This window comes from Manacus candei, unplaced genomic scaffold (assembly GCF_025592945.1).
Source record: "Manacus candei isolate 608988 ecotype Guabito, Panama unplaced genomic scaffold, ASM2559294v1 h1tg000067l, whole genome shotgun sequence".
In the NCBI taxonomy this organism is placed as follows: Eukaryota; Metazoa; Chordata; class Aves; order Passeriformes; family Pipridae; genus Manacus; species Manacus candei.
The window spans coordinates 4,343,664-4,487,842 of NW_026138115.1; the positions used below are offsets into that span (position 1 = coordinate 4,343,664).

General features: G+C 38.2%; 2 protein-coding genes across 5 annotated transcripts; both read right to left on the bottom strand.

Annotated features, from left to right (window-relative positions):
* Positions 1-611: 611 nt before the first annotated feature.
* On the bottom strand, positions 612-67,862 carry KCNK13 (potassium two pore domain channel subfamily K member 13). 2 transcript variants are annotated; one of them, XR_007907596.1, is made up of 3 exons: positions 67,187-67,862; positions 17,135-18,378; positions 612-622 (listed from the first exon to the last, which is right to left on the bottom strand). XR_007907596.1 is itself a non-coding variant. In XM_051806701.1 (2 exons), the coding sequence occupies exons 1-2, from the start codon at positions 67,527-67,529 to the stop codon at positions 17,486-17,488; spliced, it is 1,236 nt and encodes a 411-aa protein (XP_051662661.1). In that variant the 5' UTR covers positions 67,530-67,862; the 3' UTR covers positions 4,707-17,485. The 2 variants fall into 2 exon arrangements, 1 of the variants encoding a protein (XP_051662661.1); XM_051806701.1 differs by lacking the exon at positions 612-622 and having other exon boundaries at positions 4,707-18,378.
* A 6,592-nt stretch (positions 67,863-74,454) lies between these two features.
* TDP1 (tyrosyl-DNA phosphodiesterase 1) lies at positions 74,455-116,000 on the bottom strand. Of its 3 annotated transcripts, none has more exons than XM_051806635.1 (17): positions 115,941-116,000; positions 115,432-115,542; positions 114,709-115,259; positions 113,150-113,193; positions 112,466-112,521; positions 111,067-111,163; positions 110,480-110,514; positions 108,336-108,428; positions 106,499-106,669; positions 105,108-105,186; positions 101,770-101,955; positions 101,032-101,080; positions 98,220-98,286; positions 95,460-95,567; positions 94,615-94,717; positions 85,905-86,019; positions 74,455-74,938 (listed from the first exon to the last, which is right to left on the bottom strand). In XM_051806635.1, exons 2-17 carry the CDS (start codon positions 115,479-115,481, stop codon positions 74,865-74,867), a joined length of 1,878 nt encoding a protein of 625 aa, XP_051662595.1. In that variant the 5' UTR covers positions 115,482-115,542; positions 115,941-116,000; the 3' UTR covers positions 74,455-74,864. The 3 variants fall into 3 exon arrangements, with proteins under 3 accessions (XP_051662595.1, XP_051662596.1, XP_051662597.1); XM_051806637.1 differs by lacking the exon at positions 74,455-74,938 and adding an exon at positions 93,058-93,164 and having other exon boundaries at positions 85,909-86,019; XM_051806636.1 differs by lacking the exon at positions 115,432-115,542 and having other exon boundaries at positions 115,941-115,997.
* Between the last annotated feature and the right edge of the window lie 28,179 nt (positions 116,001-144,179).

The window sequence follows — 144,179 nt, forward strand, 5'->3', positions numbered from 1 at the left end:
GAAGAGGGAAGCAACATCTTCCTTCTGAAGTGTTTATCTGAGGAGCAGAGAACACAAATGAGTGATTTAGTAAGAGATGGAATTACCTCCCCCACCTTATGGGCCCGATTTTGTATTTGTCAGAGCCAAGCTGCTCTCTGAAGGCTGAACATACTCTTGTGCCTTTTTCGCTAGACTCTGATAATTTTTGCCATGAAAATATTCAGTTGGGCCACTTGAGATTGATGAGATTTCTGAGTCTTGTTAGGAAGAGATGTAGCTGTTGTAATTGGTGAACAGAAATTGCAGGATCTTACCCTAATGAGCAAAGACAGTCCAGGCTACTGGGGAGAAAAATAATTTCTATAGCTCACTTGCTTCAATACAGTTTTGAATTTTACTTGTTTCACATTGAGAAGAGGTGGCCTGACAAGGCCTAAGGATGTTTAACCAGTTCCAGTCTTTGCCACAACGTTTGCACTAGAGTATTGATTAGCACAGTCACTTGGCTGTTTCAAGTTCTGATCGTTGCAGACACGACCTTTAATTTTAATGTCTTAGAAGGATTTTCCTCTTCCCCCTCCACAACCCAACACCCATAACCTTGTCTAATGTCCCTACCCATAGCCCATGTTCAGTAGAACTGGAGTTTGACTTAATTTCTCTCAGATGGATGAATTTGTTGGCTTGAATTGATTCCCTACAAATAGGAGCATAGGCCACTCCAGAGAAACACCAATGAGGATGATGCAAATGCAAAACACTTAATACACTTTATCCAAGTGTGGATGTAACCCATTACTGCTTATGGTTAAATTCCATTCCTCATTCCCTGAGAGAAGTGAGGTGAAGTGGTAAAGAGCTAATGTTATCAGAAGAGATTTATCAACACAATAGCTAGTGGTAACAAAAGAGAAATGTCTTAAATACCCCAGGTAATCACCTGCACTGTGGTGCTTTTCTAAAGCAGGTGCTGGTAGGTGTCTTAAAGTACTTGCAAGAAGGAGAATATCTACAAATAACCTTGCAGCTTTGTGACATATTTTCAGAATATTAGAACTATTATAAATGAAAGCAATTTTAACAAAATGTATACTCAAAGTAGTGCTACTTTGGGTATAGTCGTACAAAAAGTGTCTGACTACAGACTTAATGGCCAGATACAGGTCTTCTTTTAACTTTGGGAACTGTATTGAGCTTGCTCTTACATTTGTCCTGCAAGTGGAATTGCTCAACTTTGCACTATATTGCTAGAGCTGAAGTAAAGTTAACTCCCATTGCTTGAACAAAAGGTAAGTGTCAGATGACTGTGACATGCATGGTGACAATCACAAAGTGCTAGATGGACATGGATTTGCTAAAAGGCTTGCAGTTAAATGAAATCATCAACCCCTTTTCTGCTACAGATACTTCTTTTACTTCTATCTTCAGGAGTTGAAATGGTTTGAAGTACTTTTGCCATCAAACTTGTCCTCTACCGAGTCATTAAGAAGCAAACAATTCTGAAAGTTGGTAGGAGAGATACACAGCAGTAAAACCGGTGAATGAATGAAAAAAAGATTATGCACGGTGAACTTATTAAGATTTGTTTAGAGCTGATATAAAGTACACATATACGTGCAAGAGATACAATTATGCAATTTTCAAAGGAAGTTTAACTGAATATGTCTCTGAGATGTATCTCAATCATTCCTCTTGCACAGTCTGGGCTATGAGTTTATGTTGGAGATTTCAGTTCAGCCTCATTTCCTAGAGTATGAGAAACCTTACATACTGCTGCTGTTTAATCTATTTAGTAATTTTGCCTTAAGATTTGGCTACCATCCCAGGAAAAGCACATAGATAAGAGAAACATTTGCAAAATAAAGGTGAAATCTTGGAGGAGTTAATTCCAAGAAGTAAACTGAATTGTTTTCTGCAGGAATCTTAGAAAATCCAGTTGCACAAATTCAAGCAACTTTAATGCATAGGAACTGTTTTTACTGTAGATATGACAGTACCTCTTGCAAATAAATCCACTGCTAATTTTTAAATTAGCTGTCTGAAAAACAATGGCAATGAAAACACAACCCTTAAACACATTAGCAGATTGCCTGTACATACAGTAATTGCATGGGCAGAATCTGTAAGCACTTTATGCTCTGTTTCTGGGCTCACAATAAAACCCAGACTGCTGTATCTCGGAGGGTAAGAAAAAATATCTATGTTTTTGAACTGTGCTCGTGTAGACTTGCAAAGATGTGCACTCCAAAATGGCATAGACATTAACCTGTAAAACTGGAACTGCAAAGAAAAATACTAAACTTTTGTCTAAGGCAAAAGACTTGAGGTAAAATCCCTTGACTCAATAAAATTTTTTCTTGTAACTGTTCCCAGAGAAGACAGAATGAAATATTCTGTATTTTCTGCAAGTAAAGAATGGAAAGGAGAAACATATTTCCTTGTTCTTTTTGAAGTCATCTGTCCCACCACAAATTCCATTTAAGCAGGCTACAAGTACCCTAGTGTAATAATCAGGGGGAAATGGAACCTTCAATCATCTCGTTTTCAATCAAACATTTTAATTTAGAAGCAGAAGACTGTAGTACAGGAATATATGGAAACTCATTCTGGTCCTGTACATCAGATAATTAATTCATAAGGGTGCCACATCTGCTGTATGCAGGGGGAAGAGGGAGTGCCATAAAGGCAGAGGAAACTGCCAACGTATTAAGTAGCAAATTTCCATGAGTGTTCTCAGATTTCTATCAATCTGCATACATAGACTTCCTCTGAGCACAGCTTCTGACATTCAGATCAAAAATAATGGTCAAGAGACGTAAATGAGGCCACTTCCATTTATTTTCATCAGCAACAAGTGGTTTTAAATTATTGCAGTGTCACTGACATGCTATGAAAACATCTGAGTCAATCAGAAAGTAACATAAAGTAATAAGTAAGTTGTGGGAGTCTAAAAAGTAAAAAACAGGACATGTTTACCAGGAAGGTCCATGAAACTTGACATGAAGAACAATTCTTCCCTCTCCTGCCCTTAGTATTGGTAAAAAATACTTTATCAAAAGTTAGTTTAATCTACTTGACTACCCTTTAGTGTAGGAACAAGGCTTTCGGACATGATTAGAGTAACCATATCAAGTAGAAAACATACAAACTGAACAAAACCATACAAATTGAATAAAAACCCATCTGAAACCCACCTCACTAATTCATTAGCACTTTACTAATAAGGACTAAGAGAAACCAGTCACCCAATAAATGTCAGAAGTAACACTTCTAACTGAAAAAAAATGGCAGAACTTGTGATTATTTCATCTGAAGATTGAGATTCTTAGAACTCACAGACTGAAAAAAAAAAACAACCAACAACCAAAAGAAGTTACTGACTAAAGGAATCCAAGTTAGAATGTAAACAACTGAAGAGTACAAAAAAACATTGCATAGCCTCTTCTATTATCTTCCATTACCATGGTAGTGCACTGGCCTTGTCTGAAGATCTAATCTTTTGGATAGGCTTTCAACTCTGACTCTTTAGCTGACCAGAATTTATCAAAACCAATCATCTAGAAGGCAGGATACTAAACTAGGGATTTGAATATATAAAAAAAATAAAGGGAAAGAGCAGGAAACTTCAAAACCTGTATCTTCCCAGCAGTTCCTCTAGACTCATTGGCACTGATATGAGGGAAGAGTAATATCAGGTAATGACAAGCTGGCCTCACACACTCAGAGCTATTAACATCAAACAAACCTGATGCTCAATGTAAAGCACAACACATTTCTAGCAGAGCACTTCTTGGTTGATATTGATTGCACTAGAAATGAGGAACAGGGAGACTAAAATGAAAAAAATATTAAGTTCAAGAGTAGTGACAGTCAATGAATAAAAACAAGATTCACATTTGCATGCATTTGTCCTGTTTCAGCTTGATAAGTACTTACCAGGCCTGCTACATCATCAGTCCGTCGCAGTGCGCTACAGTCAATATTAAAGTGGTGCTTTTTTTTTCTTTCATCTAGTACAGCAAAGTCCTTCACCACCCCAGCTATTCACTAAAATAGATCACATAGAATTTCATACCCTAGAACAAGTCCTCACTCGGTTAAAAACCCAAAAGTACCTGGAAATATCCTTAACATACCTTTTCCCCACCAGTTTGTCTAATTTTCCTTTGAAATAATTTGAATTCTTTATCACTTTCTAGTTGGATAACTTTTCAGGACCTTCGCATCATTTTTGTAAGACAGATATAATCTGAAGAAAACAATCCATGAACCCAGGGGAAATTAAGGTTGGATATCAGGAGAAAATTCTTTACAGAGAGAGTAATCAGGCATTGGAATGGGCTGCCCAGAGAGGTGGTGGATTCACCATCCCTGGAGATTTTTAAATGCAGATTGGACGTGGCACTGAGTGCCATGATCTAGTAAATGGACTGGATTTGGACCAAGGGTTGGACTCGATGATCTCGGAGGTCTTTTCCAACCCAATCGATTCTATGATTCTATGATTCTATGATTTTCACCACAAACCACCGGCCACACATTCCGTGCCTGGTAGTAATGCCACTTATCCTGCCCTTACACACTCCAAAACAGTGTTTGGAAGAAACCCTGATACATTTCTTAAAGTCTGCAGGATTGTACTGTTAAGCAAGTAGCCATTTTGGTCAGTGCTACCTGAAAAAAAGAATTAATCCACACACATATGATAACATTGCTGTCTTTTATTGAATAGAAAAATATCAATATCTTAATTTTTAAATAACTTACAAACCATTTCTGGGCAGGAAAATTAATGGATTGCATGCTATTAATACTCTCATAGTTTCTTCTTTGTAGGACATAAATTTGGTGATGATACTGCTTTTATAGGGTCAGATTTTATACTTCCTTATTGCTTTCAGCATGCTGCACCAGTCTTTCTAATAGGTGGTTAATAACTTAATATCTCCCATTGAGAAAGTGTCATCAAATGAATAGGTAATTCAAGAAATAGTGGGAAAATCACTTTGAAAGACTTGAATTTCATAAAATGTGAGTTTTGAATTATATGTTATCACAGTTGCCTATCTTTGTGAAACATTAGCATAATCCTTGATGCTAAGCTTATGTACCAATTCCCAATCTGTACAAAAAACAAATAGATGTTAAAGTAGAATAAGATGATGGAATACAACATATAAAATGCCATCTAAAAGATTCATACATCTGTATATATTAGTCATACTAGTATTCATGTCCTCACAGGTCTTTTTATTGTCAATAAATATATAGCCCTACTACTATAGTAACTGCTGCAAGAATCAGAAATGTGGGCACCCCAGACAGCTTTGGAGAGAGCAGCCCACAGTGTCAAAGGCCAAATTCTTCTTTGGTGTAAATCTGTTAATTCACTCCCATCTCCAAAATCTGCTCATGTAACTGCTTCACTCTTAAACAGTTCGCAACATTTACCAATATTGGAAACGAACTTGGTAGCTTGCATCCTTTTTTAACAAACTTGTTGCCTTTCTGAGCATTCGTCAGCAGAGTAGCAAACCTTTAAACCTATGATATGGTTGTAATATATAAACATATATTTTGCTTTTTCAATAAATATTCTGTTATGTGATCCATATTGCTTGTTGCACAGATATGTTGCTAAAGTAAATTTACTTTGCTTGTGCATTTGAGCTTTAGTAACCCAGGAAAAATGCTTGGGATAGCTGCAGAGGTTTACTGGGTTGGGTACAAATCCTTAAGGTCAATTTTTAAAGTGAAAAACTTCATACGTACTTTTTATTAAAAATTATGTTTTGCAGGAGAAGGCAATTTTTTTTTTTAAACATCATCTGGCTGGAAGAATGAAATTCAGCAGTGTTATTTTAATCAGATAGCACAATTATTGTTTATGCTATTATAAAAATTCTGTTGCATTTTTTATGTGATTATTATACTCCTTTAACTAAACATAATCTTAAAAGTGCACTCCCCCCCTTTTATTTGCTTTTTTTTGGTCTTTTTTTCCCCCTAACTTAATCCTTTTAAATGCTTTCAATGGAGATAAACAAATATTAGATATTTATTTGCTCTGTTCCTTTTATTCTACAAGAGGTAATTTGGTTATTCTGCTGGACACCCTGGGACTTGAGTGAGACATGTGAGCCTTACTTCTGTTGCACCTGCACAGGAGGGAATAGCTGCCCTCCTGAGCACCCAGCACAGCTCCTGCTGAAGGACTGGCTTTTCTCAGTCATGCCCGCTGTTCCTTGTTTTCCCTCTTCCTTCCAGTCATGGTGTAAGCAAGACTCACACTTCTTTAATGACTCAGATTTGCAAATAGTCCTACAGTTTTTCTATGTATGTACCTTGGAAGTAAGCATTTAGGGACCTCAGATTTGGATTTTTTTAATTGCTTTTCTTTGGTCTTTATTTTTTTACTTTCATGACCATTTTTGTGTCAAGCTATTAAAATAATAACTAGGATAATGAAATATACAATATCTATACAGTACAATAACTTGTATATGCACTTCTTAATGCACTATAACTTGTTTTTTCTTTTTCGTTTACTTTGCATCTTGAGCAGATGTCATCATTCTGTTGCCTTTGGAAATACAGACAATAGCTTTTTTACTTGCCTCTATAAATATAATTCAGAACCTATCTCATGCAATTTAATGTTTTCCCTTTAAAACAGGATATACTCAAGTGGTTTGTAATATTACATTTGCTAATACCAGTGTTTCTGGAGTACCCCAGAATTTTCTCTAGTTCCCTAAATGTGAAACACTATTCTTTGTTCAGATTTTCCACTGTCCCTGAAATATTCTGATATTCTACCTTGAAATACTCTGATTCTAATTAGTTTTTAGACTATTTGTCCTGGCAGTTGGACTGAGTCAGATGCAGATTCCTTTCTCCCATCACAATACCTACTTAGTATTAGAGGCATGTCATGGTTGCTGCTTCCTGCTTGCAATTGTTGGTGGTAATGAGCTGGGAATGCAACTGTTTGGGTTCTTTTCAAGCATTTGAACCTCTTGGTTATTTTCAAAGACACTATATGCAGAGGTAGAAATGTGAAAGGTACTAAATTTCCACAAATTTTGTGAATGTAAGTGCGTAGAAGAGAAGTGTGCTTCAGGAAAGGGAAGGGCCAGCTGCTCCCTGGCCTTTTAGCAGCCTGTCTGGCCACTGCCAGCTTAGGGTGCTCTGGCCAGGGGGAAGGGGTAGTGCAGGAGACATGTTAAAAATGTGGAAAAAGGGATTTCACAGTGGCCTTGCTATGGTTACAGAAAGGAGTTGAGACTATCTGAATGTTGAAGATTGGTTTAGGCTGTCATTGTGAAGAAGGGGGATGGAGTACCTGTCCCTGGAACTAGCAGGGGGTCTGGGCAACTGAACTGCTGGCTGGACAGCGAAATCTCTGCAGAGACTGGGCAGACAGACCAAGGCAAAGCCTTTTCTGCTACTGTGGTGCATGAACTGTGGATGGCTGGGTAGGAACCTTGAGATGTGGTACCTGGAAAGCACACAGGATGAGTGGCTGCCTAGTTGGAGAGCCCACTCCCAGGGAAAATCAGAGCTGGATAACCATAAAAACAAGTCATAAGAGTGGGGAAATTCCTTGCTATTGCAAACACAGCAGCCCTCATGGGATAGGGCTGTGCATGCCTTTGAACCCTCCAGGCATGAAGGGGCCCCAGCTGCATGTGCGGAGAGGGAAGCGTGTGGTGACTGTGTTCGTGTCAAAGAAGGCATTTGGGGTGACATGGGCACATTGCCCACTTTCTAAAAAGCTGTGGTATAAGGGGACTATTGAAGTGGGCTGGTGTTGGAAACATAGCTGCTGGTTTAAAGTGACCAGTGGAACTTGGCTGAAAATAATTCTAATTTCAAATTCAGGCAGCTAAATAATCTGGATATTTTGGAAATTTTATCTAGGAGGAATCTAGACTGTGTAAGATATTTAAGTACTTTTCTTCCCTTCAGAAGAATACTCTATTCCTACAATAACAACTCATACACTTTGACTATCACATATTCTCCTGCTGCAGTTTACCATGACAATAGGATTATCATGATGCTGCATGCATTTACTTACACATTTCTTGAAAAATCAGCCTTAAAAATTTCCACTTTACCATGCATCTGAAAGGAGACCAGTGCTTCCCTTTTAAAAGTCCCAACCTACATCCAGTCTTTGACATGCAGTGTCCCTTCCTAATGAGAGTAAGAAGATGAGGAGTATGTTTAGAGAATTGTCCTCACTTTCCTCTCTGCGGTCCTGTTCTACATCGTCTCTAATTCCAGAGGCCCCATTTAGCTCTGTGCTGGAAACAGCTTACTACAGTTATTACTGTTGCCAAACAGTCGTGATACAACTCCTCTCATGAGCTCATCTGAAGTTTATCAAGATCAAGAGAGCAATGGCTTTACTGTATTGATGTACTTCCTACAGAGCTGATGTTGTTTACTTAATGTGTAACTCTCCAGGGTTCAGAGAGAGAGCAGCATGACTTCCCTCCAGCAAACCTCAGCTCAAGCCAGCTTCCCTGCAAGAAAGATTTGCTTATGATGGGTACCTGGTGGAAATGCAAAGTACATTTAATACCCTTTTTTTTTTTTCTGTCAGACAAACATTTGCTTGGACCATAAGCCAAGATGACTTAGACAAATGAATAATGCAGTCCTTCACGTTCAGCATTAAATCCACAACATTTGTTTGGGTGTTGAAGCAAGGAAGTTTCTAACATCTGCTGGTTGCATGGTTCTATTCCTGCTGTCCTCAAGGAGAAGAATGTTTCAAAAAAGAAAATGAACAGGCAGACACATCAAGGGAAGAATGTTCTTGAAAAACCTTTTTATCACACACAGTAAAATAGTTATTCCGTGTTTCAGTGCTTTTAGCTGATTAGGTAAAATATAAATTAAAATAATATGCATAGAAAAATATTATTACAGAAATACATGTTGTGGAGGAAAAAAACCAACTCAAGTTCTTCCATATATTGCCAAAGCACTTTTGTATTTTTCAGACTGAATTCTTCCATGTGATCTTTCTATTATTTTCTTTTGTAGCTCTGGGTACACAATTATTTTATAATATGTAACTGTAAAAGAAGAGAGTGAAGCTTTATGTTGGAGAACTGGCAAATCAAGATTTATTTTTGTCTGATTTTAAATTTTAACCACTTTTCCACCAACTAATCAGTTGTGCAAATTCTATCAGGATCTGAAAGTTAAATCTATTCTAGCTCATATCTGAACATCAGGAATAACAATATTGCAATTGCAGCTTACTGTCATTTACACTTGATGAAATTAACACAATATGAGAGTAAAATTGATTGGGAAACAATGTTTGGACAACAGTATGTATAGAGCAGTAGTTTAGTTTCAAACTGGAAGAAGGTTTTGCAAAACTTGCTCTGGGTCCATATTTTTATTACTAACTTGGATAGGGAACACAGTTTCAAGTCTGCAGATGACCCCAGACAGTCAGTTATGGTAAAGATGCTGAAGGACTAGGATTCAAACAAAAATGGATATGGGAAAGGGGTCTGAAAAAATAGAAACTATTCAACAACAATACATGAAATGGTACATAGGCACTAACTGGAGGCACTACAGTTTGGGTAACAATTTTGCAAGAATAGAATTTGGTATTGATGGTACATGAAAAACTGAAGATGAATCTACAGTGTTTTAAAATGGCAAGCAAGCACCAACCCAGAAACTAAAGGAGCAGGATGTGTAGATAAGATATGGAAAATAATCATGCTGCTCCATGCTCTATTAACAACATGTTTTCTGTGTCACTGTATTTGATTTTGAGCACAATACTTGAAAGGAAAATAAAAAGTGGACCAAGGATCAAGCACAGTCTGGAGCATGGTAGAGCAACTATAGAAAGTGTCACATATGGAAGGGTATTTTTCTAGTCTGGGATAGCAAAGACTGAGATGAGCTACTGTAAAAAATACCTCCCTTTCAAAAAGAAAGGGAATATTCTGTTCTCCATATTCAGCATGGCTCAAATGCAAACAATGTGCCTCAGCTGTAGCAAGGGAGAATTAAATTAAGCATCTGGGAATATGTTTAAAATTAAAATGTTCTTCAATAGGTTGACTGGGACAACTGTAAAATCTCTAACACTTGAAATTCATTAAAGCTTGACAAAATTCTCCATTTTCTTATCATCATGGGCTGTAGTTTGGGGATTATAATGCTTGTTATTGCACAGACCTATTACATGGTGTCAAAAAAGGACCAGGTCTTCCGCAAATCAGGTGAAATATTTCTGTAGTTTTGGTTATTTATGCAAATTTATTAAGCCCTAGACATCCAAGAAGGTAGAAGAGCTAAGAGCAGGGATAGAGCTGTGAATAAAGAAGTTAAAATCCTGACAGAATAAAGGGACCTTTTTTTTTTGAGGTGCTAAAATATCACAACACTTGCTGTTTACCCTTTGGATCTATGCTGCGAGGAGGTGTAAGCTCTGTTTGACACCTTCTCAGCTGATGGAACATTCAGAACATCAGTCTCTCTGTGTGCCTCACTTTCTTTACCTCCTGACTTGCTTTGTGTGGCTTTTCTTGTATCTAACAGGTTGCGAGCGTGCTTCTCAGACCTTTTCTCAGGTGGGGTGCCAACATTAATCAAAAGGGGTAGGATGTTGATTCTGTGTGAGATGTCCTCCCTTTTGGCAATTTTTTTGGAAACTGGCCAATGTGTAAAAGAGAGCAGAGACACAGGGACACATATGTGCAGTCTGAACCCTTGCACTTTTCTTCCATAAGACATCAAAAATGCTTTAAGAACATCTTATCACTACCTCTGATACTGGTGTAAAAAATTTCACTCAAATGCCTATGAATGAAAAATAATAAAACCACATCTTTATCATTCCATTTAGTAAATGAAGTATGGCTCTGCTTTTTTTTTGACAGAGACCACTTCCCAGTGCAATGTTCAGCAGAGACAAACCCCATGGTATATTTGGCTAGCAGAAAGATTTGATGAACTGAGATAAAGATAAATGGAAAGAAAAAAAGGAGGGAGAAGGATCTTGCAGGTGTGGACTGAGAGAAGAAAGCTGAGGGAAAGAATGAGCTGACACAAACAGTCAGCACAGAGCAAAATCTACCCTTGTAGAACAGAATGAATTTTCATGGAAAATGTGTTATTTGTCACAGTTTTTTCAGCTGAGGAAATGAATGACTACCAAACAATTCTTAGAGACAATAATCTGGATACTTTCAATTTTAAGCAGGTCTTCATCAGAAGTAGGTTATTATTTTGTAGACCAAATAATGGTCCCTGGGCAATAACTTAGCACAGAACACGGTACTGCATGAGTAGAATTAGCATTTGCACAGCTAGTGGTAAAAGCAAAGTAAGAAGATAGTCACATTTCTTTGGATTATTTTGTGAAGTGGAATTAATTCTTGTGAAAAATGCCAGATAAAGAATCCAGAAGCAAAGTCTTCATTGATTTCAGTGGATCAGAATCCACTCCTGAGAACTCTGCACATCCAATGTGCAGAGCCAAGCCACAGTGCCATAAGTTGCTTGCTAAAAGGGTAATTAATGACCCTGCCTAGGAGCCTAGGGCAGACAGACTGACCTTTTCAGTCCTTGCCATCTCAATTAAGAGTGCCAACAATAATGATACCTAGGGATCAAAATACCCATCTGCTATGTATTAGATTGAGAAAAGCAGCTACCTGAATGCTATTTATGAAGAAATGTGTTTAACTTAGAGTTCAGTGCTTGCCTAAATGCAATAGCTCAGAGAAGGGGCTGTGACTTTCTCTTGGTACAGGGCGCTGGTCAGTATTTCATATGAGAAGGGCACTTTCAGTGCACTGCGAACAGATTGCTACATGCAGAAGCAGCATTGCCTGCCAAATGACAGATATTTGCACAGAGAAGGGCAGGAACTAGCTAGGCCTGCTTTGGAAAAGGGTTTGGAGACTAGATGGCACCCACGGGCTCATTGCAGCATTTAGAACAGATGAACAAATACAACTTTAGAGTTCTTGGTTTTGAACTGTGACTATTCACTAGTAAGACCAAACCTCTTTGGTGAGCTGGAGAAATTAAACTCTGATGTAAACTTCAAGTTAGGATAAAGAAGAGGATTTCAGCAGCTCCAAGAGATACATGTAAAGGTTATGTAAGGTTATTTTCATTTTTCTTCATGAGCATCTGTTTCTTCTAAATATATCAGAAAGCAAGGTTAAGTTTTCTCAGATAAAGCTACAAAAAGTAAACACCGACAGTGTTTTATGTCTTTAAAAGGGGAATAGCTTTGAAAGACATTTCAAAAGATAATGTTTGAAAACTAGGCCATCTTGCCTCTCTGTGAGCTTCTGCATGTACACCTAACAGGAAATCCATTTGAATCCAGAAACTGTACCCTTGCTTGGAAAGAGTTGATTCTGCCTTTCATCAAAGTTTCCCTTTACAAAAAGCTAGGCAGCCTGAGGAAAAAAATATTTAATTTAAAACATATCTGACGATCATGCCTCTCAAAATCTTTGCAGATTTATATTATTTATTCTATTATTGCAAATAATTTCAAATAATAAAAACTGCAGGCAAATATTAGAGTGAAACTGTAGAAAACCAGAATAAAACTTAGGGCATCTATTCCACAAGGTTGTTTTTACATTTACTAATGCCCTTAAAAGTCTGCAGTGACAGGGTTTTTCTCTGGTTTGACATGAAACAGCTCTTTAAACACAGGTCATATCAAAAAGCTTCTGACTACTTGGACCTGAAGTGCCATTCTTTGTGTTCACACTGTGTTTCTCTTAAATCTAATAAAAAATAAGACTGTGTTTGTCCACACTGATGAGCAATGGCTTTAATTTTCCTAGTGAATTGTGACCTTGTAAGCAATAAGCAGAGTATTGTGTAGGCAGTGTTGCTCATAGATGTTTGGAAAATACAGAGCAGGGAAGGGATTGCATTCTTATTTCCTGGATTAAGCAAAAAACTACTCTGAACATTCTCAAATAGGCACATTGTACTTGGCAGTATTTTCTACCCAGGGGAAAGAAAACACTTGGTGATTCTCCACAGTTTGTACATGAAATTGGACAAAATAACTTCACTACTTCTTGAAGAATCTAAGAAATTACTATATAAGCCGAGTGTTAGTAACATAAATCAAAACAACAAGAGATGCCAACTGTATTACTTGAAATGCTGACCCTTCTCTCAGCTAAGGCTCACTGAGCTTCTGTTCCCAGAGTGGGGACATCAGCGGGTCACACAAACAGCTCCACTTCCACAGTTGTTGGAAAGGAGTCACCCGAACAACTTAATACCCTCCATCTCCACAGAAACTTTATTCAAATATAATGTTAATCAAGAAGCTTTTTTCCAAACCTGACCTCTTTCTCTTGATTAATTCAGTCTGAGAAATGGAGCTGGTTTAGTTTTCATGTCCAGCCTTACCTTCTCTTTGTTCTCTAATTTATAAATGTGTCAAATATAATTAAATCTGTCAAAGGCCAAGATTAAATCAAACAAACTGTAAACATTGCTTGTGTTATTTGGTTGATGCAAAGCTTTCACCATAAAAGGCTTTTAGATAAATGAACTCAGCTATTAGAGTGCTGCAGCACTGAAACTTTGCTCCAAGTGTTTGAACTTTTCAGGGACACTGTCAGGTCAGCTTAGATTCAAAACCTAATATATGGCTGGGATTCTGAAATTGCCTAAGGGAATTGGGTACCTGACTTCTACTGAAAGTCAATGTGTGGTGGGAAGTGGATTGACTTTCAGCAGGAATGAAATGCCTTTAAAAAGTCTATTCATGTCCTTGCAAAAAGAGATCCATGTCCTTCATGGAGATAAATGAGTGTAGCTGCTTTGACATCTACATACCCAGCAAAGCATCTGATGCACAAATGTTACAAAACCTAAACTAGGCAGAAAATCCTAAGAGCTATCTTTACTTATTTGATTGTATTTTGGTTAGCAGTAGATATTTCCTTCCAATGTGTAATAATTATATGGTTCAATAATGATATTATTAAGTTGTGGCATAACTAAGGCTAACTTCCAGTAGATTACTCCTTTAAGGGCTTTGAGTTTAAATCTGCCAGGCTCCAACCTGCAGATTAACCCACTGATTTTAGCGGTACTCTTTAAGTGCTGACCTCTTAAGTGCAGATTCAGAGGCTCAATACATCCAAGGTTTCCACCAAAGCATTTTTGCCTTAAAAACCCACACCCATATCTCATTAGCCATCATGCAAATTCATAGCAGGCAATAGGGAAACTCATTACTTGTGAAAGCAGGTTTCTGTTGTTGACTGAGATTTTAGTGTTAAACAGTATGGCATTAAAATTTACACAGATCTCTCTTTCCTTTAATTCCTCATTGCTACTTTAAAAAGTAATGCAAGAAATGCGATGTTGTCTGTATTTTTGTTGTAACTTATTTTTCACACAGGATGGGCATTTGTCACTCCTACGCTAAATTCTGCTCTTTTTTGGCACATTTAAGTTTATATCTCCACATGTTTTATGAATTTAATAACTTCATGCTACATTATGCACGGAGCTTTTCAGGATTTCTCTGTCCAATGCCTTTAGAAAAAAACACTGTAGTAGTACCATGGGACTGGAGTTAGAAATTTCCCTCTCTGATCTTAAAAGTTTTATTATTTATCCCCAAATATTCTCTAAGAATATTGGTCTCCTTGGTAAAGCTACCTCATTCAATGTGTAGTGTGGCTGCTATAAGATGAACTCAACAGCAAAATCAGAGGTCTTTTAGGGACAGGATGACATCATTATACAAGATGGCACAGGGACAGAATATGCCAGTCCTTCATGTCTGGAACAGCAATTCATATCTGAACAGAGGTGATCAGTGCCGTTATTCCCTCATTATCTTCAGTGCACATGAAATCCAACCACAAAACCAGTGCAAAGATCCTTTCAGCTGGCAGGCTTGTGTCATGAGGAAGGCAGTGCTTGAGAGAGCAGAAGGTCAGGACTCAATGAAAGCAGAGTTAGTGTACAACAGTGATCTCAGACAGCCTTGCCAAATCTTTTTGATCAAGACTATTTATTAGTCCCTTGCTTTTGCAACCATAGATGCTTCCAGATCTGTCGAAAATAGCTGGTAAGATACCTCTGTGGTGATGAATAACCAAGGCTTGGTACCACAAAGAATGAAACATAACTGTCTCATGTCTTGAGAGCAGTTGAAACCATCTGAAGACCATCTTAATGATTGCTCAAGCAATGGGTCAAGTCCTAAACTATTTCTGCTAGTTGGCAGCATGAGGAATACATCGATAACAATGAGATCTTAGTGTTACAGGCAGTGAACAGAAGTATTGCTGGATGAAACTCAAAAGAAGGCTTCAGAATAGTACTTTTCTCTTTTTATATCCAAGTATTTTTATTCAGTGAGGTTGAGACAAAGAACGTCTTGGGATAAAAAAAAATGTAATGTAACAATGTAATGGATCTTGGGTATTATAATACCATCTAAATTAACTCTGTGGCAATTTTTGCTAATATGTAACTCCACAAAAAACCAAATAAGACTGCTTTTCTCACCAAAGTTAGGGTTTGGGAGCTGGTTTAGCTTTTACATGGATGCAAATATGAAGGGATACTGCTAGGGTTATTCCACTGCTGCACAGTTGAGTTGATAAATATCAGAATTTGGACTAATGACTTCAGCTTTAAGCTTTCCTTGTAACTAAGGACAGTAGGATTTGACTTTAAATAGGATTTTACCTCTAATAAAGTCAAAAGAGACTGCAATTCTTTTCACTGGTTAAATACATTTGTTGAATATCTGGGGTTAGTTTATTATATGAAAGAATTCCAAGTTTTTGTTTTCAAATTCAAATATTGCTTTAAATGTGTATCAAAATGTTATTCTACAGTATTAGAAACCTAAATAAAAGAACTTTTGGCCAGAATGAAGAAATAGGATATGTTATTAATTCCCAATAGAAATTAAACTGAAGAGGCTATTTGCATTGTTCTGTATGAGAGAAAATGAGAACTGCATATGGTGTTTTAAATTCCCTAAAATGGTAGTATTCTGAAAGTCTTTCTGGCTGTGAGGCAACATTTAGTCCTGATGCATGTACTACTCCTTTCCAGTCCTTTGTGACCAACTCTGCTTATTTACACTCTCATATACTATTTAGCTTTAATGCATTGCATGGATAAAGGAGAATCAGGAATTCAGCCCAGTCTGCCTTAAATTCTTTCCAGACTTTATGGTAATTTGATCCCTTATTTCTCCAGTTACCTATTAAAAAGGATGATTTCACTGTCATTAAAGATCACCTCTTTTCCTGTTTTCATGTTCTTCTCACTGTAATTACTCTTCTCATTGAAATTTCTTTTCTAGTCATAATGAACACTCAGAACATTTCATTGAGAAAAACGAGGAGTTAAACATTTTCTACCTCCCTAATCAGGATCCTGTCATTATCATCACCAAAAGCCAGAGAAACAGGGGAAGAATTACAGAATTACATGAAAGAGAAAAAGGACACTGCCAAAGTGATTCTGTGATCACAGTCATTTATAATAATACCTGGATGCTGGCATGACAATCTAATTGCATACTAAAGCCTGTTGCGTAAACTCAGTTACTAGTTGCACTACACAATGCTGATACTCAGTTGCTTCAGTCACAACTGAGCCAAATATGAACAGAAAGTTGAAAAGTCTCTGATTGCTACTGTCGAATAATTCATACCACTCATAAATACATCAGTTTTTAATTTAATTTGATATTTTTGAAACAGAAAGCCACAGTGATTCGATTCTAGAAGAAAAAGTAGCCTTGAAAAAAAATCATGTTTTGCAAATGAAGAGAAGAAAACAAAAGTAGGATAAATTTTTATTCTATCACTTTTGACAGTATCCTCTTAAAGGAAAGACTAAATTAAATTCTAAGGGCAAAATTCTCTCCTCATTCGCATCACAATAACCCAAAAATATACCTACCAACTTTCATACTATTTTTCATTAAATTAGATCTGCAATATCATAGAGAAAGTCTTATTCCTCTTTTGGTCTCAGATGAACTACTTTCAGGAAACAGGTATGATGAGAATAAAACAGAAAGCTCAAAAAAACCCTTTGAATTAAGGATGTGTTCAGAAGACACACTTGGTTTCTTCCCATCCCACATATTTCTTATCCTGAAATCTGTGTCTCACATAAATGGAAAAGAACAGGACATGGAAATTTGATCTGGAGGCTAAATTAAATTCCTTCTGCAGTGACCTGCTTGAGAAGCAGAGGGATGGGAAATAAGGAAGGCTGGGACTGGTACAATTCAAAAACATTAAGTGACAGCCCCCAAAAAGTGTCAGCGGTCTTCCATCAGGAGGTATGCCCTTCACATTCATCCCAGCCTCTGGTGACACTCTCTCCCTAGCTACTTCCACTTGATTCACATTGTTTCAATACTTGTTGAAATGGCTCACACTGTTTCACTGTTATTACTGTTACAATTTTACCTATCCACACTTGTCTCTGCCAGTCTGTTATTCATAATTGCCAGGGCTCCAACCCCACCAGAGAATCCGTTTTGCTTTGAATTACAGCTCATTTGCCTTGGATACCCATTAGCAGTTTCTGACAGCTGTTTCTGCATGATGGCCAATGAGACTTTATTTGAGGCCAGGAAGTCTTTCATGGAGATCATCTCTCCTGACAGACGGCGTCCATCTGTGTCACTCTCATTGACAACATCAGTCTCGATGGAGATGTTTCTCTGGCTGCGCACATTTCCAGGCATTACCACGTTCCTCCTTGAACGAAATAATCTTCTTTGGCATCTGTGGCAGCACTTGCAGGACAACTTCTTTAATATCCAGTTTATGGATTGTTTGATCACAATAGAGATCACATTGAATAAGGAATAGATGCAGCACACCCCCATGAGTATGAAGACGAAATTGCCAAAGCGGTAAAGGCCTTGGCTTTCATACTTGATGTTCTGGCTACTGACCAGGTCACCAAAACCTATGGTGCTGAAGGCCACGAAGCAGAAGTAAAGTGAGTCAAAGTAACTCCACCCTTCAATTGGTGTATACATTGCAGAGGCACAGCAGGAAATGATGAGTGATGCTACACATAAAATCAGCATGACATAGTACACAGAGGGCTTCCAGCCCGCCAGGCTGTCCACCTCAGATGTCCCTGAGCCCCGCCGGCCGTTGTGAGGGAGAACGCCTTTCCTCCTCAGCTGTCTTTCGTGGCAGGACTTCATGACATAAGCTATGACTGTGATCAAGCGTTCCAGGAACAGGTTAAAGAACAAAATGGTCCCTGCACATCCTATAAGGCCGTAAAATATGAGAAAAATTTTGCCTCCAACGGTGGCTGGGGTGGTCATACCAAACCCTGGAAGACAAAGCAGAACAGTTGAAAAAAATAAACCTATATTACCATGTCAGGAGTTTCATCCCATGCAAGATCGACAAACTGGCAGCAAATCCCTGTAGTACAGCTCAGCTCTGCAAAAAAGTAAGGACACTCTCCCCAGGTGTAACCCACTTGTGCTTGACCTTGTCCCAGCCATAAGGGGAAGGAATGCATGCCACTATTTCCTCCAGAATCAGAACGAAACAAAAAGCAGAAGAAAACATAGGAAAGAAAAGAGAGTTTAGTGGAGAGTTTTGGTTGGGTTGCTAGGTTCACTCTTTCTCTCCTTGTGCCTCGGATCGCTTCCAGGCTTTGGAATTATCACACCTGCTTTCTTCTCTAAGGTGCTGTTCTGCACCAGGGGTCTGTCCTGGGGGTGGCTCTTGACTTCCAGGGGTCTATCCCTACCAAATCTTTGTAACACAAGGTGAAATTTTTCTGAGGCTCACCTGGCTCCTGCAGTAAGTGCAAGTGGTGCACCACCCAGCACTCAGTACCCACTGTAGCCTGGCTGTGTATGCCTAGGCTGGGGGCACACACCAGCCCCCAGCGGAATCAGCAGACCCTCAGGAAGGTCCCAAATAGGCGTTAAAGATGCCCTGCACATGACCCTGGTGTCTGTCACCCATTATCAACCCCTTTTTAAATCAGCTTTGCTGAATTTTTCCTATTTCTCTGTATCCCACTCTACAGCTCAAGCCTGTAGGTAAGTCTTATCAGAAATCTCCTCTGGTCTGATTCCCTGAAATGGGATTTCTCAGGCCATAGGTGCTTCGGTCTTCTCTCAGATCCTTCCCATCCTAAAGCCTGAAAATAGTGTTTTTGTTTCAGTTAAAGCTGTTGATAAGACAACCTTGTTTTGATAAGATATTACTAAAGAATGAAAAGTATGTTCAGAACACCATTGAGCAAACTGGAGTAACACTCATGATAAATCTTTGCTGCTTTTTTTAATAGGATTAATAAGAGATTACATAACTGAACAACTAAGCCAAAACAATCTTGCTGAGAGGACAGAAAAATCATACAGGACATGAGACATTATTTGTTTCTTTCTCTTTGTAACTATGAGATGCTAATTATGAAATAAAGATATAAGGCTCTTGGAAATAAAGGAAATTGTATTTAATGTGATACACTTGTGCTTGGAAGACAAGACAAATGCAGTGTGAAAAGACCATGTTTCCATCAGTGCTGAACTATTTTCCTCTTCCCTTCACTGGAGACCTGCTACCAACACAGATTCCTTTCTAACAATGGTCCTCACACTGTTAAGTGACAGCCCTCAGCTTCACCCCTCCAGCACAATCCCTGCTAATAACAGCTCCAAATGTGGGTTCCCAAGGGTCACTGCACTTTTGCCTGATCCACAATCAAAGTGCAGCATAAAGTGGTCCTACAGGAGTCTCCAGTCTCCTCATTAAATTTCTGTGCTAGAGAGAGCTGGACTGCAGCTCTGTGTGGGTGGCACATAACAAGAGACAAACCACAAAGGCAAAATGTTCTTTGTGACAAGATGATCTTTTTGCTGTTGTTCCCCTTGGCACACAAATATTTCCTCTCACTTTCCACCTTCCCATTCTGCTCCATGATCTGATGCCTCTATAATCCTAGCTTTGATGCTTATTTTCTGTGCAGGCTGGCTTATATGCAAGTCATGACCTCCACCCTGTGGACAGAGGCGTAAAGACCAATGGAGAAGAGGAATCTCTCTGCAGCCTGGTGGGATCTGCCCAAAGCAGCGGTGGGAAGGGCAGTGAGGGGCTGCCACATCCCAGCCCCCCCTTTTCCTTGAAGAAGAGAAGCAGATGAAGGCTGGGCAGAGATGGAAAGGTGGGGACCCTCTGGCACAGGCTTTTGGGCTGCCTCCCACAGATTCCTGTCAGGATCCTGCCACTGGCGTCATGGCCAGAGCCTGAGCTCCTCAGGTTTGTTTGTTTAGCTAACTGGATTTTGTTGCTGAGTTCAGTTCTGTGTGGGTAAAAAAATCACTAGCAAAGGCTTTACAAAGGAACTCAACAGGCATCAGGAAATCATGGTGAACCATGAATACCAAAAGATGCAGGACATTGATCCAGAGAGGCAGTGAGTCTCAGGGTGACTGTCCCTTGTCACCTCCTCCTCTTCAGGGGAGCACTCTTTTTTACCTTCTGGATTAAATGTAAAACTTTAATTCATTTTTCTATTTACAGACCTATATATGATAGCAATCGACACTAACATTTCCAAAGAAATGCTATAATAGAAAAACTAAAAGCAGTATAAAGATATTAGTTTAACAAATTTTCCTTTAAAGATAATGAGCTGTAAACTTTTAGTCCCAGAAATTATTTCATTTCCTGAAATGCCCTGTATTTTGATGTATTGGGCCACATTATGCCTGGTTAAGTTTGACCATCACCATATTACAACTGGGATTAATTTGTGACACCATATTATAGATCAGTATTTGTTTGACAGTAAATGCATTTTTCCCCAAATGGACTTCTGAGGTGTCTGAAATACGTACAAATCTAAGTAAATCTAGTGAATTGCTTCAGCCAAGAAATGCAAGAGGGAAAAATTGTAAAAGGTTGACACAGTTGAAATTAAATTAAATCTATTCTTTCGGAATTTTTATGATAAAACTTTTCATTTCAAAATATCAAAACCACAAACTCCCTACTTTTCTTATAAAATGCCTTTTTTTTCTTTCATTGTAGAAAAGAAGAATGGAGTGTAGGGTGCCACTGAAATATTGTGGAATTTAATTTTTTTTTTCCAAAACATAATGTGAGTAAATGTCTGGCAGGTTTCTGCATAGCAGCTGAGGCTCTCTCTGACATGCCACTTGGGATGCTGAGTACCTTACAAACTGAACCAGGGATGAACAGGCCTTGTTCCATGTTTCATACAGTCAGGTTTATAGTTGACTATCCTAAGGAAATGTTGTTATGTATTTATCTCTTTTCTTATATTTTTTATGACTGTTAAAATGTGCAGTTGTCAGCAAAGAACCTCAGAGACTTTGCTGTTAATCTGCCTTCATTTTGAAAACTGACTATTGATACCTAGACTTTTCTGCTATTCTTTTTAAACAATTCTTTATCAATAGTAGAACTCCACCTTTCATCCCATTAGTTTTATTTCTTTATTTCTTTAGAGGCTTTGGTGAAGACATTTGTGTAAAAGCTTTCTGAAAGTCCAGATACACTGTAATTTTTGTGAGATGTGACTTCCCTCTGCAAAAGCTGCATCACCTTTTTAAATGTCCTGACCTCTTATATTCTTGTTTACACTTCCCTAATGTGCCTCTATCAAAGACAGACTTACTGACCCATGGTTTCCAGGAACATCTTTGCAACCTGTTCTACAAATGGTTGTCACACTTGCTACCTTTTCATTTCTGTGCACCAGACCTGATTTTAGGCTATAAAGCACACTCTGTTATGCAGCATTTTCATGTTTGAGTTCTTTCGAAAGTCCTTCACAAAAAGCTTTGGTCCTGGCAATTTGAAAGAGACTACTCAAGTACAAGGAATAGAAGAGAAACCAACAGTCAAACATATCAAAGGTAAATGACTTAGTGAATAAAGTCAGTACTAGCTTGACCCACAGAGCAAAACAGTGAAAGAGAAAGAAGTTACATTGCAGACTGGGAAGCAAATACAGAATGAAATTATGAAATTGTATAAAAGAGGAAATAAAACCAGTGGCTGACACTTGGAGACTATTTGAAAATACAAAATTGCTTCTTGTGATGAAGAAATAAAAACAGGAAGCAACTTCAGGAAAAAAAATGCTGATGATTTTATGGTATGAGAGAATGCTGATCAAACTTAGTGAATTTTATTTTACAAGTTGGGTGACATTTCTTGACAGAGTTATTTCAAGTAACAATTGAGATTATAGTTAATCAAGTGGGAATCAGATCATTCTGAGTTGGAAAAATTGAATGTTTTTAAGGTACTAAAAAGTGTTTCAATCAATTTGTTAGACACGTCTGCAGACATGGCATTGTAATACCACCATTGATAGAAATGCATGACAAATCCTAACTTTACCAGCCCAGCAATGAAGGCAGCCTTCTTTGTAAAAATTTCAGGTTCCTATTTTGAAATCAGTACGATACTGATTTGCCCCATGATTCATTGACCACTGTAAACGGTTTTATCTTTCCTAATATTCAGCTGAACTGAGGAAGTACATTCCTTGTAGCCTCAATTTTCTTTCAAGTTGGAAGGAATTTATACTCCAAGTAGAGTCAGTAAAAGTTTTCTAAACACACCTCCTATGCAAAATAAATTTTCAGATTTTATTTTGGCAGCAAAATTTCTATTATGAAGTCTGTTAGTGCAAACCATTATAAAATCCACCTGTGTGTTCAGTTGATATTGTGTGGACATTCCAAAAGGATACACTCATACAAAAGAAAAATTAAAAAGTGAAATCACATCGATAGTATAACATAATCATCCTTTATGATTTCCTGAAGTAAGTACTGGGTATAAATGGAGAAAAGCAAGCAGCTGTAATTCTTATCAATAACCAGTTCTATAAGAAGGACTGAGGTCCAACAGGAAATTCTCCTAAAGCAGAATCCTCCAACAGAGAGCAAACAGTGAAAAATATTAAGCAGATATTAGTCTGAATCTAACAGTAAAATGATTATATTGAAACCTAACAAGAGGAAACAGGCATCAACTTTTTATAATTAATCAATTCTACAAAAAAAAAAAAATCTTGTTTCTCTATTTTCTTTCCTCAATACCCTGATCTACCAGCCCCTGAAAATCTAGAAAAGGTGAATTAAAACACCTCCCTCCTCCAACAGCCATCCCTCTGCTATGAGGCTGTGCAGTGTTCCCATCCAGCCCTTCTCACTCTGCCCAGGTCCCCCAGACCCATCACATCCCATTACCCAGACACAGCCAGGATGCACAGCTCAGGGGACTCACACCACCCACATCCTGGCATGTCACACACACAGCACTCAGCCTCAGAGAACCCAACTGCCCATTTCAGGCCAATCTTAGGTCATTTCATCTTTTCTGTTCTGTAAACTGTTTCAGTGCTACCAACCACTGGTATTTTTCCTGGATCATTACCCACACTTATCTCTCTCTGCCTGGTGATACATGGTTGGACATTTTGTGTTTTAATTCTGTATGTCCTGACATTCACAGGTTGCATTAACTAAAACTTGAGTTTTCATTTCCCGGTGCACTTGGTGCCATGAAAGGGTATGAGAAACAGTTCATCAAACCTAATCCCTCATGAACGAAACTTGGAGCACCTCATACAGTGTGTGTGTGTAGGAAGACTAGGACAGACATATAGATTTCACAGTTAATTTTACATCACGAGATTGGGTCTTTCTATTGTTCTGCAAAATATCTCTCTTTTCTGAGAGTTTTCATTTCCTTTTTGAATGTATGCAGTTTGCTACTCCTGCCCTTCCCACAAAGAGGAAGTGGGTAGAAAGAGGGGGCAATGCTATAGCAACAATAATGAATCATTGTGAAGTCAGAAATATAAATATCATCAGAAAACAGCATTCCAGTTTAGCCTACAATCAGAGTTCTTTGTGATATTGTGTCTGTATTCCTAATGTATTTTATGTTTATTTGTTTATCAGCTCTACTTTGGAAGTGAATCACTGGGGAAATTATGAATTTCACCAGTGGAACAGAAACACAAGAAAATGATTGAGGATCATGAAAGTTGTGAAAAAAACTAAACAGGATCAAGACTTTCAACTGCAGTGAAAAAATCATCAAGAAAATAGTAATTAGGAAAGAGAAATATAGGAAGCCTTAGATACCTGCAAAGATACTAATCCTCCTTCCCTCAGACACATTCTGCAGCGAACTATCTACATAAGGATGTTTTGTGCTTCTAAAACAGGGACAGAAGCTATACTTCAAAGACTTGAGAAAATGTCCTGTACTGTGCACAGTTCTGACAGTGTGCAGACAGTAATAATTTGGCAAAATTCACTTCTGCCATAATAGCCTAGTCTGATGCTCTCTGAGCAGAATAAGTTGTCCCAGCAAAACTAGTTCTACTGGAGTAATTCTAACCTGTAGAGACTCTTGAAGGAACAGCTAAAGTACTCCCAAATATTGTCACATCACTGCCCTTATGACATTGCTGTATCAGCAAGCTTGTAACAGTGTCCTGTTCCAGAAAGGAATGAGGACATTAAGTCCTTCTTTCCAGGAAGAGAAGAAAAAGATTCATTTCTGTGAGATTTCCACTGTGTAAGAGGACACAACTATGGAAGCAAGCACAGTGCTGTCACAAATAACAGCAGCTAAAAGCTAACAGTTTGTTGATGACAGCAACAAACCTGCACTTGGGTCCAATTTCTGATATGAAAAAAAATCTCGTGTAATTTATTTTGCTAAATTGATGCAGAAACACACACACACACACACACACACATATGCACACAGACACCTCTGTGATTTTCCATCAGTGGAAGATCAGCATCTGAACTGCATGGCTGGCTGGTGAGACACATCCATACATGTTGTCACAACCATTAATTTCAACATCTTGATCCTCTCTCTGATAAGGAGGGGAGGATGAGCTAGCCATGAACCTCTCCTTTAATGCAACAATTATTTGACAAAACGATATTTTACTGGGGACAGCCTGGTGTGTGGTAGCATTTATTTAACTGGCAATGCAATTTTTTGTGCAGATGGCTACGTGGGGCAGAAAGGCTCAGCCTGTCCAGGGAGGCAGGGATACATGGCTATAACAGCACTCCTATGTGCTGTATGCTCTTCTGTTTCCAGATCTACCCGCCTGAGTGAGCTCTGCACCTCCTGCCTGGGCATCTCCAGCACTCCAGAGCTGTAAAAGCTGGAAATGTCTCCAGGCTATTACAGCTGAGTCATATCTGCAAACAGACTGCTAAGATGAGTGTTTAGCTGCTTGGTGACCTGGGACCTCTGCTGAGTACTGTGGCTTCCATCTCTGCCAGTCTGCACCTGCAATGTCATGCACAGGCAGGATGAGAGACGTAACCTTCTGCAGAGCTCCTAGCGGGGTTCAGTCTGTTCCTAAAGGACAATACTGATGCTGAAACTAAAGGTATAAGGTATAGATGAAACAATAAATACAGTTACCCAAATACAAGCTACACTTTCTCACATGTATTGAGATCTTTTTCACTCTCTGACTTGTTTGAAGACTTGTCACAGCTGACAGACAGCACTCTTGCCAGTTTAAATGAGGCTGAAGGACTGGAGAGAGATAATCCTTCAAGGACTGCATGAGTCGTGTGCTGTCTGTGCCAGTAGGGGGGTAGAGGACTTGTGTAAGAGATTGTGCATAACAGACCCTCTGAGTACAGGTTTTTGTAAATGCAACCCTGTGACACAAATGTAGGCTAGTGTTACACCAAGTGTGAATGGGACTTCAAGGTTAGAAATAGCAAAACCTTGGGCTTTCACTGATTTGTTCTGGAAAACATCAGAAAAGCTGGTTTTGTGTTAGTGTGTGCTGCATTTAACACAGCAAAGTTCAGCTCACAGTGAGTCACTGTTAAAACCTGTCTGGAGAGCTGGGTACCTGTTACTGCCCTTCTTCTCTCACTTCACATATAGAAACTGTATGTTCTGCCTTGAACAGAAACCTAGTTTAGGAAAAGCTTCCAATGCTAAGAAATCTAAAAGACATAAGTAGAAAAAAATGCTAAAGGGACAACATTAAATGAAAAATATAATAAAAGATCAATTTTAATAGACATCTTGATGGGTCTGTTGACACCACTGTTATAATGTCTGTGTGGCCCTTAACAATACATGACTCTTTGGCAGTCTGTAATTTTCATCATTGTAAGTTTTTCACATAAGATAATTTATGGAACCTTGTCATTCTGCTTTATATGATTTCAGGTTCACTCCAGGTCTTCTGTAAGAGATGTACAGAGCCTTGTTACAGCTCCTGTGTGATAATAAATTCAATGTATAAATGTTTTACGCCTACCTTTGGGTTTCCATTTATAATTTTTATGTAGTTTTTGATGCCAGAGGTGCTATGCCTAGTGCCTTTCCATCAGCCCTAGATAGATTTGTAAGTCTGTACATCTTTTGTGTTTCTATAGGGATAGAACAGGGCTCAGTTTTGAAGTACCTTATTGCTATTTTCAAATTTCCTTGTAACAGTCATTTAAAGGTTTGTGTAGTTTTTATTTAGCCTCAAAACATAGAAACATTTGTCTAATTAAATCATATATATTTTATTAACATTTCTATTTAATATTTAATCACATCTTAATTTTAATATGTTGTATGAAAAGGCACTTTTGCCTGCATGTGTCTGAAACCAAGACAACCTGAAACCCTGTGCTGAAACATCCTTAACAGCTGCTACCTCGGTAAGGGTACAGTAATACTGATGAGTGTTAGTTCTGTGGACAAGATTCATATATATGCAAAACTGGAAAATACATATAATTACATCTGAATCAAATTGATATACATGTATAGAAACCTTTTTTTCCTGTGGAATAGTGTACCTTACTAGCAAATAACAGTAACTTCAAGCCATTATTCATTGTGGCAGGATAATAATTCATCTGAATTGTGTATGTAATTAATGCTGTTCCAAGGGTTTGTTTGCAGTCAATCAGTCTGTATAAACATAATAACTCCAACTATCAAGGCAAAGGAACATAGTGATGTGTACTAATTGAGCTATAGGTTCATCTACTCTAAAATTTTCCTTTTAAATAGAACAAAGCTGGTTGTATTTTAAGAATTTTCAAAGGTCTGTTTAAATTTGCTTATTGTGAGTTTTATTGTTGGCATATACAGTTTTTCCCTAAAGTAAAGCTTTAGCATGTCTTCTCATTTAGGGGTGAAACTATGGGAAATAATGCAGGCTTTTTGGTTCCCCTCTGATGAAAAAAACCAAGTGGTGTCTTTTTGAATCCTCTTCCCTGGCTTTAAATACCAACAACTTTATGCAACAATGTCCCTTGTGGTTCAACTAAAGCAAAAAGACCTCAGCTGTGAGTGTTAAGCTCAAAAAAGTAAAGAAAAAAAAAATCTGCAGCATTACAGGCCGTAAGGAAGCTGGACACAGATAAGAAAATTACATTTTCAGTAGGAGAAGGAATAGTATATGTGCAGGTGTGTTTGGGTGTGATTACATTTTCCTAATCTATTTCAAGTCTTATCTTGATGGCAGAGAGGAAGGTTGGTAGCAATCGCTACCAGAACCACTATGTGCCAAGGGCCTCAGCCTTGCTACCTCCAAGGAAATGAAAACCTCACCCAGAAAATTAGATTGGCCTGATGCTTGGATACATCAAACTGAAGGATTGGTCAAAGAAGCATAGCATAAAAGACAGCACAAACACTGCTTTAGTTCCTTGGAGACTGAGAGAAAGCCCCAAAAAGCTAAGAATAAAGGCAAAAACATTCACAGTTTCCAAGCAGGTGCTGCAGGAACTACAAATATAAAGCAAGGCCCACGAGCTTACACCACATAGAAAAGGCTATTGGCATGGTGTACAGTAAGGATTTAGAATATTCCATATAAAAGCAGAAGCAGATATTAATATTGTGATTAAAATTACAAAAACTGGCAGACAGTGATGACAGCCAACATCATCAGAGATTTCAGTGAATATTCATCACTGAATATATATCACTGAGAACTGGCAATTCTGCGAGTGCTTGCGATGAGCATATGATGATGAACTCCTGTTTGATCATCTCTGAGTTTCTTACCCATTGATCTGTGTCTCAAAAGCTAGGACTTATAAAAGGGGCAAAGGCAATTTCTCACCTTTTTGACATTTTGAAAGAAAAAACTTATGCTGAGGGGGCTGATGGATGGACACAGGAATAAAATCTGAGTTTGTCAAGTAATCGTAGAACACTTTCGGTTGGGAAGGACCTTCAAGGATCATCTCATCCAATCTCCCTGTCATGGGCAGGGACACCTTCCACTAGAGTAGGCTGCTCAACCTGAGTAATGTCAGGCTACTCCAAAGACTATATCAGCTACCATCTATTATTTTTCACATTCTGCTTATGAAAATAGTGAAGCTGAGAAAGATTTGACTAAAAATGTTCATCCCAAAACTGCAGTATCACCTATTTAATTAATTACATATTCTTTCAGAGGAAGAAGAAATGCACGGATAGCTCCAAATACAGTAGACTTGATTTATCTTAAAACCCTTGAAAAATTGACAAAGTAAAGTCCTGGCTTTTCCTAGAAGTTTTGAAGATGCCACCTGTACTGCTAATAGGTTTAAATGCTTCTAACCTCATCATTCACAGTACTTATTCCCCATCTGAGCAGCACGTTTTGCTTTGGAAAAGAAGCACATAATTAAATAACAGGATTTCTTAGGACTGTAAGTGTTTGGTCGCTATCTGTGTGAAAAGAAATCTGAACATTTTGAAGCTATTTATCAAGTTCTTTCTGCACTAAACCAACTCTGTGACATCTTTTGTCTCTCTATAATGGCTTCCTGGAAGCCACGTTCAAAACAGTTTGCCATACATGAAAAGGCAATAGTGCTTTGATACAGCATATAATGCACATGCTGAAAAACAGGTGCAAAATCCTGTGTCATGAGGGACTCTATTTTAAAATAAAAAGCCTGTTAGTGAAGTAGCTGAAGAGACAGAGTCTATTAGACTTCCATTAGAACCTTGTTTCCTTCTGAAAACAAGGTTTGTGAACTACATAGAAAAAAAAATAAATTCACCCATCCAGGAGCTGAAGAAATCAATGGTTTCAAAGTCACAGAAACTTTCTTAACAAGTAGAAAAATAAGTCACATTCTGCAAAAGACAGTTCTAAACATTGTGTTTTCAAAAAATTCTTAACACATATGATGCAGAATGATGTCGATTGAGAAAAATTAACCCTGTTTCAACAGCATACACAGATCATAACTGCCAAACTCCCACAAGTGCAAAATATAGAAGAAAAAACCAAAAACCCAACCACCACCAGGCTATTGTTAGGAGTATAGTATGACTTAAACATGTACTAATATTAAAATGTTGAATGACCAAATTTACTGGTCCAGTGCAAAAATATTTTGTGAAATAACCAGGGGAATTGTAGAACAAAAATTGTCTAGTAATTATTCCAAAGCACTTGGCTTTGTCAAGATTATAAGAGCTCCTACGGTGCTGATACTTTAATGAAAACTATGGCTGACCTGGTGATGCCATATTTTGCTGTGTCCTAACTGTTGCTGCCTTCCAGGATTTCTGGGAACACCAGAAAAATCTGTGTCACAGACACTGTATTTGACAAAACTCACCACTGTCCCTTCCTCTCTGGCCTCCTATAAAGTGAAAATTGGCTAAAGTACTTATTGAGACACATATAAACATTTTTATCTTTTATATATATTTTAAAGATGGGATTTTAAAGTTTGACTTTGAATAAAATTCTGTTTTTAAAATATCACAATTAATGCTTTCTTAGAAGTGGTTAAAGAAAAACTAGCAAAAAAAATAAAACAAACCAGCAGTTGTCTTGCAGTCCCAAGAGTGATGTTTTGCTTACAAACATGACAATAATATTCTTTACCAGATGTGTGTCTGGGCTTGTTAAAACATGTTTTTATATAATCATGACATATGTATGGCTTTATGATTTATGTTTTTCAAAATGGACCACTAATAATTCTCTTAACAGAAGAATTGGAATAATAAGCTTTAAGTAATTCAAAAGACCACTTGAGGGGTGGGCCTGTGTGAATCTCATGAAGTTCCACAAGGCCAAATATAAGGTCCTGTACCTGGGTCAGGGCCATTCCGAACACAAATACAGGCTGGGCAGAGAATGGATTGAGATTAATCCCGAGGAGAAAGACTTGGCAGTGTTTGTGGATGAAAAGCTCAAGATGACCCAGCAATGGGTGCTTGCAGTCCTGAAGGCCACCCATATCCTGGGCTACATCAAAAGAGGCATGACTGTAGGTTATCATGTTTTGTTAGATCTTCACTAACTGAGCTTATTGAAAATCATATTAATTTTTGCTTCCATGTCATTAGTAAATTTGTCTTGTAAAAGACCTGGTTGTTGCTCAGTTCACTCAGAAACTTTATTTATTCACTCTGGCAATAAGTTCTACTTATTTCTTAAATCCTGTTTCCTACTGATGTTAAGCATCAGTCTTTGCATGCAAACAGTAATGGCCACAGAAAAGTTTCAGGAAAGGAATTAGAAGAAAGCTCATTGTGAGATCCCCAGGTTTGTGGATGATACTACGTTTGTTTGGGTGATCAAATGCCACTGACAGCAGGAAGGATTTCACAGAATGGAGTGAGTTTGCAGAAAGCTAGCAGGTAAACTTCAGTGTAAAAATGTAGGGAAACATAGTAAGGGAAAAATAATCTAAATAATCTAAACCATGCCTATATAATGCTGAAGTCAGACCTGGCCACTTCACCATAGGAAGATCAAGAAAGAAGAAAGAAAGGAAGGAAGAAAGGAAGAGAAAGAAAGAAAGGAAGAAAAAAAGGAAGGAAGGAAGGAAGAAAAGAAAGAAAGAAAGAAAAAGAAAGAAAAGAAAGAAAGAAAAAAAAGAAAGAGAAAAAAAGGGACACAAAATAGAAACAAAGGCATCATTTGGCTGCTTTGTAAGCATCCTTATGAAAACATCTTGAACTGCATTCAGCTCTGGTCTCTACAGCTCACGGAGATACTGGAGTTCAAGAAGGAACAAAGAAGGATGACTGAAGTGATTAAGGGAATGGAGTAACTTTTTAGTGAGGACAGAGCTTCTCTATTTAGAGAGTAATGAGTTAAGGCTGGATTTGATTAAGGGTTGCAAAATCCATGCAGCAGAAAAGTTGAGTTGGGGTATGGTATTGCCCAGATTCTGAAATGCAAGAACATCATTCAATGAAACAAATAAGAAACTGGTTTAAAACTTATGGAAAGTTATTTTTTTTGCATAGTTTTGAATGTCTAGAATTTGCTTCCAAAGAAGATCATACAGTCAGACAGTAAGAGCAAACTCAAAAAAGAATTGGACACATTCTTAGACAAAGGGTCCACAGAGAGTAATGGGAATAGAATCACAAGTTGCCTTCTAACATCCACAGCCAATGATTTTGGATGCTGAGGGAGTACAGGGAGAATGGACCTGTGACTTTGACCAGGCTCTCATCCCCAAATGGCATCACTTCCTGCTGCTGTTGGAACATAACAAGGGACCAAAGGATTTGCATGTTACTCCAATTCTGCTGAAAATTCTATCCTTCCTTTCTCCCATCTTCTCCTTTTGTCTCAGCTTAGATTTTATATTTCTGTTGTGTTCCTTTGCAAAAGTATTAATTCAAGCTCAGAAAATCCTTTTTACCTTCATTACTTAATAAAGCATACATCTAAGAAAATACCTACTATGAAAACATCTCAGAAACATCTATTTACTATGCTTCCAGCATGACACACTTACTGACACAGTAAAAACAAAGAGATGAGGGAGGCTGGGCTGACTGACATCATCCACAGGATTGAATTTTGGGTATCTCCTCCCAAAAAAAGTTTTCAAGTGAGAACCAATATGTTCTCATAAAATTATTAAGAGATAAATAAAGCAGAATTACTTTATTTCATGTCAATTTAAATTGGAGAACAAGATTCTATGACTAAAAATATATAGATTGAATTGCAAATCATTGTATTATCTCCATACATTATTAGGGTACATATTTCCTTTCAACAGATAATAATCATGACTACATGTATTTCAGTTTTTGTTCACAACTCATTTATGAAAACACACAGTGTGTAGATAACCTTCTACATCTCTTGCCAGAACTGAGGTCTTGGAGCTTGTGGGGAAGAGGATATGCAGTTCTCCCACTCTTGTCTTTCTACAGAACATGCACAATTTCAGTTGAAGTCTTTGCCATTTTTCCCTTGGAACAACTGAGTCTGAGGAGATCTCAGAGTCTTTATCATGGAATCCTCCAATTAATTCTATTTTAAATAGGCTGAAATGGCTGTTTTTAATCTTGGCAGTGTGAGGGCAGTGATTCAGCATTGTCACAACTTAAGGATGTGAGCAAGTGTGAGGAAATGACAGATTTATTCCAGTGCTGTGTGAGTAGGAACATGCCAGTGCAGTCTGCTAAAGGATCAGGTCTTCCACAACATAATGATACCCAACTGGTATAGATGTCTTTAAAAATGAAACATCATTTACTGCTTGGCTTCTAAAATGTTAGAACATAATTTTAAAACTTCTGTATTACCCATTTTACACAACCCTTTGGTGCAGCAGTGCTCTCTTTGGAGTGATGCTTACACTCCAAATCACACAGCAAACAGCACTGCCTGTACTGATCCCCCGAGAGCTGGATCAGGCATACAATTTGACAAGTTGAACAAATTTAAAACCTTAAACCATGGGTGGACTGCTTTGAGTAGGAAGGTATCTGTGACTATTTAAAATTTTCTACCCACTGTACTGGCTAAGAAAAATCTAGGTTCCCACTACTGTTTCCATAAGCTTCTCTTCCAAGATTTACACACCTACTATGTATTTTCCCGGTGTCTCTAAACCCCATGCTCTACATGATAAATAGATATTCAGTTTGAAAAGCTATAATATACTTCTATTTCATCATGTTTATTAGAGATCTGACACACACACTTCTTTTCTAATTTGTAATTGGACATGAGAACAGCCATAGCTGTAAGAACAGAGATAATATAACTCCCTCCTATTAAGATAAATTAAGTGTAATGCACACCAAATGAGAAAATGAAGGCATTATTAACAATGATGAGGGGCAGGCTCGAGGACTCTGAAGCTCCAGCACCCAGTTTTGAGCTGCACCACTCTTCTGAGTTACAACACACCAACTACAGCAGTTCCTGCCCAGAGACTTCACCACATCGAGCCTTGCTAAATACTTTGCAGTTCTGCTTGGTTAAATGGAATTTGTGATGGGTCAAAAGCTACAGATCCATGATTTCACAGAAATGGCAAGTGATGGCATATGTTGAGGATAAAGGAAGGAAAGAAAGAGAATGCAGAAGGAGCTTGGCATAAGGATAAATGACCTAATGTAAAAAACGTATGTAGACCTGACTCCAAACATCCTAACATTAATGTCGGAAAAGACTGGGATTTGCATCTTCAGGAACACAGACTTGACAGATGTTTGCTCCATATCAGCAATGTGCATCTTTTACCAAATCATTTATACTTTCAGGTGATAGCAAATTTGAGTGCAGGACTCCAAAGTAAGTGGATTCCACCTACTAAGTTCTGCTTGAGCCCTATTGCTGCAGTTACACCAGCAATACCACACAAACACAGAAGTTGTCAGCTACACTGATGAAAAAATGTAGCTTTCTCGATTTCCAGTGAAATATGATAAGCATTTATCTCAGTGGCAATGGCAGCAGAAGCAGCTCTGGTGCATTTAAACCTGGCACTGGCTTTCTTGTTGTGCCAATGCAACTGTCTGTGGCCTCACATTGATCCAGAGGAGAGATTAAAAATCACAGAATCATAGAATGACTTAGGTTGGAAAGGACCTTAAAGATCATCTAATACCAAGCCCCGTGCCATGGGCAGGGACATCTTTCAGTAGACCGGGTTAGGGTTACTCATAGCCCCTTTCAACCTGGCCTTAAACATTTCCAGAGATGGGACATCCACAACTTCTCTAGGCAACCTGTGCCAGTGCCTCACCACCCTCAATAAAGAATTCCTAATATCTAATGTAAACCTACTCTCTTTCAATTTTAAAATAACCCTTTTGTCAGACTATTTTTAACCAGATGAGTCTCTCGATCCAGCTAATTGCACAATCCCACAAGAAGCAGGTAGGTGGGAGAGGGGGGTGCTTCTAGATGTGGAACGGGTTCAGGGGTATGGGGTGCAGCACTGCCTCTGAAGAACATCAGGGATGTGGTGTTTCCACCAGACCAGCTTCTAGTGGGATTGATTCACCAAATGCTTCTGGTGTTGGATATGCTGTCCTCTCATTCCTGGAAACTGTTGTTTTCTGGAGGTACATTTCCTTCAGTCCCAGCTCACCAGGGGAGGCTCAGAGAGCTGAGGTCTGCAAGTGCTGCTGCTGGCTCTGGCAGAGCTCCCCTCCGGAGGATGGGGGAGATGATAGCACCCGGGGCCTTTTAAAATGGGTGTTGCTATGGGCAACTGTATGTAGGAGAACGTAGGCAGAGGCTGAGAAAGCCAGGGGGATGGAGCAGAGTAGAAACAACAGCCTAGCAGGAAAGCTCTAGGAGGGGGTACAAATGTGGATAAAGCGGCATCTCAAGCAGTCTGCTAGCAATTGCAAAAAATCGCAGCCAATGTGCCAGTGGAATTGTTTATTGCTTCTGGAAGCAGATGTGAGTTTTCCTCCTTCTTAAAATGAGGGTGCTGAGGTGCCTGTTCCTCTGAGGACAGGGAGCAGACAGAGAGGTGCAGAGACACAGCAAAGCAGTCAGCTCTGCACCTTCCTCTCCTGTCTTCTCTCCTCCTGTGAAAGATGAGGAAAAGCTGACATATGGACAGGTAGAGTTGTCCATCATGATTAATCTAATACCTTCCTCATTTCTAGCTGGGCACAATTTTCTGGGTTTTGTTGGTTTTGGTTGTTTTTTTGGAACCATCATTACTCAGGTTTTTTGTAAGAGAAATTCAGTTTCTCCAAAGGCACTTGCAGAGTGTCTGACAGGTGTTTGTACAAGCCAGTTTAACCTGAGCAGGTCAGCTGTCCAGCAAAAGAGCAGGTTACCTTCTGTGCAACCCTCCATTGAAGAAAAATGTTCTTTCTTTCTATTAACACAAAAAGTAGCAGAAACAGCTATTACACACCTGCATTTAAAAGCTGACTTTCACTTCCAGTTGTTTTGCACTGTATTTAGGAGTGCAAGATGGACAACTCCATGCATACCACCGTGCCTCAGCTTTGGTAACTTTCCTATGACTGTATAGCACCGAGCCAGAAAGCACTGCGAAAGCAAGATATCAGCTATGCCAATGCTACTGCTGGAAACCTGTGACAGTGTTTTTCCTCTGTCCTCCGGTTTGCCTTTTCCTGCTGTCCTGGTCTCTCCCTTGGATACAGGCATGGGGGAACCAGGAGTTCAATACTGCTCCTTCTATCTCAAAGGCCACATAGACAATCAAGTAATTGATTTTTCTTATTTTAATATCCCATCCCATTGCTGTTTCCTTTCTCTTCCCAGATCCAAGATAAAGCATTAGCTTGTTTGCCTGCCAGCCAGTTCAGGAGGAGAGGGACGAACTGGGATGTTACACAACCAGGCTCCTTTGGGACACACTTGTCCAGATTAGACTCCAGTCACCTCTGTTTTATATGATGGCAGCTCAGCTAAATCAAGCTTTTATTCAAGTATGGTAAATTACTCACTTTTTAACACAAACCCAAGTGAGACTAAAGACTCCTGGGATCTTTTTCAGCCAAATGTTATGCACGTGCAGTTTTAACTTTCCTGCTTTATGGTATTTCTTTTTAAGGCAAGAAATTGACTGCAAAAATAAACAAGAACTTATCCTGAAATTTGCAAGGAGGTCTTTGATATAATATAATTTCTTTTAGTCTTCTATTTCCCAGAGAACAGAAGCAAGCTCTCTGAAGAAGTAATAGTGAAACAGTCAATGACAGTTTATATTTCATTGCCATTTTTTCAATGAAGGATGACTTTATCCAAGCCAAACTTTAATAAATTGAACTAAGTCATGTCAGGAACTGTCACATCTTCAGGTCTCCAAATATTTTCTAGTATCATTAAACAGGTTCAGTAAGAGTCTGCCAGCACCTCATAGAAAAATCTGAGACATCTTCTGACTAGGGGTGGTTCTACCTAAAGACAGCATTCAGCTTTCTTGCCCATTTTACTCCTTTTTGCATTTGATACAGGCATAATCTGCTAGGAATGAACAACCTCACTTTCTTAAGATTTTAAGCTTCTCTTCCCTGCTATTATGTGCACGTAAACTCACTGGAACATTGCAAGAGAGAATTATGGCTTTATATACAAAATACAGAACAGGACAAGATTTCACTTCAAAGCAGCACATGCACATCCAGAGATGAAGCACCATTTTTAGCACACTGGATAAAATGAAATTGTTCACGTCAATAATTAAGAAATAATTTCTAACATTTTCCACTGTAGAACAAGTGAACAGTTCCATCAATACAAGTTGGGTCTATTTAAAGTAACAAGATGCAGGAAATTGCCATATTTGTTCTTCCTGGAAAGTTAAGTATATCTTCATGGGCTGTGGACACTTTTGAGCCCTGTTCACACAGCTTAAAACTTCTCTTTTTCTGACAAAATTTTCTCCTGCCTTCCAGGATGAATCCCACTGAATGTCAGTGAGCAATACTGAACTGCTGTGAAGACATTCTTCCTTTTAGCTTGACAGATAGAAATTAGAGCCTTTCAATGGAATGTGCACAGATGGTGTGGGGCATATGAAAAAAGTGAAGACATGAAACGTGACCTTCAGCTCTTTCAGAAAGAAAAGCAGTTGCTGATGGCATATGCAGATAAGAAGCAAGTGTGCAATGTGTACAGCAAGGCTGTCTCAAACACACAGCCTTCCCCTTGAGCTTCTCACCAAAACGTGAATGACTGAAAATACTGTCACAGCTTTCAAAAACTTACACATTTGCTCAGTTTATCCTATGGTGAGAAATTACCAGCTTGAAGCCATGACAAATTGCAGTGCATGGGTACATCTTTGAGAAATGAATAAATCAACGGATGGCTATTCACTCCCACAGTGCTCTTTCAATTACAATAGATGGATCTGAAATTTTCTTTCAGTGATACAAAAATCTTATTTTTTAATGGTTTAAACTGATGCTGATAAAGGTACAACTGGTTCTCTCAGAGAAATTTTTTTTTCTCTACAATTCAAATCAAAACCAACTCAAAAGTCAAGTTAGTTTTCTTCTTCAATGTGAATTACACAGTCACAGACTAATGAAAGTGAGAAAAACAACAACCAAAAGCATTTCCTTAACTGTCATCTGCGGCCCTTCTGAGGGGTTTTTCAGTGAGTTTGCAGTTAGTGAAAACAAGTAGGAGTTCTGCTATATCTGGACAGATTCTGAGGCAACATTATACAATGATTCAAAAATATTTCCATTAAATAATCACCATACCTGCCACAATAATGTGTTAATCAGCATATGGAATGGTAATTAAAGGCTAGAGTAAAACATTAAACTAGATTTCTGTCTATTATTTACATTGCCCCTGGAAAGAAATACCTTCCACAGAGCATCTTCTCATGTATTTTGATGCCCAGAATGCAGAGAAACTTTTCCCCCTATGTATCACATGAAGTTCAGAAAACATGACAAATAAAAAAGTAAAAACTGTTTACATGTGAAAGAGAATACATTAGGCAAGATTATGTTTAAAGCAATAAAAGAGTTTAGATTAATAAAAATAATACATAGTTGTTAACTTGAAATTATATCAATATTCTTCCTGTCACTATTTCTTGACATCGGAAAGGAATGAAATCTTCAGCAGGAAAAAGTCCTTGTTCATAAATTCTGAATGAAAGAATCTCTGTCAATGCTGATGGAAAAATTCTGCTCTAACTCCAGTAGCTAAAATGAAAGAAAAATTGAAAGCCTAAGCTGGTCAAACAATACAAACCAATCTGCTAGATTTGCTGTTTCATGTTGTCGCAAAAGCATCATGGCTCCTTCTTTTTCATAAATTACAATTTCCTTAGAAAATAAATCCCATGATACTTTATTCTTCCCATGACCCTTTCCTAAAACTTTATCTTCTCTCCCTACTCTTTGTATGTGGTTCGAAGCGAGAAAGACAAAGCATAGACTTGACCAAGGGAGAGAAATCTGAAGAAGAGTGAACTAATACACCCCAGGTGTCCTATTAAAGAAAAAAAAAGATAAAATGGAAAAAAGCAAGCAGTGAAGCAGGATATTAAAGAGAGTTTGTGATTAGAGATGACTATCAGTGCCCTCACATTACTTATTCTCAAACCAGGTAAGGCGCAGAATTTACAAAATGTTTCCCAGTAATTTTAAACCTGTATGGGGTAACTAAAAACCCCATTTCATTGGGTTAAATGTGCAAAACTCCCTGCATTTGGAGTAAAATCTTGACTTGGCTGAAATCAGTGGCAAAGCATCACTTGAAAAACTGCAGAAGTTAATGAAAACGATGACTCACAAGGCTTTAACACTGGTATTTGCTTGTACTTCTCATAATTCATAAACTCAAATATTATATTCCATTATATATGTGATTAAACTGAATCTCACTGCAGTTGTATTAGATAATTAAGCATTTTGCCTAATTTGGCAGATGTTTAAAACTAAGACATAGGAGAAACAAAGTCTATCAGTTAGTGGCAAAATTTCAAGTAGATGCTAAAAGCTTTTTGATTCCCATTTCTTTAATCAACCTACAGCACTAATTCCTTGACTATGCAGATGTACTATGAGTATAAAATGAGTGCTAATCAGGAAAGCATATTAAAGTGCTAAACACAACAAAAAGACACTGCAACTCATAGCATGTAACCACATGATTAACCATATTGGCATAAGGCAACTGCATGGCTGACCCCTAACTGAATTCCCATGGACAAGCTACTCTACATTTGAATCCATGTACACTTCCATAGCTAAAGCTTCAGTACACTGTTGCTGTGGGGGCAGAAAGGTTGTACTGCAAAAGGCCAGGAACAGCAATGGCCTCACATCCTTCTGGTCTTTCCCACATTTCCAGCCTCCCTAACAAGGCAGTGTGTTAATCCTGCAGCACAGCCAAGATTTTCACCTGTCCAGGTTTGGAGGCCAGTTTCAGTGGCTGCCCTCACCCTTGTGTGCTGTTCTCCATGTCAGCATCACCCAATTACTTTTGCACTGGTAAGAGAGACCCAGGCATTGACATTCAGATACCCTGTTTGCTACACAGTACAAGGTAATAGGCTTAGCATGGGAGCCCTGCACTGGGTTGCAGGCTGGAAAACATTGTAAATGGTATGAAACAAAGGCAAAAGCATGTTTTTAAAGTTGCATTCATTTCACCACCATTGTGTTAGTGTTTCATTTCCCAAGGAATATAGCATTATGGTGTCTGAAAATAACCAGATAACTAGTCTATGTAAAGAGAAAGGCTATTGCCAGTTGCCTTAATGACAATCTGTCTACGTCAGTTAGAGAGCAGTTTGACCCCAAAGCATAACTACACAGCTTATAAAAAAATTTTATCTATTTACGCATATTCTCATTAGCCATGCACAGATTTTCACAAAGGAAAATGTTACACTAGCCAAAGAGTTTGGTATGTAACTGCTATGTTACTTCTTTCTTATGCCTTTTTAATTCCATTACAAAAAATCTTTTACACTGAGGAAACACAGCGATGAGTCAGACACCAAGACAGCAAATTCGGTGACATATAAATGTGCTGTAAACAACAGATGTAAAACTTTGCACAAATGACTCAGTATCTAGCAAACAAAACAAATATTATCTGATAAGGATGATGAAAATTGGGGGGAAAAACATTAAAATCCCCATGTTGAGTAATAAGCTACATACAATTTCAGCTACATTACTTTTAGATTATATTGAAAAAATATGAAAAGATTTAATATTCTGAAAGCTACACATTGGGCATAGCTTTTCCATTGAAATAAAGTTACATGGTATTCCTGAATTTAAAGTAGGATCCTTATTTTTTTCAAGATTTCTAACTCACTGAAGTTATTAAATTGGCTAAAATACATTGTGCACTAGGATCAGCATAACTTCTAACCAAATATCCCTCATTGACTCATAAAATAATGAAAAATCTTTTCCTGTGCGAGAATCACATCTTACCAGAAAAGTTTTTCATAGGTGCCTCTTCTGCTTATGATTGAGCATGCCCATTTCCTCAGCATTTGCAATTGTAGTCCATCTCATGTCAGCTTAACACAATTAAAAACTTGTAAGGAAATAATAAGAAAATATCCACAAAAATTTTAATTGACTTGAACATAACAGATAATCCACGTAGCTAGAACACTTAAGAGCAAGCATCCTCTAGACCACTGCTGATTCAAAACCACAATCTGAGAGCTAGTGATTAATAAAATTTCCAGTTTTTTCCTGATATTTCTCTCAAAGTTGTTCTTGCTTAATATTAGTCCATTACTATTAATCATGTTCTTTTGCATGTTAAGCAAATCCACACCTCCCATAAGGTGACATTTTCAAATACTTGCAGATTGTTACCAGTTGATCCTGTACTATCAAATATTTATAGGCTGTAACATAACTGACTCTTACCATGTGATTACTATTTGCCTTCTTTAATTCTCTGTCATCCGTTCACACCTCAACCTGCTGGAAATTAGTGGGACTCTCCCCTTAGGCTCCCTCTACAGAGTAACAATTTTGCTTACAATAGAAAAAAAATAGTCAAAAAAACTATGTGTGTTTACCCAAAGATGTGAGTAAGCACTTTGGGGTCCCAAAAGCCTCTACCACTTTGGCCAGGTGTGTGGAGGGACTGGTTCAAGTGGGGAGCTGCCACAGCTCATTGCCTGTCCACTGGCACCATTTGCCTCTCCTCTCCTGGGTGTGGACAAGGACGGTGGCAATGTCCCATTTGCTCCACTGCCAAACCCTGTGCAGCCACTGATATCCAAATGAGTTTCTAGGAGGCTTCAAGATGCATCAACTTAAAGATTTTCCTAGAGAGGTTCTGTGCTAGAGAGGCAGTACAAGAGCTGGCACTACCCTGCTACCTAAATGAGGGAGGCAGAGCTCTCGACTGCAGACTTCTGCAGAGAAGGAGGACATTTTCCTCTAGTTCCTTGTTGCCTCCACAAAACTCAGTGAACTGACTAAGCAATAACTGAGTTTTCTGGTTTCTAGAAATTCAATAGAAATACATAATCTGACTTGCAAAAAACAATTGTATTTTCCTTGCCACTAAAGCATTTATCATGAGGACATTCTATTAGTGCTTTTAAGTGTTTGTGACTCAGAAAGGGAAGAAAACTGTTGGGTTGTTTTTTAAAGAAAATACTTTCTTAGAAAAGTGAGAGTTTATTATAAAAAGTCTGTAAAAGTCACTTTGATTCCTCAGAGTTCTTTCAAAATTACTAGGATGTGTGATCTATTCATATTTACAACAATCACATGAAGATATATTAGGAAACTCATGCTGTCTGCAGCCTAATACTGTTACTTGCTTTAAAACTCAATTTCCACTGATGTTCATGATCTGAACAATGACATATTAGTTAACTCAGGGCAGCTCTAATGAACACTTTAAGAGAAAAGCCTGTATGTAGGTCCCTGTTAAAGCTTGTGGTGACTCTGCAAAATCCAAACACAGCTTCAGTGGTAAAATGTACAGTTAGTAGTAAATGTATCATTTCAAGTATTCTGTGTTTTAGATTGAATGGCATTTTTTCAGATTTTTTTTCTGATGGAGATAGACTGAATTAAAACTTGTTTTCCAAGAATCAATTTTAAACCATCATTGCCATGTATGGGTTACCACCACTATCAAGGGTTACTTTAATAGACTGTAGCCCTTCTGATTGCATTATATATTCTGGCCTTGGGCAAAGTTAAAAAGCACACCAAGTGCTAAAATGGCAATCATACAAAGTATACAGAGGATGAGTTAATTTTATCACTAGCAATTTTGCTGTTACTATGGCAAGTGTGAAAGCATTCCTGTTATTTAAGGCAGGATTTTGCAGTGCTGCAAGTCCTCACCTCAGAGGTACTTGAACCCTTTTTTCATATATGAATTACTTCTACATTCACCCCTGACTTTTCCCTTGTGGAAAAACATTGCAAGCCTATGGCCTCACATGCTGGTCACAGCTCTGAGGTTTTCAGGACAGCTTCAACACAGCATTTGGATCTTAACCTGTCCAAAACTACACGCATGAACTGGCTCTCGTCCTGATTTTATCCTTGGCCTGGAAGACCACAGTTGGACCTTGAATTTTGCCAAGGGAGTAGTTCAGTAAAGAATACCCCCAAGAAATAGAAAATGTCATCAGACTGTGAAAAAAAAAAAAAGGAAATTATACGTGGAAGAAGTATAACCTAAAATAACTATTATAATGAAATAAATTAATGTAATATGAACCTGTTTAATACTTGAGAAATATGTGCCTTTGGAGAGAATGACAAGAAAGGACAGAGCCTTCTACAATAAAAAGAGATGCTGATTTGCCACACCAAACTATTTTATCATTAAAAAGACACAGAGCTGAGTAACAACCAAAATAGTTAACAAATGCTAGAACAAAAATAACAGGAGAAAAGAGTAATCTAAAATATGGTACAGGGTAAGGTACTATACATAATTTAAAGTAAGCACTTATGTAAACTGCTGGAGTTGGGAGTCAGAGTGTGCAGCTCAGTAAAGCCCCAGTCCACATCACTGATGTGATCCCTTCACAGTTATCTTCAGCTGTGGGTTTCTCAGTGTAAGAGAAAGAGCATTAGGAATAATAAAAAAATTATGAAAAGCACCGGAAAACTGCTGAATGTAGAGAGATTGAAAAGGCTCTGGCTGTTAAATATGAAGGGAAGATATACTATGATAAAAATAAAAAAAGATACTTAATAGTGTAAAGAAAGTGAACCATTCTTGCTTGTATTTTCTAATCCAAGAACAAGAGGGTATTTCTTTAAACACCATACAAATACTGAAGAAGAAGAAAATATTTTCACATTATATAAATCACCAGAAATGGGGATTGCACTTTACCACACACTTCCATAAAGCCACCCAGAAGTGGGCATGAGAACTCTATACACTCCTGCAATTTAAATATGAATAAACTCCAAAGGTCATCTCATCTATTACTCCACCCACAGCAAGGCTAAGTGAGGTTGTCTAATTGCTTAGTAAGATCCAAAAGGCACTGAAATACATTGCTGCTAACATCTAGTCCAAAACATTCTCCATTCCCCTGATACAGCCTGCCCTGTTCTTCAGACAGACAGCAAACTGCTCCCTCTGCCTTTCCAGGTTTCTTTCATGTAGTGAAAGATTCTTATCCCATTTTCCCTTCCTCTTTCTTTCTTCAGCACAACATTGTCTTCAGTTTTTACTAACAGCCTTTTAAGGCTCTGATCATTCTCAGCCATCTGCTCGGGACTCTCTTCAATGTAGTTCCACTTTTTTCTTGTGCTGCAGTGCCCAGAACTGGGGAGTGCTCCAGTAATGGCAAACAGGGTCTGAACAGACAGCATTGTTTGCTTTACGTGATTTACATCAATATTCTTGCTTATACACCATAGAGGGAGACCCTCCTTTCTTTTCCAGCAAGGTATCTCCTCATGTTTAGTTTGTGATCCTCCATAATGCCAGGTGTTGTTGACGAAGATTTTCTATGCAATGCGTTGTTCAGCTCCTATACTTGCCTACTTGGGCATTCTCCAGTGCAGGATTTTGCATTCCCATGTATTAGATCTCACCCTCTTCTTGCAGATCTTGCCTCCAATTCGAATTCTCATTCTACCATTACAAAGGCTTGCACCCCTCCCACCATTATGGCAGCCATGAGCTCAGTAAGGAAATCATCTCCTTTTTCATTGAAAGACTTCCAACAAAAATACTGAATAATTGGACTGGGACCAGATTACCCAGCTGAGGATCACCATCTGATCTATGTACACACACTCATGGGGATGACTTGTGTGTGCACAGAGTTCTGCAACCAGATTATACTCACTTAACAGTAATTTACTCTGTATTTGCATGAAAAGCCATGTGAGACAGTGTCAAAATTTATGCTGAAATGATGACTGGTATATTTTCCTACTGAAAAGGCCCAGTGCCTTGTCTAGAAATAAATTAATTCATGCAGGCCATCCCTCATACACTTTCATGGTTTTGCCCATTATTTTCTTTCTAGTCATGTTTTCTCATCATATGTAGTCCTTGTAAATGCAGAGATCCAAACATCAGACTTCCCTTTTCCCTGACTTTGCAATTATATTGGGGTAGAAACTGGCAACACACATCAGTAAACTTGTTTTTTTTCTTGAAATGGTATAAAAATGGAATTATCTAAAATTAAAAATAGTGAAGTGGGACCAGGCAGGAATTTCCAGTGGGGAAAAAGCTCAGAGAAGCAAGAGACAACCATTCACAGAAAACAAACAAAAACCCCCCAAAATGGTTAACTTGATGAATTGTTACCTAGCATGCCCAACCTCACCTGTCTGATTCTCAGATCTGTTCTTTCTTCTTCCTACCTGAGATTCATTGCTTATAAAACAAACAAACAAACAAACAAACAAGCAACTTTTTTCAATAGAAGAAACTTATTTTTCAAAAGAATATTTTCTAATTATTTCTATGGAACATTCCCCCCTACCCCAAATCTAATACCAGCAATAAACAGTTGTAACTTTTAAATAGCTCTAACCAAGCTACTTGAATGCTCCAATTTATTCCAGATATCTTTTCAATTAATAAAAAAAGTTTCAGAAAATTTGAAATTTTAAAAAAAATATTTTTGTTGTTATTTGGAAAATGTGCTTTTTACTTGATTTGTTTCTTTTTATTACAAAGAAATAATAAAAATGTGAGGGTTTTTTTCAAAAAATAATCCATATCTGGCAAAATTATCAAATATATATGAATATATTTTTTTACATACAAGTTATATACTATGAAATAGTATATATTACACCACAGCATAACATAGTATATAACATCTCCTTAACTAGGTACTTAATTATTTATTTTATAAAATTATCACGATTCAATTAAGAACATTTTCTTTTCATAAATAGAAGTTGGTCAATTGACAAAATTGCATTTGTCACAGCTTAATTTGTCCAGATATTGCACAATTGTTTTCAACATCTTTTTTTTAGGGAAGTTACTCTCTGATCTGTAACTGGTTGCTGCATTTTAGTGCTCAGATAACAGTGACTCTCTGGCTGTCTGTCACCACAGCAGTCACTGGCCCACTTCAAATCTGTCTTTGAAGCTGTTACTAATATTTTGGCATTTTCTTTCTTTATAACTCCCACTATCTATTTGCCTATTATATGTCTACTGCTTATTGCATGTCTCTTAACTAGCTAATGATTTCTTCAGCAAACTATGCCCAGCTGTTCCTTGACAATTTAAGTCAAACTCCATCCTTCCTCTTCAGGAAAGCGATCACAAAATATTTTTCCCCTAGTTTTCTGGTGCACTTCTACCTGCTCATTTTCAGTGGATAACTTCACACTCTTTTATTGTCTTTCCATCTTCTTTAGGTTCCAAGTGAGTAAGTGGTTATTTCATACACAGCAAGAAGCAAAGCCATCACAAGAGGCAATAAATATTGGTAAGTCGAAAACCTCCAAATGGTCCAATTTGTCTGCCTGCCTGTCATTTAAGCTTATACTGTGAAACAAAATGCTTCATCACTGCATGGAGAGATGTGTGATGGCAACCTCACGAAGATGAACATTTTTCCTGACTGCCTTCTACCCTGGCAGAATATCACAAATTATTTCTTTTTGGTTAGATAGCTTTTTAGGGAACCAGGGAAAGCTAGACCATTAACCCTACTGTTGTAAAGGCCAGGGGCTCAAATCAACAGCGTTCATGCATATTGCAAAACAACATGAAGAACTGATGTATAACACCAATGTGTTCAGCCCTCACAAACATTTCATGAACACCATATACACACATATATGTGTACATATCTTATGTATTTCTTAAAAGCATACAAGCATTTTTTAGTTTGTACTTGCACTGTGTACTTTGTTGATTCATAAAATATATTCTCTGACAGCCTCTGATTGCTTGGAGCAACACCTCAGGTGTGCTCAGGTCTTGCCCCCACATGGAGCTGGACCTGGACCCATGGGCAGGAATCACTGCCCAGCGCAGTTCAGCTCCATCCAGATGAACTAACACGACTCCCCCCGTCCAGATGGACAGTCCATTACTGTCGGGATGGCGGGCCATTATCAACACCAGAAAGACAACTACTGTCTTCATTTTCAGCGGAGATACAGGGGGAAAAAAAACAACCAGAAAAATACCCACCAAATCCAACCAAGCAAACAAACAAACCCCAAACCAAACCAAACAATCCGTGAATGGCTCCGCTTTTGCACTTCTAGCAAATCATCCCGTTATGTCTGCCTAAATTTCTATGTCATCTTGTTTTGCCAACTCATCTTTGCCTCCCACTGACAGTGGACTTTGTACTTCCTTTTCCTTAGTTTACTTAACCCTTTAAGATCCTACATTTGCCAAACTTTGCATTGAAAATTTTGTTTTGGTGGTATTAATAGAATATAATTACCGAATGCTTTGCATCTGTCATAATTTGTATTGTTGTATTATAATTGAAGTATTATTTTATCAGCAAACTCAGATTTCTTCAGCTGCATGTCAGCCCACAAAATATGAGCTAAACTTAGCCTTTTTCTTTTCAACAATATTATTGCATAGAAGGAATTCAATCTTCTTTCCTTTTCCTGCTCACATTGGTGGGGACAGATCGCATGGTGCAACATGCAAGATCTCTATGGCATGGCCAGTTGACATTATATAGTAGTAAAGACAGTGATTTCTGAGCTCGAACAATATAACAGGTTTTTTATGTCATAGAATTAACAACAATTTCCTATTGAAATAACAACAAATACATATATTATTATTAATGAGGGCATGATCTGGTAAGCTTTAACTGAAGTAGTGATGCAAAATACAGTGTAGTGAGGTATCTGTGACAGGCAGTACATGTTTCTCTTGCAGAATTTAATTGTTCTGTTCAGCTGACACACAGGAAGAGAAAGACATTAGAAAAATCTTGGTTTTGAGTGGCATTGGCACAAACTTTCCTACATGATGCAGGTATACATCGGTCTTGGTTCTTTGCCAAGAAATCTTTAGACAAACAAGAGATGTTCTTCCAGTGAAGTCAGTCTATCTCTATTTGTGTTTCTACTTTTAATTACTCCTTCAAGGAGGGACCAGCAGTGCTTATCAATTGCCAGAAGGCAATAAACGCTTCTCGTCATGCTGAGACATTAAGACAGTGTTTCTTCTATTCAAGCCTGGATGCTGTGTAGGTGGGATGTAAATACCCCACGTCATTTAAAAGGCATGGGGAAGTCCTGCAGTCCTAGCCATACTCCCCCATTCCTGCCTGCCGAGGCATTCATCACTTTAACTCTGAGAAAGGGAAGCCCCAAATATCACTGCAATATGAGATCAAATTTGGAAAGACAGAAAGATCTGTAGGAAAACATCACTTCAGAGCTAACGAAACACTAATTTTCAGCCCCTTACAAATCAGCCCTGACTTTATATAAATGGGAACTCTGAGGTATCTGAAGCTCAGATCATAGCATAGTCCACTTCAATTTTAATGTTCAAGACCATCTGTAATAAATTGACATCAATGTCTTTGCTGCCACATCTGCTCAAGTGTGAAAACTAATTTCAGGGTCTAGCCCATTGCATGAAGATAATGAAGTCCATATAGTTCAAGAGGAAAATTTTATTCTAATTTTCTACTTAAAATATGTTGTCAAGGCACCTTTGCAAGATGACACTTTGCAGTATTGTAAATACTGGGTCAAGTCATACCTTTGAGCACTACCTGGCAAGTGTAGCTTGCTGATTTCTTGACACATTTCCCATGCCAAAGCACTGAGTCAATCTTAAGATATTTCAGGATTAAACACAAACCGCTACAATTAACACAACTGGATGTATCATCATGAAAACATTAAATGATCCATTCCTTACAGACATTTCTTTCCTTCCAGATCACATGGTAACTTTTAAGAACAAAGCATCACTTCTCAAGGAATATATACAGTAATACAGAGTTCAGAATAAAGAAAAAATATGGAATCCAAAGTTGTGTAGGTGAGAAACTGTGATAACATTTCCTTTTCTCCTTCCCTATTACGAACTGACTACCAAAAAATAAAAGTGTTGCTGAGTTTCCAAATTCAGGACTTTCTAGACTTAGGAAATGACCACCTGGCTCTAATCTAAGGCAGAAGACCTGTGGCTCAGAACACATTAAGTTCCCAGCAATAATCAATGTCACTGCCTCTATCGGTGAAAAACTAAAATCACAATTAACAGCAAGTTTCATCTCCCAGTGTGCTAAGCAAGAACATTAGCATTGTAAAATGCACAATCACCATTTTTTTTCCTAATGGCAGAGCTATTAATTTCATTGTTATATGGCTCCTGAAGTGAGGGTAAAAGTCTTAGGATGACTTGCATTTCAATATGGAAATCAGGAGAACCTGAGTGCTGCAATCTCATCTTCACACACTTATATTTTCATGGGTACAGGACCACATTGGTAGTGACATTTTCCTAGCAACTAACAAAATTATAAGAACAGCAGGCTTTCTTGCCTATGCCTGCAACACTATTCTTTCTAGCTGTTACTTTATATTGGTTCTAAATGGTGGTTCCAAATTTTTAAAATTATAAATACCTGGATAAATCAGTGAATTTTTTCCATTCTTTACATTTCAAGGCTGATTATTTATCCTGGATTTTCCCTACTGGGTACTGAATGCTCTGATAATTTATGAGCCCCAGGACTAAACTGGGGGATGGAAGACTGAAAATCTCCTCCGCAGAATTTCCCTCAACTGTCTCAAAGGCTGCTTTCTCCAGTAACTGTTTTCTTACAATTGCTGAGAAAAATCCATTGTGTTCTTGATTTTCATTAAATGTGATCATGAGCAATGTCTTATAGCCAAAGATGATTCACTGGATTTTATGGGGAAGGAAAAAATGGCTGCTACATTTTTACCCAGTAAGTTTTTTCACAGTCCCATAACAATGAGAAGAAATGGCACAGGTAACAATAATGATGTCAGATTATAGTGTCTGACAGATGAAAGTAAAGTTTCATCTCACTAATTTTCATAAAAGACTTCAGTTTTGTCTTACCCACTTTCATTTGCTGGTCAGAAGTTGATCAAGTTTTAATTCAAGTATGCATGAATATCCACGGTCTATATTCTTCCTGCTTATCCTTTACATTCTAGTTAATTTAGATTATTATTTACAAAGGAAAACCATTTTTAGACAAAGATCATGGTTTCCCTGCCTAATTCTGTCATGAGAAGCCCTCTATACCTCTGTTGAGCCTATCAATGTACATTTACATAAAACATGTAAATGCAAAAAACATTCTTGCCATGCCTGGCCAGGAACTAACAACAAAGCGATTACACCCACAAACACACTTTGAAGCTCAAGGCTTTCAGAAATCTAAAGAAAAGCTTGGCAGAGGAAAGCCCTGTAGTGATAGCAACTGGGAGGGGAAAAAATATATATAGTATTAGTTGGGCTTCGCAATAAAATAGAGTTTATGTGACAACCCGCCTATCTCTCTGATTATCAGTCAGTCATATTCAGCTTGACTAATTTTTGGAGCTGTTGATCAGTCTCTGTCACATCTGAAACTGGGCTAGAAGTCTCCAAGATATTTATGATCCTACAGATTTTCTGACAATAAGAGTTTGGGTAACAGACAGAGATGCTATTTCATGTTATTATAAAACAAGAGCAGCCTGATAAAACTTCTGTATATTATGTTTGACAGAGATCAGCATATTCACACTGCCAAGCATTTAGCAATGTAGCTCTTGACAAGGTCATGTAGCTCTTGATAAGTCAGCATGTGCTGACTTTTGTGAAATAAAGGGGATCAGAAGATACTCAATGTTTCCTGGAGCAAGAGTTGGCTGAGGGAATAAAAGGAATAAATGAAAGGAAACTGAGTTCAGGTAAAAAATTAAAATTAAAAAGAAATCTGATAGAATGGATAGAATCTTAATTTTCAATAAATCCTCGGAAACATCTAGGCCGTTTGGGATGTGACATACCCACAGTTCAGTTGAAAACTAAGTTACAACCTCTGCTTTGTTTCCTGAGGTTATTACCAGATGTGTCAGTGCACCTGGTACAACTAGAACCATCTTCAAAAACACCCCTAAAATCAGTTCCTCTACATGGACTACCCAGTCATCACTGGTCATCATGTCCCTATGACTTTGATCAGACACACACATTTTGGTGTTCGATACAGGAGTATTACTCCTGCCTTTTGATTACCTACCAAACACAGAAGTCAGCTAAAGAACTGAACATGCTATCTGGAAACAGGAAAATCCCATATCAAAAACAATGATAAATTTGAGGAAAATTTTGCAGATTTGGTTCATTTCTATTTACTACTTCACTTGTGTGTAGGTGTGTAAATGAATGCAGGTTGTCTATGCCATGGTGTGTGTCAAATACACGTTCACACAGGTGGCACAATAGCCTGGGCAGCCCTCCTCTGTAACTTCTGCAAAGGAAGGAATCTGTAAGATTAGAAATCTTCATTTCTAAGTGCTGATGCACTGAAAAAAGCAATTTCTACCCAAGTCTAAGCTAATATCACAGCCCGGCACCTGCAGATTAGCACGGCCTGTAGGCGTGATGGCCCTGGCAGCACGTCAAGGCAGTCGCTGGCAGTGCAGCCCACGAGCCAAGACCTTGGGATAGGAAACCATGCAGTTTACACTTCACACTTCAGGCACACAGTTGAATAATGACCATGAAACTGTTACTGCCATGGTTCATTATGTCATATCAAAATGGACAATGATTGTTTTTTCAACAAAATACTCTTAATTTAATGAAACTGAACTGACATCCATTACAATCCAGAAAGGTTCAAAGGAGATAATAATGACTGAAATACTGCACGGTTGTTGTTTTTATTGCTGATCTGTGCATGTTTTGACAGTAATCACTGAACCCTTTGATAGTTCCAGAGGTTCCCATGGTGCTGCTATGAGAAGTTTTGGCAGATTTTGCAGTCCTCAGATCAACAGCAGGAGGATTTACTCAACAGCAAGTATTGGGTTTATTCTTTTACTTCACACATCGGAGCTTCAAGCCCATGTATTTTTTGTCATAATACTTTAAAAAGAAAATTTTAAAAGTAAAATTAAATGGACACTAAAAACTTGAAATCTAATCAATCTAAAAAATAGCTACTTTTTTCTCCTGAGGTTGGTTGTGGTTTTACAGAATACTTCACTTGTTTCACCTCACTTTAAGAAATGACACTATCAAGAAAACTAGCTATACTTCACTCTCCTGTAAAGAAATAAATGTAGAAAAAAAAGCAAAAAAGAAGTTTCAAATACATTTATTATATGTTTTGTGTGTCATTGCAGAAGAAAAAGAATAAAACTCGTTTCTGCAGAGACATGTTTATATTTTTTGCTTGACCCTAGTAAGGAAGTAAGTCATTCTGTTACTTCAGGGTCGTTACAGAGGATGTGTAAAATTAAGCACTTGCGTAAATTTGGACTGTATTTCAGATTGTATTGCATTGTTTCTCCACAAAATATCCAAAGCACCTAAATATGAGTTGCCATGAATACCCTACAGCAATTCAGCCTGACTATCCAACCCTTGTGTTCTAGAAGTCATGCAAAGAAATCCAGAGTCACAGAATATTCTGAGTTGGAAGGGATGATGCCTAAACTCTCTTTGCATCCTTGATTTATATTTGTTGACTTTATTAGGCACTGGCAATTATGAATTCTGTTCAGAATCACTAGTAGTGGTGCCTAATTTTATTGCATGTAGCAGGCAAGGAGTGAAGTAACCAATCATCTGGGAAGTCAGAAGCTTCAACTCTAAGTCCTACTTGGCCACAGGGAGGCTTCAAGCATTGCTTTCGTTCCCCAGAGCAGTATTTAAACCACCAACTTGAACACAAGGTTGGGACCAAGCCTTTTCTGTCCCTTTTTAGGGACCTGGGCCAAAATGCTGACTATAACAGGAAGAGGAACGGAGCATGGACATAGAGCTGACAGGGAAGATGATTGTGTCACCTCTACTCTTTAATTTTACCAGTATAGCAAAGTCCTGACACCAATTGTCACCACTTATGACTGCTGTTAAAGGAATCATTTTTCATCCCTGCCCTAGGAAAATGAGGTTCTTCACATGCATCTGCTCCTGGAAAAACCACTTCTATTAGTTCCTTAGCTTATCCCTCAGGATAGCTGGCTCAGGTAAAAGCCCTAGAGAGCTTCTGCATAGCTCTGTTCTAGAGAAGCACTCTTCAGAGAAGCCAACACAGCCCAAAAGCCTCAGTCATGCCTCTGTTGCCATCAGGGGCAAGGTAATGGTCAAGAACAAATGAACAAGTAGACAATAAGGAAAGAAAAAGGGGTAGGAAAGGAAGATTGGGTGCAAAGTCTGTGGCTGTTGAAAGCGATTACATACAAAGTGCAAAAACCATTCATAGCAGTGCCTGTTGGAATCCTGCTGACTTTAGATCCCACAGCTTTACTGAGTCCTGAAATAAAAAACAAGACCCAGGGAGGCTCTGAGAGGGATATTCTTCTCTGCACAGACTAGTTGCAAATACTACACTCTCCATTTTAGAAATAAACCTCTGAAATGAAAAACCCTACAGCTACTGCTTCTGTTTGACCAAAACTGAATTCATCATTTTAGAAAACAAAACCTAATCAGTTCATGGTATTTCATGGTCTGACCCAGTGTTTAATTATGCATCTACTCTGCTGAGTATTTTATTCTTCTATACTGCTTAGTTTTGTGGGATCTTGCATAGGTTTACTTTTTGTAAGTCTTCTGAAAGGGCAAGTGCTAAAGACAGTACATTGCTAGAAAATTAGTAATTGTATTGTTCAGAAGTATTTGCCATTCTTTCAAAATGGCTGTCACTCCAAGTACTTAAAAGTTGTTTTTTATGCAATTGAGGCTTTTGCTTCTCTCTACAGGTCTTTGATCACCTCCTAATTAAAGAAGTAATGACAATCAATTCTGTTTACATCTAACACAAAGCATGTTATTAAAGTTTGTCATTACCCATTTTCCTTTCTTGCATGAACATTTTCTGCATCACTGCTGCTGAGCATTAACCAGTACAGTTATTCCACTTAAATATTTTTATTAAGTGGCAATTATATATGAAGAGCTGAAATGTCTGCAGAACTCACGACTCTCAGGATGCTTCATTAAAGCGAAGTTAACAAAATACTTAAAATGCACCAGGATCCTGTTGTTTTGCTCTGGGTAAACAATTAAAACAATTAAAACAATGAAAGGGAACTACACACCTCTCATGGTCTACATCCATGTTTGATCACTGGTTTGAGTTATCTGTTCTCTGAGTCAGAGCCCTGCAACAGCACAAGCCCCAGAAATGGTGGGGAGGGCAAACTTCACTTTCTTATGTTCCTGTTGATCAGCACTGTTGGGTTTTTTGCCAAGGAGAATTTGAATTTAGTTCTGTGGTTAAGACAGAGTCTTCTGACATCCTCTATGGAACAAAAAAATTTGTTTTCTCTGTATTCAAGTAAGATTCTATTGGCCACCATAGATGAACTTCACCAGGCAGAACACACTGCCTTCTTACCAAGTCCCATAATAGTTACTTGACTTGAAGAAAAGCCCTTGTTGCCAGAGGCTTGATTACTTTCTAATTTTAAAAAAGGGTATCTTTTAAAGGTGAAAAACAATAGTGGAACAAAGAAAGAAAATTACTTATATTCTAATTGTTTCTGCGTAGTAGAATTAACTAGGAATTTTCTAACAAAACATTTTTTTCATGGAGTATAACAAAGCTTCAAACCCAAGTGATTCATGGAAACATTTTGGTTTTGACATATTTTTCCCAAAACAGAAACAGGATTCTGACAATTGAGAAGCCATCTTCCTTAGTGGTCTGCTAAAACCCCCTGTTTTCTTGTGTGTGTCTCAGAGACAGCCCTGCTCTGTGCGCTGTCTGGTGACAAGTAAGAGCCCAAGCAACAGTTTGTTGTAGAGCCAGAGGTTCATGACAGCCCAGCTGTGCTGGCAGCTCTCAGACACACAGCACTCCTTAGGCTCCTCTTGACATGGGGAGAAACTACCCTTATTCCAGGAAAAGTCTCCGACTGTCCCAATACCAGAAACGTTCCAAAACCCACTCTTTTTCAGATTCAGCAAGTGGAGTCCTTGGGGCACTTGGCAGCATGCAAGTGCTGCCCTATCTGTCTGCTCCATGTCACTCTGAAAAATGAGGACAAAATGAAGTATTCCTGCAGATAGCTTTTGTATATGATCTGTAGAAACTTTTGGACTCCCAGTGCAAATATTATCTTGAGCCTGAACAGCTCCACTAGGTCACCTGGTCCCTGTAACTCCTTTGAACATGGTGCTAATTGCAAACTGTCCTCTTGCACTCTGAGCACCAACTCTGTGCCCTGGGACAGTTGCAGAGTTAAGGGGTTTACTGGGCCAATTACTGACTGACTACCAGCCAGCTCCTTTCTCAAAGAGTATCTGCTTTGTAAGCAGTTCTGCTAAGAAACACATTTTCATTTTATACATTAGTCTGTATTAAGCAGTAGCATTGCAGAAATGAAGTCACAGATATTCTGCAGCCTAATTTACCATTAAAGAGCAGACAAAATGATGACCAAATGTTTGGATTTACAAGAACTCAGATAAAGAGGAATACTCATTATTCCAGGTCAGAAGATGAAATTCAGCTGCTGTCAGGAGGAGACTTAATACCCATCTCTCTGTAGCTGGTTATCTGGACACCATAATTTTAGCATTACAGCAGAATAAAGGGTCAGGGCCCACTAGGCATTGCATGGAAAATAAGACTTACAGAATAGAACTGAAGAATGAGGAAAAAATATTTTTGTCAGAAACAAGTCCTTCCTCAGCTACAAGAGGCATAATTCCAAGGTAGTGGGGGACTAGTGGACTGGATACTGAGAAGCAGTAAGACATATCCCCCATCCCTGGATACAGGAGACTCCTACAGTAGCCAGTATTAGCAAAGAACTTCTACACACTGCTTTGAAGAGAGCATCTTCCTTCTCACAAATCACAGGCATCAACCATGGCATGAGGGTTCAGTTTTGCCAGTTATATAGTTTGGGCACAGCTCCTTGGGCATAGCTCCATTTAATAGATAGGATAAGAATCAGAACAGCAGGGGGTGGGGAGAAAAAGGGACTGTATTTTTAACCAAGATGCAATTAAGATGAAAGGTTAATAAATGATGTGATTTTAATGCTTCAGCCCAACCAGACAAGTCTCCCCTGCCGTGCATACTCATTGTTTTCCTGTAAATTCATAGCCCTTTACATTTATTTCTTTCTTCCACAGCTATTTTAACTTACAGCTTAGTCACTTGACCTTTCTAATATCATAGCAAGGCAAAATGTGGCTTCTGACACCCAGAGTCTCCTTGCTGCAGATAGCTATACCTCCGACCTGCACTTGGAGCATATGTTGGGAAGTGCTTATGGAAGTTAGAGCAGTGTTTCTGCTTATCCATATTTCTTGCTTTCATTTCTCTCTCTGCTGACTGGGTCCTAATTCTCTGTCACCTCTAAGATACCTCAAATTAATACTTTAATGTGTGTCATGCTTTTTTTTTTTTTAATTATTCATTTTGTCAGAAGTTGACATGATTTTGTCAGGATTGCAAACACTAGCCAATGCTCCCTCTTTAATCTGCTGGGGAGGTAATTCTAGCTATGAGACTGTTGTATCTCACAGCTATAGAAGCAAATAAACATGTAGAAAAATGAGCCGATATTTTTGTATGCTTCTAGATACTCATTTTCCTGCTTGATTTGGGCTACTTCCCATTACTTTGTTCTTATGAAACATGCTCTGTCATGGAAAAAAATAATCTGTTTGCAACTGAAAGTGCTGCTGATACAATGCATTGCTTTAGGAAAAGAAAAAAAAAGAGATGAAAAAACACTACTTTTGTTCATTTATTCTAACCAGCACTACCCTAGTATGCTCAGAATTACACCCCAGATGATCAGAGAGACTGCCCTACTGCAAGGGAATTTTCTCCTGAGCAACTGGGTGGGGTGGGGTATGAGTGGCTATGGGTGTGTGTGGGTGTGTGCAAATGGATCATCCCAGGGACCCCACTGAATCAGCGCGGTTTTGAATTCCAGCTAGGATTGCACAAGAGACTCTGACAAGGATGCCCCAAAAATATGCAGAGTCGGTGATAGTTATTGCACTTGTTGAGCCCTTTCCTCATCAACTTTGGTGGCTGCTTAAATACCAATCTGGCTGTTTCAGAGCAAAGTGACTCCTTATGCTGGAGGAGAATTTTCTGCCATCAAGATTGGTCCTGTCAGAGGAACTCATAGTGCAGCTGTAACAACATGATCTATATCTCCATGACAAGAACTGTGCAGAAATCTGCATAATTTTTTTAATCCTTGGGAAGGTTTCCAGCATGCTTGGGAGAGCCTGGGAGAAGGTTCCAAGTAGGAATGCCAGGTTGAAGCTGAGACAAGACAGAAGCGATGTATATTGAGAGGCCATTTTTACCTGAAATATGTTCCTGGTTCACATTAGTTCCTTGTTCACAAAATTCTTACAAAGGCCATAGGATGGGTCCCATCCCTAGCCATACATGTTGAAGATGAAGTTTTAAGTTCACAGCTCTTGTTTACAATGAAATTATGTAAATTTTAAGCCTTTGCCACAGTTAAAGTAAAATTAACTGTATCTACTCCAAGTGACAATATTTTCTACATATGCTCTGATTAAAATGTTTCCCATTGAAATAGTGAGAAGAATAGCATTCCCTGTGTGAAATAAATGGAGAGACATTGTTAATGAATGGATTCTGTCATTATATTACAGGTATTTCATCTTCAGGAACTACAGATACGCCAGTTAGCAACAAAGCCTCACGCTGTAAGTCATTGATAAAGAAATTAAATGTTGTAGGAACAAGTACCTCTGTGATGCTCTAACTGTCATGTGTAAGGGACAAAATCTATCTTAGGACTGGTTATAGAATAATGGAATTATTTTGGTTTGAAAAGACCTTTATGATCATTGAGTCCAATTGCTAACCTGACACTGCCGAGTGCACCATTAAATCAAGCAGTTCAAGAACATGCAAGCCAGAAGATTTTGGAGCACAGCATCATTGTCTATACTGAAAACACTCTATCCAAACCTATGCCTTCAAAATACCTGAAGTACCTGTGAATGAAGGACAAAGGCATTTAGCCTGGAAAATATTCAGTGGCACTAAAAGACAGCTGGATCACTTCAGTTTGAGCAAGGCACAGTGAGTACCTGCGCCGCTGGTGAAGCTCAGCAGGTGACTCTAAGCTTGTGATCCTCATCCTAAACCCTTGCCTGCTACTAGCCCATTACAAGGGGCTTTTTTTCTGAAGTTGCCTTGATCACTACTGGCCATCCTCTCCTCATTTCTGCCAGCTCACTGCCCAGGCATCTTCTTTAAAAAGAGTGGTGATACCCAGATGACTGCAGCTCTGCCTTTAAGCATGGACAGAAGGTTAAAAGTAGGATTTACATGTCCTTTTCTAGGACATGTTTAGGTTAATGAGCCTCAGAGATAACGGGAAAGAACTCTGGGAAGAACAAATACATAAACTAGTATTAATAGATAATATTTGATGGGTTTTATTCAATAGAAACAAAATTTGATTTTAAAAGTGCAAGTCTGTTATGAAACATAACTGTAAAATCACCTAGTAAACAAAGCAGATCTGTTCTGTGTGTATTCTGAGGCATACCAATGTTTTCCTTAGGGAGAGCAGGCTCTGCAACAGGTTGTATGAAACATAGTATTTATTCCTTTGAATGTTGGTAAGATTAAAAAATAATCTTTCAATTATTTGCAATTTCATCAGTGCAACAGCCCTCCAAGATAAGATATAAACCTGTAGACTAAATAAAATCTTATTTCCAAAACTAGTATTTTGTCCTTGATTTGGGTAGTAAAACACTTCACTCTCTATATAGAAGTACAGTGCAAAAGATGGCTGCTTTAGAACTGATTGGAAACTCACCCATCTTGTTGTTTACATGCTCAATTTTAAATACATCAGAAAAACAGTTCAAAAGTTTCTTCAATAAAATCTTATCCAGTTAATTTCTTTTCCCAGTACTCTCCTGAATTAGCTCTTGAAGGAGGAGATAATTCATTCAGGAGGAGGAACAGAGAAAAGCCATCACTAATAGGAGCATTTCTCCTTATAAAATTTGAAAAGTTTGTTTTTTTTTTAATGCAGCTTCAGCTGCATAAATTACAAAATATTTAGTACTTTGTTATGATAAGCATGTTACATGCTACCTCCTATTGTTCTGCCCTTTTGGATTCTAGACAAACAAATTGGAAGAAACAAATGTGGGGAACCTTGAAATTGTCATTAATGGCCATCAAGAGTAACTAAAGGCACTCATGAGTAAATGTTTTATTTCTTTTTGCAATATTTCAATATTATAACTTCTGAAAGTTATATCCCCATGGGATATCAGAGAACAGCCAGAATACACTGTCCAGCTGAAAACATGGGGAGAATTCCTTTTCTGTACCTGTACCAGGAGTATCCAAATTAAAATATAGGCAAGGATAAAGTTTTACCCTTAAAGAGGTGTCAGGACTGTTCTAATGTTACAAGGTTTTGGTTTACATGTTGTCTGAAAGGTAGATCTCCTTCAGCACAAGGATATTTAAATTTGTGGTGAAAGAATGGCCAGTACAGTTCCCTGGAGCACATAGGACAGTCTTAAGAACTTTCTCATTAATCTGCAATCCAAACTTGTATCTGCTGACTCGAGGAAATAGGAATATTGCAGCCTGAGACAGACGATGCAGACTCTAGTTCTGTGGGCAGATGAGAATTCCTGTTTAAAGCATTACACATGAAAGATGAAAGGAAGAAGGGCAGCCTGTGTAACAAAATTAACTCCTACTTAGAAAATAAGAGAAACTGGCCATTACAAAACACTTTTCTTAGAATAAACAGCAAAACGGATTCCAGTGTACAGCATACAGGGAATGAAAAGAGATACGATGTAGGAAGACTACAAAAGGAAGTTATATTAAAAAAAGGAATTAATTTGCAATATGAAAGAAAAGTTGCATTTAAAGAGAAGATTCTACCTTAACAGCATTTTTCTATTTATATTTTATAGAAATAACTTCAGGAAAAAAAAGTTTCTGCTTCTAACTGGATTATAACATTTCCTTATTTTCAAAACAATTCGTGGAACATGGTTTCACTCTAACCAAGCTGTTTAAGATTTTTAAGCTTGACTATACAAATTACTTTATCTGTGTGCATAAGAACACAAAATTCAATATCATGCCTGTTTGGCAGGCATTGTCCTCTACCAGAGAAAATGAATGAAGCTCAGCTGTCCATACAGGCAGGCATGAATGACAGAATCACAAGCACAGATGTACACAAGGAACAGTTTATTTTAGCAAGAAGGCTGGACAGCTGTTGCTGTGAAGTTCCGACTAATTACTGCAAAAGAGTGTTGCAGAAAAGTACAAAAAAGATGCAAATTTATGCTCAAAATAGAAAACTTTTCTTTAGTCTGTACCTTTAGTACTTTTAAATTCAATCTTTTGCTACTACTTGGGGGTTTTTTTTACAATGTTACAGTTTTACTCTGAAGGAATATATACTTGCCACTTCTTTTGTTTTCTAATAACTGATGACTATCAGATTATCAGCAGAACCGTTTTCTGTTAAAAACTATCACACTTAAAATAGGCATGATTATTTTTGTGTGAATAAAATCACACTTAAGGTCTTATTAACATTCTCATTGTGAGGACAAAACCACCTCAAACTCAAAATTGGTTTGAGGTTGCAAAAAGCCTAGGCTATATTTGCAATCAACAGCACCTACTGATATACTGAATTTTCACAAGTCAAGAAGACTGAAACATTTTCACAAGCCATATTCTGTCTTCAGGGATGGCAGTGTGAAATCAGTGGAACACTTATGTCTCACGAATGCTATAAAAATTGCAATGTTATAATCCTAAATATATCTTCTGGCAATCTAAATTACAGAATAATATTTGAAAGATATTTTACCATTCATATACAAAATTATTTTTTTTCATTTTTAATATTGAAAAAATTCTGTTTGGAAGTATTTTACCACACTGAAAAAGCTTTAATATATTAACTGTTAGTGTATCAGTCACCTGAACAAATGCTTCACTTTAACAGCTGAAATAATTCCACTGAGCAAACAGTGCTATCTATAAGTAAACATAAATAGCAACAAAGCCTTTGTTTCCAGTATTTTATATCTTGACCAAATTATTCTAAATCACTTAAGACAGTCAGCTAATGCTGAGATTCAAGTTTGCAAACCTTTCCCCAGCATTTATGATTTAATTTAGGACAAATTTCTCCTTCTTTGTATATGTGGCTTAATCCAAGTCAAAATAATTATTTTATATTAATAACTATAATATAAATCATTACTTGAACTGACTAGTTATTAATCACTTAAGTCAATGTAGTTTCTCTTTTTTTTTTTAAACAGCATCACTATTCAGCATACCCAGACCATTTTTATTCCTAGAATTCATTCACTGGACAAACTAAGACTGCTCCTATAACCAGCCAGTAATTTGTTTAAATTAGTGTTTTTCTTTTCTTCATCCAACTTATCCCACTTCATGGTACGTCTACTGTTCTCAGCCCTGATTCAGCTTCTGCTTTCAATTAAAAGAGCAATTTTTCCTCCAGGAAATAGGAAAACTTAGCATTGCATGTGTCACTGCTCCAGTCAGAAAACCTCACTTGCTGAGTGCTGCAGTACATAAAACTATCTCCAGTTCAGCCTGCAGCATATGCTCCTTAGGGATCTTCTGGCTGGGAAAATTATAGATGCCTTAGAAGTAAGTCTTAGGCAGACACAGTAGAATTTTAGCAGCGATATCAGTTCACAATGTGCATAGGCCAAGAGCAGCCTGGCTGGAGAATGGACCCATTCTCCAGTTGGCCCATCTGGGGAAATCCAACACCTACTGGAGCTTTCCTTGGCCCAGTGTTTGTATGCTCAGTCTGCCAGGGAGTTGCAAAGGCAGCCATGAGCACGATGTGCTCCTCATCTCTGTCTCTGCAAAGGGCTGCAGTGGAATAGCCTGGGGATGGAGACTCCTTCCAATTGTCCACCCAGTGAACTGGCAACATTTCCTTCAGGCACACAGAGCTCCTACAAAGGTCCCTGCTGCGTGCCAACTGAAGGACTATGTTCCATTTTCAGCAGTGTTTTGTGCAAAAAAAGGACAATAGGAGTACTTTCCTCATGCTCTTTGTCTCCAAAACATACCACTGTATGAAACACAAGCAGAGGGAGGTACAGTTAATTACATCTGCCAAAACACAGACTTCCAGCAAAGTCCTTCCTTGCAGGACTAAGTTCTTTAAAGTAACATTCTGTTTATTTTTAGCTGCTTTTTTGATGACTATTTTTCCATCCAGTTTTTTTTCCTTTCAGCAGCAGTTATTGTTATATCTGACCTCATTGCTTTAATTAAGTAAGTGCTTCTCAGTCCATGATCAGTTCTATTTTGGGCTGGTTTAAAGTTTATTTAATTTGAGATGTATACTAAACAGGGCAGCATAATTGCACATTGTAATTCTTTTGGGGTGCCTGGTTAACCTGAGCGTAAGGGACTCTGGATAAAGTCTCTATGGCATTCCTAGGGAGACTGTACAATTGCTTCACTTCACTTAGGAAACTTTTTTCCTTATACAACCTGAATCTTCTTTGTTGCAATTTAAGCCTAGTCTTTGAAAATTCCTTCCTTCCATCATCCATTTCTCAAAGACTGGCAAAATGCTTGTCATTTTAAGTCACCCAGAATTTCAGCCCCTTCCATAAGTTGCCAAGGTGCTCCTTATTGTTTTAGCAATTTCTTTGAATATTCTAGAATACAGTTGATTTGGCCTAAATGATTTGAAAAGGTCTGACAGATTTAGGGATTCTAACCTGTTCTTTCACTTTCCTCTTTCTCACAAGTGTTAATTGTACCACACATTACTTCAGAGTTGACCTTTTCAGAAGACTGATGCAGAAAAAACCATTAAACATTTCAGCCTTCTTGGAATCATTTGTTGAGAGCTCTTCCTCTTTTCTATACAGCAGACCAATGTTTTTCTTAGTCTTTTTCACCAGTATTGTGCTGATGAATCAGTTCACATAACCCTTGACACCCCTTGCTAATAGCATAATTTTGTATCTGTTCCCTGTATTTCCATATTATTCCTTTTATTTGTCTTCACTGATCTAATTTTCTACGCATTCTCTATATGCTTCCTTCTTGTGACAGAGAACAACAAGTAACTTAAAATTTAGACACGTGTGTCTTTTATTACATCTCCTGTCCTTTTACATCTCACATTTGGATCCCATGAGCCAGCATCATTCACATCTCTTGTCCAGAAAACTGATAGCCTGCCTTCTTTAGTTTTGGTTCCTCTGAGATTCCAAATTGCAAATTTCTCTTTATGGAAAGTTTTGTTCTCAAAATCCCCTGTTTTCCTGTACTTTCTCCTTCTTCTCTAAAGACTAATGAACTCTGCCACTCTGTGGTCACAGAAGTTGCCTTCTACACTTCTTAGGTTAAATTCAAATCCAGAAAGCTTTTTCTAAAGTTGCTTATATGTTTCAAAAACTTGGTAGAGAACTTGTGCTCTGCTCCCAGCACATACACCTGTAAATAGAGAAATGCCCTATTATGATAAAATCATGCCCTGGAGAATGCCAACTCCTCACAAAAAGAACTAATTCCAGTCTTCTTGAAAAGGTGTAACCACTAACACTATTTCCTTTACAGAGCACAGATCTCATTTAAGAGAGAGAGAGAACCTGTGGCAGAGACATTAGAGTCATGTTGTCAGCAGGGGTGTGTTGATCTGGTTCTGCTGCTGCCTGGGTGCCCATCTGTAGGTTGGTAAGGTGGGATTTATTTCACCTACATTTCAACACTAAATTTCAACACTAGTATAAATATCAACCTTTGCACTTGGCACATCAGTTGTTTTATTCCAGTAAGGGAAGAGGAACAGGCACATTAGGACACATTAATTCATCTGACTTACTTCAGATCATCATCATCATGGCTGGGCTTTGTGAACGAAGATTTGGGGAGGGCTCTACCCATGTTTGTTACAAGCACACTGGTGGCTAAAAAGGCCAATATGAGATAAGCACGTCCAGTTGCAAAAGGCAGCAGAAAGATTCCTTAGGTGGTATATTCTGCAAGGCACGAAACTTTCTGCGTTGTCTTTTCTCCTCAAGGGTGATCCTGTGTGCTTTCTCAAAAGCATCAGCAGTGTTATAGATGGTGTGTCTCCAGGCCTCCCAACTGGAGGCCAGAGTAGACCAGTTATGGTGATCAATATGGCCGAGGTTGAGATGTTGTTTCAGGGAGTCCTTGTATCTCCTCTTCGGGGCTCCTCTCATGCAGCAGCCGGTGGCAAGTTCACCATAAAGCAGGATCTTAGGGAGGCGGTGGTTCTTCATCCTGGAGATGTGCCCTGCCCAGCGCAGCTGTGTTCTCAGCAACATGTTAGGTAGGAGAACAAGGCACCTTGTGCTGCACAAATTTAAATAAGCACAGCATCGCCAGCCAGTCAAGGGAGGTGATTGTCCTGCTCTACCCTGTTTTGGTGCGGCCTCACCTCGAGACCTGTGTGCAGTTTTGGTCACCAAAATACAAGAAAGATATTAAACTATTAGAGAACATCCAAAGGAGGACCATGAATACAGTGAAGGGCTTAGAGGGGAAGCCTTATGAGGAGCGGCTGAGGTAGCTTGGTTTATTCAGCCTGGAGAAGAGGAGACTGAGGGGACACCTCTTCATAGTCCACAACTTCCTCATGAGGGGAAGCAGAGAGGCAGGCATTGATCTCTTCTCTGTGGTGACCAGTGACAGGACCTGAGGGAATGGCCTGAAGTTATGTCAGAGGAGGCTTAGATTGGACATTAGAAAAAGGTTCTTCACCCAGAGGGTGGTTGGGCACTGGAACAGGTTCCCCAGAGAAGTGGTCACCGTACCAAGCCTGACAGAGTTCAAGAAGCATTGGGACAATGCTCTCAGGTACACGGTTTGACTCTTTGGGTGTCCTGTGCAGAGCCAGGAGTTGGACTTGATGCTCCTTGTGGCTCCCTCAATTTTAGGTGTGTAAAATAAAATCTATTGTTAGGACACCAGTATGGTTGACACACGAGTGTGGTTGCAGAGCCTGCAGGAAAATGCTCCTGAGTGGCACATCTGAGGGGACCTGGTCGAAGCAGGATCCTGTGAATGCCTGGAGATCCCAGTCCACAGCACAAGCTAAGTTAAAGCATTGAAATGCACAATCAGTCTCACAAAGCAGAAGTGCTACTGAGAAGATTACGAAAGAGATATGCCACAGAATCACAGAATATGCTGAGTTGGAAGGCGCCCACAAGGATCATCAAGTCCAACTCCTGGCTCTGCACAGGACCATCCCCAAGAGTTGCACCATGTGCCTGAGAGTATTGTCCCAATGCTTCTTGAACTCTGTCAGGCTTGGTGCTGTGACCACTTCCCTAGGGAGCCTGTTCCAGTGCCCAACCACCCTCTGGGTGAGGAACCTTTTTCTAATATCCAACCTAAACCTTCCCTGACACAACTTCAGGCCATTCCCTTGGGTCCTGTCACCACTGATATGATGAAAGTGTGCAATGACACTGAGTGGATTAAGAAAGAATGATGCAATTCATAAAACACATTGAGAAAGTGCCATCATTGATAAGACTTAGAAAAGCAATGTCAGGTAAAAAGAAGGGAAAGGGTGTAAATTGCCAAAGGCTACAGACCATACAGAGTCTAAAGGAAAAAGGAGTCTTGAGGACTTTTCTGCAGAAACACTGATGGAGCTGTAAAATGGGGGCAATGGAAATCAGCAAGCCAGAGAAATTACCAAAAAGTGTGAGTGGATAAGTGGATACTTGTGTTTGTGAGCAACTACAGTTAGTAATACCACAGATACACTTCTCTCCTTACCAATCTCATTTATAGAAGACATATATTAATGTAGAACTATTAACATGTGAGAAGCAACTGTATCACTGGAAAAGGGGGCTACAACACTGTGGTTTTCTGAATTGAGAGAAGACTGAAGGGACACATTGACAACGGTCTTTGAGTACCTAAGAGGCCATTCTCTGGGTATGAGGGATGGAAAGACAAAAATAACGCAAGTAACTGAACTGCAGTAAGGTAGACATCAGGAAAACCTCAGAGTAATAATGAACAAGGCTGGATTCCTTGTGGAAGCTGTGGAATCTCCAGCAGTGCAGGTATGAAATGGACAATAGCTATCACAAAAAAAAGAAGTCACATATAACTGACCTCTTCTAGGAACACAGGCAAACAAGGTAGATTTTTGAAATCTTATCCTGGCTCTTTATACGATTTTATGACTGTAGCAAAGGTTAGTATAAACATTTTATTTTGATCATACAAGAAGCATGCTTTAAGGGAGATGTTACAGTGGCAAACAAATTACAGACATTCACAAAAATGGGCTTAACAATGTTATAAGTTACTCTAAATCACCAGTTCAGCAGAACAGTGAAGCATAGTTCTTGCGTCCTACAGACTTTAGGTCTAAGGACACAAAACACCCAATCTTGAGGCCTTGAGGAAATATTAAACCAAATCGATGACGCCTTTAACAACAGAATAACCCCAGACCTAAAAAAGTCAGTATTAGGGAGGAGTGTGCTGCAGGACAGCACAAGCTCTCACATATACCACAAAAAGCAAGGCATCTCTAAACTGCTCTTCAGGAAAAAACTGTTAATAGAGATTTCCTAAAGAAATGCTGTTGGAGATTAAACATTCACACCTCAGCGTGCGTTTCACATGTGGAGGGAGTCTAATGTGAACTGGATATACCGTTACTAAGATTTAGTGACCCCATTTGTCACAGTGGTAACTGCACACAGACTGCCTGTCTTTAACTAAAGCAAGCTCCATTTTAACAAGGCTTTTAGCTGTCTGCAGCTGCTCGAATGAAGCCTTTCTGTTGACACCCATGGGCTCCCTGGGGTGCTTATGTCAGTTCCTGGTGCTATCCCTTTTAATCTTAATGTACACCTGTCAGACCCCTCGGAATTTCTATTCAGTATCACCTTCCCCTGAAGGCTCCTTCAGCCAGAATAAACTTGGGTTTACTTATTTATTATTACAGCAAAATAAGCTGTGCCCACTGACTTGATGGTTCTGCCACGGAGAGCCTGAAGAGCGAAAAGCCAAGTGGTTTGAAACCCAGCCTTTCCAAGTTGCACACTTTGCAGCTGGACACCATAAAATCTGTTTCATGGTTCTTGTTAGAACCAAATAATTCTCAGAAAGGGCTCTTCTGATCTTACAGCCTATGAAACAATCTACGTCCAGATCTAACATTTGCTATAAGATTTCCCAGAATTTAAAGACATACAGCGATCGTTCAGAGCTTTCGGCTTTGGATGTGCTGATCTCTCACAAAGTCTGCCACCGCATCCTGGACAAGTTGTTCCGCGCAGGCAAGTGACTGGCGAGGGGAACAGTGTGGTGTCCGCTTCCCTGCCCGCCCGGAGCACGACCCCCAGCGCCAGCCGGTGCTGCCCGGGGCTCCGGGGGCGCTCCCAGAGGCGAGCGCTTCCCGCAAGCGTGGTGCGACCGTGGCAGCGCCTCTTTGACAGGAGAAGGCAAAAAAGGAGCAGCGAATAAACAGAAACATGCCCGGCACCGGCAGGAGCCTGCTGTGAGCCCGGGAGCTGGGGAGGAGGAAAGGGGCTGCGCATCCCCGGCCCCCCCGCCCTGGCCTCGCCACCGCCGCCCCGGTCCCCGCCCGTCCCGCCGCTGCCGCCAGCGCGTCCCGCCGCTCACCGATAGTGGAAACGACGGTGCCCACGAAGTAGAAAGCGCCGGTGAAGTCCCATCGGGGCCGGATGTCATCGACACGGATGCCGGCCACGTTGGCCTCCTCGTACTCCCGGAGAAAGAGCCGGAGCTCGGCGCGGCTGAGGTTGTGGCGCCGGGTGAAGTTCTCCAGCCGTTCCTCCCAGCGCTCCTTGGCCTCCCGCTCCGTGGGCAGCTCGATGGCCGAGAAGACGGCGGCGCCGCACAGCATGTAGAGCACGATCAGCACCGCCAGCAGGAGGAACCGCGCGTTGTCCGCGTTCAGGCGACCCGCGCTGGAGCAGCAGCAGCAGCCGCCGCCACACGCCATCCTCCGCCCCGCGGGACCGGGCTCCGCGCCGCCACGCTACGTCGGGGCCCCGCTGCCGCCGCCGGGCATCACGGCACCGCCCGCCCGCCGTGCGCGGGGCTGTGGGGCTCAGGGCGCCGCGGAGCCCGGCGGCGGCGAGCAGCGCTCCGGGGAGCCGGCCGGCACCTTCGCCCCGGGGGCAGGGCGCGGCGGACGCGCTTCGGGCTGCAGCGCATCCTGCGGGCGAGGGAACCGCCCGTCCCCGTCCCGTCCCGTCCCACAGAGCCTCTCAACCCCACCGCCCGCCGCGCCGGGCTCCCGTGCCCGCCAGTTTCATATCCCCTTCCTGCCCCCGCCCCGAGCACGTCGGAGCGGGGCGCAGGGACAGGCATCGCCAGGCGCCTCCTGCCTGGTGGTGGGGGCGAGGCGGGATCCGCGCCAGCTCGCCCCGCCGCCCTCCCCCGCCGCGGGGCTCCTCCGCCCGGGTCGCGCCCCCGACGGTGTCCTCCACCGCCCCGAGGGTCGCTCCCCGCGGCAGAGGCGCGACCGCCGTCCCCGAGGGTGTCCCCGGTGCTCCAGGAGAGCAGCTGGCAGGGCGGGCCGCCCCGCTGCCTCCACCTCTCACAGGGGGACAAGGGGCTCCCCCTTCCCTCCCGGCCTGTGCTCAGTCCCGGCCGCGGGGCCGAGGAGCGCCCCAGGCAACGGCGCCTCTTATCGAGAGATCGGGAGTGAAACCCTTCAGTCGGTGATATGCCTCTAGTATCAAAGCCATAAAAATTACCGCCCTTTGCCAAAAGAGGGCACCTCCTTCTCCACAGATCTGGTTATCCATCGCCTTCCCGACAAGGTGTTACATCTTCATCCTCCAGCGCTGGGCAGTCAAAGGGAAGTCGTGAAGGGAAGACAGAGGCAGCTCTCCAGCTGCAGTGTGGTTTAAAAAAGCGTTATTTGCAGGTTCAAAGAGCTCTTGATCCAAATCTTCTGGAAATATTCTTACTACAAGAAGAAAAAGCTAAACCTAGCAATATCTGGCAGTTAGTATAGTGCTGAATTCTACTTTAAAATAACTGGAGGCTAGAATTCAGCTCTGTTAAACATATTAGTATATAAACACTTTCCAGTGAAAGACAACCTACATATATTTTTTTTAAATCAGGTTAACAAGCTATTACTGTAACATCTACTCCCCTTCACCTCTTTTCTATTTCTGTTTTCTAATTATGTTGCAGTCAAAATGCAATGGGAATGAACCCTAAGGTCTTAGCAATTAGAAATCCCACACAATGGTAGATACTGGTTGTAAGAGCCATTGATGGTCTCATAGCCTGAGATATATTTGGGTATTGGTCTGAGCCCTGGGGGTGCACAGTGGGCAGTTCTCTGCCAGTGTTTGGGATAGGATCACCAGCTGTGTGGCAACAGCTGCTTGGGCAGCTCATGTTGCACAGTACATCATGTTGCAAGTTTTTATTCCCTCATCATTAGTCTTCAGTATAGACTAACATATGGCAATCAAAATTAGCAGCGATGCTGGAAGACACTAGTGAAAAATAGAAAAACAAGATGCCAGTCAAATTAACCAGACTCTGTGACAAGTGCTAAAGGTAACCACATGCTTCCATAAAAAGTGCTGGTATATCTTTAAAATTATTAATAGTTCCTATTAGAGTAAAAAACTCCCAACCTATTGCCAGTCTTTGCCATCCAGAAAGAAGACAGAACTCAATCAGTGTGCTCCCAGCCAGCATAGGCAGCAGAACTGAGTGAGCACCCTCAGCCCACACTGAAATCTCCACCCACGAAAGCTGTTCTAGGGTGGCTTGGATTAGCACAGTGGGAAAAGGAGCCTTTAACTGTTTGCAACCATGACATCAATGTGATTGCCCAAAGGAATGTGAATAACAATCACACTGTCCTAAGGATTATCCAAGGAAAATTATTCAAAGTTATTAAGTTCCTCCTTATTTACATATTATTTTGTTAGTGTGGAATAGTTATTTTGGTGTTGGTCTTGGGCATAAAGGGAGTTATCACATTAATGCAGGTAAAACCATCTGGCACAGTTTTGAAAGACAATGAAGTTTACTACTGTCACTGGTCATCAAACGTTGCAAGTTCCCTTAATTTGTCAAATTTGATCTTCACCAAACTAAAACACTATGAAGGATATGCAGTGATTTAATCATCTTTCAAAAAAGTGGCTTTTTAAGCGATAGACCAAGAGTGAGTTAATATTGGCTGGAATCCTGAAGAAGAAAATGACAAGAGGCTGGCAAATATCAAAGGCGTGGCACCTTTTGTTGTTTTAAGCTCCTTTTCTTCCTTTATTCCCCTGTTTTAATTAGGGTACTTACTCTGTTAAAGTATTCTTTAGAATACTTTTGTGTAACAAAGGTCACCATTTCCATTGCTCTTGGGTAGGTACCTGAAAAAACTGGAGTGTGTGGAGAGCACAAATAGTGTAATGATGCAGTCACCCATTCAGAACGTTTAAGCAAGGCTGAATAAAAAAATGCAATGTGTTCACTGGCATAAGCTAAAAAATAAAATTAATCTTTTAGTTTCAGGTAAAAAAAGTTGTTAAATATGTTGCTGATATTTAAATTAACCCCAAAGCTAAGTTTGCATCTTGAGAGCCTGAGCCCTGAAAGCATTGCCATTAACCTCAGTACAGCCACTTGTGGCATCATTACCAGGAAACCTGCTATGTCTGTCCTACCCCTCAGCACCACAAGCTCACAGCTCCCCAGTGTCTGTGTGTGTGGGCATTTAGTGACAACAGATTGGTGGTGGTGAATCTTAGCACCATTATAAAATAATAGGAAAAAAAAAATCAATGTACTTACTCATTCTGTTGATAATATTGAATGACAACCCTGTAATTAAGAAAGCTACAGTCACTAGTAATGATTAACAACAAATGTCTGGTCAGAATAGATTTATTATTAATGCATCATCAAATTATTTGGAAGACTCATGCAGGGATTTAGTTACTCTCACTCTTTCATAGGGTCAATTACTTTTTAATTAGAGATCTCCTTTGGAAGTGATTAGCTGGTACACTTAACCAAAAATCACTAATTATCTTGGGAGGAGCTATGGGAGAGCTGAAATACACTCCTGAGCAAACTTTATACATAATGAAACATTCTGCTAGAGGAGCAGGAATATGAAATAGGGAATTATGGAATTATTTAAGTTGGAGAAGACCTTGAGATCATTTAGTCCAAGCCACAATCATTAACACTACCAAGTCCACCACTAAACCATATCCCAAGTGCCACATCTACACACCTTTTAATACCTCCAGGGATCTTAACTTCATCACTTCCCTGGGCAGTCTGTTCCAGTGCCTGACAACCCTCTGTGAAGATTTTTTCCTAATATCCAATCTAAACCACACCTGGTGCAACTTGAGGCCATTTCCTCTTGTCCTGTCACTTGTTACGTGGGAAAAGAGACCAAACCCTACCTTGCTACAACCTCCTTTCAGGTAGTTGCAGACAGTGATAAGTTTTCCCCTGAGCTTCCTTTTCTCCAGGCTAAACACCCCCAGCTCCCTCACCTGCTCCTCATAAGATTTGTGCTCCAGACCCTTCACCAGCTCTGTTGTCCTTCTCTGGACATACTCCAGCACCTCAAGGTCTGTCTTGCAGTGAGGGGCCCAGAACTGGACATTGGGTTCAAGGTGTGGCCTCACCAGTGCTGAGTACAGGGGGACAATCACTGCCCTGGTCCTGCTGGCCACACTATTTCTGGTACAAGCTAGGATGCCACTGGTTTTCCTGGCCACCTGGGCACACTGCTGCTCATGGTCAGTTGGAATGCTGCTCCTTGCCTTCACAAACCAGAAGGCACTTAGCAGATAAGATGGCTGAACCTGGCTATATAAAACAGATTTTCAAAAAATGAGAAATGTGAAAACTCTTTCCATCTCTTTTACTTCAGTCGCTGAAGTGTGGCATTCTAGTCCTCTTGGGGAAGACAACAGTTCACTTATAGTTAGGGAACACCCTATAGGGGCACTTTTATTTGAAGGTATTTGCAAATTAATTTCTACAATTGGAAAAGTGAGGCAGAGATAGACAGGGCTTAGAAGCCCCTATAAATGGCTCTTAAAGAGCTGTCCTCAAGAACAACTTCCACTTTTGGAAGTCACTTTGCACTTGCATGCTGTTTATCTTCCATCATTTCAACAGGTAAGAAAACCACTGTGAGGCTGACAGCTTAGTTTCTCAAACTGCTGACCAACCAACCACAGTTCAGAGGTAATAATTTGCAGTTAAGGGAGAACTAAGACACACAAATCAACTTGTTTAAAGACAGAACAGAGTCAGAAAAAAAGTTGGTAAAAGACTCCAAGAGCCTCCAAGCATTCCTCCATCCTAAACAGTGGAAAATACTTTCAACTAAAGGATGAACTTTTACGTTGATTAATACAGTGGGATCACAATACCTTGAAAGCACTGCAAACGTATTTAGAGAGCAGTAATCGGGAATTAGTTTGAGTAGTGATAAATTTTTGATAAACAGAGAAGCAGAAAAGTATATTACAAAAAGAAGATAAGCCAAGGATAGAAAAACTGGAGATTAACATGGGAACTTAATTCTCTGAACTTACTCAGCTCCTTTCAGCCTCCAGTACTTTCCAGTTTCTTTCTTTGCCCTTCAGGATGCCAGTTACAGTTGCTCAGATTAAAAGAAACTCAGAGGTAAGACAGAGGGAATGGTGTGACCACTGTCAGTGTTTGGCTAAAATTCTGACATCCTGGGGCACTGATTAATTCCACAGCTGTAGAATGTCAGCAAAAATATCTGTGGGATTAGGCAGCATCTAGCACCATAAAGAACATTACATCTCCATTCTAGCTTTTGTCAAACACACGCATTAGGTACCCAGAGTATGAAACAAAACATTTATTAGGGTGGTATGAAAAATATAATTTAAAAATACTCTGACAAGAAAAAAATTAAAATCTGGACAATCAAGAAGCGTTTTTAAGTCTGCCCTGGGACCCGAGAACATGCAGGTCTAGAAAATTGTTATTAAATAACATTTTCTGGCCAAAGGTTTTCCCAAGAGCCTTCTGTCCAGCTCCAGTGAGTACTGAAGTGCAGCTCAGTTTGGGTTGCATAGGACTGGCTGCAAAAGACTGTTGCCACCTTGGAGTTTTAGTTATCTTTGGACAGGTTTTTTTCAAAACAGGTTTTCCTTGTCTTTTTGGAAGAGAATTGTTTAAACAGTTAAAACAGAACTACATGCATGTAATTTTCAACGAAACTCAGCCTTTATTTGAACCATTAGACTCACACCACATACTGTCCAACAAAACAAACCCCTCACATTCACTCTTCTTTCCCCTCTGCCACTCAGCACTGCCTCACTTCCATGCTTACTCCATTCCATAGCCCAAGTTGCTTTGGGTCACGGCTTTTGTTGGAAAGATTTCCTGAGTGTTTTCCTACTGGAACTGATCACTTGGTTTATTTGTCCCCAAAGGCAGACTTTGGAAGGATCTTCTGACACTTTCATTAATCTGAGCCTTGAAGAGCTAAAGTTAAATCACACCAAGTTCCTGGACACTGAAAGATTCCAGCTGGAATTTACCAGGAATGCCTCAGAGCTGGTCAAACCATTCTATGACAAAACCAGAAATACTCATATATGTAACATTAATAAATCACATCCTTCACAAATTCAGGAAAACCACTTGTTAGCCATCCTTCTAGAGCTCTTAAAGCTTTCCTCATGTAAAGACATCTTCCTACTTAGAGAACTTCTCTAATTCTCACAGAATGAAAATTACTAAAATAGTAACACTGTTAAAAGGAAAGTCCAACAATGAAGTTGCTATCTCAGTTTTTAGAGCACAGCGCTCCATTTCCAAGTTGCCTTCCCTGATCTCTGTCTTTTCAGGTTTATCAGGGACAGAATCAAACAGTTTCTGCACGTAGCATGAACAGTAAAGAGTCTGCATACAGAAATGAAAGGTGAAAGCAAAAGCAATTTTCCTATTTGTTCCATGGACATCCCAGCAGCACTCTGATCCTTACTCAACTCACACTATTTGCAAAGTTCTCAAAACCAGATAAAGCAATAAGAATGATTACTGAGCCTCTATATTGCCAACATGAGCTAAGAAATGAGCAACCTAAATACCCACATTTCTGGTATTTGCTGTGAACAATGTGTAAAATTCCTCTCTGATATGGGCAAGCCTATTTCCCTATTTAGATCCATTTGTCCCTTGAATATGAGACTGTACAATAATTTCCCCAACAATGAGTCAAAGCCATAACCTTTCTGAGAGAACTTGAGTGTAACTAGAGAAGGTAGAAAAACAGGGAAAGGAGCTGAAAGATGGAAAAGAAGCAGTACTTGAAAGAGTTTCTCTATGGATTGGTCTGGGATGGTATAGGAACACAAAAGACAACTTTGCCTTGCTAGGCAGACGCCACGACAGTTTCCTAAACATGCACCTTTTCTGTGGTAATTTTTGAATAAATCAGGAACAGATATTAGACAAATATTAGAAAGTAGTGCTCTCCCAGTGTACTTCAAACCATCTTGGGGATGACACTGCAAAATGAATGCAGTAGCAATGGAGCAGCTACCCAGTTAGATTATTTGGGACCCAGAGTAAAACACTCTGAATTAAGTACCACACTATACTACAGGATTGCCAGGTTGCAGGATCAGTTGTTCATACATCCCACAACACTGTTTAAGACTGCTCTGCAGCTCTCAAGCCCATCCAGTGTAATTTAGTGTTTGGACAGTGTCTGAGTGACTGTAAGGCGGAAAAAAGATTAGGAAATAACTGAGAAGCCACCAAATAATGCAAGAAACCAAACCAGTGAATATTAGTGCTTGCATTACAAGTGATCACTGCAAAGCAAAATTCCAATCCAATTTAAAATGCATACACTTAGAAGATGGAACAAGGATATGTAAACAAGATTGACTTTATTTTTATTTAAATCTTACATACAATAACATTTATTCCAGGTAGTGGGGTCAACTGAACAGTCTCACAGAACAGTAATTTTTAAATTCCTTACAGCTAAAAATGCAGAGGGAATCTCTGAGAACAGTTCTAATCTTGAAAAGCATATTAGGAACCACAGTAAGGAAAAAACATATAAAAAGGTATTAAAAAATGCAGGTCCCTTTACAATAATATGGTTACAGATCCTCCAAGAATCTCTCCATTATCAACATTTTAATTTTTATTTCAACTACAAATTAGCCATTGTGACAAACGTTATAGCTTCCAGAACAGAAATAAACAATCTTGCAAGTAGCATGGCGGGCTCAGTGTCAGCAAGTGAAACATCACGAAGTACTAGAAACATTCATGATGGAACCCACATATTTCCATGTGTATCAGGGGCATCAGTGTAAGGAATATTCCAAATCCAGGGCTGATCTGTAAACCAAAACAAAAATATACTTATGACAAATTCATTTATTAAGTGCAAAATTTTGATCTTTGTCCCTTCCCTTTGGAGGAAGAGGAAGGTCAAAATTCCCACTGATTTTCAGATAACTTCATGTGCAATTTCAGTTTACTGGAAATTTTTGTTCAGCTATTTTTTAAAATGGTAAGATTTAAAGCTTTCAAAAGGCTTTGCTTTTCTCCCAAAATATAATTTTTAAGTATAGTTACCATAACCAAACATGCTCTTTACCAGCTGTATAAGAATTTTATTTCAGACAATATACAATTTATACAATAAACTTGGTTTGGCCCAGTGGCAGCAACTGTTGTACTGCATATCTCTTAACCCATGGGATTATAAGTAAGTGCTGTAATATATTAATATTTTTCACATGGACGGTAAGAATTCAGTACCTAAAGAATGACAGTGTCTGACCTTTGAAAAGTTCATGTTCACCCCTCACTTCTTCAAACATTGCATCTTTAGATGAGCAACAGTTCTCAACATACAGTTCCCTCCCTCCCACTTCTCGGAATACTGAAGCTATTCCCACTCTTGGGAGGAGAAAAGGCAACACAGCAGGAGCCAACTGCTAGCTCTGCAACCTGCTCTAGGCTCTCCTTCCTACATGTTGCAGAAATGCAGCTGCTCTACAAAGCCAAGTTATTATTCTATTTCTCTCAGGCTACTCCTACTGAAATACAGAGAAAAATCCTTCAACCCTTTCAGTGAGTTTTCTCAATTAAGAAATTTTAAATCTAGCCTGCTTATTTTCTCCATCTATAAAATGAGCCCTGAAGGAAGACAGTGACATTAATCTGTACAATGCATAAATTAAACCGAATTGTACCAAAGATGATGGCAGTAGCTACTGATTATGATTATTGTTGTCCAGTTTTAAGTTTACAGGATCCAATGCCAGCTCTCAGAACACTAGAACTGAGAACTACTGTAGCAAGGAATGGAGAGAAAGGAAATGACAGAAACAGTAATGAAGGGCTGTATAAATTACACAACAGCACATTGTGACAAATATCACACCAATTAAACATGGGGCAGGGAGAGCATTGCTACTAAGTACTCATTATTATTTGCTACTACAGTGTCCTTAATTCTAGTACTGTAGTTCCGTATGTTGCAGCAAAACATATCCAAGCAATGCAAATGGTTTACCAAAGTGTCTGTTTACAGCAGGAAGAGGGTGATAGGGTAATTGTTTCCTTTTGGTTACAGTGGACAGGTGATTTCCAAGCATAAAAAAAAAATAAAAAAAGGTGTGAGAAACTGGAAGAAACAATAGCACTTAATTCACAGTGCATGGCCAAAAGAGCTCCCTAGGATTCTGGCTCAACTACAGGATACCTAGACTTCAAGTGATCTCTTAAAAAGATTAAAAGAAAGTAGTACCACTATTTCCCTAAGCTTCTTTTATCAGTCTCCTGCTGGAGAGCCATGTGTACCATCTGTATTTCAGGTGAATACACTACCACATAGTAAACATTAACAGTTATAAAAACAGGTATGCAAATGTTGGGAAAAGCACTGAGCATTTCAAATGTACATTCAGATTTGAACACTGACATCTGTCTATGACATCAGAATAAATCCAGTCCCACTCAAGCACTGGAATTTATCACTCAGAGAATATTATGTAACTTGGAACTATCGGTTTTCGCTATCATCTGCAGTTACTCTGTTAATTCAGCAAAACATGCAGGTAAAGGAAGGCTTAGATGCACAGAAATAACTTCAGCCATCCCCTTAAAGCACTCTGAGAGGCCTCAGTACCTAATTTAGTTCTTTCTAATTGTGGCTATCTAAAAGTTTTCTCAAGGTAGCTATTAATGTACTTAGAACTTTGTTCCATTAGTGGAATGTTGTTGCTTTTATAAGCCACCTGATAATATTTTAATAAGTCATGTGTAGAACTATTGCTCAAATAAATTATAATTCAGTTATTTTTAAAATATCAAGTAAAATTTAAAATTATTTATCACTTTTAATAGGAACTATATCAGCAGGAGAAAGAGACAATGATTGTGTAAAAATACTGTATGACTCTAGCAGCTTACTGTTGCACACTAAAATGATTGCCAAACTTCTCAAAGTTAATTCCTTTGATCTTCTGGGGGCAAAAAAAGAAAAAGCTCCATTAAATAAATTTTTTAAGTGTCTTCAACATATCTGCCTTCCACACATTTCAGTGTTTTTTTTGTCTCACCCACACCTCACAGCAGTGGGCCGGTACCACTTCTTCCCTCTGGCCTCAGGTATACACAGCAGAACTCCAGCACTAAAGTTAGCATCCAGTAAAATGAACCAGGCCATTCCAACCCCACTGCTACTTTCAGGTTATCTGAAAGCTCAGGTAAAGCACTATTTCAGTTGTACTCAGGCATACTTTTGAACATCCTCTCACAACTGAATAGACTATCATATTTTATTTAAAGATAGAGAGGCCCTGGAGTACAAGGCAAGTCTTTTTTTTTTGAGCAACACCTGATTAATCACTCAAAGAATCCATGCTGGCAGGCCATCTCAAACCTACATATTCTCATAAATGTGACAGATGGCAGTACAGTCGAAACCAGGAACACGCAGTTGCATAGTAAAGTACAGAACACAATTAAAGCATCTTTGTGATTCTCTTCCTACAGTGTAAAATACAGGTGTCTTTTGCACTGTGAGTGGAGACCTCAGTGAGAGAATTCTTGGTTGATTTCTAAACCCAGAGAATGGATTCTTAGATCAACTTAATTGAAAAATGTAGCTTCAAAGTCGCAAGTATTCACATATATAGAAAGGTTACTCACAAAAAACCAGAGTTCTTCAAGTCATTCTGCATATACATTCTAACACGGCAAACTCACTCCCTCCTGCATGAAGCTGGAAAGCTCCCCCTTTAGAATTTGCAGAAGGTACACACTACACTTCAGTCTCTCTTCTCCCCTCCCTTTGGACGAGCATGACATTTAAAACGGAACTAATCTTGTTCCTCTCAACGCAAAAATCATACCTGTAAGATCTTATGAAGAAGGAAAGGTAGATGGGGAATTGATGTGGAATCTATAATAATATTCACAAACAAGGCAATCATTCCTGAGGGTCAGGACAATGACCACTTGTGGGGGGAGTATAAAGCACAACCCAGTACTGAAGTTTAAACACATGATTTGTTTTGTATCTCAAAGTGTTGATGTGATGAGAAAAAAAGTCCTTTGCACTTTTCTGAGGCCTCTCCCAAGTTGTTATAAAAACACCTTGATATACTTATGTATTAAAGTTTCAAGTTGCCCCCATACCACAGATGATTTCCTCAGTCAGTAAACTGTGTAATATCTAAATAACAAATTAAATGATATTCCTTGACTACACCAAGCAGCTTGTACCTTTTTCCATGCAAAGTTACAAAGAAACCCTGGGCCTGTACTCCTTTGTGTAATGTAATCTGCTGTAAGAAACTTATCAACAGGGTGAAACAAAAGTAAGAGGGGAATCAGCCCCCAAGCACTCTAAATGAAATGCTGTGCTTTCTTTCATGAGAGGAACAGGTCAACTTGTATTGGTAAGAAAGAACAGCAATATTACAACTGAGATATGATGCTGGAGCTCAATGAGAAGATAATGTTATACAACAAAATTGCAGTACTCATCTGAAAGATTCTACAGGGAAATAAAGATCTGAGTACTATCAAAAGACACAAAGAAATTTTACTTATAAAGATATCTTGCCAAGTAAGATAGGTTGTTGTGTTTCCAAAAAACCAGACTGGATAATTTTCAGCTTTCCTTCCAAGGTACTCTACAATTATACTGCTAGTCTACAGGTTTCATTTATGTTAGTATCATTGACACTGCCTGAATCTGTTGGTTAACAACAGAGGCATTGAAGAGACTGTTGTATCTATACAGTTTATCTGTCGAGATAAAATTTAGTACTGTCAGCTACCAGATATTGTTAATTTTAAAAAATTCTTTAAATGTTTTGCCCTAAAGATGCATCTGCTGCCCACAAATGACCTTCTGCTGTTCAGCTGACTTTTGGAGGTGATCAATTGGGATTACTCAAAACAGCAATGTGCAAAGAGTTAATAACATACATGTTACACACAACAAATGTTATCTGCTAAAAATTAATGAGTCCTTTGTCACGTCAGAGTAAGAATGATCTTAATCTTTATTTTAAAACTGCCAGATGTAAAATAGCCACGTTATTCTCTGCAGCAATGAAAGACGCAAACTATGCATATCATGCCTAATATAATTGTTTTGTGTTGGTAATTTAAAGCAGCTGTGAAGAAATACTCAGAAGGAAAAATGCCCAAGTCCTCTGAGCAACCTTGACTCTGACCTGTCAGGATGTCATACTCTTACATCTCCTCAGACTTCACCTACAGATTTTGCACTCTACACAAGACGGCTCAAATCACATTTAAGTTCTATAACTAGACTGGGCATCATACATGCATCCTAAGAAAGAAAAACCAAACTAAGCTGCTTTTTAAAATTCTTGAATTGGCCAACTATTGAAGCAAAATATCAACCACCTGGTGAATCTGCCATCTTGTGACGGTGCTTGAAGAACGTTTTGGAACATCTCCATTAGTCAAACTCAAGCTTTGAGCTCAAAGAAATTGGTTAGTAACATATGCAAAACAGATCAGATGATCTAGTGGCTCCTTCTGGTCGTCAAGTCTGCAACCTATCAAAACATTATATAGAAGTGGTCAAACTAAATGGTGACTAAATGGTAACTTAAGTTTCCTCTCATGCAAAGTGTTAATTTCTTCACAATCATTATAAACAGCTTCCAGGCAAACAGATATTCCCATCTACCCAAATTTTACACTTGGACTCTGGGAGGCTATCTGAGGAATTATCTGATGTCAAGCTGCCTTAAGAGAGCTTCAGTCTCAAACTGCAGATTTACCAGTCAATAATAATGCTTTTGGTTCTGCTGAGGAAGGAAATCGATGCCAACACAGACGAGACTGGTTCCAAACCCAACTCCCTGCCCCTTGTAATGAATTACAATAACAAAATGTACTTGCTGCTTGAAAAACTGAAAATTAAACTTGTAAACATACTCATATTTATGTTCACCATTGCTCTGAGTGTTAAATAAGTGAAATATTTTCTATTCAATGTATTACTATCACTAGAAACAGGACTAGCTCCTAGTTGTCATCTTCTCAGAACAAAGGGTATTCTCTTAGACTTTGTACTGTATTAAGCATACAGGATGCTACTAGTCTAGTTCTTTCAAACTCCAGGAAGTACACAGGTTTCATGTAGCTATGTGATATTAACTAGAAAAAGGAGGTTATTGAAAAATATGAATGACTTCCCCAGAAGTCTTCTTTCTTAATGTCTTAAAAAAATATTTGAATTACTAAACAGAGAAAGTGACGAATTCTAGAACTTTGGACAAGAAACAAAAGGTGGGAAAAAGGTAGAGACCACATACAGTGACGTTTTCCCAGAACTTATTTGACCTCCTGAGGATACACCAGGTCCTTGTGAGGGAGCTCAGAGTAATGAAGAATTCCTCTAACTTAGCTGGACAAAACACCCATCTCTTCTTTTAAGCACTGTGTTATTAGGACAAGGCAGGATAAATGAAAATCATACCAACTCTTAAATAACAGGATAAACATAAATACCTAAACCTACCAGAGCTGGAGGCAAATATGCCACTAATTTCTTTTCTTTTTACCCAGCACAACAGTTTCTATGTGACAAATGAGATGCAGTGTTACTAGTTCACTGAAATCACTATAAATATTTACCGACTGTAATTTGCCATACTCCCAGTTCCCACTCATTGAAAACTAGACAAAATTTCAAACACTGAATATCTCAAGTTACAAGGAAAAGGTCAATTTGCTCTTCCACGTAAGCGTGGCTATGGAACGTTGAACAGTGAGCAGGGCCCTTCATAAGGGAGAGAGCTGTTCCTGTGCAACATGTTACAGATCCTTTTGTGCATCCTTAAGAACATGAAATCATGGCTGTCAGAGGTTGAAAACTTCAGCTAGAGAACTAATTAATTGTTAAGTGGGCTGTTAATTTCTCCTCAATGCTTCAACTTGCATTAAAGCTAATTTCCATCTCATTTCCCCCCCATTCTTCCAGCCTCTCATAGCATGAGATTTTACTCATGTTTTAGTCCCTAGTTACCAAGGGTAAAATAGATTTTCCACTGGAAAATAATGAAATACATTTTAGTACATTTTTACAAGTTGTTAGAATCATTCAGGAAAAATCTTCACCACAGAGCAAAATAACCAAAGGCTAATGTAATTCATATAATTGGCATGTAGAGAGACTAATATGTAGCTTCACTCTAACTTCAGATTAATCTTGACTGAGTTGGAACATGTCTTATTTTATTGTATACACATGTTTTCTCTACACTATTAATCAACTAAACAATCTATTTCTTTCCTTGATTTAAATACATACACTTAAAGAGAAAATTAAATGAGAAATAACTTATCAGAATGCACTTACCCCCCTCTTTTATAGGATTCTCCTCCAGAGGGTTTAAGAAGTTCCAGAGCATTTTGAACTAAGAGCTCAGAAAAAGCTTATATAAATTCCTACCTTGTAACCCAGTTAACTCAATAGTTTTTGCTGATAGATCTATTTTTACTTCATCCCCTTTTCAGCAGTGGTGTAAAGAGAGTTCTGCAACAAGTACATGAGATAAATAAACCTAAAATCTGGCAGAATGACATCATAGAGAAATGTTTCAGAAATGTATCACCTGCTGAGGTTTCCCTTAAAGAGCAGAAAACAGTCAATTAAGCAGAAATCTAATCAAAGGTAACTAGAAAGCTAAGTGCAACTCAATAGGAAAAAAGCCCAGATGAAGTAGCCCAAAATACTGAAGGTTAATAAACCAACAATATGTTCAGTGACTCATTGAGTTAATTAATCACATAATCATTATTTTCTGACAGGTTTTTGATTCACAAATATTTTTTTCAAAGCACTTTAGTGTTTGCTAATAGCTTTGATGGGTCGGTTTGTTTGGTTTTTCGGGTTTTATTTAATCATCATATATAGTTACAATGAGCTACCTGACATGAAAATATTTCTGGTATGATTCCTCTCACAGAAAAAATGTTAGCAACTCCTCATCTCAACTTGAAGTGACAATGCTGCTACCAGCTATGGTTTGAGACTCAGTTAAATTCTATTCTTTGTTCCCTTCAGGAAGGTCAAATGACTCGGGTTGGTAGCAGCAGGTAGAGTTTACCTGTCCACATATTGTCTAACATGTCTCTGTGCAAGTCTGAAATACAGCTGAAAACTTTAATGAAAGAAATGAGAAAATTTTAACTACGTTATGTGTCACAGAAATAATATATCATAATTTCTCTACCGGTGACATCTTAAAGCACATCAATACATCCTTCTCTGGTTACAGCTTAGCCTATGATTACATTTCAGTGATGGATAATCCATCTCTCTGGGAGAGAAAAACAGGCAAAACCAAGAAATTATGTCTCACAATGATCTCAATTTATATTCTAAAAATCTTTGGGAGAAGCAGAGGAAGAAAATCTTCAAGATTGTTTCTCCAAGAGATCCTATTTTCCTGTTTTGCCTAAAATTGATTTTTAGAATGAAACCTAAATGAGGCAAACCAGGCAAAGGTGGGCAAGACTTCTGTATCTTTTTCCTCCTACTATATGGGTGAGAGAAAAGTAGGACAAGGACCAAATTATTTCATTATTATTGAACTTAATGGACGTTAAAAGGTCATAGATCAACCTCATGAATTATTATGGCTGAATCTAGGCAGATTATTTACATAATTTACTGATAAGTTTATTAGTGTATGTACTGAGATCTATTTTATTGCTTCTCAAGATGCATTAACTTCACTGTAACAGTTTTCATGCTCAAGTCCTGTCCAATATGATAAACACCAATTAGTATGACAGAAAGCCTTTGTGACAGAATGACAAAATCTCTGCAATTAAATTAGTTCCACAAAATATGAAACTGCTTTTCTTTCCCTTTGTTACATTATATAATAGAATTCTCCAAGTATATTTGATCCATGACTAGAATCTGTACAGGAAAAAACAATGTACTTTGGAATACCTATATTCTACTTAGAACTTTACATAGCAAATACACAGCCTTCTTCCTGACCATCTCTTCATTATTTCACCCGCTTCTCCTCCCTCCTGCTCCTAATAGGAATTTTCTGATTATATGAAAGTGATGTGTATTTTGTTTTCCCATGGTTAGAGAATCTGAGTTAATGGAAAATCCCCCAGAGCCTTTTCTCCTTCAATTACAGGGATCAGTCAATATGGTTTCTTTAGGGAAAGGATAATTACTTGCATTTCTGCTTCTCAAGACTTTATTAAAATAAATCTATTTATATCACTCTCCAGAGAGTTTGAGAGTTGACAACTGTATTGTTAAGGGCAGATTATTTTATGAGTCCATCCCACAACATGGGAATTCTTTAAACATCTTTTCCACAATGAGGCCAAGGAACTGAAATAGAATATTCAGGAAAGAGATGTGAAAGGGCACAGGCAGCTGACTTTACTTCCACTGCCAAAGCCTAGACAACCTGAATTCTGACATCTGTTCATATCACCGGAGAAAGTTGGAACACAAAACCTGAACTAGTCAAATGAGTCCTCTACAGAAGTAAGTTTTCCATGCAGAATGTGAAAAAAGTTAATGTGAAATTTTTTTTTGCAATGAAGTTGAAATACGCATAAAGCTCACTGACACAGTAGGTTAAATGCTAGAACTAAACCAAGAATAATATTAACTATACAAGTACGTTTTTGCACAAGGAAGACAGTACATGAAACACATTTAAGAATACACACAAATTCTAATTGTTAATCTTTGTTTTAAAATTTAAAAAAACCTAAGTATGACCTTTTAGAAAAACCTTCCAAAACCGTGAGTTTGAGCATCAGTTAACAAGCAGACAGTGCATACATATCCTAGGGCACAATTGCTAGTTGTAGTATGTTCTTGCTCTGTAGTTGGCTTGTAACCCAGGCACAACCCCTGCCACTGCTCCCCAACACATTAACAGTACTAAAATGGATAGAGTTGGTTTATACTAAATAAAACAGCATAAAAAGCTTTTATTATCATTTCTACATTGAGCCAGTATTTTTTCTCTGGGAAAACTGAAATACCACTTAGGACTTCTTCTAGGTAAGTAGTGAGCTCTTGAGAGCAGAACAATCATTTTTTCCAGGCTACAGAACATACATCATATTGAAGAGGTGAATGCCAGGCTGTGTAGCTGCTGCCATACTTAAGGTTTTGACTTCTATGATCATGGACCTACTGATGAGAAGTCAGGTTTGCTGGAAGCTGAAGGGATTCACCTGACCAAGTGGGGCAAGAGCCTCTTTGTCAACAAGCTGGCCAGAACTGTAAGCAGGGCTTTATTCTAGACTCAGTGGTAAAAGAGGATGGAGATTTGAACAACACAGAAGAGCCAGAGGCTGCTGCTGCATTAGGAAACAACAGGGAAACACCTGTGAAATACTGCAAAGGAATTGGGGCTTGTTCCTCTAAAAAGGTGACATGATCAGCAGCCCAGCTGAAGTGCCTGTACACCAACGCACACAGCCTGGATGATACACAGGAGTTGTAAGCCACTATGCAGCTAGAAAGCTGTGATCTAATTGATATCACTGAAACTTGGGGGCACAAATCACATACCTGGAGCACTGCAATCAATGGCTATCAGCTGTTCAGGAGGGACAGGCAAGGAAGAGAGACAGGGATTTCATCTATATATAAAAAAGTGTATTGACTGCACAGAGCTGTGCTTGAAAAGCTGCAATGTGAGTGAGAGCTTGTGGGTCAAAAAACTGGAGGTCAAGCCAACAAAGGAAACTTCATGATTGGTGTTTACTACAGGTCACCTGATGAAGAGTATGCTGGTGAAACCTTCTTACTTCAACCACAGCAAGAAGCATCATGCTCACAGGCTCTGATCCTGCTGCAGGACTCCCATCACCCTGAAACCCTTTTATTTACTATATAAGACTCCACTGAAGTCTACTGACTTCTTAGCGTTTAAACATTGTTTCTCCCCACATCATTTATTAGTTCAAAAATGTACAGAAAGATGTGAGTTTCTATAAACACTTACTGTTATTTCAAGCTCTGCTATAGAGGATGTCTTTTTTAGATTAAGGTTTCTCAAAAGAGAAGTTACAATCTTTTGACATTATCTTTAAGAACAAAAATACAGAAATTGACTCTTACCAAGTATTTCAGGTTGTGCATCAACACTATTATCCTCAATATATTTTTAGATTTTTGTGCCGTCATCACCACATAGCTGCACTTCCTTATCACTTTCCTGATTTGTATATTCCAGAGATAGTCTCGGAAACTGAGAAAGTTGAGATTTTGTAAACCTCTTTAAGTGTTATGAAATATAGCCTATGAAGTATAGAATGGATCAAAAGCAACTCTTCTTCTGATTTGCAGCAATTCTTTCACATTTGCTCTATAGTATTTTCTTAGTACTCCACTTCCAGAGGATTGTTTTTAACTCATGCCTGCTCGCTTCCAAACATTCCCCTTTCAACACTCCTTCCTCCATTATTTCTGCAGAAAAACATTTTGATTACATAAAGCATATCTACTTTCCTAATGCACATAAGAACCCTAGAGGAGGAATGAAAAATAGTGTTGAAGTTGTTAATCTAAAACTTAAACAACAATAAAGAAAAAAATTAAAACTAAAGAACTTTATAGTTGCTTTCTTTGAAGTCACTAGCAGAACATGGACTGATACCATATCAAATACAGTCATGCCACAAAAATGTTAAAATAAAGCTTTAGAACACAGCAGTATTCAGTTGACTCAGAATTACTCAAATTAGTTTGCTTCATGTATAATACACCCATTTTTCTTCTGAAGACACATCTTACCTTTGCTTCCATACTGCTCTGGTGGCAGGTCATAAGGTACAGGAAAATATGTTGCTGAATCTTTCTTTTCTGGAAGCTTTCTTCCTCCTACATGAAAGTATCCTTTGTCCAGTCCCTGTGAAAGTAGGGAAACATATAGAAGAAAGACTTATTAGTTTATGGGGAAAAGACAAACCTAATCGAGAATAGATGCTTTCTCAATAAATTATTTTAATAAACAAAATGTTTTGCCTCCATTACTGAGATTAGATACTTCCTGAAGCACCTTCCTGTCTTCAGCTTCCCTTACTTCTACTATTTCAGGCTCTTCTCTAGTACATTCACTGGCTTGGCCTCACACATGGATATACTCTGTCTTCTCCGACCATTACACATATATCGATTTCCATATTCACTAGGTGAGTACCTTTGGTGTTTAATATTTAACTAAAGTGAAAAGCTTTAAAAATTCTCTTTGCTGCTTAGTTTCACCATGAGCACAGTAGTTAGTTAATCAGTGTTTCATGAACTGCACTAGAATTCACTCTTTGTTATAGAAACAAGTCTTCAAATCTGTGCTTTTCAGATATCTTGGGTAACATCATCCCTGGACCCTAAAAAATTTAATGAAGGTTTGAAACTGCTTGCATAAAAGCTCCAAAGAATACACTCAGAATGACAGCATTACTGTCAAACAAGTTTAAGGACTATAAAAAGAAAAAAAAGCTATAATACAATACAAGGGAAAAGAGATTTAAAGTGATTCAAATAACTTGGGCAGACATTATTGCTTAGCCACTTCTGCAGAAAAGTTGGATCCCATTCATCAACTGTAGTGAGTTATACAAATGCAATTTTGAGATTTCAAATAGCCTATTGTTAATCAAGTACAAATTGATTAGAACAGAAGTTTAAAGGCTATCAAGTTTTTATTATTTATTTTTAAGATATAACTAACAGCTATATTTTTCTGTCTAAAATCATAGAATAGTTTGGAATGGGAAGTTCAAAGGTCATCTGAGTCCATCCCTCTGCACTGAGCAAGGCATCTTTCACTAGATCAGCTTGTTCAGAGCGCAATCCAACCTGACTTTGAACATTCCCTGGGATGGGGCATCTACCACCTCTCGGGGGAACCTATGCCAGTGTTTTATCATGCTCACAGTAAAAAATTTCTTCTTTGTATCTCATCTAAATCTACCCTCTTTTAGTTTAAAACCCTTGTCCTGTCCCTACAGGTCCTACTAAAAGTCTGTCTCCACCTTTCCTACAAGCCCTCTTCAGCTACTAAAGGCTGCAATAAGATTTCCTTTGAGCCTTCTCTTCTCCAGGTTGAACAATCTCAGCTCTCCCAGCCTTTTCTCAGAGGAGAGGTGCTCCACCTCTCTGACCACTTCTGTGGCCCTCCTCTGGATCCGCTCCAACAGGTCTTTCCTGTGCTGAGGGTCCCAGATCTGGTTGCAGTACTTCAGGTGGGATCCTCAAGAGCAGAGTAGAAGGGCAGAATCCTCTCCCTTGACCTGCTGTCCATGCTGCTTTTGATGCAGCCCAGGATAGAGCTGGCTTTCTGGGCTGCGAGTAGGTCATGTCCAAATATGAACTTACACTTCACCCAATCTCCACGGTCCATCAGTCCAAGTTTTACTGCATTACTGTTTTGTGATAGCACAAGGAAGCATCTTAATTACCACTAAAAAATCCCATTGTATTCAAACATACATGCTGGCTGAATTTAGATTCCTGTCTACATACAATACCACAAGTTTTTCTTCACTGAAGTATTACATCATCAAATGTTATCATTTTAAGTTGGAGAAACCAACATTTACAAGATGACAAAAAGCATGGGAATCAATGCAGCTTTATAATTTTTTCTTTAATTTTCAAGAAGCATAGTAACAAAGAAAAAGGAGAGCTGCCAATGTCAAGCTGTATTACAGCAGTTCTAGCAAGTCAGTTCAAGAATCTGCTTTAGAATACAGATGTTTCTTTTGTCTCATGACACAAAGTAAGAGCAAACCACCAGTTATTATGTAAGAAACATTACGTATTATTTCAAAGACTAGGCAAAAGCCACTGACTTTTAAGCAAAAGAAACAAACACACGATCCATGCTAAAGGACTGTGCAAACGAAAATCCATTTTGAACTTCTTCTTTTACCATTAGAGTCAGGTGAATTTTCATAAAAATTCATTAAAACCAGGACACAGTATTTTGTGGATCTTAGTCTATAAGTAACAAGCAATAGGTTCAAAACAAACCAATGTAAATATAAGAAGATTACTTTTAAAAGCTCACAAACATCTAAGGGTTTGAAATTGACTGCGAAAAATCATAATTATTTATAAAAAAATACAACAATCAAGTTGTGTAGCTTTACTTGCAATGAACTGGAATCATTCAGAGGTTGGCAGAAATTCCATGTAAAATGAAAATAACCATACTTCTGTCTGTAGTGGAAAGAACATGAAATACGGCAGCGATTCTATAGCTCACAAACTACAGGAACTGTGTAAGTGGTGGTGGTGCCAAGAGCTTTTTTCAGAACTCACAGTAGTCAGGTTTCAGTTGGTGGAGGGTCTGGGTAGTGTGCAGTCCTAGATACCCCTCACAAGATGACATTGAAATTGTCAGCTAAAATGGCATGTATGAGGTTTGACTGCCCCAAGAGCCTGTGAGCTTCTCTCTGTCTTCTACATGCAGCTATGGGATAAGTGTGGAATGGCAGAGAAGGTTTCTCTGCTATACTGTGAGATGGTTCTTATTCTACAATGAACTTCATACTCCTGCCTGATCAAGAGCACCAAAATTACAAAGCTGCTGCCTGGCACCATCCGAGTTTGAAACTTGCGTAACCTTGTGATCAAAGCACAGAGTGCAGGACAACACCTATTTCAGCCTCTACGTACAAAGTAACGGCAGTTTAATTCAAGTATCACAAACTATGTTGCATGTATTCACTCTAAAGTTCATAGAAGTGTTTTCACTCAACATGAACGGAAAAAAAGCACTAATTGTAGGACATTTTTCATTTTTTTTACCCCTGTTATACATCCTTTTTTTCAATCTAGTAATAATTTTTGTTTCTGCTTAGTTTCTTCTACACTCCATGCCTTGTTATTACTTCAGCATCTTTCTTTTCAAGCATTTTATTTCCTTCTCTTGTTCCACACTTTGCTTTCCTCTGCCTGTTCTTCCTCAGTAGTCAGCAGTTATATTTTCCTCTCCTCTGAAAGCCTTATTTCTTCTCTGATGCTATCCTCCAAAGCTGCTTCACTTCATCAGTTTATCTCTAAATTGTTTTATTCATGTCAGAATTTAAACTATAGAGACCTTCCATTAAGGAAATACTAATCTAAGAAAAGATATTTAGTTTTCCTCAAAACACCCTGGAGTAAGAGTCTAGTTTATGGAATACATTCTTTACCAAGGCTCTCTGAGGAGATTCACATGCTTTTAAAAATAACTCATGTGTCTATCTTCACACAGAAATTGAACTAATTCACACACTTTGTCTGTTTTGAGCATTTCCCGAATGTTGACAGCTCTCACTGCTGTTTCCAAAAAACAAGCAGCAGGATCTTGCCTAAAATAATTCTGCCTGCCTTGTAAGTTTTCCTCAGCCATATTCTATTCTTTCAGAATTTTTCCCTCCACAGTTTTATTTTGCTTTGCAACTGCTGCTCAAAGAATATATTTTAAAACGTTAATATTTCCCACCATTTCGTGGTTGGGAAACTAGAGAAATCCAAGAAAGGGGTACTACATTACCTTGGAAGCTAATGTTACAGTCAAAGAGCTTAACCTACTTAATTTTGGTTGAGCTATGATGGAAGGTGCCTGGTTCAGTTATGTGAACTCCGCAAAAATTTAAGCAGTTCAGTTCTGATGATCTCACTGACCATGCCTGGCTGCTCTCTAATCCAGACTCAGTTCATATGCCCAGCCCCACAGTCAATTATAATGATCACAGTCAACTCATTAACAGTGAGTACTTACCATCAAATACAGCATTTCAGAATCTGAAATACTGTTGTTAGTTGTCTGGGATTGATTATCTAAATGTAATTGTAGCATTTGATAGCCCTAGGTAGGCAATTATGGGTAAGTTTTCAGTTTAATAGCAACTGTTTTGTTTTTGTGAGCTTATATTTCCAAAAGCTGAGTGGTTAGTACCATATTCAACAAATCTTTAAAAAGATTTAAGTATTCCACCAACTTTTATATTCAAGCTCAGTTTACCTTACAATCTTATCAGACACAGAAGGTATGAGGAGGAACTATTTACTTAAAAAGCTTTCCATTAGTCACTTTCAAGATTTTTCAAACAAAGTAGTTACTGGAACATGCTTCCCAGAACTCTATGCTTTTAGATGATGGAATTCTCTCAACATGTTTTACCTGTCAAAGATGTACTTTATTTCAGCCTCTGGAAAGGAATCCCCCAGCAGCTGAAACAGCAAGTTGAAAAAGAGAGGGAGTGTAGATGTAGGAAGTACAAAATAGAAATTGAGACAGAAAGGAAAATGTAGTTCAAACACAGGACATGAATTCTATAAACAGTTTGGATCACAAGCTTCTATTGATCAAAATGTCAGCATCAGCTGATTTTTCCCTAAACACTAGAATTGTAAATGATAACAGCTGTTGCTATGTTAAGAACAACCATTTGGCATATTTCTGAGAGTCTGTATTAGCACACCAGGCCAAGACCCAACCTCAAAGCATAATTTTGGAAGCATCTTAAAAAAAAAAAAAAAAGACAAAAACTGGCAGTCAACTGATAGCAGGTGAGGAATGATCCACTTCCAAATTTGTATTCAGCAGAAAATAGAAGGCACAAGCCACAATGCTAGAGGAGTTCTTAAGATGAGTAACATTAAGTGTGTGCTACACAAGTACACCAGGGTAGCCATGGCCAAACATGCCAAGGTGCAGGATTAAGGCTCCACTCTATTCTGGGACACAGGTTCAATTACCATCACTGCCAGGGATATTTTAATGGTTGGACTGTATGATCTTAAAGGACTTTTTCCAATCTAAGTGATTGTGTGATGCTATGATGCTAAGTCTGAACTTCTACCAGAATAAGTGTCATTAGCTTTAAGATAAAACAACTTGAAGAAACAGAACTACCAGAAATTGGCAGTGTTAAATCAGCATTCCAATAGCTAGAGCATGGTGAGTCTCTCAAGGCCTAGGAATGCTCACTTATTCAAAGCACTTCATCTAGTTTGTATTTTGTATAACTTTAGTTGCAAACAAACTTTTCTGTTTCTAAAAATTTTAGTCTATTCCTAGTTCTCTGTTATCTTCACCTAAGACTACTCTGCCACACAGCATGCTAAAACCACAGTGAACCAGTGTGACAACCAGACCAAGTCATCGAAGAAGCACTTTTTATGCAGAGCTAACTGCGGGACATATACAGAGGACAGATTTGCAAGCTAAGCAGTGCAACTTGAATATCAGATAGCTGCATGTACATCAGCCAAGCATTTGTATTTTTCTTTCTGACTACTTCCTTGCGTGTCTCTGCAGGTACTTCTCAACGAAGAAAGGAAATCAGCTGCAGTTTCCCTCCCTGCTTTGCTCCCAAATGCACCATACAATGTGACTACTGACAGGTGACAACTTGTCTTCAGGTTGCCAGTCTTTACAATTAAGTATCAATATGTAGGAAACTGGGATGAAAAGAATTAACTATTCTCTTCCAAAATATGTACTGTTATTCTGAGGTCTGAGATTCAAACATAAGACTATTTCACTACAGTTACCTGCATAGGAGTTTTCTATAATTCACAAAAACAAAAATTGTGAGGGCTGTACAGAGAAACCATTATACTTCCACAATGCATCTTTACATTGCATACATTTTAATTAATTTATTTGACAACAAATTAAACCTTTTCATGATGTGTGATATATCCGAATGATGTCACGCTTCTGTCAATTCTACATGAACAACTCTCTCGTTCACTTGCTGAAAAACCATCAGAAGCTAACTAATTCCACATCACTTTGCAAAAAATACAGCAGGCCAACAGACCCAGTGAAGAGAACCTTGAGAACAGATTTATACCTGCATCTGTTTCTCCATAATTATATTTCCATCTTAAGTGCAACCTTTGTCCCTCCACTCAGTACCCTTCCAACCCAAGTGATACAGAGGAAAAAAAATAGAGAAAAGCAGCAAAAATGATCAAATCATCTCCACCCTAAGAACAGGTGAGCAGGCTAACAACCTTTTAGTCTAGAAACAGATAAAGGTCTATGGAAAGAGAGGCATGGAAAAGGTGATTAGGGATCACAGAGTTATTTTCTCTTTCAATGCAGGAAAAGAAAACCATCAAATGAGTAATTTTCAGAACACTGTTTCGTGACATTGTCAAGTTGTGGAACTCAGCCAGAATAGACTGTCAATGCTAAAAGCTACAGACTTCTAAGAGAAGACGAAAGATGTTCACAGAACAGAAATCAAGAAATCTTCAGGGATAAACTACTACATACATGTCCGACCATTATACTTTTCCATAAGCAGTATCTGCTTTTGATCACAATGTTTTGAGATGTTCCTTTGATATAATAAAAAAAAAAAAAATCCTTCTTCTACCCCAACAATGGCTACTTTAAAGTAACCAGTGTGACAAAAAGGGAGAGATCTGGGGGCTTGGCTTCACCATTTATAGAGCACAATACATCCTCATCCAAATCCTAGCCATTTATGCATATTTTCCACCCAAAACTTCACTGATCAGCTTTCTCCCTAGGCATGGTTCCAAAACCAGGCCAAATGAAGGCTATCTCAATATGATCTCATGCTCACCTTCCTGCACTCTGCCCCCTTGAACTTGCCTTTCCTACTTCTTCCTTGCATTAGCACTCATCTGATCATGTTCAGCTGGTTCACGGAAACTTGTGCAATTTGGTTTTGGCCAGTCTGAGCTGGTTTAAAGCACAAGGTGTCCACTAAGCACTGATGCCAGTACAATTAAGAGAGTAGAGACAGCCATGGACAGGCTACTCTCGTGGTAGGGTCAAATGATGTAGTTTCACATGTTAAGGTAATCTATTGCTTTGACATGTTTGAGATGCCAGATTCCAACCTATCTTATCGGGCAGTTAATTATCTAATACACTTATCTGCTGAGTCAGAGAAGTAGAGCAACTTACTTGTCACCAAAACATGATCTTGAGTTGCAGCAAAGCTTCACCATATATTATTCTCTCCAGGCTGAGAGCCTAAGCCTGTAGCAGTTGTAGGTTTTAGGAAGAGAGGCCTTGAACAAACAAAAATGATTATCACAACCGCAAGAGTGTCAGCATCCTTTCTGCAAATCTGAACTCACCCTACAACTACTCGGTGAGATCAAGATCTTGGCCAGGTTTGTGTAAATAACTTTTATTGTTGTTCTGATCCACTGTATGTATAGAAATTGGATTAATTATATTAACTTAATAATAAGTAACTAACTGCTTCAATGTTTTATTTTTCTGTTATTACTAGTTGTTTATGCAAGTGATGTCTGCTTTTTTTAGAGCTCAGAGATATAAAACCCAATGCCTCCTACTATAAGAAGTTATAGGATTTTTCTTGTTTCACTCTGATAAACACATTTTCTCTAAAAGTTGTCTTCCACATAAACCATGCTGGAAAATAATGTCTCTAAGGTTCACAATATCAGAAACCTCAGTACTATGCAAACTCATCATAAATGTCAAGAGTGAGATAAAGGAGTTCTTTAGCTGCAGTCAGAAACTATCAATCTTAATATTGCAATCTTAGGAGATTACAATTATCCAGTTATGGTAAGCAAACATTTTTACAATGTCATAACATTAGTAAATATTCATTTGGGAGTACACTACTAATCAGCAGAAATGACAGAACATTACGTGATCATCCGCAAACATTATCTAGGAAAGATACATTCTTCATCAGAAAAATATTTCTAAGAACTTTCAGCAAACAAATGCTGTTTCAGAGAAACTTGCAATCTTTTCTCTGGGAAAGAAATTTCACACAGGAAGGAGTTTGAGTGGTTTCTGATCACAGACTATCTGTCGATGATAACATGTTGTTACTAACAGGTTCACCAGAGAGAAGGAGGAATCAGCCACAGGAAGCAAAATCTCACATCTCACTATCAGGTAGTGGATCTAAGCAAGACAAAACTCAACCTAAGCATAAAAGGGAAGCTTTTTATCTTAAATATAATGTACAACTAACTCACAAGACTCATTACCACAGGATTCTGTGGAGGGCTAAAAACCAGCAAGTATAGTTCAATAAGGAACCTGATGTTTTAAGAGACAGTCATATGACTTTGCAAATGTATTTCAGGAACAAGCAAGAACAGCAATCAGTGTAACATTAGGAATTGTTTTTCAAGTCACGACCTCACTTCAGTGTGAATATGCACGTACAGCCTATTTTAAAAAAGTATGAAAAAGGTTTGATCATCCTTTCCAGCAACATTTAGGGTATATGTTACAATTTATAAACATTATTGCTTTTCAGTATCATGACAGAAGTCACAGCAACACCAAATCCATATCTGCTGTGTAGAAAAACAGACTATAAGTGCCCCATATAAACTCCATTTCCTATTAGCTCTCTAACCTAGAAACACAGAACCCACTGATTAGATTACTCAGTCACGCTTGTATTCATAAATATTTGCAGATTTCTGTCATATTCCAGGATTTGTACTTGAACTATGAACTTACAAATGCTGAAGGCAAGAAAAGAACTCCAAGTTCATAAGAACGGATCATCAGTTGGCTGCCATTTTTCTCCAGAGCTCCCCAAGCTGCTTTAGATAGATTGGCACTATGAAGAGAAACAAAGCATATCAGTGAAGCAGAAAATGTTTAAATAATATCTGTAGCAACGCTCTTCTAGCAGAACTTAAATTCCATCAGAATAGTCTTTTCACAAAAAGTGACTTGGGTGTTATTCCTTATTGCTATTTTTACAGCACAGTGGGAGCAGCAGAGACAATATGCAAAAGAGCATTCATACAACACATGTGAATAATTATACAAGCCTATTTGTGTCATACAGATCTACAAGACAAATTCAGCTTTTTGAATCTTCTCTGCACATTTCAGAAAGGAATTTCGTATTTGTAAATAGCTTCAATTTGAACCTTTAATCGGGAAGATTAAAGGTTAGCTCAGTTATTACTAGTTACACTTAGTACAGTGTGGCTTTGCATTTTACATTCTAGTACAGAGTGTTAAACAGTATCTTTTGCTCCTGGCATTTTGTTCTTTGATATACTTATGAAAACAAGTATTTATCAAAGAAGTATTTTTGTTTCAATTTGTTATTCAGCACTATGCTGTAGTTAATCCTTCATTAGTATCTGCTATGAAGTAGATCAAGTTGAGAGCCAAAAAATACACGCAATTTTGTTGTCATTAAAAAACTCTATTAAATATGGACAAAAATTCATATCACTATTTGAAGTATTATGAGATTATGGCAGTTAACTCACCTGGGCTTGCAGTTGACAAAAAAAGTCATATATAAAGTTCTTAAGTGAGAGATGTATTGATTAGTTGTTTACCTTGTTACTAAGAACCATGCAATCTTCTGGAAGTCAGGAGAGAGTCTCATGTATGTCTTAATGTGAGGTATAGCACGAGTTCGACCTGAGACTTCTGCTGACCATTTGCTAGAAAAAGAATAAGAATTCTTTTCATGTATGGTTTTATTTTAAGGTTTAAAAAATACCATACTACAGTGTCATGTTTCCAGTAACACTACCTATATTTCTCACATTCAATACTTATTCCCCCAGACAAAAAGTTGAAAATACCTTATTTAACAGAATTCTTAATCCTGAATTCCAATTTTACTAGTAGTCAGAAGGGTAGGATTTTTTTTTCCCTTACAACCAATTCAGACAGATATTCTCCTCAGTGTGCCAGATTCTCCTAACAAGTTTTTCCATTCCTCCATTCCAGCTCGCACTTAAGAAAGTAAGTCCAAACTTCTGGCCAATATTTCTTCTCTGAAGGCTATCAATGGTTATAACTTTGAGCACACAAGTTTGGCACCAAACTAAACCTCATAAAATTCTCCAAGTTTATTACAATTTATTATCCATGACATAGAGGCAGGGAGCAACTGATAGACAGATGACACTACTCTTCCTCTTCCCTCTTCTGTACCCCTAAGCTGCTGAGAAATTTGAAAGCTTAAGAAAGTAGAGATCATATCTACATGTATATATAAAAACTAGTTTAAAACAACAAGCTGGATTAATTCAGCATCAGTATTACAGAACTAAACTGTAAACAAGCAGTAAATAAATGTATATAACTGAAGGTATGTAATCACAGCATTTAGAAGCACTTTCCACTAACAGCTGTTAGTCCTCACTCAAATTCAGGAAGAAGGCTTCTAATACACCATCTTCCACCCAGAGACTTTTCTTTCCTCAGTTTAGAATATAATAGTCTCTAGTTTTGGTTAACACAATCCTCTTTGCCTAACTTATCATTCTCTTCTAAAATGGAAATCGAAAAGAATTAATCAGCTCTGAAAAACCTCTTAAGTGCACTGTGTTCATCTAAAAGCCTGAGAAGATTAACTTGGAAGGGCTGGAATTATTTACCTAAGTTGACTTTCAGGACTAACATTTACAGTTAGTGAAGTTAAACTCAAGAGGTTTTATAGTTCATGGGTCAAGACCATGGGTCAAGACCATGAACTTTAACAACCCCATCTCCCCTGATGAAAGAGAGAAAACCCTTTCTAAGAACTGGTCCTGTATTCCTAAAGGGCAAGAACTGACACACTCCACACATTTGACACTAACTAGAAATCTTTATATTTTGATGCAACCTACACTGAAGTCTATTTCTGAAGAACAAACTAAGATATGACATATGATACAGAACCAGCTAACTAAACTTCTCTTCCCCTATGGAACTCCACACTTTTCCAACTCCATTAATCTCTCCCTCCTTGTAAAGCAGAGCTATTTCTTCCCCTAACCTGAGAATGAAAGTATTTTTTTCCTTTCTGCTCTGTTAGAATCCCTAGTTTCCTGTTGGTTTTGTACTATTTTCCAGTGAAGTAAAGAGAAATTTCTCTAATCCCTTTACTGCTCAAAGTTTTATACTATGGCAAGTCTTTAAAACATCTTATCTTCTATTTAATACTATTGAAAATAGTATTAAATAAGAGACTAATCAAAAAAAGGTTACATCTTTCTTCCAGTAAGATTCTCATGAGGTATATGACTACAGAAACTAAATTAAGACTGCACAAACACCTCCAGACTTATGATTTCCTCACCTTTTGAATCATGACTGAACAAGCTTGAAAATTTGAAGGTGATTGTAACTTTCTTCCTTTGCTGCTGTGAGCTTTGCTGGTTAATGTCCAAGGAATGGAACTCGGACAAAAAGAATGTGAGGCTTTGTCTCCTGCTTTTAAAGTGTTCTCTCTGAGCACATTCAGCAATCACATTCACTCCAGAATTAGGGATGCCTTCTGCAACCAGCAATTCTGTTTCAGTCCCCTGAATATATTGCATCTTAGCATACTCTTTTTTAGTAAATTATCTTACCAGAGCAACTTCCACCTGGAAGAGTTAAAAGTTTCTGATGAAAGGAATGGGATGTTGTGGTCTTGTAAGAGGTTACAGGATGTATTAATAATTTTTTGATCTTTGCAAAACAACTTTTCCCCATTGTTCTCAAAACATGTTTAAGTTATTAAAGATTCAGGCTGAGGGAGACATCCGGCATGGAATGTCAGACTGTTAGAATTTGGCAAAACTAGCAGTACATGGAAAGAAGTTCTTAATAGAAAATGTCAGGCACCTTTAACAAAAGATATTACCAGAAGGTAATGAGAATTTTTGCAGCAGAACTGCTGTACACAGAAGATAAAAAACACCCAATAACAACAAAAAAAGTGCCTTCCTAACCCTGCTGTGGCTCAGCTGAAATCCTATTAATACAGAGGCACAAGTGGGGAAAGTGAAATACAACTGTAAATTAAAAAATAAAAGAGAGAAGTATTTTATTCCAGTTCAAAGAAGAAAAACTTAAATAAAAGTTTACAAAATCCTAAATGCATTAGCAACAGTATTCTGTATAATTTTTTATAGGTAAATAGCATGTTTTCTACTATGTTTTGGAGATAAGACCCAGCAGATAAGGAACTAAAGGCTTTTATTTCAAGGAATTTAAAAATATCATGTTTGTAACCACTTCCACTTAATTTGCTTTTAACACTCAAACATTACAGCATTGTCAGTTTAAACACAGTCTTAAAAAAAAAAAACAACAAAGAATTGAGTTCTACTTACTGAAAATAGGAATGCAACCACAGCTGTTTCTGTGCTGTCTGTATACTGTATGGAAGTGAGCCACCAGCTTAAGGAACAAAACAGAACATGTACATTTATTTTTTGAAAGACATTCTAAAAGCAGCAAGCTATCAGTACTACCCTCATGAGTTACTTTCAGAAGTCCTTAAATGCTCCATTAGTATAAAATGGTATATATTTTGGTTTGGTTTTTTTTCCATTCTCATAATTTAGCACCTTCCTAAACACTACACAGCACATTTACACTAAGAAAAAGAGAAAATGCATAGAGGCTATGGAATTACAGGTAGTTTTCTGTTAGGGTAGGACTTGATATCAACAGATTAGAATCATACAAACTAGAAGGAATAAAACAAGCAGCTTTCAGAAGAAAAAAGAACCTACCAACACCCAAACAACATTATTTTAAAAAGCAAGAACTTCTCTGATGAAATTGTATTTGTATTGATTTGGCCTTTGGCTAATGCCTGTTGTGATTTCTTGAAACAAGTTTAATAAAGAAGAATCATCAAGGCATACTGAGTTATATTAGTGCTGTGTATTTTAAAAGCATGATACAAAGCCTACTGCATTCAACATGTCCTAGAACACACCATAATGACCCATCACAAAATCTTCAGTACTCTCAGGAATGCACTAACTGCAGAAGCCCCCAGAGCTGTTTAACTGCACAAACATAGAGTTGTGCAATTCACCAAGTTATTTCATAATATGAAAGAAATTACAGTAAGAAGTCACTGAGCTGTAGACAACCAGATGTATTTCAAGACACCCTAACCTACCTGTAGGAGTCAGATACCTACAAATTCTCTGGCTGCAGTTTCTATATATGTCCAAACACTTTCCTCTTTTCAGAGGAAAGAAAAAGAGCTGAAACAACTCCTGCTTCCCCCAGGTTCAAAATACATCAGCTGTTAGAAGAATTCAACAGCTACTCTACTTCATACTTCACAGGAACTTCCGAGCATCCAGCTTGGAACTGGAACATGCATTTAACAATTCAACAATGCCAAAAATCACCGAATCACTGAAGGTGGAAGCACCCTCTAGAGATCATCTAGAATAACTCCCTGCTCAAAGTAGTGTTGAACAGAGCACATTGTTCAGTACAGTGTCCTGTCAAGTTTTGAGTATCTTCAAAAACAGAGACTCTACAGCCTCTACAAGCAACCTGTTTCATTTAAACATCAGAAAACATTTCTGCTGTAAGGATGAATTGAGATACAGGAGATTTCTGTCTATGTCCACTGCTTTTTGTTCTTTCCCTAGTCACCATGCAAAAAGTCTGCCTCAACTTTGCATCCTCCTATCAGGTATTTATACATGTTGATAAGACCTCCCAGGAAAGTTCTCTTCTCCAGCATGAAGAATCATCCAGCTCTCTCAGTCTCCCCTTGTATGATTGATGTTTCAATCTCTTATTCATCTTTTTGCTGTACTTGGTTCAGTATGTCTGTGTCTGTATTGTATTGAGAAGTCAACAACTGGACACAGCACTCCAGATTTGGTCTCACCAGTGTTAAATAGAGAGGAAAAGTCACTTCCTGGCAATGCACTTCCTAACACAGCTCAGGATGCTATCGCTCTTCTTGCTACAAGGGTACACCTTCAGCTTAGTGACCATCCCTGGTCTTTTTCTGCAAAACTGCTTTCCCCAGGTCAACCCCCAGTGTGCACTGGTGCCTGGGGTTACTCTTGCCCCAGCATAGTACTTTGCATTGCCCTCTGTTGAAATGCATAAGGTTTCTGTCTGCCCATTTCTCCAGCCTGCACAGCCCCTCTGAATGGCTGCACAATCATCCGATACATCAACCACTCCTCCTGAGTTTGCATCATTTGCAAGCTCACCAAGGGTGTACTCTGCCCCACCATCCAGGTCATTAATGAAGATATTAATGCACTACCCCAATATCAGTCCTTGGCACATTCCACCACTAGTGGCTGAACCCCTGCTGGCCTTTGTGCCATTGATCACAGTCAGCGAGGCCTGGCAGTTCAGCCAGTTCCAATCTGCCCCATGTTCCACTCACCCAGCCTGTACTTAATCACGTTGTTGTAATGATGTCAGCAGACAGTGATGAAGAAGTTAAGATAAACAACATCTAGTGCACTCCTCATTCATCAAGCCACTCATCCCTTTATAAAAGGACATCAGGTTAATTAAGCATAATTTATCCTTTCAAAAATGCATGCTGACTATTCCAGATCACCTTCTTGGTCCATCATATGTTTGGAAATATTTTCCAGTATTCTTTGCTCCATCACCTTTCCCCAGGATCAAAGTGAGGCTGGCAAACCTATAGGTCCCCAGACTTCATGAATATTAACATCGAAAGACTGAACAGAACAGCTGTATATTACAATATTAAAAAAATGACCAATGAGTAGCAAAACATCTTAGCCTCTGTTGTATTTGATGTGCAGAACGACACTGCAAGCAAAACAGAAGAAACTGGCACACTCAAACCTGAATTTTCTGCCAAAATGAAAGTATGATTGGAGTAAGAACAGTGGGCAAGAGCTGTTGTTTTAATACACAGTGATGTATGAACATGGCTAGACAGACTTAAACATTACCTGCCAATGCCCATAAAGCCTCTTCTATTCAATCACAATAAGAGAGCTGGAGCTAGAACTCCAGTAAAAGAAATTTAAAGGATTGTACTGCCACCTATTCTACCATGTTCTCAGCAAGATGACAACTTCGTGTTCATTCAACATCAACCACTAAAGTGATTTTGTAGGACATTACGACCACAAAAAGTTAATAAATGGAGATTCATCTGCTTACCAGGATACCCTTCCAGACTCTGCCTCACATTGTTCACAGTAGGATAAACCTTCATGGAAAAAAAAAGTAACTTTAATAACAGCTCTAAATATGCAAGCTGCCAATTTTCAAACAAAGGACACTTCAAAGAAAACCTGAGGAAAAAACACATTAAAAGCTTCACTTGTCAAAACGAATAAAATTACACTGCAGCTTAAAACTACACGCATGCGAGTAACAAAGTCTAATATTTTTACTGCTCTTACAGAGCTAACAAGACTCAACACTGCTTCAACCACTGTTAAGTGGTCAAAGCTAGCCTTAACGTTATTTTATGAGATTTTAGTCTCATATCTCAAATATGAGCACGCAGGAGCAACTAGCACATGGTAAAGGCCACAAACTTCTTTCTGCTCCTCCATTTAACTGTGCTAATAACCAAAGGTATTAATGCCTAAGGGTTCAGTTACATCTCAGTGGCAGAAATAGCTGCATCTACAAAACCTAACAGAAGACAAGTTATAGAGTAAGAAGACAGTTTTGATTAGATTATATATACTCTAGTGTCATGCAGATGGAAGTCATAGTACATTTCTATAGTATACCATACACAATTAAGTATCAGCAAGTGGTACGCTTAGGATTTCAGGATGAAAACCCCATTACTGTCTTTCAAAAGTTAAAAAACCCCCAATGACTAAGATTTCAAAAACAAATAATAAGTGTTAAATAAAGGTCACCAGCATCTAAAGGACATACCAAATGAATTGGGACATCACATTTAAGGAAAGGTGTCACACCACTGCCTGCAGCCACCAGGCTCTCCTGGAACTCAGAGCACAGCCATTTGGACCCATCAGCTCCCATTGAACCAATGCTTGAGAACTGTCCAACGAGAGGCCAGGATTCCTGTGCTGGTATTGACAAAGCATGCTCCTTCAAAAGCTAGTGAGGGGAATTGAAACACTGTTAGACTTCAACAGGAAAAGAATACCTTTACTGGTTTGATATCACTTCTGATATAATAAATCCTCTATAATTCACTTCTGATAATGAAAGAGATTAACATTCATACTACATATTTAACTTTGCAATAAAAAAAATTATCAAGCTTTCCAAATAACCCACTTCAAGAAAAGATTAAACATCACAAGTTTTATCCAAAAGCACCAAAGCCAACCATTAAATAACAGGTGAAAAGAACATTAGAAACTCTTTATAGAAACATGAAACATTAGCTTCACAAGTCACAACAACTTAACTAAATATTTTTTATATTTGGTGGTTGTTGGCCATAAAATTCCTCTCATACTGTAGCCCCAGCTACAATAGAAGCCTACAATAAGAAGAGAAAAGGAACAATTGAAGACAAAATTGAAATAATCCTTTTAGTAGAGTTCTTTAGTTGAGAATGGAATTTAAAGTCACATTAAAACCAGATGGATATAGGCACATATTAAATTGTATGTAATGGCTACCTTGACCCCTCTAGAGAGAACACATAACTAAATGGTTTCAGCCATGAGTGTAGTATCATCAGATCTGTCTGCATTGGTACTTAAAATATTAACCTTTTTAAAATCACAGAAACATTTGCCACAAGACCACCTTTACAGGCTTTATCTGGTTTATTTTGTTCTCATTTTGTGTTTAACTAGGCAAAAAACATGGAAGACAATACATGTATTAGAAAGGACAAGCTGTTAACAAGCAATGGGAAGTCTAAAAGAGTAACTTAGTGTCAAAAGCCATGTGATACATAAACATTTCGTATGTCACAGAAGTTTGCCATGGACAGGATTAGAGCTCCATGTAAAAGTCATGACAGTATTCGAAATAGTGCCACTTTAGCAGGAGGTGCAGGTTAAAAACTCTCCAATTATCAGAGGCTTTTAACAGATGACGTGAAATACATAATCTAATTTTTAAACACAAAAACAACCAAAAAACACAACAATAAAGAAAATCAAACCACAACAAACAAGAAGGGTTCCTACAAGAGATATGCAATCTTGTATGAAGATTTACCATTATGGATTATCTAAATAATCACAGAATTATTTAGGTTGGTACAGACCTCTAAGGTAGTAAAGTCCAACCATTAACACAACACTGTCAAGTCTATCACTAAACCATATCTCTGAGTGCCACATCAACATGTCTGTTAAATACCTCCAAGGGGTGACACCACCACTTCCCTGGGCAGCCTGTTCCAATGCCAGCCCTTCTGGTGAAAAAGTTTTTCCAAATATCCAATCTAAACCTCACCTGGTGCAACTTGAAGCTATTTCCTCTTGTCCTATTGCTTGTTATTTGGGATAAGATATGACCCCCACCTTGCTACAACCTCCTTCCAAGTAGTTGTGGAGAGCAGTAAGGTCTTCCCTGAGCTTCCTCTTCTCAAGGCTAAACACTCCCAGCTGCTCCTCATTAGAACCGTGCTCCAGACCTTTCACCAGCTCCATTGCCCTTCTCTGGACATGCTCCAGCATCTCAATGACCCCTCTTGTAGTGAGGGGCCCAGAACTGAACACAGGATTTGAGGTGTGACTTCAGTGCCAAGCACAGAGGGACTGTCACTACCCTGGTTGCACTGACCACACTGTTTCTGGTAGAGGCCAGGGTGCCACTGGCCTTCTTGGCCACCTGGGCACACTGCTGGCTCACGTTCAGCTGGCTGTTGACCAGCAACCCCAGGTCCTTTTCCACCAGGCAGCTTTCCAGCCCCTGCTCCAAGCCTGTAGCACTGCATGGGGTTGTTGTGACTCAAGTGCAGGACCTTGGCCTTGTTGAACCTCTAGACAATCAAAACTCTGACATACAGGGCTACCTGTGATGACCCAATGGCCTCTCCTTCCTTGCCTACCCTTTCTGAAGGGTTTATAGCCATCCATTGCAGCACTCCAACTGTGTGAGCCATCCCACCATGCTTCTGTGATGGCAACTATGTCATAGTTTTCCTGCTGCACAATGGCTTCCTTTCCCTCCTGTTTGTTGCCCATGCTGTGTGCATTGGTGCAGATGCACTTCAGTTGGGCTATTGATCCTGCCACCTTTTTGGAGAGAGAAGCCCTAATTCCTACATGACCATTCTCAGGCACTTTCATGATTTCTGACACACTAATAAGTCTTGTGTCTTTGCTGCTAAACGAATGTCCATCCCCTACCTCCACTGAGACAGCAGACTGAAGGACCTTGTTAGCACAGTGTCCCTCAAACACTGGTGTGCTGCTCCAGGTTTATTTTTAGTGAGCCTGGTTTTATCCTTTCACCCATTCAAATCTAGTTTAAAGCTCTTTCAGTGAGCCCTGCTAAGTCCTGAGCATAGGTCCTTTTTACCTTTTGAGACAAGTATATCCACCCTGTCTGTTGCCAACAGGCTTGATGTCACATATACTGACATTACCAAAAAACCCCCAAAAAACCCCAAATCCAGCAAAAAACCAAAATAGGGGACAGAGTGGACATAAAAAAAAGTCCACGTTTCTAATTATTTAGTTGATATAAAAAATGCAATAGAAAAAAAAAAAAATCAAGATCCTAGCAATGTATTGGAACATAACTAAAATCTTGACTGAACTGATGACATTCACTATGTATAAACTGGTTTTTTATGTGATTGGTTTATTGCCAGCTCATTAGAGAAAAAGAAACTGCAATAAACCTTAACATTCAAGTAATAAAACATGCCTACTCCCTATGTGCAGACAAGTCTCTATGTCAACAAATCTTTTCTCAGTTAGTGCTTTTGAAAAAGGCTACATTTGGATCTCAGTCACAGAAGACCGGATTTTGACAGTGTCACTTTTGCTAGAAACACTAACAGCTGACAGGAATTCATTTGAGTTACACTGACTCCTCCGGTATCTGCAAGCACATGACAAGGCCACAAGCTGACCAGGAAATAACTCCCAGGAACACAATGTGCAAAGTCTACATTGTCATAAGTTGCAAGCTTATGTACGTTATTGCTAACTTAAACTGTAACAATGTATTAAAAGACTGAAGATGACAGCTGGAAAAGAACTCAAGCGTGCTCTCCAAAATTCTATTTACATTTTAAAGGATATTAACAAAAAAGGTTACAGTTTTGGTACCTTTCTGAGCCTAAGATGACCCCATTTCTCTTTATCACTGCCTTGATACCGTCCAGGGGTAGAACCAAGAAGATACACTCTACAGAAAGAAACAAAAAATCCTGAAGTTATTTGTAGATCTGGAGAGTTTTGGTTTGGTGAAGTAGCAAGGTATTAAAGTAAAACCTATAAGCAAGATTGAACATAGAAGTGCAACCAGAAATATTTAATCTTTCTCACAGAATTTACAATACAAAGAAAAGTATATTTTCAGCTGTAAAATTAATGGTTTAGTAACCTGTTTGACTTTACCCTGAAAATAGAGAAGAGATCTGCCCAAAGTCACAACAAACATAGGCTTTAAGAAGCTGTTCCCTACTGCATCTCATGCCTAGCTTTATCCATGAATGAACGTCCCCTACATATTTCATAGGGCAAGGAGTCGATCCTTACTCTAACAAGTGACTCCTTCCTAGAGCGTGCATAGGGCTCAGCTCATCTGGCCAAGCTCATGGAGATGATCAATTTAATCAGAGCAGCAGCTCAGGCTGTTAGCTCTCCTGATTATAAAGTACATACTTTTTTCTTCACCCCCCTTCAATCTTGTATGACTCCATGTAAAGAAAAAAGCAATTTTTCATGTATGAACTAGACAAGGTTTCAGTCTCTATTTTCACTGCAGTTTATGACCATTTTCAGCTTTACTTTTCAACAATTTTTATCTGCTTATGAAACTGCAATTAAGTCATCAAGACACACTTTCTGAACTAAGGACCCATATTTCAGTGGAACTGCAAGATATATCTATTAGAAGTAAATTTGAGCAACCTGAATTATTTTATGTAGTATCAGCAATGTGATATGAGAGAAGACTATTTCAAGACCAAGTAGACCCAACATTGCACACCAGACCCAACTCATGCCTGTTACAGGCAAAATTCTCTATATATGTATGTGGATTGAACTTTGCCTTACAATTCAGAAGCCTCTTTTTACTCTCCCCATTACAGTAACTTTTACATATATTATTGTTTTTACATGATGAACCAAATACCACACAGTGTTTTCCACTGGTAATTTCATTGGAGTAAATATTTAAGCCAGACTGTCTTAAATGAAACCAAATCCTTATTACTTTACAGCTACCTTCTGTAAAGTTACTGCTGGTGCACCTTTCTTTCTTTCTTCCTTTAAAATTCATGCTTATAAAACTAGAAGTTGGTCAATTTGACATAATCTGTACAACACATATTTAAAAAACTGTGTGAAGTTAGAGTCATATTTGAACACTGAAGTCTGAAACAAGGTAAGCTTACAAAACAAACTCAAGGTCTAATAGATCCTAACAGAGATATTCAATTTTTAGGAAAAAAAACCCCACACATGCAAGTTACTAAGAACACAATATATACCTTGTCTCTGATAAGTCATGTTCTTGAATCAGATCTATCCATTCCTTGAGTATAGGAGAATTGTAAGCCATCAAGTAACTTATAAGGTCAGATTTAAAATTAGTTTCAGATTCACCAGAAGAACCTGTTGCTCCCTTAGGCAGTCTTGGATATAAAGGGCTTAGCCATATTCTAAAAAAAAAAAATAAAAAACACAAACAAACAAAACATAAACAAGGACACCACACATTAACATATGGTTTTAGTAAGTGATTAAAGTACATCTGAAGGTCCTAAACAAATATTAGAGAGATTTACTGTGATATTAACTATAGATGACTTGCCTTTACAGCTACAGAATCACCATCTGATACTCACCATCTGATACTCAAAACCAGAAAACTAATACTAATACCAGAAAACAACCATCCCAACATTTATCCACACTTTTCACCTCTGCTAAACAGGCCAGGATCAGACTTAGCAACCAACAGTCCTTTTATCAACATTTTCTGTAGGAATAGCACACTTCAATGCATTGTGCTAAACTCTTGGTTCGTGCAATTATAAAGAAATTAAAGCATGTGAAAGTTTTGCATAGTTTGAAGAGCAGCCCACAACCATAAGCTGGTTCCCCAGAACTTCCATCAGAATAAAATAAGATGGGCACTACACAGGGAAAACATTTAGCATTTCTTTCCAGTCACACACTATTGGAGCCATGGAAACCAAAGGTTCTGCATTATCAACTTTACAATGTGTTGACATTATCCTTTGAAATTCAGAAATTGATAAAACAGAGAAGGCAGTGAGCCACCATATATAGGTGATACTGCACAACACTGTAGTATGCAAAAGTTAAAAAGAAAAATATTTTTCATGTTTGACAAGTAGGGGAACTTGTTAAGTATCCCAAGCAGGTATTTTCATGCTTTTTTAGCTTTCTAAGAAGCTAACTGCCACAAGATACTAAAGCTGCCTCTAAGATTGAAAGGCAAAAAAAAAAAAAATCAGTGGCTATTTTTGCCACTCAAAACCTCCATCAGAGCTTGCCTCAGACAAGCAAAAAGCCTCAAAAACCCTGCCATATTTAATGGCAGCAAAATGGATGCCAAAGCAATGGTAACTTCTGAAAAGCCATTTTCAATTAGTTTGAAGAAATTTTATACCCTGATTTACTGAGGTGATCTAACTAAAAAAAATGTTCCCACAAAACCAGTCAAAAAACCAAGAGGCTGAGGAGCTTTATATTACTATATTTATTTATATTTATTTATATTTATTTATTAGTCCTATTTGTAGTACTCTAAACAAAACTATGTCCCAGGCTGGTCAGTAAGTTTAAAAACTTCTGCAAAGAAAATAAAACAGGAAGAAAATTCCTTCCAAGGAAAGAATATTGGGTAGATACTAGGTTACCTACTGTATTATGGAACCAGTAGTGCCCAACATTTATCAGGTTACATTCTGCAGAACATCTGCACATTCACAGAATTCTTGAAGTATTAAGATAATTTTTAAATAGCTGCTTCAGATCTATATAAAGAGTACTTTACAGCTAAGAAGTTTTTTCATGAAAAGACAGCATGGTATAATAAAATTTTATATCAGTCAGACCAGGTTTAAGCTAACAGCCAACTGGGTATGTAATTTTGTTTACAACAGGAAGCAAGTAGAGTTCAGGTTCAGACAGCTACCAGCATTCTAGGTTCAATTTTTTATTTTTTTCTTTAGAACAGCTCTGTCTTAGGAGTGTACGACTTAAGCACTAGATCATCTGATCTAGTATCCCATCTTCAGCTGTAGCAAATATCTATAGAAAGTAGTAAACATACACCTGCTAGAGATTGTTGCTTACCCCTGAGTTTTCTGGTGCCAATCTTCAGCAATAAGATTGGATGTATGAATCACAACTCGAAGACCTTCTTCATATAACAACAACATCATTTTCCTTTAAAAAAAGATATAGAACTCTTCATCTATTTTAAGTACACAGAATAGGAGATAAATTAACAACTCACTAAAAAGCTTCAAGGTAATGTTTTTTGAAAAATTTGTTCTGCACCATGCAAGCACTTAGACTTCAATCCATGCACAGGCCAAGCTCACATGGTAGTTATTAGAACATCCTGATATATTTTATTCTAGAATACAGCTTAACATTTCATGCAACACCCACAGCAAAATCAATACTTGCAGAACACTTGCTATATTTGCAAAGTTCTTCAGACAAACTTATCCCTTTGCAGATAGTTAGAAAGAGAATTTAGGAACACTAAAAGACCTTTACTTATAGCTGAATTAACTGAAACCTAGTTCCTTACTCTTAAACTGAGAGCTTTTATTTTAAAAGAAGGTGCGTAGGTAGCTAATCACTGGGATGTCAAAAAAAGCTATTTATCTACCATAACTCTAAACTCAAGCTACTGCATAAAGAAGTTTTAAAACTAGTAACTGAGTTTAAAATAAACATCTGTATTTTTTGGTAACATAAGTGCTCAAATTTTCATATACAAGTTTTCAATAGTTGTGTAGACACCATATCCATGTGGTCCCAAGGGATGAAATGGTTTCCACAGAAACCCATGCTCAAGAATAGAAGCCATAAGGAAAAACATTCTTATTCTCATTGCTGCCCCATGACAAGATGCAAATTGTATCAGGTTTGAACTTAGGCAAGTATTTATTCAGTAAATTCTGCTTTTAATGTTACCTGCACACACTTTCCTATGCTTATGGCAGTCTGCACAATATGCAAGACCCTGTAACCATAAAATAGTTCCCCACATCTGTCTTATGCCTTGATCTAAGCACAGTTGGAGTTGACAGTAAAATAAGTATTTTACAGCAAAATAAAGTGCAAGATTAAGGTATATAAAAGTGATAACTGACTGAAACACCACTAATCTCAAAAAAGTCACTGAAATGTAATGTAAGTTTAACATCATACAACCAGAATTACATGAATTTAACTCTTTATATTTGATGGGGTGAAATCTGTTAAGTGCCTCCCTTAAAAAAGCTGTTTTATTACCCAATTTACTACTCTGTTAATCACTTCTTTTCTACCTGCAGCGGAACATACATTCAGAAACACACTACCCAAAATAACCCTTTAAAATACAGGGTTAAAGAACTGCAGCATTTAGTATCCGTATCACTTTTTTATGCCAAAGTGTAATTGAAAACAAAAATCTAAAGTTGAACACACAAAGAATGAGAGTTGCTGTTTATACTGCTTAAGTGAAAATAAGCTAAAGCTTTAAAAATTATCTATTTGAAAGACAACTTCAATTCATTCTATGTCCCCCACCAAACCTGAGAGAAACAAGACTCCTTTTTAGAAAGCTAATTTCTTCCCTTTATCTGCATGTTTTTCTCCAAACAGGCAATGAGTTTGTCAGTATGCTTTCTGTCAGAAACACTGGCATTTCAGATCGATGTTTTAATGTAATGTCATGTTTCATAAAACAAGTTATGCAAAAGGTTAACTGATTAAAAAATACTGCAGTATTTTTTACTGAAAACCAAACTGAAACCAAAATATCTTTGCTGAGATGTAAGACTGAAAGCTACAGATAATAACAGATTTTATCTATAAAATTCCCTTTGTGACACTTCTACAATATTAAATTCAAGTTTCATCTTTGAGAAGACCCTCCAAATTCACTAATTTCCAGATCCTTCACCTATCAACACAAATCAGTGTTGTGCCTGCCCTGCCAAGAGGTAAAACTGACTGATCAAGTCTGCATTACAATTTTGGCATTAAGGTGCAAGGCAAGAGCCAGGACCTGCAGTTCACCTGTCTTAGACTTGTTAGACTTCAACTGTTTAACTTGCACATCTAATATCTACCCAACAGCTGAACTGTTTCCTTAAACTAGAAGAATCCTGCCATCTCTAAACATAAAATGGTTATGGAAATTTTTCTTTAAGACTCAACAGTTTCTATGAAACCCAGCTTTGTGGCAGACCTTTCTGCTTCATAGTGTTACTTACGTGTGGTGAGTTCCAAATGCAATATCCAGTTTAGCCTACAAAATAAAAAAGTTGATCATTAAGAATTCCTATTGTGCACTGCTTTCTAATTTTATTTCATTTCACTGCTCTCTAGTGGACAGATCACAAAACACATTATTTCCCCCCTCAGTAGTTCTGAATGCAGTCTCCACTTTATACAAGCTAGACTTTAAAAGGCAATCAACTTTTGCTGGAACTGCTCCAGCAAAATTTCTGCATCTCTTACCAGCAGCATTTTCAGAAACAGCCAGCAGAAAAGGACCCAAGGCTCCTGCTAGACATCCAGATGAACAGGAGGAAGAGAGCAGCTCTTCTGTAAACCCTGTGACATTTTTGTGGGCAGCTGTTCTATGCACACTTTTGTGGGCAATAGCCTACCATAAGGACATACGTAAGTCCAGGATCATTGTTACCATGTTCCTATAGTCCTGGTAAGTACATTCCTTAAAAATTAACAAAAAACTCTTGATTTCCCACATAAGGTGTGTCTCTTTTCATTCATAACAAGATTTTGAGTGCAGCAGATGGCTTAACTTCAACCAAAGGATGATACAGATGTTAATTACCTGACAAAAGCTAATGTTCTCATAAGGTCGTGCTTGTGCAAGCAGTTCAGCTTTGGATTCTCTCTTTTCACCATGAACTATCAGCAATGGCTTCTTCCTTAAACACAAGGAGATTACCATTGAAACATCAAGTGAATTAGCAATCAGCCTAAACCATTTCTTCACATAGCTCTGACTTCTGGCCCCTACATTGGATAAGGCAGCAGAAAGATGGCACTGAAATTTATATGCCTCCTTAACAAACTCAAAATAACAGTAACTACAATTGAACCTCTAAGAAAAAGACACTAGAAAATTTTAATGGAAAAAAAAAGGGAAACGGGAAGCATGGAATAAAGCAGATGCCAAAACAGAAACTATTAATACAAGATCTTGAAAGGAATTCTTATCCCTATAGCTGGAAACGGACAAATTATATTTCTCAAAAGCACTGATATACACAGTGGGGATCTAAGACAATTTAGAAACTGTCCTCTTAGAGAGAAGATGGGAAGAATGATAGGGAAAAGGAGAGGGCTAGGTCTATTCTGGCAGTAGTTTGGTGTTCACTCCCTAGAACTCAACTTCTGATCCTGCCAGTTGGATCCAATCCATAGGAAGGGAGTGTTGCCTACCTGGGGCCCACTTAAGACACATCACCAGGAAATTTCCCAGCCTGGTACGGCCCACTGATTATCACCCACTACTGGTTTTCCAGCTGCATACTGATGACAATTTTCTGACATAGGTAATTGAGGATCCCAGAAGGAATAGGGTGCTGCTCGACCCACTGTGGTCCCTTCCAAACTTACCTGTTCTGTGAACTCTGGTTCTACTGCATTTCCAGTAAAATGAAGAAAAAAAAGTATAGAAAAATGCACATTATATACTCACTTCATCTGCAGGACCTTGCAACTACCAGAAAGGAATTTCAAGCAAACAAGAACTGCTTTCATGACAATATCCATCAACTCACTATGTCATAACCACACCATCATCCTGATACTTTTCATGTAGTTTTCTTCCACCCTTCCTACAGTCTCTCCTTTCTCTTGCACTATCTGGCCCTTGACTCAGTAAACTGTAAGGGCAAAAAGCTTCTAACTCCATCTTTATAGGTCATCTACTGCACTGTCACTGTGGCCCACAATGGAACCTCCCAAATGTTAACTAATAAAAATCAAAAACCAGCTATACTGAACTCTGACCATTTAACAGTCTTGAAAAAAAAGCCAAGAAATCAATAGAGAACTACAACTGTGGAATGAGAGTAGAAAGAAAACCAAGAGTCTATGCATATACAACTGGTAACAATAATTTGCAACTGCAAACAAGTGCTCATCATTCACTTATAACAGGAGCCTGTATGAACCGAATGATCTGGGAACTGCATCATTTCATCTTCATAAAATAAACATACCTGAATTCCTGTGGATACTGTCTTACAAGCCATCCCACATCTATACAGTAGTTAAACTTGCACATAAGAAAAAGAAAACAGACTCATTAAAAAGAAAAAGCAGTTTGTTAAAACAGTGAACTACAGTAAAAAACCCTCTTATGTAAAGTCATCACACAATTCTGTTTGCATCACATACAGCATGTTCTAAACCCAAGTGTATTTTTTACTTTCACATGCTTCTTTTATTTCTCTTGACAATTTAAGAATGAACTTAAGTTTATCAAAAGCAGGTGTTAGTGGTCATAATATTTAACATGCAGGAAAAAAGCAATCTATGCACATAATGTGAAAGCTTTGGTTCAAGGATCATCTCTTTGCCATGTGCTTATGCCATGAAAGACAGCAAAAGCTTCTAGACAATAACAAAACCAATCATTTCTAGATTGCAAGGCAGTTTTTTTTCTTCCTCAAAAACAGAAAAGAGAAAGTAGTCCTATAATTGCCTAAATTCTAAAGCAGAACATGGGATGATTTTTATGTTTCAAGAAACTGTTGAACAGTCGAAAACATTTAGAATTCCCTCTGTACTTTAACAAAATTTCCTGCTAATGTCAGCTGCATGACACAAGCACGGATTATCAAGTTTAAGATTAATTAAGTGAAACAAGCAAGTCAAATCAGTTTGGCAACCAGGAAACTCACCTGGGCAGAAGATATGAGAGTCCCAAAAAGAGGAGACAAAATATCTATTAAAAAACATTAAAGTATAATTAAATTTTTTTTAAAAAAAGTTAAAGTAAACATTTTGCATCTTGAACAGCTTGATAAGTACCATAGCACAAGGGCCAGATTGTTCAAAGACTCGGTGTAACAGAGGCATTCACAAGTGAGATTACTTATCTGAGTATTCAAGTCACTGATTCTCCAGTGAACCGCTTAGGGTCATATGCTTATAAAAAGCATTAATACTTTTAAAGCAGAAAACAAGTTTTAAAAGTTGATTAGGAGAAAGTCCAGGATCATACTGAGAAAGGGACAAACTACTCTCTCCCCTATAGAATGGGCTTAAAGAACTGTGGCAAGGTAGCAGCAATAATGGCATAATTAATGCTTATTTGTCTGTTGCAAACTGATTATAGGATACGTGTATCCACTGTTCATTCATGGTAACACAGGAAACTAATCCAACTGAGGATTCACAACCCCAGCAACTGAAGCACAGCACCAACTTGAAAACACACCCTATGAATACTTTCTAGGATGGGTAAAATATTTCATGCCCTAGCTCTACAGAAATCTGGTTTTGCAGGTTAAACAAAAAATACTGCCTACCACCTCAACTAATCACCTAGCAGAACTCCTAAGAGAGGACTAGCCAAAAGCCCCAATACATTCATAAAGCACATAAAAATATACAGCAGTAAAGCAACTTTGGTCTCTGATACCAGCTTGCATCAATAATCAGTGCTCATAGGGAGCACATGAGATTGAGGAAAAGTTACAACCTAATTTTACAGGTCTTTGGTGATTTCTTCTCCTTCAAAGAATTACAATTTTTTTTCTGCCCCATTTTATTGTTGTTCTGTGCATAACTCTCTTATTAATGCCTGCTTCTGATTCTGTCTTGTGATAGATGAGATTTCATTTCTGAATAAGGGGATCCTTACAGGTGTACAAGGCTCTTCCCCCCTAAATCAAACTACAACTACAGAGCAATCCTGAAGCATCAGTATTGTAACACCAAACACCTTGCTCCATCTTGACTTATGTTCACTGCCAATTGAATTCAAATGGACCCATAAATCCCAGACACGGATGTTCAGAAGTACTGCATCAAGTAATAGCAAATTACTAGATCCAAATCCCTCAGCAGCACGAAGGCAAGTGCAAACAACTACTCAGGGAGTTAGGCATCCTAGAGAAGCATCCCTATAACTGCCACGAAGACAAGTGGTTTTCCCCATATTAACTCATAGGGAAAGCAGCAATAAAGCACATTTGAATTACCTTGGCTAAATACACATTAGATTTGTGCAGCATAACTCAGAAGTTACAACCGCATGTAAGCAAATAATGCTTTGTTATACTTCTAGAAGATAAAAGTCCAGATAAGAGAACCAATTCCTATAAATCTGCATATTTAGAATACGAAACTTCAGCTACATCAAGAAATACACGCATTTAAAAATACCCACAAACTAAAATTAAGCATGCTCTTGCTTTCTCCCAAAAGCCCACTTCTGTACAAGCCACTTGTTCACCTTTTATGTGCAGGGCTCCAGAATTATAACTCCGTTCAATTCCACTGACTTTAGTGAGAAAAAACCTGAAGGGATTCCCTCCATTTAACAAATCCCAGGTATCTTGAGCTTCACTGGGTGTTTCATTATATTCCTCTGCTTTCAAATTCTCTGAGAGTTTGTCATCTTTGCAAAGATTCAGAGGCTGCTCTTTGGGTGCATCATATTTTTCTTCTTTCACTGTTTCTTTGGGGGCATGCTTTTGCTGATCTTCAGGTTCTTCATCACTGCTAGAAAGACACCAGCCTAAACCTTCTTGGCTAGTTCTCTGTTTTGCTGCTGGAGGTATTTCTGTAGAAAGACTTTCATCAGTGAGCTTCAGGGGAGAAGCTTTTCTCTTGTGAGCAGCTTTCCTAGCTTCAGAGCATGGATATTGCGGCTCACTTGTTCTACCACGTGCAGCATCCGACAGTGTAGATGTAGATGGCTTTTCACTATCGGAATCTTCCTCTGCACTTTCATCACTGCTGGATACTGTCCATTTACCATGTGCGCCTTCCTGAAGCATGTTTCTATGGATTAGAAAACGAAACACTAAACAAAAACAGTGCATTTTTGCTAAGCTCAAGTCCGTTTCCCTTCCTGGCTCCCATTTGTTTATTATTAAGGAAGCGTGCTTCTGTATTTAGCAGAAACCCCGTGCAACTTCTGACTCGGGAAAATTTCATAGTGTACAAGGCTTACTTGTTTCTGTTCCCAAGAAACAAAGAAGCACGTGCAATGGGAGCAACCATGAAATGGGACGCAGCTAACGTGAAGAGTCTGCACACGGAAGGCGGGCTAGCATAGGGCAACCTATGGGAAAGCACTCCGTAAGTCAGAGCAGTGGTATCCACGATGCAGGCATTTCTCATACCAAACCTAAGGCTGAGCCATCCCGCCCGCTCTGCTGGGAGGACACGGGGCCGGGCCGGGGCCGCCCTTTCCGGCTGCCTCCGCGGGAAAACATTTCGGGACTGGAGCCCGGGACAGCGGCCTCCCTCCGCCACCCCTGTGCCCCGGGCGGCACCACCCGGCCCCAGCCGCCCCCACCGCCCAGGGCCGCGGCTCCCGCCGCCGCTCCCCGTGCCCGGCAGCGCCCGCCGCCGCCGGCGGCTGAGGGGACGCGCGGGACACGGCGCCAAAGGGCCCCGTCGGCCCTCCCGGCTCACCGCCCGCCCTGCCCGCCGCGCTCCGCCGGCGCCGCCGCTCACCGCCCGCCCGGCGCCCCGCAGCGCCCGCAGCCCGCGATGGGGAGCGAGAGCAGGCCCCAGCCCGCCTTCCCCCGCCCAGCCCCGCCCCGCCCCTGGGCCGGCGGCGCACGGGAGCTGGGGGCGGTCGGGCTGCGCGAAGAGGCTACAGCGGAAGAACGAGCGCGTCTCAGTGACCTGAACTAACCTAATGAGACTTTATTTGGCTTAAATATTAGCTCAGGGCAGGTGCGGTATTTGCATACTGGTTCATTCAGCGCGGTGTTAATCAGCGTGTCTGAAGTGCCCCGCTAACGAGACAAGTGCGTGAGGAGTTCGGGAGGCAGCGGGAGGGAGCAGGTGTGACATTAACCAGGGGAGCGCGGCCTGCATCAAAGCGCGCTCTGGCTGCCCGAGCGAGCTGTGGGAGCGTTTGGTTCGCGTTACTCTAATTTATTGTAAGCTTGTGACTGCACTTAACAAATTATGTAAGTGCCAGCAGTAAAATCGGCAAGCTACACTGAAAAAAGCGTTCAATGAATTTTCAACTGCTCTGTGTAATTTTCTTGGTGCTTTTCTGCAGAGTTGTATGTAATGCTTCTTCCTGAAACCCTCTGAGGATGTACTCTTCACTACTGTAAGGTTAAATTCTGTATTATGAACCCTTGCTGAAGGTCTTCTGTGGGAAAATCTCTTAGGAGAGTTGCATGTTTTTGTATGTAATGGGCATAGTCTCTAAATATAGACTCTGGAAACTGTATTTGTTTTCTAGAAGTACTTAAAAAAGTTGAATGGCTTCTGACTCTGCTGGCACTCGACTCTCTCTTTGTAGTTCCTGTCGACATAGTGCTGAGAATTAAAGCTGCCTGGAATTTTTTAAGAAACAGTTTAAGAGCTTCCAGAGACAAATTTAATGTAATTTCTTTTCTAGGAGTCTGTACTATGCATTCTAAGTTTGCAAAAAGCCTTTTTATTATAAGCATGTAAAACATAGAAGTAGGATAAACTTTATTTTAACTTTAAAATTGAATGGACTTGGTCCATTTTCAGCTACTGGAACAGAGTAGATAAATAGAGTTCTGACAGAGATGTGACTAATCTTCAATAGTTTATAGCATAATTTATTCAGCAGGTGGGTATTTTATTTTTCCTATAACAGCTACGCAAAGTAAAAAAATATTAGTTTGCTTTTATTGTTTTTAAAGCAAATCACTTTCTTTTTTTAGCTTTTTAAAGCATGTGAGGAAGACAGCAAAGACTGTTTAAGCAGAGAAGATATTAAAGTTGCTCTAGTAATGTTTTTTTGTTAGAAATCCTCAAAGGTATATACTTTTCCATCTATGTTCTGAAGATCCAGATGTCTCACAGAATACCTACAGATTCTAAAGTAATTTTCTTATCTGCAGATATTTATTTCATAAGAAAATAGTCAAACCCCTCCTTCTCCTGCTGCAGAGGATGATGAGGAGAAGGATGTACTCTATTTCATATGTGTACAAGACATGAAATAAATGACTCACTGAGCTTGTTATTGATCGACTTTTGGTTTTTAATAGTGGTACACTCAATTTCTTTACTCAGTTAAGCTGACACATGTTCTAATAATTATGTATTCTCAATAATATATCTGGTTTAAGTTTCAAGTAACAGTTGGGCATTTTTTGCCTTGCCTTCTCAAATGTAAACCTACGGCTCTACAAAAATGTTAACAAGAGAAAGGTTAATTGAGAGAAATAGTGTGTTCACATACAGGAAAATACTGGGTAAATTATATGGCTTGATGTAGTTTTGGAAGTTATGTTTCTACTCAAGTGAATTGAAAAAGAGTGCGAAGAACACACAAGATTTCAGAATAAATACATTATGATTGTGAGTTTATCTTTCTGATGGCATGTCAATACAAACTATATTATAAAGTATGTATAAAGTAGAAATGATCATTCATCTTTCTTTTCCAGCTTGAGAATCTTCTTCATCAAGGACCACTTGGGACTAATTATTTTTTTTTTTTACTTAAATACATATTTTTCAAAAATTGTCTTAACAAGGCCATAAACAAAATTACATCTGTGATAACTTAAAGTAAAACCCACAGAAATGTTTTAATGAACTTTAATGAACTCGATACATTTCAGCTGTGGGTAAACATTTTCTCAATGAATTATGGCCAGATCTAAAAATGATAAAGACTTCTAACATGAGTCTTAACTGCTGAATTATGAATCTGAAAATACTCAGCTTCCCATTATCTCTCTTCTCCTACTTATTTTTACCTTCATCTAAAAATTAGCTGTTCTGTCAAATTCCCTGGATGTTTCTTCTAGCAGGAGTGCTCAAAACATGCTTAAGGCATTTAAACAGGAGCAGGTTCTGTGCATAAGTCATTTATGGCACCTCTTTGGAAAGAGAATAGAAGTAGAGGACTCCTGGGAGAAGAGGATTTGCAGGTTTAGTTATTTCTTCCTGAAAAAGTGCCAAGTCACACCTGCTGTGTCTCTAGGCACTGCTGTGACCACCTGGCTGTTAGACCATTTTGTCTATGCAGCTGCACAAAAATTAATTAAACGTTTGTCCTAGGACTGATTCTGTCATCTCATGGTTTTGCTGGCTCCTTATGTGGGCCCAATTCCAGCAACTGTTGCTCTTTACCCAATGACTGCTCATTGTGAAGATCCCTAAAAGATCCCTGGAGAGGCAGATACTTTTTTGTGTGGCTATGGTTTATGGCACAGCCACAGGTTTTGCTTTTACTGGAGATTAGGCCCTGTATGTATTCCTTTCAACATCTGTGTGGTTTTTAATCTAGTTCTGAGAAACACAACCCTCTATGCAGCAGAGAGGAACCAAATACAGATTTTGCAATCCTGAAAGTTGATTGTTAGGATCCAGTTCTTGAGCATGTTATTGTGCATATTACTACGTTGTCAAAATTATTAAAATCCTGGATTATATTAACAGCCCTTGTATTTTTTTTGGAAGCTACTAAGAACAACCCTGGAAAGAAGGGTCCTTTCAATTGCTTTTGCAAGAAATAGAGAATAGTGTGCACACATTACTTCTTAAGGTGGAACTCTTTCCTCAGCTATACTCCATACTAACATAAATCTTTCAGTAGAAACAGCAGTAACTTAGCATCAACTGCAATAAAGCCACTGAACTGTTAGTAAATTGTTGCTACATATTTTTTTTTGGTCGTATTTGTATTTATTCTGTAAACTAAAAGTAATACTGACTTTACCCACTAGATGTCATGAACGAACTCTTTACTGGAAAACGTGGGCCCTAAGAATTTGAATCACATTCCTACTCCACTTCATTTTTCAAAATAACTTTGTTAAAACAATTCTGTATGATTTATAAAATATTATTTTAGTGTGGTTATTCATAGAGATTTTGAACTTTACTGAACTTTACTGTTTAAAATTAAGGCTTCTGAAGCAAATAACTGGAAAAGAATGAAAACAGAGATTAACCTGATTGTTGGACTGATACTGTATGTATATTTGATGTATTTGTTAGCATATAATTACCATTTCTGGAACTATCAACGTTATGGGAATCAAGTCTGTGGAACTTTTTTTTCCCTCTGACAGTTTGGTTTGGTGATCCTCTTTTCCCCCAAATTATTTGAAATGATCTAAAATACTCTCATGTTTCAGCAACCATTCAGCTAACTAACTGCACATTCAGGTGTAAAGTGTTTCAAATGAAACAGGGACTGCAGGAACAGTCGTCATGAAAATATGTCATTTCCCCAGCTGAAGTTTCATTTCCCATACTGTTACATTTAGATCTAACTAAAAGCATTCTTTACCCTGTGCCTAGGAGGTCAGGCCCCTGGTGGCCAGTGTTTTTCTTGACCCAACTCTGTACCTTCACATGAGGTGCAGAGGTACAATAGGAGGTACATGAGTAGGTCGGCACCCGCTGATGAAGAAAGTGCCAACAGAAGTGCACCTTGACATACAGAGTACAGAGGGCAGTCTGAACTCAAGGCTGCCTACAACTTCCAGCTGCTTTCCTGGCACATCTTACCAAAGCTTTCTAGACAGGGCTCCCCAGTCTGTTTATACACCTGACACCGTCATGGGAAAAGTGTTGCAGGCCAAGTGGAACGTGTAGCCTTAGGTTAACTGGTCACGGTGTGTTTGGCTTGTGCATTCTCCAGGGTGGGGTATGCTTAGGTTGCACTAGAAGCTGCTCACATGTGGCTTCCTCTCATGCGAGTTGTCCCAGTTCTGCAACTATGTGCACTCCTGTATTCTGATAATGCAAGTGCAAGAGTTTGGACTCATGAGCACTCAGTCATGTCAAAAAAACTATGTAAATATCGCTCAAAGTGGACCTCTGTGCTTTCTTGGCTATGCACTCCCTTTCTGTCCCTTACAGTTTAAAGATGTTTTACAGGGATCTCTTGGTCACCACCTAATTCAGTTCTGAAAAGTCATTCTTTTAAAAAATTTGTTCTCATTGTGTAATTTAGCTTATTGCATTTCTACTATTAATCTTGGTAACACAGTAATATTAGTATTAATAAATCTTGGAAATGCGCTAATCAACATGTAAGTGTCACTCCAGGTATGCTTATGAGGTAAAGTTGTGAGGTAAGAACCTATTGAAAGATTGTAAAGGAAATACAGAGGACGTAGGATGAAATTTGTTTCAGAATAGCTGTAGAAGCATAAATGATGCACATGTTTTTTTAATTTCTTTCTCATTTTTTATTTTCTATCTTTTTGTTGAAGTTTTTATTTTAGACAGATTTACCAAATTAATTTTGATCCAACATGGCTTCAGTAAAAAGCTGGCCTCCAATCTGAATACTGAAACAGAAATTTCTTTCATTGTTTAAAGGAAATAACAAATTTGGGGGCTAATGCTCCAAAAGTTAGATTTGAATATTACAGTTCCTTTGTGTATAGGGAACTCCAATCTGTCTAAAGTTAAGTGTGTTTGTTTAAGCATACTGAATTTAAGATTTGGGTATTGATTTGGACTCTATTAGGACTACATATATACTTAATTTACTGAATTAAATAGGGATGGTTTTATTTTAATTAGAATAAAGTATTTTATTACTTAAATGCCATAGATACTACCGTTGTGTAATATATATGAATCATGAAACTGGTGTGTAGGGTCTGGAGAATAAGTCCTATGAGGAGTGGCTGAAGGGACTGGGGTGTTTACTCAACAACTACCTGGAAGGAGTTTGTAAGGAGGTGGGGGTCAGTCTCTTCTCCCAAATAACAAATGATAAACCAAGAGGAAATGGCCTCAAGTTGTGCCAGGGGATTTTCAGATTGGATATTCGGAAAAATTTCTTCACCGAAAGGGCTGTCAAGCATTGGAACAGGCTACCCATGGAAGTGGTGGAGTCAGCATCCCTGGAGGCACTTAACAGACCTGTAGATGTGGTACTTAGGAACATGGTTTAGTGGTGCACATGGCAGTGCTGGGTTAATGGTTGGACTAAACGATCTTAAGGATCTTTTCCAACTTAAATGATACTGTGATTCTATAAGTGAGCTGACCATGGCTATGAAATAGATTTCATTTAGGTTGGTAGTATCTTTAGTGCTTCTGTGTTACATTTAGCTTGAACTTATTCTTGCCACTCAAAGTGGCATTTCTTAAAAGCAAGATTATATTGATTAATGAGAGAGAAAAGTAGTTAGTAATTTTTAGTGTTCAACTTGATAGGTGACGAAAGTTTCTATCAGTTTTTTTATACTGATCCACTATTACCTTGAAAAAATACTGCAGTCTTACACCACAGTTCAATAAATATCTCTTTCTGAAACAAGCTTCCCATTTATATAATTTTGCTTGGTTTTTGTTGTCCTTGCCCCTGAACTTTTGTATGTGGGGTCATGTGGCAAGTCTTACTGGAGAAATGATTCATATAAAAAGTGAAGTGGCAAAAAACTGTTTCTGTTTTTATCAATAAGTTTCCTCTTCCCTTTTGCCACATGGCTCTACAAGTATTCGTATCAATATATCAGAAAGGCATTGTGGAGGCTGGTTCTGTTTATTCTAGCGTTGATGCCAAAACCCGTGCTCATTAAACCACACCCTTACTTGTAAATCTTTAATTTAGGCAACAAATACAAAATAAAGATTTTACTCAGGGGTTTTTTTTTCAACAGAAATACCACATGAAAGCGGTATTTGGTGTGAACCAAAAATAGTGAACTACAATATAAAGATAGATTAATACCTAATTGGCTTTAACAGTTTTTAAGATGACATTTTGTTTGTTGACATAACTTTACATCCTGTTCTAGCTGCACATGAATTGCCAACTCTCAAGATCAATGAATAGGCGGGACTCTATTATAGGAGTCATTCTATAGAAGGAAAATTGTATACTATAATTTTCTGTGCTCTTATGTTGCTCTGAAAGAGGAGAAATAAAAGGATAGAAAGCTTATAGTGCTTTTTATCATTTCACTTCCGTCGTTATCCAATTGAATGGAAAGCTGTTCATGCAGATAAGTTCAGTGTGTTTGGGCAACCTCTGTTATTATAGAAATGGTGCATGTACAGAACCCAGCAGTTGAAAGCAGCAAGACTGTGTAATCCTGGAAACTGAGACCGTAATGGTTCTTAATATATGATTTTCCAAGAAGAAATAAGCAAAGAAGCACTGGAAATCTGTACACTTGGAGTTTAAGATTTGAATTGAGACAGCAGGTGGAGCTGAAGGAGTTGTGCTTTTGAACCACTGCAGAAAGAATAGGATATGAATGAATCAAAAGAAAGAGAAGTGCAGAGCTTTTGTTATGTTATTAGATAAAGGAAAAATTCCTGCAGGATGCAGTCATGTTGCCTTCTCAGGAAAACAAATTTGTTTAACATGATCATAAGGCATATATTAGAAAGTTACAAGAAAAGAGTATTCATCTGTGTTTAAATATTGAGCTGAAGTGGGAATTTTTTCCCAAGAAACCATGTGTCTGTAGAATTTTTATTTCAAGATTCTTGCGTATTTTATGGAGAGGCCTGAGCTTTTGAGGGTCAGATTTTTGTTTCTTAATTTTTATGTTTTACTTTGATTTTAGAATAAAAGGTCAATTAAGAGCTTACAAACCAGATTTGCATTTCAATTTCTTTAATTTTCAGTTCATTAGAAAGATAAGATAAATGTACAAGTAAAGACTTTCATATAGTATACAGGAGGAATAACCAATCCAGTTTTACATTCAATTTTATTATGAATTTTGTAGGAATCTATAGCTGAGGTTATACATTGTTTCAGAGTTCACTTCTGGGAATGATGCCAGATAGATTGTTTATGCAGCATGTATATTTATCCATAGCATGCAAATGCTATTGACTTAAAAAAGTCCATGTTTCTCTCCAGTGCAAAGAAACATGAGATGGCAGGTAACAAGAAGGAGAAAGTAGAAGTAAACAGAAGCATTATACTCAAGTGTAGAAAATATGTGAGAAAAATTAAACTATATTGAAATGTTTGCATGATCATGATCTAATTTTGAAGGCTATTATTTCAGTTTTAATTTTTATTTATATAATTAAAATAATTCATAATTAGTAGACCATATTTTTAAGGTGGAAAAATGAAACTAGCTGGTTTTGGAGGGAAATTTATTTCTGTTTTACATTTTTCTAGGTCCATTATTTGAGAAGTTTTTTAAATCTCATGAGTGCAATGAAGACTGCACAGTTATACAGTAATGAAACAAGTCAAATGTTTACAGCTCTTGCTGTCGCTATATGCAACATAAGGTTTCTTCTCCTAAATATTTGGAATATTATTTTAATTCAGAAACAATTAAGCAAAATAGAACACCTGAAGGAAATAAAAAGATGATGTCCTGGATGCTGCAAACTTAAGGGAAACAGTACTAGACTAACACATGTGGTGATGATATTATTATAAATAAAGTCAGGGTCAGTGGCTGCAGCGTTCTAGACTGTAGCTCTGCCTGTTGTAGTAGGAGCTTCTCCAGCTGTTAAAGGAAATCTCTAGCCATTCACCCTACCTATGAGCTGTTACTGCCTCTCATTATGTCTCTGACTCATATTTGTCCACTCATTTATGTCACAGGTTTTACCAATTTCTGTCCTTGGTTTTGGCCATAGATAATTTTTATTTTTCTTGAAACCAAAGCAACAAGGATTTTTTCTTGTTCATGTTGGGAGGTAGATGTGGTGATACTTTCCTATTAAACAGCAGAGGATTTCCCATCAGAAACCTCTGAGATGATGGACTTTCACATGATCCTTAGCCTTTTTCTTCCTGGTCTCAAAAAGGACTGTGGTCCTTGAAAAGAAGGAAAGTGCAACATATGGCAGGTCAGGTGTTGGGAATCTGATAAGTATGCATTCAACTTTTTGCTGTAAACTAAAAGTAGCTTTTGAAGTGTTATTTTTAGTAAGTTACTTCAAAGGACTTAACTGTTTCAAGCACTATGCTTTTGTTTGTTTTGCTGTCTGCTGCACACAGTTTGTGATAGCCCTGTTTGAGATGCTTTATTTTCCAGTCGGATCTGGAAGTTAATTCATAACCTAAGTGACTGATCAGTGGATATGCTCTGATATGATGCATTCAGCAGGATTAAACTGAAGGAGAAATTTTTTTGTGAAAAAACATTTTGAAACACAATGCTAGAAGTAACTAAGTTGGCGATGGAAAGGGTAGATTTGAAATGTAGTTTTGCATATTTTAGAGTATTTTCAAAGTTTTACAAAATCGAAATTTTCAAATCAAAGTGTCTGCTTTTAAAATTGAAACTTAAATAAGAGAGTTTTAGAAGTTGTAGGCATATTACTTTTGAACAGGGTTCACATTGGCTAAAAAGATCTGGTTTATACTGTTCATCCGTCTGTTGTAGCCTTTCTAAAATATTTTGCTAATGCAGTAACTTAAAGAGTGTATAATTATTTGAGAACTAGGAATTGATCAGCTTACATGCAAACATAATTGTATTAAGTAGATTTAAAAAAAAATCCTTAATTTATATTTTTTTCCATTCCTAATCTTGATTTAAAAGATAGGGGATTTTTGACTTTCGAAGACATCAAGAGAGCCTTCAATTCTGTTTCTCCTAAGTTATCAGAAAAAAATCATAGTTGAAGCCTTCAGGTAAGATTAACAAATTGATCCTTATTCCTGGATAGCAGTCTTTTTGCTCTATATTTTTCAATTAATTGAAAATTCTGTAATGCAGCTGAAGATGTGAGCTTCAGCACCATTGCTGTTTCAGTGCCTTTATTAATAAAGATTATAAACACAATTAATAGGTGTTAATAATATAATAATTAACATAAGCTGTATAGATGGTATTTATAAAAATAATTACTGTAAATAATAAATATCACTAGATACAGAAAGTAATTTTTTGCCTGTACTGTGTCTTAAGCTTCTTAAAGCTTTTTACTTTTACATTTTTGTCCTGTAATCAGGAAATCTGCATTCAAGAGCTATCTCTTGAGAAAATTCAGTTAGTATTGCAAAGCAGTAGTGGTGAGATCTCTTGCAAGGTGAGACTGGCTCAGAAGTGTGGATGTTGAACTTTTTGTAGGGAGACACAGGTAAGAATTTTGTCCTAAATTGAGCTGTGCAACTGGATTAAAACTGTTTAAAAACAAAGCCAGAGGAAATGTTTTGGACATAGATATTTGTCAGAAGCTTCATGTATTTGTGACACAAAACCTGTATTACAATAGATTGCTGAAATAAACAGAGCATATATAATTTCATATTTGTAGATGTGTTACTTGTTCTTCCCTCTTTTTAGCACAGAGATCAAAACTAAATTTTGGGACTGAACATAATTTTAAAATATTTCTTTTATGTTAAGTAAAATAATTTACAGTACATATGCAGATAAGATGTTTAGTATTTTTAGATGCAATGACTGATAAAATGTGAGTTTTAAAACTATGTCTGCATTAACAATTAATGAGCCCATTAATTGTGCTTTTGTAGAGCAAGAAGTTTATGCTGGGGACCCAGTATCTGTATTCATTGAGAGGATTACTTGGACTAATCTAGTCTGGTCAATAGACTGAATGATCACTAGAAGTTCGAGTCCTTTGGGTGCATGCCTAGCACACATCCTTCAGTTTAATTTTACTGGAAGAAATGCAGTTTGCCTGCTGTGATCACTGTTCCCCGTAGTACAGTCAGTGGCAAAGACTGGGAGACTCAGCTCAAGAGAGCATTCCAAATCCAAAAGTAAAACATAATGACATTTTGAGACAAGGGGAGAAAAAGCCTTATTTGTATATTTCAGAGCTCTGTGATACTGTTGTATGAAAAGGGCTTTTTATGTTTATTTATAAAATTTTGACTTCAGTGGAAATGCTGTCTCCAAACCATGTCAGGTACTCATTGCTTTAATTTGGAATGCTTTACTGAATGCATTATTGTCTTATACTTTAAATTTTAAAGTAAAATGTAACAGAATAAACTAAGTCTGTGGTTAGTGTCACAAAGGCTTAAAGGAAAGGAAGGAAAGGGAAGTAGGGAAAAAAGTTAAAGGCACATACATAATACTTAGCTTCTCTGCTTACCATACAGACCAGGGAATTGTTTGGGTTTTTTTTTTGCTCAACATATTCTTAGACATAACATTGAAAACAAGTGTATTCAAGCTAGCAGAACACAGAGAAGGAATAATACCAGTAATTGCTTTATATGAAGAATGAAGGGCCCCACCAGAGTCATTTAGCTTTTGGATAAAGTAGACTTTATTTGTGGGCATGCAAAGTGCTCATAATGAGGCATTACATGTTGAACTGATTTTAACAAATTTGAGGCTCGAAAATGGAATTCTTGTATTTCTCATTATTAATATCAAAATAATGTTAAAATGTTTAATATAATGTAACAGGAACCTAAAGAATAATGGATTATATGCCTACAAAGGAGACCCACCTGGTACCTAAAGCCAATATTTGTTTTAACTATATGCTAAAATCAAAGCACCAAGATCAGTGTTTACAAAGCCATAGTGCTGTCTACTCTCTTATACGGTTCCGAATCATGGGTCATCTACCGCCACCACCTGCGTCTCCTAGAACGCTTCCATCAACACTGCCTCCGTACAATCCTAAACATCCACTGGTCAGATTATGTGACCAATACATCTGTTCCAGAACAAGCAGCAGTTACAAGTATTGAGGCCATGTTGCTGAGAACTCAGCTGTGCTGGGCAGGACACGTCTCAAGGATGAAGGACCACCGCCTCCCTAAGATCTTGCCTGAACAGTGGAGTAACATTTATTGTTTCTGAGCTAATATTGCAGTCACATTGAACAAAATGATCAAGGGCTTATCATGCACCTCGTGTGCACCTGATTAAAATGCCATTGTACTCTAAAAACTCAACACTCTTGACACAGGAGTAGCAGAAGTGTCTGCTAAGGTCAATGGTGTGGTGGTATGTTCTTTCATGATGGGGTTCTCTGTAAGGGGTAGCACACACAAGAATTTCTTTATACTAATGCTGCTGATCTGCATGTGGCTACATGGATATGAAGTGTGTCAAGTCCTTTGCAACAAGAATTTGTGATAAATGGCTGTCTATAAATGAACAGATATAGAACAGATATATCTTTTAAAGTTGGATTCAAATTCTTAAAAAAAAAATTTTCAAGTACTGTTTTCCTTTTTTGTTGTATGAATTGAAAGTATTGTATTGAAAGTATACAATATTATTAATTACAGATGCTGAGAAAATATGTCTCAGCTATAACATTTTCTTGAAAAATAATTTATTTGTATGCTAAAACCTCAGAGCATGATAATGCAAACAGTGACAGAAGTAAACTGAAAATCAATCACGTGTGAATGTGAGTGAACATATAGATGATGAAAAATGTCTTACAAACCAAAAGTGGACAGAAAAGTCTCATTCAGTTTTTAAAGCTAGCAAGTGTAAATCAGATCATAAGGAAGAAAAGAAGGCTTTCAAGATCTGCTTTTTATGCTACTGGGCCTTTAGATTGATAGAATCACACACTAGAGGTATATTAGTACTTTTGTATGTATTGGTACTTTCCATAGAAAAAATTACCTAATTGTCTCATATTTCTTTCATGTAATTATCTAGTAATGAGAAAATAACCTGTTTTTCAGAGCCACCCCATGGAAGAAATCTTATACTCTTTTATGCAAGTTTGATTTATAGACATGTACTGCAGAGCACAGTGAATATGAGACATTCATCTTCCTATGTCTAGTTGCTATGGAAACATAGTACACAGTACAATGTCATTCCAGCTCTGGTGATGCCTGCAGTAGTTTATTCCTTTGTTGTGCTTGTTTCTTAAGCAACTGTCTTGCAGCCTTTCATATTATCGCACTTCATCACTTATACAAGTCTTTTTCCTTATCTCTTGAGAACCATGTCCAATAGAAAAGATGCATTTTTTTGTCTACCCATGCATATCAGTGTATGTACTTTTTTTATTTATTTGTTTTCAGTCATGGGTTAAAAGCTTGTCCCATGCACACAAATAATATACCACTGCTCTACAGTTGGTAAAAGACAATTGCAAACCAGACTGAACATTATTGTAAAGGACCTGACTCAGCATCTTTATTTAGGAAGAAAAAGGTGATCTTTATAATTAATTAAAAAAAATACTAGGGGTGTTGAGGGGAGCAAGAGTCAAATTGACTGGGTTTTATGTTGAGAAGCTGTATCCTAACACAAGTTCTTTCTCAAGGCAGTACCTTTTTCATGATTCATTACACAGGGAAATGACACATAATGAAGGGTGTATGTGTCCCAGGTTCTGCCTAAGTGGGGTGATACTTTGCAAGAAAACATGAGTTAATTCCTCAAGATAGATGTGTCTTTTGGCTAGTATTAATAATGAGTTTTGTTTTGCTTTTCCTATCTATAACTATTACCAATTTTGTAATCAAATTACTTAACAACATACTTTGCTATTTGTGGGGGTTGACCGTGGCCAGTGACTCACTGACTGTCCCCACAACGGGGTGGGAGAGAGAATCAGAAGAGCAAGAGCAAGAAGGCTAATGGGTTGATATAAGGGCATTTTAATGAGTGAGGGCAAAGCTACACTTGCAAGCAAAGCAGAATATGGACTTTATTCACTACTTCTCATCAGCAGGCAGATATGTAGCCGCTTCCTGAAAAGCAGCACACCTAATGGTTACACCATAACCACAAACATCCCCTCCTTCCTTGTCCTTTCCCCAAGGTTTTATTGCTAAGCATGATGTCAAAGAACAGTTGGGGTTGGAAGGGACCTTTAAAGATCGTCTGGTCCTACCCCCCTGCCACAGTCAGGGACACCTTCCACTAGACCAAGTTGATCAGAGCCTTGAACATTTCCAGGGAAGGGACATCCAAAGTTCTCTGGGCAACCTGTTCCAGTGTCTCACAACCCTCACTGTAAAAATTCTTCCTTAGAACCCAACTAAATCTTTTTTTTTGAAAGTATTGCCCCTGTCACTACAGGCCTTGGTGAAAATGTCTCTCTTTCTTATAAGCCCCATTTATATATTGCAAGGCTGCAAAACGCTCTCCCTGGAGCCTTCTCTTCTGCAGGCTAAATGGCCCCAACTCTCTCACCCTGTCTTTTATTGCAATAATAGGTGATAGTATAAGTCACTTCACAGCATGAGCAACAAATTTCATACGGTAGGGAACATCCCTTTGGTCAGTTTGAGTAAGCTGTCCCAGCTCTGTCCCTTCCAAACTTGTTACCCACCTCTAGCCTACTCACTTGGGGAACAGAGTGGAAAAAATTAAAACTTGGAGGATGTGCAAGCACTGCTCAGCAGTAAAAACACTGGTGTGTTATAAATACTGTTCTAGTCACAGATCCAAAGCACAGAACCATTCATGGTACTGTGAAGAAAATAAATCCATCTCAGCCAGGCCAGTACACTACTGTAAATTCAAATTATTCATTCATTCTAATACTTGTCTAGTAAAAAACATCACTAGCTTAATCCTGCAGGACCTGGGCATACTGTTCCTATGAAGCAGCAAGCTATTATACATCTATGTCGTATCCAGTGAAAGCATAGATCTTTCACTATAAATAAATCTGACAGCAAATCATCCTAACAAAAATTTTAAATGGAGTTTCTAGCAGATGTGACCCAAGTCTATCTGTTTTCCCAATCCTACAGAAAATTCATTAAAAAATCTGAACTTTTTGCATATCACTTTTTCTGAAGAGAAAGAGACTCATAAAAAATTTGACATAAGCAGAGATATGAATTGTCACAGGTTTGAAAGCCAAACCTATCACACGAGTGTTATACAATATGCCGCACACACATTTATTCCTTCTAAATAGTTGAAAGTATATTTTTCTAGTTTGTGAAAAATTACTACATGAAATAAAAATTTAAATATTTTAAGTCATTAATTTAAATTTATATTTAAATTAAAAAATTGTGCTTTTTCTATTTTTGAGAATATGTCCAAACAAGTATTTACAATTATGTTAGAAAATTTAAGTAAGTCACTGATTCCGACCTCCTGGTTACCACTCCTGCCTTCTGTCACTGCTCTTCACCTTGAGGTGAAGAGCAAATTGTTTTAACATAGACAATTCTTATTTCACACGAATCCTTTTTATTTTCCATTGCCGTGGAATAGGGATATGCATGTGGTCAGTTGCCATAATGCATTCCTGGTGATACAATTAGAATGTGGCAGCTATAAAATAGACATCAAAGATTATTTTTTTTTATTAATAACATCTGTGGTAATAGCAGTGCACCTGCCAACATGCCTCAAATATGAATCAGTTCTTTTAGCAATATCTTATATTTATTCAGTTTGGTGATCTCTTTACAGGGACTACCTACACAGATGCTGATTATTTTTTAATTGCATTGGATGATAGAGATTGGAGAAAAGACTGACCCAACCAAACTCATTTCAAATAACCTATTAAACAGCCATTAGATGACAACAATTCTTGTTCTTTTTTATCCAAAGCTGAACCTCTACCCTGAAGAGAAAATTGTTCCCTAAGCTCTTTCAGAGCATATATATTATTAAAAGTAGATTTTTGTCCAGAGTTAAGAACAGAAGATTTTTTTGTAAAATATACTACATCTTCTATTTGAAGTGTAATCTGTGACATATGCTGATAGAATGAAAACCTGGTGTTTTACTTTTATCAGTAGCATAGAATATTTCAGTTGGAAGGGACTTACATCGTTCATCTACTCCAAATGCCTGACCAGTTCAGGGCTGACCAAAAGGTAAAGCATATTGTTAAGAGCTTTGGCCAGATGCTTCTCAAGTCCCCAACTGACGGGCTTGAGGCATTGGTCAACTCTCTAGGAAGCCTGTTGCAGGGTTTGATCACCCCCTTGGTAAAGAATTCGTAATGCCCAGTCTAAACCTCTCCGATGGAGCTTCAAATGATTCCCATGTCCTGTCACTGGATCACAGGGAGAAGAGGTCAGCACCTCCCTCTCCACTTCTCCTCCTCAGGAAGCTGTAGAGACCAACGAGGTCATCCCTCAGCCGCCTTTTCTCCAAACTAGACATTCTTTCCAGCTTTTTTGACCTCTTCTGGACACATTCAAGGACCTCCATATCCTTCTGAACTGTGGGGCTTAGAACTGCACACAATACTCAAGGTGAGGCCACACCAAAACTGTATACAGTGGGATAATCACCTGTTCTGACTGGCTGGTTATACTGTGTTTGATGGACCCCAGGATGTGGTACACCCTCCTGGCTGCCCGGGCACACGGCTGACTCACACTGAGCTGCTGCCAACCAGCATTCTCAGATCCCTTTCTGCAGGGCTGCTTTACAACCACTCCTTTCCCAATCTGTACTTGTGCCTGGCATTACTCTATCCTAGTGCAGAACTTGTCATTTTGACCTGTTAAATTTCATCCCATTAGTCATTGTCCAAAGCTCCAATATAGGTCCCCCTGCAACGTCTCCTGTTCCTCAAGAGAACCAACAGCACCTCGCAGTTTGGTGTCATCAGCAAACCTGCTAATGGTGTGTTCCTGCATCCAGATCATTGATAAATATATTGAACAGAACTGACCCCAGAATTGAACCCTGAGGCACAGCACTGGCGACCAGTCACCAGCCAGATGTAGCCTCATTCACTACAACCCTTTGAGCTCTGCCCTTCAACCTCTTCTTCACCCAGTACACCATGAAACTGCTCATCCCACAGTTGGACAACTCGTTTAGAAGGAAGCTGTGAGGGGCAATATCAAAAGCCTTACCAAAATCCAGTAAAACTACATCCACTGCCTCCCCATCACCCAGTAGGCAGGTGATCTTATCACAGAGGGATATCAAACTGGTTAAACAGGACTTTCCCTTTGTGAACTCACATTGACTGTGTCTGATGATTGCATTATTCTTTAAATGTCTTTCAGTATCACCTAGTATGATGATCTCCATATTTTTCCAGGAACTGAAATTAGACCAACAGGTCTGTAGTTTCCTGCATCTTTCCTCATATCCTTTTTGTAGATGGGAATAACACTGGCTAGCATTCAGTCAGCAGAGACCTCCCCAGACTCCCAAGACCTGTGGCAAATGATAGAGAGGGATCCTGCCATAACATCTGCCAGTTTCTTCAGAACTCTGGGATGAATCCCATCAGTCATGGACTTGTGAACATTCGGCTGATACAGCTGGTCCCTTACAATTTCAGTGTCCACAAATGGAAAGTCACCATTCCCACACTCGTGGTTGTCTGACTCAAGGGCTCAAGCAGTCCAAGGTTTATCAGTATAATTAAAGACTGAGGTAAACCCCTGCATTGAATATAGCAGGATAATATAATATGGATAGTATGAATAATAAAAATAGCAATAATTCTTTTGCAGTAGCAAAGAAATGTTTGCAAAGTCTAGGGTCCCTTTTTAGTAGGAAAAAAACATGACAAAAATAAAAATGAACCAGTCTATGCAATAATAAAAGAACAGTCTTTTGTCAAATTGTTAACCAGTTTTCTTTGGATTTAGATTTTATTCTCTTTTCTTACAATCTCTGCTGCATTTTGAGAAAATGAATCAGCATCAGAAATGCAACACAATTGAAAAGGGGATATTGTACTATTACATCCTAACAAAACCTAACAGCTAATGTAAAAAAATACATGATGACAGTGCTTGTTTTTAACATGAAAACCTGAGTTATTATTTGATTTAATAAATTTAAGTGAAGTGGCAGCACGTACTCTCTATAACATAGCTGCACAGTGTCCCTTCATCTTCAGTATTCTGTTTAAATTAAAGATATTAATAGAATTGAAATGATGCATGTGCTCTTAGCAATCCTTATATTCCTAAGTTGGACAAAGTTTATAAAAATGTTCATATTTCAGCTTTACAAGAATTTCTGTGGGATTTTTAATTGACTTCTTTTAAAGCTTGTAGGATAATGGGTGTCCGCTCATGGATACCTTTGGAGCTTACAGGCTGGTTTCAGTGAACTGTACGAAGAGCTGAGATCAAAGAAATAATTGGATTTCTGCAAGTTTCATAAAAATAGGTGAACAAAGAAGAGAGAGATGCTATAAGTGCCCCCAACAGAGGAAAGGAATGTTATATGACTTAATGAATCTTAACAGGCATCACAGAGTCTACATGGAAGCCACAACTTAGAAAGATCCAGCTGTGGAGAAGACAAAGATTCCATCCCAGACTCTAAAGTCAATCAATCATAACATGCAAATCTATAAGAAATCAGGCATTATTAGTTCAGCTGTTCACAGAATTATTTGTTTAATATGATTTATAACTTTGTATTCATTTCTTGTAATATCTCCTTCAGAAGTTTGAAAAGCAAAATGCCATAAATCCTGAAAGTTTAAGATGATTTCTGAGTTTTTAAAATGTATCCACTGATTTTTTTCCCTCCAAATCTCTTGTAACTTGTGCAAATTATCTTAAAAAAATCTATTATGTAAAGAAGATTCCCTTTTAACCATGGAATCCTAGAAAAAATAAGATTACAGATACACTTCAGCATATGTTGCATCTTCTGTTTTGGTACAGTAATGATACTACAGAAGAGGAGTCTTCAGTACACAAGGATGTACCATTACAGGAGGCACATTGTATTGGGGAAATTTCTGTGTGAATATGGGAAAAAGTCTTCATTGTTGAGGAGAATTGCCCCACTGTAGATTTCAGTCTCTCAGATGTAACCAGAAATTGTGTCTTCAGATTTCTTCACTGTGTTCGTGTACTGTAGTAGTTGTAGGAGAGGTAGTTGATTCATACTTAATTCTCCTTTCCTTTGGAAAAAAGATCTTTCATGGCAATTTCTCACCCTATTGATATTTGGTTTCTAGCCCCTAAAGTCCTATAATATTTTATTTCTTCATCCTATCTCACACCCTCCCTATGAATTCACAGCTATTTTTTTTCCATATTTACTTCTTTGTTCATGTCCTATTAACTAGGAACAGGAAAAAACTTGTTAGATAGTAAAGTGTCCATAACTATTCTTTATCTGGAGCATCTGATGATGCCCATTGTGATAGGTAATGGGGGAGGAAACTACTTGTTTGTCTGATGTCCTCTCATTCCTTTGTTGCTGTTGAAAACCATTCTTTTTCCTTAGTTCCTCATAATTACATTTCAACCAGGAACAGTCAAAAATGCATATGGAGACAAATGCAGATATTTCTTTGAAGATAACCCATCACTTCATGTTGTCAAATGGCCTGCAGAAACAGGTAAAGAAATTATTTCAAGTTCTTCATGATTCGAAGTCTTATTCTCCAAGCTGATTATGAGTCTTTGCTGAAAGCAAGCCAGATTCCATGCTTAGAATGCAGTTTTGCTGTTGAGAAAGTGATCAATGATCTCTGTAATTTAACTAGTAAGTACATTAACAAAGCAAAAATAATTATTTTTTGTGACTACCTTGTATTAAGGATTTTTATTTTTTATTTTTAGTGTATTTTTAGTATATTCTTAGTCAGATACACACAACTGTGTTTTATGTTTGTGTCTTTGTCCCCTGATTATAAGCTCCTAGTACTGTTAATCTCTTTTGGAATCAAATAATTTTAGGAAACGAGCAAATAAACAGCCCTTGTTTTCTTGACAGATAGTTTTGATTTCTCTTGTCTACTGTAACTGACTGTGTGTCTTGCTTAATCTAATAAATACTAAGCTGTTTGTCTTACATACCTAAATCACAAGCTTGACAGCAAATCTCGTCTTCGTTCTATTGGTTTTTATCTGCTGGGGTTTTCTCCCATGGGTAACATTAATATGGTGTATGTACTACAATACCAAATGCAATGTTAATTCTTTATCTAAGTTAGTGAATATAAATACATAGTGGCATTGTCTTCCGCTTATGCATAAATATACATAATATTCTGTGACTAGAATTTTTGAGTATGAGTGTTATTCCAATTTAAGGACTGAATAGATTTTTCCTTATATTAACTCTATAGTGAAAACCAATAATGATTCTGAAAAAAAATTAACATTTTAGAGTAATTTGAGGTAAGAAGAGTTTGGCAATTGAAACCAAATAAAATAATAATAATAATAATAATAATAATAATAATGATTATGAGAAAGAGAGAGAGAGAGAGGAGTAACACCAGAGAGGGAGAAGTGATGCACAATACCATTGCTCACCACCCACTGAGCAATGCCAAATCCATTCCCCAATAGCTATTGGACCCTCCCAGCCAATCCTGACCCACCCCATTTATATACTTGGCATGCCACTCTGCTGTGTGAAAAATCCTTTTGGACAGTTTGGGTCACCTGTCCTGCCATGCTGCCTCATGGATTCTTGTGCATCTGTTCACTGTTAGAGCACAGGAAACTGAAAAGTACTTGACTTAGGGCAAGCCCTGCACAGGAACAACTAAAACATCAGTGTGTTATCAACATTATTCTTATACTAAACCCAAAACACGGATCTGTACCAACTACTAGAAAAAAATTTATCACTGCCAAAACCAGGACAATACAGAATCACACAGAATCACAGAATATGCTGAGTTGGAAAGGACCAACAAGGATCATTGACTCCAACTCCTGGCCCTGCACAGGACCATCCCCAAAAGTCACACCATGTGCTTGAGATTATAATCCAAATGCTCCTTGAACTCTGTCAGGCTTGGTGCTGTGACTGCTTCCCTGGGGAGCCTGTTCCAGTGCCCAACCACCCTGTATGTAAAGAACCTTTTTCTAATATCCAGCCTAAACCTCCCCTGACACAACTTCAGACCATTCCCTCAGGTCCTGTCGCTGGTCACCACAGAGAAGAGATCAGTGCCTGCCCCTCCTCTTCCCCTCACAAGGAAGTTGTAACTTCAATGAGGTCTCCCTTCAATCTCCTCTCCTCCAGGATGAACAGATTAAGTACCCTCAGCCACTCCTCATGCAGCTTCCCCTCAAGGCCCTTCGTCATCTTCATTACCCTCTTTTGGACACTCTCCAATAGCTTAATATCTTTCTTATATTGTGGTGCCCAAAACTGCACACAGTATTCAAGGTGAGACCATATAAGACCTTTTAGTTGTTAAAGGAACCATTATCTACTACTGCAGCTTTAATGGGAAATCGTGAAGCATTCTTAATAGTTTTTAGGTTCATTCAGATTAAATTAGTTTAACCTTCTGAAAATCTGGAAAATCCAGCATGATGGCAGATGTCCAGCCACAACCAGCTGTGATTTACCTTAGGTGACCAGAGAGATATGGGATCTTTGATTTGGATGCCTTCTTTGCTGGGGCTGCTGCTGCCTAAACCATGTTCATATATGAATGATATCATATATTAGAGAAAATCTTAGATTAAATTGTTGTATTGATGGAACTTTTGATTTCTCCTCTCTTCCTCCTTACCCCTTTTAATGTTTCTTAGTCTCAGGAAGACATGTATAAAGTGGAACAAAATTTTTTGAATGAATGGAAAAACTAGGTTAAGATGAAGTTCCATGCCAAAGAATAAAGCTTTCTTTTTTTGTGTGAAAAGAGTGATTCAAGACTGACATATCATATAACTGTAAATTTAGAAAACACACATCTTGTGCATTGCCTGTGGATGGTGCCATTTGGCATACTTTCACAGAGCAGTACAGAATACTTTTGTCAGTGCTTGAATATAGTATTGATTTAAGAGGTCAGTCTTTATTGTATAATTCAGTGAAAAGTTAAAGGCCTTTTGAAGGGACGCTGTATGTGCTGATGTGTAGAAGAAAGACTTAAGAGCAGGTAGCTGGAGCACATTACAACATGCTGCCTACTCTGGAGCGGGAGACACCTTGGCTTTTCATTCTATATGGTGAGTTTTGATCAATACTACCTCTATTTTTTGTTTCGTTATATACAATTCTGGTTTTCTAGGGAAGTAAGTCTTATGCATTCACGCTTTCTGTCTACCCTGCCTTAATTATTGTTAACGCATTGGCCTACTTAAAATTGCAGCAACATGTGTTGTTTTCCAGCTGAGGTAGAAAACATGGTATTAATTCATTCTGAGAAATAGAAGCAAGTTATCTATTAAACCTGTATTTACTAATTTCTTACATATATCTAGTTTTTAAACATGCCTAACGCTTCAATCAATTATGGCATGTACTCTATCTTACTCAGCCAAACAACAAAGAAAAAGAAAAAGATGAGAAGATGAAAAGAAACAGAAGTATTGTAAAGTGAGAAGTCACCAAGGAATCAGGTTATTGTGGTAGGTGGATGAAGCAAATCTATGGAAGGCTAGATTCATTATTTCTTTACTCATTAAACATCTTGTTTCTACTCCTGTAAGTAATTTTTTTTTCTAGACGAGAAAATTGGATTGACGCTGACAGCATCTGTTATTTGGCAAGGCTAATTCCTTAGGACGTTATTAACCCCTTTCTACCCTGCTATAACCCTGGTTGCCTTTTCAAAGACAGTTTATTAAAATATTCCATGACTCTGAAAGAATGTCAGAGAATAAAAATTAATAGAATTAAGGGAGACTGAAGGATGATGGGTGATTGAATTTCTTTCATATTCTATAATAGTTTATAACCAAAATTTTTCAATTTTTAGTGTTAAATATGAATGCTTAAAACTAGACACCTGTGGTGTTTGTATAGTAAGTCTTAACAGTCTTTCAGAGAAAGCTTACTGAAGTTAATCTGTTTGCTATTCTATGTAGCTTTCAAGAAACATATGATACCAAAGTCTTCTGTTTCCTAATGGATGAAGTAATTGGTTTATCTAAGACATTCTGTGTTTGAAGTCCTACGTTTGCTTCTGTGTCTTAACTACATCAAATTTACAGTTCTCTCTACCTCCAAGACCTCGTTATATTTATGGAACAACCTCTATCTTGGATGCTAATTCATGTTGTCTTCTGCCCTTCCTGCGTCTATTTTTGGTTAAGCCTGTATTTACCTGTATTAGCCTGTATTTCCTGTATTCTTGACTTCATACCTCTGTCCATGTTAATAGATACATTTCTTCATGCAGAATATTTTCTGTACAGTCTTTTTTTTTTAATGAAAAGAGATAAAAATCAGAAAAAGACTATCAACACTGACTATTAAAACTATATTGGCTGTTTAGGAATTATTTAAAAAATTGTATGAATACTCTTAGGCAAGTTACTCTGAACGAGGTTTGAAAAAATGTAGAAATCAACAGCAGAATGGAATGGGGTGAAATATTGGAAAGGAATGACACAAATAGGAAGTAGAATGTGTTCACAGATAAGTGAATGTATGTACTAATGTTATGCATGTTGCTTAGCAACAGGCAGTAAAAGTGTGGATGAACAAGTAAGTACAAAAAGTAATTAAAGGAAAAAGGCATGTGCATGGCATGGTATGGATAATAACCAAGAATACAAAAGAGATGAGAAAAGCAAAGATGGAGAAAAAAACAGATTTAAAGAATGTTGAGAGAAATACTGAAACTTTTTTTGTTCTTTGTAGACTGATTTTTTTTTTTCCTGTAACATTAGCTCGAAAAAAATTAGGCAGCAACTTCCTCTGTAATAGTGCCTCACTATAATATAGCTTACTCTAAGGAAAAATACATTTTAAAATGGGAATTGACTATAAAGAAAAATATGAAAACATTCCAACTAAATAATAAATGTAAAAGACAATGAAAATTTATTTGGCAACATAGGATCAACACAGATTTTTAATTATTTCAGTTACTTAGAAAATGAGCACTTGAAATAATATCATTCTTTTTTAGCAAGAATCCAATTTTCCTACAGTTTCTGCCTCTGAATTGCTTCTTCAAAGAATGCGTTCATGTTTTTCCTTCTAAAGTTTTATTTTTCTAATACTTAGACAAAATTTCCTATAGTACAGTTTTTCGCTTAACTGTCTTCAAGTACGGTTTGGAATTTATGAAGAAGTTTTGATAAAAATCTATCAAAATAAATATCAGCCTTTTTTCTTCTCTACGCCAATGAATTAGAAAGTTATGTTAAGGGTTTCTAACATACACAGATGAATGAATGTGTTTAAAATTATTGTCTTGTAAGAGTAGTGAGAGGATCTGTGGTTTACATACCTGCCAAAGGATACCATGTACTCTTCTGAAAATTGCTGTACTCTCACCGCAACCCAGCTGCAGCATCTTGCACTTGACCTTGTTGAAGTTCATGAGGTTTGCACATTCCCACCTCTCAAGTTCGTCAAGGTCCCTCTGGATGGCATCCCTTCCCTCCAGTGTGCCAGCTGCAGCACACAGCTTGGTGTCATGGGCAACTTGCTGTCCATGTCACCAAAAAAGATGTTAAGCAGAGCCTCGTTACTGGTCTACTTTGAAGTGTTCAAAGCCAGGTTGGATGGAGCTTTGAGCAACCCAGTCTGGTGAAAGGCATCCCTGCCTGTGGCAGTGGGGCTGGAATGAGGTGATCTTTAAGGTCCCTTCCAACACAAACCATTCTATGATTCTACGATTGTAGGATAGATTTCAACTCTAATCACTATTTGAATACTATTATACCTGTACTTGTGTTTTGTGGGTTTTTTTTTGAAAACCTGAGAAAGTATGTTTACAAAGTTTGTTTTAAAGTAATATTGAAGTTACAGAATCAAGCAATCAAAGATGGATTTGCTGTACGTTTTCTTTGAGACATTTGGAAATTATGCATTTTGTAAGGGTCTTCAGTTATATTACTTTCTTTTTGTTTTTAAAGAAAGAATTCCAGTTTCTTTGTTTCATTCTGACTCATCAAGTGAAATTATTCAATTAATGAGCATCTGCTCAGTGTTATTGCTGCATGCATGGCCTTGTGCCTAGCTTAATCCATATCATCCAAACTCTGCAAAGTTAATTCAGGTATAATTAATCAAACTGTAAAACCTTTTTCAAGTTACTGTATCCTCTAGTACTGCACCACTAGTAAGTATTGAGACTTCCAGAGTCATAACCTGTGGTTCTTAAAAGTGTAACCACCTTTAAAAAAACCCTAGCTAGATGATTGGAGCTTCTTTGGGACAGTAGAAGATAGGAGGTTAATTTTAATCTTTGAAGGTGTGTAACAGAAGTACATTCCAGTTTAAATTTTCAGGAAGATTCCAATGTTAAATGAGCCGTTTAAAACTTAGTCCCAGGTTGCATATGGAATTTATTTACTAGATAGCTTTTGCTGGCTGTTCCAGTGGTTTCTTCAGTCCAGTGTTTGCCTTTGCCTCGTTGTTTGTTTTCCACTTAGGTCACAGTAAATAGCCATGTACACAGTTCTTCAGAGTACCAATGTACAAGTAAGTCTTGGAACTGTTAGCATATCACAGATTTAAGTGTGAAGATGTTGATGTCCCCAAACATCAACAAAACCCCCAGATTATTCCAGTTATTTAGAACACATTACCTAAAACCAAAAGAAAACCCTTTGTCAGTAGTAATACTTCCTCCTTTCCTTCCTCAGTCTGGATGCTTTTTGCATAGACATCAGGGATTCTAATTCTGTGATTAAGGGCAGTTCCTACAATCCTCTTTGTAAATACTTGCAAACATCTTTGCTGTCTCTTTTCACATGGAACACCTATTCTTAAGCCTCTAAGGGACAGGAACAGTTTACCGACAGCAAGGCTACTGTTCCTCTTTTCAGCCATGAAAGCAAAAGACTAAAGAATGGAAAACCAAGCTGAAGAAGATTTAAAACTCTTTGGTCAGTATTCACAGTTAGTTTACAGAGAGAAAAGAAACAGATTTAAATGAATGTTTAAAACTTGCTAAAGTTCTCCAATGTGTATAAGTATTCTAACAAAAGCATTAGGAATATCACATCATTATCAACTTCTGCAAGGAGCCAAAACTAAGTAGTATCTTTCCTCTGGTATGATTTCTACTGGTCTTTTTAAAGGTGCAGTATCAGTAAAGAGATATAATTTTCCTTTATAATTTATAATTGGTCCCTATGAAGAAAATCAATACTTTGTGTGGAATATGCTCTAAAAGTGTAAAGTACTTATATTCTTACAAGATGTAGGTCTGTCTTGATTCAGAAGCAGTGAAATAAACAAAATGAATAAGTAATCTGACTTGCAGAACACTGGAACCAGTGAACTCTGTATACAAACATAGCAACAAACATCTCCCAGAGGAGTCAACAAAGACTTGTAGAAAAACTGGATGAGAATGATTAAATAGAAAAATTAGATCCAGTAGGTTCCAAAATGCTTTTAATCCAAAAATTGTGGAATTCTGTGCTAATACTGAGGTTAATCTTAGCTTGCACATCTTTACTTTTATGTGAGGTTTAAATAAAAAATTAGAAACTTATTTGCAATATGCAACTTGCCTCTAATGAAGATACTATTTAAATGTTGGTGGAAAGACAAAAGAACACTTTTTAGTGTAAGGGTTGTCACAACACTGGAACAGATTGCCCAGAGCTTATAGAGTCTCCATCTGTGGAGCTATTCAAGAAACAACTTGAGACAATCCTGGACAAGCTAGCTGGCAAGGGAGTTGGACCAGATGAACTCCAGAGGTCACTTCCAACCTTAACAGTTCTGTGGTGACAATGAATTAAAAGATATGTGTGTCTATTCTCAAGAAAGACTATGATTTCCAAGTACACCATAAATATTAAATGAAGTCAAGCTTCCAAGATTTTCGAAGGCTTTTTAGAATAACATTTTGGACAAACTTCAATAATGTTAACTATCAGTTAAAATTTTTCATATTTTAACAGGAGTGAAGCAAAGGGGTGATAATAGAACTGAATGAAAGAATTTTATTTTGCTGAAAGGATATACTTTTTGATATTTGTTTTGGCTCAAATGAGAGAATAGTTGTCTAAAATATGCATTCCATGAAATATAAATCAAAGTCTAAAGCTTAGCTGTATTCAAGAATTTGAGAAAGTTATATGAATAGTAAGGAGATTTGCTGCTACCTTGACAGAAGCAGCTTCACAGCCACCAAGTAAGAATTGGCAAAAGCAGACTTGGGGAAGAGTGACAGGAAAGCTACCCAGCAGAGAAGGACCTGGGGATATTTGTCAAAAGCTGGCTGAACATGAGCCAGCAGCGTGTGCCCAGGTGGCCAAGAAGGCCAATGGCATCCTGGCTTGTATCTGACATAGACAGTGTGACCAGCAGGACCAGGGCAGGGATCATCCCCCTGTACTTGGCACTGGTGAGGCCACACCTCAAATCCTGTGTCCAGTTTTGTGCCCCTCACTATGACAGACATTGAGATGCTGGAGCATGTCCAGAGAAGGGCAATGGTGAAGGGTATGGAGCACAAGTTTATGAGGAGCAGCTGAGGACCTTGAGGTAGAGGTTGTAGCAAGGTGGGGATCATCTTCTCTCTCAAGTGACAGGCGACAAGACCACAGAAAATGGCCTTAAGTTGCACCAGGGAGGTTTAGATTGAATATTAAGAAAAAGTCCTTCATCAAAAGGGTTGTCAAGCATTGGAACAGGCTACCCAGGGAAGTGGTGGAGTCACCATCCCTGGAGGTATTTAACAGACATGGAGATGTGGCACTCAAGGACACGGTTTACTGATGGTCTTGTCAGTGCTGGGCTTGGACTTAATGATATTAAGAGTCTTTACCAACCTAAATAATTCTATGATTCTGTGGTTCTATGTGAGTATTATTTTCCCCAGATTTTGAAGAGTATCTTTTCTGGGGAAACAATCAGCAAAACTGGAACTAAAGAAAAAGGATAGAGATATGCCTAGAAGAAAATAGCATGGATAGAAAGTAAGGTGATATTTGTTTTAGCTGCACTTGTGCTGGCCAGAAGGCCTTTAAACATTGGTTGAAGATGGAGCATTTTTTAATCAAAAGTAGGAAAAGGTATAGTTCTGGAGAGTGTGAGCAGTGGAAACTTCACAAGTACCTAATTAGTGTATAGTACTTCTCATCAGCACATCACAAAGCTCTTTGTATAACAGCTTTCTTCATTCTTTCATTTCACAGAAGCAAAATGTGATCTCATGGTAAAATACCTGTCATTTGTTAAGTGTTCTTTAGATGACAAACATTTTTTTGGCTTTGCTTTGTTTTTTCTCCCGGTTCATGTTTGCAGGTTTTGGAATATATACAAATATATACAAATATTACACTATGTGTGTTGAAACAAAGTTTCTCATTATTTAAGGACCATCAGAGGTCTTTGAGTTGGGAGCTGGCTTTCAGCTTTCATGGATATAGTAAGAGAATGGATTAGCATTGACACTGAGATAGATGAGACAGCATTGTAAATAATATTTTCTATAGAAAAGTTGGTACAGTTGGAAAAACTGGAGAAGTTTTCAGATGTAACAGCTTTTACTGAGGTCAGAAAGCCAAGCCTTTCCTTATCAGTCTTGAGTATAAATTCAATCTTTATTTGAATTTGTGACAGAATTTATCAGTTGTAAATGGGTATCTAGTTGCTTAGGCTGGGGTATCAAACCTTAGCCACCTCACTCTCATGTTGCTGCCTAGAAAAAATAGCAAGCAGAAGACTGTTCTACCATAATGAATATGTAGGTTGGATTTGGCCTTTGATCTTGACTCTTCAATCTTTCTTTAAATCTTCTACAAATATACATTCCAATTATAGGCCTTTATGTAGATAAACTAGTGATGCACTCAGACTTGACTGAGATCCATTGATTTTAACAGCTTCACTGGTACTTTGGCACATGCACAAAAATCAATTGGTTAACAAATACTGCTCTGAATTAGGGGTTAGGAAACATAGGCAAGACTCCATTTTCACAGGTACACAATAAAATATCCAAACCTTTGGCTTAGAATTTACTGTAAAAGTTCTGTGAAGTATTAGTTCTATAGAGTAGATAAGA

What these genes read in the sequence shown, in the direction of transcription:
- KCNK13 (XM_051806701.1), bottom strand. Translation starts at nt 67,529, where the DNA reads ATGGCGTGTGGCGGCGGCTGCTGCTGCTGCTCCAGCGCGGGTCGCCTG. An exon ending in CACCGTCGTTTCCACTATCG is followed by an intron (nt 18,379 to 67,186) that starts GTGAGCGGCGGG and finishes TTTGTCTTCCAG; the next exon opens with GGTTTGGTATGACCACCCCA.
- TDP1 (XM_051806635.1), bottom strand. Translation starts at nt 115,481, where the DNA reads ATGGTTGCTCCCATTGCACGTGCTTCTTTGTTTCTTGGGAACAGAAAC. An exon ending in TGGAGCCCTGCACATAAAAG is followed by an intron (nt 113,194 to 114,708) that starts GTGAACAAGTGG and finishes GTTTTTTAATAG; the next exon opens with ATATTTTGTCTCCTCTTTTT. An exon ending in GAGTCTGGAAGGGTATCCTG is followed by an intron (nt 98,287 to 101,031) that starts GTAAGCAGATGA and finishes TTGTTCCTTAAG; the next exon opens with CTGGTGGCTCACTTCCATAC.